We start from the raw sequence: 121896 nt of genomic DNA, 5'->3' as shown, positions 1-121896 counted from the left end.
AAGCTGATACAGCCTCATACATCCCTTTAAAAGGTACTTCTTAGTGGTCAGGTTACATTTATTCCTATGTTGCAGGGGTACAGAACTTCTAACAGGTTCATTACAAAGCCATTTTCAAAGATTTCAACCATTCCCTACAAAGAACAAGGAACTGTATTAATAAAGTACTAAAATACTGACTTTTGTCTTACAGGAAGAGGAGGAGGAGGAGGAAAGGGAAACAATAGCATAAATTCTATTGATATTGAAGCAATTATAATCTAATATGCATTGACCTTTTATCACCATGACAAATTCTGAAAGCAATATAAAATAAGCCAAATAAAATAACAATATAAAATAAGCCAAAACTATACTGGTGAGGCACTGTGTGGTCTTACCTTCCAATTTAAGGACTTTTTGTAATTGCTGTGTTGGTGTTAAACTGGACTTAAATGATTGCACTTAGCAAAGAAGTACCTATGAAATGGAGTATGTATAATATGCACCACAAGATGGATAATAGTATTCGTTTAATTTTCACTTTTCTCTAGTATCAGTAATTTTACCTGGTGTTTGCCTGCTCTGTACCAGGATGTTTGGCATGGCAGATGGGTATTTGCGTGTGCATGTGTGTGTATACAAATAAAAGAGAGATAATCCAGTTTACTGATAGCTTGTAGGTGGTACCAGCTGACACGTGTGCTCACACACTGAATTCATGTGTTAAAATAATAAGAAATACATCTTGGTGTTGAAAATATAAGCAACATACCAACAGGTCTAGTCAAATATGGTATTATAGACAGATAATTCTTAGTCTAGTTTATTATGTCTGACCAAATTTAGTATCCTCTATAGTTTTCTCTACATTTGAATGAAACAAGTAATAAGTATGTTTAAGGATTATTTATATCTGATTTTCCTTTTAAAGCTGCTGATAAGGTAAATTTTAAAGCTACATAGATTGTTGTATTGCGATTAATCTCTTAAAAATTCTTTCAAACTAAATATAAATAAGAGACAACAGATGGATGAAAGATGTTTGCTGAAAAATATCCAGGCATTAGCACATAATTGTACAAGCAGAGTAACGCATTAGGCTAACTAGTAGTTGAAATGATCTACCTATTTTATGCATAGAATACTTCTTTTAGACAAGCTGACATTAAGAAGGCTGCCTTTGTTTATTGTTTGTACACAATGGCTGTATTTCAGTTTAAAAGAAAAAAAAACCTTATATCAACTTAACAGCTGTTTCTTTCATTTTACCTTTGTTGTTCTAGTTATTCAGTCTGCAGCCAAGCATCCAAATCCAGCATCCCCTGTGATCCCTGTGCAATAGCATTACCCTCCATTTATTGCCATGTTGCCTTTTGTGTGAGGCTTTAAACAGCATAAAGAGCAGGAGACATGGCCCCAGATGGCAGCATTGCAGGGGCATCTGCAATTGTGGCCCGTTATTCAAAATGTCACTCAAATAGCAGGAAGATCAGAGGGTCTGAGCTATTGCTTTCTAGAAAAATGTGTTCAGCTCATCATTTCAGTGCTGAAGGAGAAAGCATAAGGCACACTTTTTTGGTGGTGAGAGCCACTGCAAACACCAGACAGCTCCAGCCCAGTGTAACCAACAACTGTACTATATCCGGCTATTACAACAGGAGCTTTTTGGAGGCAGTGCTCTGATCCCAGAGAAGAACTGACTTGTGACTTGTGAAAAGTGACTTTATAAGTGACTTTATAAGTGACTTGTGAAAAAAGAAAACATATTCCACTGTGAGAAGTTCTGAATTATGCTATTACATGCCACTGCACCCCTTTATACTTCGCTAGGTTTGAGTAAGCCCACAGTTCAGTTTGAAATGGCTGGAGAAATAAACAAAATCGACATTGGGACTCCATTCCTCTGCCTGAGGAGTGAAAGGGATTCTAACACAGCATTAGAAACCAGGCCTGTGTTTCCTATGTAACAACGTCTTTCGCTATTCAGTGAGGAACTATTTTTTTCTGACTTGATGGAGCTGAAGGCAACTTCCTCTGTTCTCTTCCTTACTAGTGTCCTAGGGCTAACAAGGAAGCCAGCTGGCAGCATAGGCTGGACAACAGTATTTATACAACAGCAGAAATACAGGCGAGATCACTCTAACAGGGCAGGCAGGCAACGGGGCTCCTTCCAGGAGGTCTCTTTCTTTTCAGCCCTCCTGCTCCTTGCTTTAAAACGGAAACAACTGGAAGCACATCAGTTTTTTTTTCTCCATTTGTGTTTAACGAATTCCTTTCCTTCCCATAAGAGAAGAAGCACTTGGGTTTATTCATTTACTGCAGGGCGAGGGGGACAGGGAGTGAGGGATGTGACACTCATAATACACAAGGTCACTAGGCAGAACTTACAGCTTGACTTTTCTGTATTTTAATGTTTGTATAAATATGAGATTTGGACCAAGAGGTCCTCAGTGAAACAAACAGCACGGAACAAGGTTTTTGAGCAAAGGTAGGCCTGTCTGGTTTGGACTATACACTTTTACCACATCTTAAGTGCCAAAGTTCAATTCTTGGCTTCTTAGCTGTGACTACCAACTAATACCAGTTTTGTTTACTGATTTTCCGCTGTCCACAATGAGCTCAAGAACTTAAGTATGTATTGGTAAAAGATTTCATGTGTTGGAAGGGGTTGACAAAAGGCCCAGAGAGTTACTTGGTAGAATTTTCAAAGTCTTTTAAGAGAGTTAAAGGTGTCCTGTAGGAATCGCAGCCCCAGACAGCAATTCCTACTGTCTGCTCTCCAGCATCACCTGGATGACACCTTCACCTGGATGGCCATCATTCTGAAGGTGTCTAAAGCCAACCAGCATATCTACAAGTGCCAAAATACATGCTCCTACATCCTAAAAAGCACACTGGTCTGGAAAGATAGACAGAAGATGGTGTAAGTGTCTACAGTTGATATTGCATTGCTTACATAACTTAAAGATCAGGTAAAAGAGAATACAGCAACTACACTTCACACTTCCTGAAATGTTTTGAACCTGTAGCAGCAGGGCAATGCCCCAACCAGCAGGGTCTAGGCCATTCTGGCAGAGCTCTTGTCTTCGCTTCAGGAAAACCCCAGATGGAAGAAGTCTAACTGGGCTTCTAGCAGCAGAAGGCAATCCAAGCCACCAGCACTGCTTAATAGTTTTCATTTATAAATCACTAGGTAAAATGCATGCATCGTCACAGAAAAAGAAATGAATGACCTCCTCTCTCTAAAAGATATCCTCACCTTCACTCAGTGGACTCATTCCTCATGTTTCTTTTCAAACTTTTTTTTTGTTGGGTTTCTTTTCTTTCTTATGCATTCCTGCCTAAGTCTACTCTATAGCCGAAATCAGGCGATTCCTTTTGTATGTATACAACACCAAATGTTTCAGTGAGAGCAAATGCCCCGTCACCACTGCATGAATTTGAAAATCCTACCTGCTACAGACATGCTGTACTTTATGTTACGACGTTCATTAGGAAATACATCTCTAACCATACTCACACACAGGTGTGCTGCTTACCTAATGATTACAAGAAAACCCGTCTGCAGATGCTGATGGATTACTCTTTGACTATGCAACGATCATCTGAGGCCCCTGGCTCAGGCCAGAGCTTTCTTGATCCTCTCCTGAAGAGACAGACTGTGATAGTTCTGGTTCTGTCTCAGCCTCTGTCTCACATGAATAAAACAGATCTGGCTGATTAACCGAGCTGATCAACTGTCCAAGAGGTGTATAAACTTCCAGCACTTTCCCCCTTTGGCAGGAGGAACCATTTGGGCCTTGTTTGCTGTAGGCTGCTAAGTCAGCTGCGGCAGGCAGCTCCAGAGCCAAGGCTGTGACTAGCCTTGTCTTGATTAACATAGTGTACATGTCTTGATTAATATGATGTACATGTTTTGAAAGCAACTTCATTAACTACTGTGTTGTTTGTTATGCCTTGCATGTTACTCTTTAAAGACTCATTTCTTCTGTACAAGTATTGTGGAGCTATGCTACTGGAGTGTACCAGTGTGCTATGGGATCAGTTAGAGTTCAAAGTCTTCTTTTCAAGTGGGCAGAAATTCTCAGTATAAACAATAGATAATCCACTGTCAACATAGTCTCCCACTCTGCACTTGAGGACTTCTCTTCCTCCCAAAGGAAGGTCTGTAAATCCCAAGTAGTTATCTGACTTTCTGCCTCCCTCATTCTTGGCTCCTTAACTTCATGAGCAATACCTGCACATTTTTTTTTTCTTTTGGAGTGTTACCTTCTTGTGCAGCTCTGTCTAATTGTGGAGAAACCAACATTTTGCCTCCCGGAAATTAAGCTCTCGGGCTTGTAAAGTCTATGACATTTGTGTTCTCTGCATGTGAGACTATACAGGATATTACAGTATCCGTTGTGCTTCACTAATGCTAAGGAAGTTGCAAATATTAACTTGTAATATTGAAGTTGCCACTCAGTGGAATGTTTCCATTCCAAATCTTAAAAAAAACAAATATAAAGTTGTTAAATTTGTGCAATATGACATAATACATCTCACTTGTGTCATTGCATAAAATAAATTTAGATTCACAGACAGTCAATGGATCTAGCAGGCACAGTGGACGAGCAGGGGGGTTGGACTAGATGATCTCCAGAGGTCCCTTCCAACCTCAGTGATTCTGTGATTCTGTGATTCTGTGAATCTACTGCTGACATCCTTGTCTTTCTACTGGTGCTCTGGTTAGTTTTACACAATCTTCATCAAGTTCCATGTGCCACAGCTTATATGCTAAACAGACATACTGATATCAACAGTCCTTCACTATTATATAAAGGATGTAGCTAGATTACCAAATATAAATGTATTTGGTTACCCTCTCTTGAGGTCAACACTGAAACTTATTGACCTTGCTTAGAGGAATGACAAACTTTGATGCTTATCAAGAACATGATTTTCCAAAATCAGTTTGCTCAGGAACCAACAGAAATGACAACAGTAGCAGAAATCCCTGGGAATTACAGGACCTGCCTGCACACTACATATTCTTATGAGGAAATGCTTGGCTGGTCTAAAAGAGTTCATGTAGCAGTCTGAAGCAGGCTACATACTTCTAATGGTATGTGAACTATAGGCAGGGAGACCCCATTGTGGAAGAATAAATCTGTATTTCATTTTTACCTGAAATATTTTACTTTGAATTAAATAGAAATGTACTGCCTGTGAGGTAGCAAGCACAGGTGGTGAAGTGTTTTGGTGAGTGTCAATTCATCAAAATAAAAGCATTCCTGAGACACAATGTGATTTCAACAAAAGTCTGACAAAAAGTAGGCTTGGTTTTTTTTGGAAAGGCCAGACTTCCTATTACTTGTCCACTTGCTAATCTACCTGTCAAATTTTGGGGAGAAAAACTTAAGGTCTGAATATCCCATTTCCAAGTTCCTGTGCACAGTCTGGAAGCCTTGGGAATGTGATCTCAACAACTCTCTACCCTTAGTGAATTTCCAGGAATGACTTTAGGGCATCCAGCCAGACTTTGAGGACTTTTTTCTTTTTAAATAAAGATTCAATTTATTTTTACTTTCACTCCAAACAACAAAGCGAAATTTTGAAATATTGAAGCTCTCTAAGGAACTGGAATTCACTTTCTTCTGGCCAGCTGTACTGCTAAGTTTCTCAGTAATGCTCGTATAGCCATATGCCAAAAAAATACTAGCAAAGCTTTTTTCTCCTTTCTCACAACTGGGCCTACCAGACTTATCAAACAACTTCCTTAATCCTGAGCTAGAATAAGAAAATAGTTACTTTTCTAACAAAAAAAGAGAAGAAAAATATTTTAAGAGGTCATACAGCTAGCCTCCAACAGAACACAGCTGAAGCTAATACATTCTCACAATATTTTCAACTAGCAGCAAAGCATTACTGTCCTCTCAACTTCAGGGGGAGAACCTCAGAAACAAACATCAAATGACTTGTCCACAGTCACAAAGCACACGTGGCAGATCTGGGAACTGAATCCATACTTCTTAATCTCAGTCCCAGCTGGACAGTTGTGTTGTATCCCTGGCTCTGAGATCAGAGACACCATGCAAGAAAATGTCATTATTTTCTTAATCAGTCACATAAAGCAAAATTAAACTGATGACACTACACAATCTTTGTCGTTAGTACAAGTTATTAGACACATGCTGATAGGAGAAATAATAGTAAACAAGTCATACTAAAGGTAAAAAAAAGTCTATATCAACCTTCTAGGTACTGTTAGGAAAAGCTAATTTACTGAAAGCCAGTGTAATAGGAATTGACTAATTTACAATTTACATATGTCAACTTACTGAAGAAAGGATTCAATGAAGACAATTAAGGCCTCAGAAAATAAGGAAATCTTCCTTTGTCACATCAAAATTAGAAACAGGCAAAACATAGCCATTTTAATGTTGCACCAAGGCAGAAGAAAATAAAACTCCCCATAGAGAGATATAATGGATTAGCTGGTCCTTACCAGTTTTAACAAAATAGATAAATAGAATGTCTTAAAAAATACAGAAGAGGCATGTGAAAGGATGTTCTCCATCAGTCCATTCAAATTAAGTTATCCCTCCTATTGGATATATATGAATTCTGCCAAAAGTAACTGTGAAATTGCTTGGACTGGGCCTGTGCAGAGCAAGCTCAGCTAATCTATTATTTTATTACAGGTTACTGCATGATTTTATGCTCACAAGATCACCTAGCTTTAGTAAAAACATGTAACTGTACGTTATAATTTGCTTTAGGACTTATTAAAGAAACTTTTGCAAGGCTTACTGGCTTTGCTCCCCTGCATTCACCATTGTATCCCAAATCCAGCAAAGTCCTTTTCCCTCATGTTCTTGTTACAGCAGCACACTGCTGTCTTTGACCACCCCATTCTACTCATAAGGTCCCTCCATTCCTAGACTGCTGCAGGGGCTTTACATTGACTATCAAGTCTGTAATGGCAGTTTTCACACTGAAAAATACCTTCTGACGCAAAATTGATTTCAGTAAAAAGATTCAGAATACAGTACAAGGAGAAGGTTTCAAAACTCAGCCAGAAAGGAAAAAGAGCTGCCCTCCCTCCAAACCCCATTTGCCACAGGCATGCCATCTGTGAGACTACCCTGAATTAGAACTTCTGGGAGAATAAACAGCAATCTAATTATGTCTATTTATGAAACTATGAGTTCTAGATCATGGTTTTATAACTAAAATGAGCTTCATATATTATTGCCTATTTATAGCCTATAATTTCCCCACCCCCATTTAAAAGCAAAACAATACTTGCAATAAGATCTGTATTGAAAAAATACTAAACTCAAATCCAAAATTAAGACTTGTGAATAACATGCCAACAGAAAAAACAGCTCCAGAACATGTCACCATACTCAGAGCATTCCTAGTGCAAGGATCTGGAGTAAGTTAGTATCAGCCTTGATTCAGCGAAGTACCTAAGGCTGTATCTACAAGAGTATGTTCACTGCAATAGAAGGTACAACTTCAGCTTGTGCAGACATAACCAAACAGCTTTAAACCAGCTAGCTGGAATACTAGTCACTACTTTTCAGTAATTACTGAATTGCTTACAACAATAAGGAATTAATCCTGGGTTGTTTAATACACTCAAGAAGCTGGAGATATCCTTTGGCAGGTATCCTGTGCTGAGCCCTGTGCTCCCGTTGTCACTCAGCTCCTAAGCTAGCTTGAATATGCCTGCATGTGCAGCAAACACGTTCTGACAACAGGGTAAATACACCCTATGAGTACAGGGTATGGATGTTCCCTTCAGTCATTTTAGTAACCCTATGAAAATTATAGTTAGGCAAGACATCCTTGAATTAGTATGGGGGAAACCTGGCGCCTGGCTACATTTTAAATTAAACTTTCGTAGTTCACATGGAACACAATCATCCAGTCATAGACCTCAGAGAAAATACTTTGGTTCCTTTTTATCTGTGGGTTCAGTCCTGAAAGGTGCAGGAGTCTTTTGCCGGTGATTCTGGTGGCAGCTAGGAAACTCAGCACCCTGTACAGCTTGGCTGCCTGATATAAGATGGTCCACTAAAAAAGCAATGCTGGGCAGCATCCCTTAACAGGGCAACTGAGCTGGTTTTGAAATCATTCTTTTTTCACGACTGTTTTCTCACCCTATTTTTAAGGTGATCTGATGATATCTGAAGTTATAATGTTAATGTAACTTTCTAACTTAGTAAAACAGTGTAGATTAGCATAATATAATTAAAACATTTACTGAGAACTACCTGTTACTGACTTGGGTGTGTGACAATTCTTAATACACTTCAGAGGAATGTTTATGAGAGTGCAATAACTGTTGTTCAGCATAGGTTCAATGTGCGTTTTTTGAAACACATGTAAACTATAGTAAGTAAAGAGATGTCAGTGTAGAGTAAGAGCTGGAACATACAGTTTTCTGTTGAGAACTTAATTTTTGTTTTGCAGTAACATATAGAATAAATGAACTCTAACATTAGTGCACCTTCTTAATTCTAGCACTAAAACATCTTTGCAATAATGGAAGCTCAGTGAAGAGTATTAAAGAAAAAAAAAAAAATCTCTCTAGTGTTCCTGTACAACACTTTCCTTCCACTAGGAGAAAGTATCTTCATGCCCAGATCTACAGATTTAAATACAACCTTTTAAATCTATTCTTTATCTGTTTCACCAATCCAGATCATAAACTTTTTGAGAAAGGTTCTGTAACACAACAGAGTCAGAATCCTCTCTTCAAAGAGAAACTCAGGAAAGGCTGAGAGAGCTGGGACTGTTCAGCCTGGAGAAGACAAGACTGGGGCGGGGGGGGGGAAATCTTATCAATGTGCATAAGTTTCTGAAGGGAGGGTGTCAAGAGGATGGGGCCAGACTCTTTTCAGCGGTGCCCAGTGACAGGACGCGAGGCAACAGGCACAAACTGAAACACAGACACTTCCATCTGAACATGAGGAAAAACTTTTTCACTGTGAGTGTGACAGCGCGCTGGAACAGGTTGCCCAGAGAGGTGGTGGAGTCTCCTTCTCTGGAGATATTCAAAACGCGCCTGGACGCGATCCTGTGCAATGTGCTCTAGGTGACCCTGCTTGAGCAGGGGGGTTGGACTAGATGATCTCCAGAGGTCCCTTCCAACTTCAACCATTCTGTGATTCTGTGAGACTCTACACTAAACATGGAAATTACTTTATCTAGCAAACATAATGACAGTGCATTTAGAACAAGGCTGAATATCGTCAAAGCAAATACTTAACAGTCCATTTATTTTTCCCTTCTTCACATCAGAAACAATTACCTTTTAAAGATTCCTACCTCAAGACCTATAACCTTTAGAAAAGATAAACAGAAATAATCATGTTCTTCAAAATTTTAATAAATCAAATCACACAATTTTTTTTTATCCATATTTTCTCTGGGGAAGGATGTCAATCACATAATATAGAGTAAGAAATTCTCTGATTACAAAAAGAGAAAAGAAATTTTTTTTTTCCTAAAGAGAAGGTAGGGAAAGATAACTCCACAGCAGATTCTATGTAAAATCCAGAAATTAGAGACAAAAAGAAAATAAAAGATGTCGTGATTGATTTTCAAGTTCACTGTAACTATGTTTCTTTTACTGCAGTTTATAGAATTCTTAAACCAGAATAAAACACTTTTGATAATTCCATATCTGCAGGGAAGGTTTCAAATGCAATTATTTTATTTTTCCTCACAAAAAGCCCCTAAACCATATTACATTAACTGGAGCACCAAGAGCTGAAATAAAAACAGCTGAGTAAATTACAGGTACCATACTATTTTTACCATTCAGTCATCATTTACCTGGTAAAAATAAGACAAAATACACAGTAAACCACTGATGGCACGTTTTTTGGGGGTGGGGGGTCTAATCTTCACAACTCCCAAAATTAATTAATTATGAATTAATTGCTGAATTAATTTAACATTTGGCCTTACTTTAGTCACAGGATCTAGTTGGAAGTATTTAACGGTACCTTACCAAGTGCACACAAGCAATGTTATGTGTTTAGCTCAGTACAACCTACCTCATTCTGCATAGCCTTTCCTAGCATGTTCCTAATCATCCCATTTATGTTATCAGAATTTCCAGTAAATATAATACGAAATGTGAAGGCTTGCATTTAAAATTCCCTAAACAATTATTTTTGCCCCAACACAAATATTTAATCTCTCTTGAGAAAAAGGGTAAGTTTGAGCAAGTTATTACAGTGCTTGTAGGCTATTAAAAGAAATACTGAAAAGAACTGAGGTTTTAAAGCAGAACAGCAGGGAAGCATTAATTTGGGAATTTGCTCAGTCTTTGTGTCCTACCGCATATTTAATATTCAGAGAAGACACCTTCTTACCCATGAAGCAATAGAAAGTAAAAGACAAAAATAAAGAGCATAATTATAGAAAAGAAAGTGTAGTCATGAGGCAGGAGGGAAATGAAAAACTGGCACTGAAATGAACATGAGCCACTTAAAAAGAGAGGGAAAATAACCTGTGTATTCTGAAGAGAAAGTTCTATAAAAAACATGCATTTAGATTTAAAGTGTAATTAAACAGAAGGCTGGCTGGCAATCTAATATAGATAAAACTCAAATAAACACTGCACAGTGGTGAAGTGTTTTGGCTTATCCAAGCTGCTGGATGAGACATGGATAGTGAGTCCCAAATTCCATTCTCACGCTTAACATCACAAGAAATGAAGATGCATCTGAACTGGAAATACCACCAAAAATAAAGTTACAACTTAGACTCTTGTCTTTCTAGAGTGTAGCCTAACCATCTACTGCCCTTATTTCCTAGCTATAAGTTTGATATTACATTACAGAACTGCCTGTGTTGACCAGAACTTCTAAATTAATTCTCTTAAATACTCCCATGCCTTGAAGCAATAAAGAAACTCAAGTAAGTGCAAGAAAAAAAGCTAAAACATGAAAAAGAAGAAAAGTTCAAGCATATGTGTATTAATTCCACCTCATTTTAGACACTTTGGTGCCCAGCTAAGTAAGAAGCCCATATCCCTCCCCAACCTCAATCTCCCTCTGTCAACTGCAGGGGAATCTAGGGCATCTCCAGATGATCATTCAGCTCACCTAAGATCCAGATTGTTCTCCAGATGTGACTGTCCTGCTCTGTTGAATATAGATGGAGCATTGGGCAATAGAGTCATAGCTAAGGCACTTCAGAGAAGTAACTGCATTGGAGGTATGAATCCAAATCAGAAATAACTACAGCATAAAATTATTACTTTTGCCAATGTATTTTAAGGCACCCTAATATGTTTTAGTTAGAGAATATGATATAAACACACAAGAACTTCCTCATTGTGAGGGGAATATTAACAGGGTTTAATACCTAATGCAGAATCATCAGTCTCACAGTGGTTAACTACTTAACTGCTGCTATGGTATTTCTATATAGTTTCCTTTGGCTTACAGGTCTTCATGAGAAGCCAACACACTTATTGGTGAACTATTTAGGTTCTGAAAGAATACACACATACACATAGGTCATGAAGTTTCCTCAGGGAAGGAGGAAATTTTTAGCTATCAAGCTTGTATTTGGTCAGCCTGTTGGGTTTTTTTTTTATTATTATTTTTTAAGATGTGTCTGGTTAGTCTAGAATTTGTTTATGCCGGAGTTCAACATGTAAATGCCATCAGTTTAATACAGAATAGTAGTAAGGATAGTCAGAAATCAACTGTCAGTGGGGTGTTGGTTAACCATTAACTGAAAAGCTGAAAAAATAGAACTTATTAAATGGTCAGCAGTCAGACCACTGTTAGGGTAGAAAAATCTTTATTTTCAAAAAAAAAGAATTGTGTATGAGCTCTCACAGACAGTAATAGAAACTTCAATTTTGTTGTCTGGGAGCTGGAACTGTTCTTCCTTACATACTATGTGGAACTAATGGTTTCTCAAAAATAAACAGAAAGGGTCTGTGCGACCTTGAGTGACAAATATGCAGCTTTTGAGGATGCCTTTTTTATGGTAGAAGTTCTTAACTTTTCAGGGACCTTCTAACATTGTAATGACCTGCAAGTACCTTTCAGAGGAGATGATAAAAAAAATTAATATTGAGTTACAGAATTCTTTTAGTACCTTTCCCATTATTGATTAAATTCCTTTTAGAATTTAAATCTATGAAAAATTTATTACTTTTTCAAACATTTTTCCCTGAAAAAATTCTTACCCCAGTTTTGCAATCTCTCCATACATTTATTAATTGCACTTTGCTTCAGACACTCTATTTTCAAAAGGCTATGATGTGAGATACATACCAAGATTTTCCCTACCTAAGTTTGTTTTATGTATTTTACTAAATCTTCTAAAAGACAATTATTTAAAAGATTACCACACTGGATATTTGTGGTTCTCATTCAACAAGTAACCCAGACCTTCTGCCCCTATTGTGAAGGATTAAACAAGCAAATAGTTCAAAATTGGTTTCTTATACTGGAAACACACACCTACTTCTTTCTCACTGATGCTGATAAAAGGTAAAATATGGTAAAACACCTTTTTTGAATGGAGACACTACTCTTGATCAGACCTGTCTTGTGATCATCCCGCACTTTGTTCTGTGTATTAGTTTTATGGACTTGCTTGTGCTGAAAAGGGAAAAAGAAGAAACACATAGTTGATGGGAATTAAGATCTATTCCTCTCCTCATAGAACTAAAAGATGGGAAGATCATAAGAGGAAATTTAGTACACTGTAACAAAAGTAATAACCAGGTAGAGTGCTATGCCCACAGTCTAATAAGACACATTTTAATTTACGGATATTTATTGAACTTAAATCATGTTTAAATTATAAATAAAATAGTGAGAAACTATTAATTCCATTATTCTTTTATGAATGGCATTCTTTAATAAATGACATCCTGCATGTATAGTTTTGTTTAGTTGTAAAATCAAGATGCTATCTATTCACAATTAATAACGACTTATTATGATGTCTGCTCTAATTTTTATACTTCGCCACCTTTTAAATTCTTGTACAAAATTCAGCTGAAGTAGACAGTAAAACACTCAGTGCATGGGGTATATTTTGTAATGTATGTATTAATTTTTGGTATTATATAAGGTAGTATCAAAGAACTGTATCAATTTCAAATGACAATTACTGCATTTACCCACTTTCTAGCATATGTAGCTATACATTCCTCACAATTTCAAATTGATATGTCACCATGGCGTCATTCCACACAAAAGATGTAGCCATATGTCAGTGCTGGATGAAAGGAGCTTATAAACTGTCTGGAAAGCACTGAAGTATCTTTTAGAATTCAAAGGCAGTAACTTCCCTTCCTTATCAAGGGAGAGTCAGACATTACACACTGTTTTTGTGTTAAAATCCTTCCTCATCCCATTAACTAAATGCATCAGGAAGCACTGAAATAAAAGCTGCTCCAAGAGGAGTGGTTTAAAAAAAAGCTAAAAGTTTTCCCGGTGTGAGTTAATATAAGGGCCAAAGCTATTGCCTGATATGAGCAGAATTTGTAACAGCTGTTACTTGTAGAAGGAACTTGTGCTTGGGGAGAAACAGGCTAAATCACGTGTGCACCACTGCTGTGAGAGGCATGGCAGGCATCAAGGGTGACTGGAGCAAGGGACTGACTGCCTGTTCTTCTTCATACCCATCAAACTATCTTCTCCCTTTGCCACCAGCCATCCTCAGCTCCATTCCACCAGCACTAGCAGAGCAAGTGATGAAACAGGACACACACACTAATCACATCCCCACAACACACTCTCCTCATCTTTATCCTATTGAATTTAGGACAACTGGCAAAATTTTTTAGATGCAGCAAGGTGTGCTGCTAGAGTTAGTTAGAGCCCAGCAGCTCTCCAGGTCTTCCAGAACTGGCCACCACGGTGGGTAAGCCTTGGGCCAGCAGTCACTGCACAGGATTTTCTATCAATAGTCTCCCCAGAGCTACTAAAAAATCCAATGAATCTTTTTTTTCCCACCTATATGCTCTTAAATGTTTATTGTTTATTTCTTGGCAGAAAAAAAGATCCCATGGGCACTGGCAAACTGCTTCTTCTACTGAAGGAAACAAGAAGAAAGCCTCATATCATTTTTCTCTTTATCCCAATTCCTATTCTTGGTAGATGTTAGAGTAAAAATCATCTCTTTAGATGTAGTCACAGTCTGGTCAACATTTAGGCATATGGCCCTGTGCCTAAAAATTCTCCACTTATTCCTGCTCACTTTGACACAGATAAGTGTCCAAAGATGTTGGAAACCTCCTATTTGCTAGCAGGACCTGACCCAGATCCCCTAGATATATAGAGACTCGATCAGCTGCTGACTACAAATATTTATACTGGAAGAACTACATAAACATCACTTGGCTTATTTTAAATGACTAATCATGGTTTAGAATAGCAATATTCTCATCAAAAATTGTTTCTTACCAGCAATTAATTACTATGCTCTGAACTCTACTATGCTCTTTGGGATATTTTACATATGCACAGCTTATCATTTCCATCAGGAACAGCAGAAACAGAACAAAGATTATTTTGAAACTCAAATTAACATGCAAGAAAACGAACATTCTGGCTCAAAACTTCATCTGAAGCTGATGGGTCATCACAGCTGATATATTATATATCTCTGATGCAGCATAAATAAAATAAGTCCCACCATGCAGTCTGAAGAGCACAATAATCAGAAGGATTTAACATATTTATCTACCTACTCACATTTTGATTTAGTCTGTGAAACTCTTGCATTCTAAAAACAAACCTCTTTATTCAATCCATGTAAAACTTTACATTAAAAAAACACAGTTAAGAGAATTATTCATCATGTCACAGATTATATCCCCCAAAATCAGAAAATACCATTTAATTAAAGATAGGGAGTGAGGAAAATACACACCGGCTATTTGACACATTACAACTGTATGAAGTACTACAGAGTAAGTTTCTCTTCTAACATTTCAGGTAATGGAAAAGAAATTAACTTCAAGTACAATAATCCTTAAGTATTTACACTAGTCTATTTAAAGAAAAATAAAAGTTACATAAAATCAAGAGACAATAAGCTTTAGCAGACCCAACAGACCTCCTAAGAGCTGTCTTCTAAAGTCCAGTTGGAGAGAAGACACATAAATACGCTTCCAACCCCAACACTCAAATGCTGTATGATTTGAAAAATACAGTTATTTTTGTCTTCTTGTTCTTGAGCCTGAGAGAAGGAAAAGATTGAAAAGGTGAAAACTAGGAGCTTTTTTAAAAAAAAAAAGCATCTAACCATACCTGCACATAATAATTTTAATCCAGATGTACTGGATCTAATCTAAGTACTGTGAAACTCATACTAAAATAATTGGAGCTGGCAACGGTGGCAGTCCCGTTAGGTGGAGGAGTAATCCCTGGGGAGGGGGAAAGCATAAAAGCAAGGAGCTGCTGGCCAGAAAGCAAGCTGTAGTCCCATGGGAAGCACCCTCACCTAGAAGAGGGGGATAAATCCCGCATGTTGTCTCTGTCCCTTGGAGTACATGTCTCCATTTGGTAAATATGCAGTCCTTGGGACAGTGATGAGACTCCACGACTTCCCTCCACAGCTAAATGGTTAAGAGCAATGAGGAGGTTGTTGGTGGTGAATAATCCCCTCTGCCCTCTGCCACGGTGAGTAATTTCCTGAGAAAGAACTTCACCTTCTGCCTCACAGGCTGGAGCCCCTGAATCATTGCTGTGTTATTTAAGCCCCTTCTGGATAGAGCTGTCAATAATTAAATTTCACTTACTGTAACTCATTTATTGACTAAAAGAGTGCCATCAGGGCTCCTCCTAGCTCATGGGTAAAGAGCGGTGGGCTCCCATCCTGTCAGAGGGCTGAGAGGCAACCATGAGGAAAGCATGTGTGTTAGGTGAAAGAGGTTCATCTTTAAGAAGGTAACACCAGATCTTGACATCATGGGAGAATGAAAAGCAGCAGGTTGGCAATCATTCAACAGAGTGTTCTCAGCTTTTGCAAATGTACTTTCAGTAATGATCATTTGGCTCCTTCTGCAGCTAATCCTGTAAACTCCCATCCTCATGTCTCAGGCTGCCCAGAAATCCCTCTTTGTTCGATGCCTTCTCATTCCTGGGGAATAGCTGTCAGAGAAGGCAGGCAGAGCATTTTTCCACCCCCTCATTTCTTATAAACCAACAGGCTTCTGCTCTTTCTTGAGCTGCAAAATCACACAAGAAAGGAGTAGGGAGAAAGGCTACAGACCCTGCAAAAATGTGTTGGTTTCTATTTGTCCTTCCTCCTGACAGCAGAACATCGGCGGGAAGACGTAGGAACGATCTGAAAAAGAAGGGGGAAAAATCCCCTTGGATTTGTCTTTGGATTGGTTCTTGAGACTGGATGAAAAGCTGCCCCAGGCAGGGGGCCACCGCTCCACAGTGCCTGCCCCAGCGGCCCCCATCCACATCCCTGTCCGACCCACATGAGCTTGTGTGTCCGCACAGTAGCCCTTTGGGCCCACAGAAGTCACCACTTGGAGCTATGCTCCAGTGTCACATAAGGTCTTTGACATTTTTCTCCTTTTTTTTTTAGCAGCTGGGAGAAAATAGGACAGCTACCATGCTATGTAACTGGCATTTCAGTCAAATGAAATTCCCAAATCTGCATCTTGAAATGAGTAGGCTTGGGATTTAATTGATAACCTTATTCTCAGTAGCTCAAGCATCCGGATGAATAGTCACTGGTATATTTAGCAGTCTAGGTGATTGCGAGACTGGACTTTCAACTTCTTCTTAAGGAAAAAGATGTCTGATTTTCAAAAAAATGAAGATATTTCATGAATATTTTAGGAATGGGGGAAATACCTTGTTTATATGGTGGACTATTCCATATCAGAGGTATCTGTGTTAAGGTAGGCTCTTTGCCTAGAAATAGATGATGCTAATCTTGCACATTAAACAGAGTGTTAAAGAGGGATTATTAAATGAAATATATTAGAGGGGGAGCCTCTTCCCTTCCTCTGGCATGGTTGTAAAGGACCCAGGTGCAGGACTATTGCTGTGACCCCATAAGCATGAGAGGAGCTGTCACTGGGGTGGGCCGTGGCCAGGACACCCTTATCCCCTGCGTGTCTGCTGTGGCAGTGACATGCCTACAAGCTAAGCGGGTTATAAAACTAATAACTATATGGCAACTCCTCGCTTAGGTGACAGAGTGTGTGCTTCACGGACCAGTATCAGCTGACTGCTTTCACATTATATAAAGGGGTGCAGACAATGTTTAAACTTCCCAAGAGTTATCATGAATATTTAAACTAGAAAAAATTGCCAAAATCTGAGAGCACTTGCAGAAAAGCAAGCCTTTTGAGAGATGTGCTTGGACACTACCACTTCTCCTAATGTTTCAAACTGCTAGTCTGCCCTAACAATCTTTTTATCTTTTTTTTTTTTTTTGCAAATAATAGTTTTGACAGCCTTGATATTGTAGAACCAGGTCAACACACACCCCACCTTTTGCTGCAGCGGTAATCTTTATGGCATATCGAGGAGAGAACAGGGAATCCCCAGAGCTGAATGAGAAAAGGTTTACAATCTCTTTTGCAGAGCCAAGTTTTGTGGATGGAAAAAGGAAGGAATGTTATAAAAGATACAAAAGATACAACTCCATTTGTGGAGCAGTCATGGAGAAGGGAGGGTTCCTGGTTTTAGGGGGGCTTTCCTCTCTCTTGGTTTTGGACAAGTGGCTCATACAGTGGAAGGAGACATACTCTGAAGGAGAACAGTTGCTGAATGTCAGCTAGCAGTGTCCTGCTTGGTAAAATGTAGAAGGAGACCTTCTTAGGAAATCCAGTTGTATTTTGCCAGAAAGCTATAATTTGGAGTCTGTTACATTAGAACAAGGAAAATGAAGCTGTGACTCTGAAAAAGATGGAGAAGGGAAGAAAGAGGATATGTTCCTGGAAAGTGGAAGTGATGAAAGCAGTCCCCCTACTTTTAAGCTGTTAATGATATCCAGCTGCTTCTCACCACTGAGAATATCACTTTCGTACCCCCTGAAAGTTAAGTTAATGCATTTTATTAATTGGGGAAGAGTCTGAAGTGACTAATATCCACTCTTGTGTAGAGTGTTTTCTGCATGTGTTTTTCTTCATCTCATTCCTGCTCCATCAGTAAAGCAGCAGAGAAAGCCACACTAAAAAGCATTACATAATTAATGCAATTTAAGCACCGGCATTTTCCAATAAAATCCTTTCACCAAGGTTTATTTATAAGACTTGGTGGACTCCTTTTCCATACTGAAATAAATTGTAATTAAAACTTTTGTAGTGTTTTAAGTCAACTTACTTTACACAATTACTTGCTAAATTTGATAAATATGTGCAATTACAGTACCCTGTATTTTCAAATGTTTTTTATTTTTGTCAAGAATCTTAACAAGTTTTTAAATGTCATATGGAAAAAGATGACATGATGTGAATGGCTGAGTGAGACTTGTCCTTGACTGTCATGCTGATTAAAGACTTATTCTTTGGCCATCCTACTAATATCCATCTAGATTGTCCTGCTTGAGAATGAAAGCCTTGGACAGAAGCATCACAGGCTTCTTGTGTGACCCTGAGTGAATTACTTAGGCCCATTAGGAGCATGGTACCTCACTGAAAGTCCAGATTCAATCCTTTTTGCACCTCATTCTTCATTCAAGTAAAAGGCTTGCAAAATCTGCCAGCCCACAGGGATACTGTGAAGACAGATATCTGAAAGGTAGTGAAGCTGAGCAGTGTGGGGCATAAAAGTAACGTAAGTAGTTGGATATTCTTATGCTGCATGTTAGGCTTAAGTTTAGGGCCCCAGTCTGGTGAGCTGCCTGTCCTGTGATTTGCGTTGTCATATCCAAATGAGAAAAGGGTCAGGAATGGAAGAGCTGAGAACGAAGAGGTGGCAAGGAACAGTTTAATTACACTGCCTGCCAGCTCTTTCTGACAATATCAGTGTACTTCCACCCTTCTAGGCAAAGTAAAATTTTTGCTGATGCAAAAAGGTAGGGACAGTCATATGCTGTCTGTCATCTCTGCTGGTGCACTAGCGTCACATGGTTTCAGCTAATGTTCTCTATTTTTAGGGGACGAAAGGAAAACTCACGTTGTTAGATGTAACTAACAGGCAAGCTGAGGATCTTCTAACAGGCAAGGTGAGGATCTTTTTACTGCCTCACAGCTGGAGGGAGTTACTGGCGTTGGCGGGTGGCTTGCTGTGCTATTGCATTGGGGGAGCACAACTTTGCTGCCCAGGGCTGGTCCTGTTTTGGCGCTCTGCTCCTAGCGGGCTTCCAGGCACAGTCACAGAGGTGACAGAATGAAGCCCAGGAGGCTTAACGGTTTTGATGGTTAAGAGCTAGGCTTAAATTTACATACCACTGCAGACAAAGCTAACAGGCCGATTATATCCGTAATTGACCATGGTTAAGATACCCTGCCTTTTTCATTTCTAGTAGGATCCCTGACATGATACTTTTAAAAAAGAAATACAACAGAATAATGAATTACTGTCTGACATTTACCACACTATAATAGTCTAGCACAAGCATTAATGCTTAGTTAAGCCTTATTTTGAGACTGATGGAGTGATTTAAGAACATAGGGTGGGTACAAAACAAAACAGCCAATGAACAACAAGAAGATAAGACAAATAAAGGAAAGAAGATTCAATGGGATCCAGAATGTCTGATTATTAGATGACTGATTCAACTACAGATTACTGATGGTGGGCAAGTGACCCTGTTGGTTGTCTACCCATCTACAGACAATGAGGTTAGAAACTCTTTTGGTATTTAGTAGACAAGTAGCTACACTAGGACCTCAATGGACACCCTAGCATCAAAAGAGATGATCCAGATTGTTGCACCAGTCTCTGGATTGGTGCAACAAGAATGCACTTGCTTATGCAAAGCATGAGGGTAAGGGAATAAGACATAGTCTGCTGTCCATGCACAACTTGTTTTGTGAAAACACAAAGGGCTTCACTTTGTCATATTGTCAAATGAGCACCTTTAATTATAAATGAATTTAGCTTTCATGAAAAATTAATGCGGTCAACAAGTGTCTTGTTTTTAATTATAAACAGCTGGTACTTTTCAGCAAAAGCAAAATATGATTAAGAAAGCTAAAACAATTCTTTGCTCCTTTGTTCATAAAATACAATTTATGCTTTAAACTTTTAATCAATCAAAGGCTCCAAATTAAAATCAGAACTTACCATAATCACATAGAAGTATTTTATGTTGCAGTTGTTTATAGACTACACAATCATTTATAATTTTCTCTCAAGTCACTTGTGGCATTCACTTAATGCTAATTTAGGCAGCCCTAGAAAATGATGAAAACGTCAAAGAAGCAAAATGAATGTATGTTTGTTGATAATGAACCTAATAAATATCACATCTGTTCAAATGGCTTTTGAGTAAAAAACTTGCCTTCCTCAAATAAAGGAGTCCCAATGTGTGTTGGATCAGTGGTGTCTAGTTACTCAGCTGATCAAATAGGAGTTTTATTTTTACAATTAGAACTACATTTCCTTAACATCTCTGGTAGCAAAATGACAGTGGTGGTGAATCTGTTTTGGTTCTTTGGAAAATTTCAACCATATATGATGCTAGTAAAGATCACTCTAAGGAACAAAGGGGACTGGAAGAATCAAAAAGGGAGTCGGAAAAAGTCAATCGATCATACCAGCACACATGTCCAAATAATGTGATATTGTCACCTGAGGGTTTTTTAGCTGTTACAGTTAATTCCTTTATCATATACTTTAAAAGTTCGTCTTCACTGAAGAAAGATTACTTTTGCATAGACTATATTTATTCTACTGTTTAAATTAGAAGCATTGTGTGACTTGGCCTGAACAGTGATCCATTAAAATTGCTAGGAAAACTGTTGGGCTTAATTCAAGCCCAAGATGCCAAGGTTATTTCTGCAGAAGAGTTTCTTAATGAATAGAAATAAGAAAGCAGTAAAGCAATTCTGCCATGATAATGCAAAGATCATTTCCCACCTAAAATGCCAGCAATACCAGTAAAAGTGCAGCATTGCCACTATGTTTATGTGAAGACATACATGTGGGCACTAAGGTATCAACCAAAAAAAGTATCCTTATACCTATGGGTAGCATAGCTGTGCTGTGCTGGTGAAGGGCTATTGTGTGAGCCTGGCTTCAGCACTGAGGTTGGGATGGAGATATTTGAATTTATAAAAATACAAGTATACAATGTATCAATTTTTTTTTCCTCTCCTTAATGGTCATATCCTGGCTGAATATCAGAACTAGTACTCTATTCTTGTCATGATGTAAGCCAGATCCATAAAAAAACCTAAAAGATACTATCCTGAATCCCAACAAACACCTAATATTGTGGACTCCAATGAAACTTATTCTGATCATCCCTGTCTTTAGTGTTTCTTTTTGATTATCACTACATGGCTGCCTATCAAGATGCAAGAGGAAGAAATGGCTCTGTAAAGGTATGGTTGTGGTTATCCTTGGTTGTGTTCCTCTCATTTAGAGAACTTGATCCACCCTTCACAGGTGACTGCAAGTATGCAACATGCAGAGACATTTGCCAAAGGCAAATGAAGGGTGACAAAGAAGCAAGTGGAGAGATGAATCCATGCCTTATACATTACAAAACCTCTAACTTCCAAATAAGAAAAAAAAAACAAAAAAAGTGGCAGGGATCCTTATTACATCACTAATATCCACTTACATCTATTTCCTTCAGTACAGAACATCAGTTCATTTCAAAGTCCAGACAATGTCCAAGATTAAAAATCCATGGAGAAAAAGAAAGCATGTAATTATACTTTAATAACTTCTTTGGGCATATGGACATGTAGGTCCATGTATAATCTTAATACTGGGACTTTGTGACTTTTGGGTGAAATTTTATAACTTTAATAGTCTTAAGGTAATTTCTGTGAATGAGAAATACGAATTGCCACACCGTTTGTTTTTTAGACTTATGAAAGACTTCACCTCTTTCTTCATACATGTTTACTACTACCTGTTTACTGCAAACTAGTTTGGCAGTACTGATCTACATCTTGTAAATGACCTGCTCATATACTGATGTTATCTTTGTTTCTATTCTAAAGTAGTACAGCTGTGACTCACATTTCAGCAAAAATAACTTGAATATGATTTCAGCATTTTCATTTTGAGAAAACTGTGCCTAATGCTGCTTTGATGTGTGCAACAGATGCTACTTTGAAAGGTAAGTCAAGGTAACTGATATTTATCTTTATAAAGATATAACAAAATCTTCCAACAATTTCAGATATTTAAGGATATTCTGTATAACAATTTCATCTGACTGTTATGACCTTCACCCATCCGATTGCTTGTTATACTGATCCACTAGGGCATTAGCTAACACTACATTCTGAATTGCTAAAATTCTGGTGTATTTTCTCTACTGTTTCTAAGTGCTTATCTCACACACTGAATTAAAAAAAAAAATGCCTGGGTATTCCAATATACAATACGCCTCATTTGCACATCATTTGGGAATCAGAGTGAATTGCACACACTCATGAATAAGCAAATAATCTATTTCAAAATTAGCAAATAAGATCTTTCAGCACTACTATAATAGCACTATTATAATATGTTTAGCTAATACGAACATTTCCTTTACTTAACATTACAGTAATTTGACAAACCTTGTCTCATATACACTTGTTTGCTGGTATAATATCAGCATCCCTCCCCCCATCAGTTACTTATACCTGAGTCTTCTCCTAGCTGAGCAGCCCCAGCTCTCTCAGCCTCTCCTTGTGTGAGAGGTGCTCCAGTGCCTTCATCATCGTCATGGCCCTTTGCTGGACTCATCCTAGTAGCTCCATGTCTCTCCTGTACTGGGGAGCCCAGACCTGGATCCAGCACTCTAGGTGTGGCCTCACCAGTGCTGAGTAGAGGGAAAGAATCACCTCCCTCGACCTGTTGGCAATGCTCTTCTTAATGCAGCTCAGGATGCCATTGACCTCCTTTGACGCAAGGGCACATTGCTGGCTCATGTTCAACTTGTCCACCAGCACTCCCATGCCCTTCTCTGCAGAGCTGCTTTACAGCCAGTCAGCCCCAACCTGTACTGGTGCCTGGGGTTATTCCTCCCCAGGTGCAGGACCCTGCACTTCCCTTTGTTGAGCTTCATGAGGTTCCTCTCTGCCCACCTCTCCAGCCTGTCCAGGTCTCTCTGAATGGCAGCACAGCCCTCTGGTGTATCAGCCACTCCTCCCAGTTTTGTATCGTCAGCAAACTTGCTGAGGGTGTGCTCTGTCCCTTCATCCAGGTCCTTAATGAAGATGTTGAACAATATCAACCCTGGAGTACACCACTAGTGACCAGAGGCTCAGGGAATCTTTTACTTTGTGTGTGATAGGGATTAACTTGTCACAAATAGGTTTTGTAAACTTGAGCTATCAGTCTGTCCTCCCAGAAGACTGACTTATATATAGCAATATAATTTATTTCCCTGAAACTATAGAGAAAAAAAGAAACATTTCCATATCTTCTGCAACATATACACAGAGCACTGGGGGAAGATATTAACTTACTCAGGTTTGCTATCATCAGCTTTGATCACCATTGATCAGCAGAGAGAGCTTAGGAGAATAATTCTAGCAATGGTCCCATATTATTTCTATGCTTTAAAGAGCTGCTAGTCATTTGCCTGTGCTTATCTCTAGGATTTGTGTGTACTACTTCCATAAATGCCAGACAAGTATAACAACAAGAAAAAAAAAAAATCACACTGAACTTGTGCTTCATCTATTAATGGGGTGGCGTGCCAATAGCAACAGATTCAGGCTTCTTTAGATGGGAGGATTATTGGATGTAGACATGTGTATTAAAAAGTTTGTTTGCATATGGTTCCAATAATAGACTAGACATATTAGCTTTTGTTGAAAAGCATTTGTTTATACATGTAAATAAAACTTCATATCAAAGTAAGTGTAATTATCTGTACTAATTAGATTAATACTCTTCTGTTCTCATAATTCTCCTGAAGTTTCAGTATGCTCTTGTAAACACAGCTGAGGGCAAGGCTCTAATTTTGCCATTTGAAAGGAAAACTTTAACACCTCACAAGCAGAGGTAGAAGTCTGGTATTGAGTAATAATGTGTTAGCCAAATTTCTGTGATGATAATTTATATGATATTTAAGTGATTTGTTTCTGGCTCACAATAATTGGTTTTGATATATGGGACTATCGACTTCTTAAAGACTATGGCTGAAGGCTATATCCTTCGTACAATTATGCAGCAGTAGATATGTAAAATATGATTTTGATCCATATACAGGCAAAACAAAAAGAATCTGGCAGGCACACTGTGTAAATGTATCCTTTGGGGGGGGGGGATTTTGAAGGGAGTTGCTGTATACACATACCCCGTATTCTGTTTAAAAAAAAAATAGAAATTTCAGATGCTTCTAGATACTGCCTCCAGCAATGTTTTCTATTTCATTGACATTTCTCCTTCCCCTGATTCATAATAGCTTTTTAATCTTTAGCAGTATCACCAAACAATGTTGTTTGCGACCTTCAGACCAAAACTATATTAGGACTATGTCTCTCTTCATCTTCTTACTTGTATTTCCCTGCTTTTTCCTGAATAGGTGGGGGTTGAGGAAATCTGAGTTGTTCCTAATCCAATCTATGAAACTGAATATATCCCTAAAAAACACAACCCAGTATGACATATATTTGATCCATGTATCTCAGCAAGTTAGAGCATGTGTGTGTGTGAGACAAAGCGGAGGCTCTATTGTTTAATATGCCTCAGTGCATATTTATGGTCCTTATAAAAATATTAATGAAAATGTATCGGCAAGATAACATGCAAGAATAAACTGACAAAATATACCAGTTTGTTTATGGTATTTTAATACCAAGTGAATGAATTTCTCAAGTAAGAATTTATAAATCTGGTAATTTATAGGAAAAAAAATCACAGTTTTCTATTCACAAAAGCTACTTTTCAGCAGTTCTTCCCACACACAGTTTACAATTAATTTCAGCTATGTTGGTAGAAAGATTACAGTGGTGTGATATTCTTAAAAAATACTTGCAACAGCAATTGAAAATAAAATTATGGTATTTACTCAGCGAAAAAGTAATAGGAATTATGCTTCTCAGTAAAAGAGACATCAGAAAAAGCAGCAAAAAAAACCCCTCCTGAATAATACACGCTACTTTTTTCCCTTGCCACATACAACACCGGCAAAGGCAACACTTCAGCATTAATCATTCCCAGTTTCACTACTTCAGTATTTTTGGCAAGAAGTCATACTCAGAAGTCCAGTTATTGAGGTGTGCGCTGCCCTTGACCTGTGCACTCCAAAGGCTGCTGTTACTCCTGTTCCTTGGTGTAAGAAGGGATCATCAACAGCTCAGAGAAAAGGTAAGGAGTATAAAGATTTTTCTACAGATTCATGTTCATTTTTCACTCTTTGTTCACCTCTCCATACAAACCAGAAAACCTAGAAGTTTCAGTTGCACCTCATATTCAGGTATTTATAGGAGTTGTGGATTAGAATGTTGGTGTTATATTTTCACCTGTGCATAAAAATCCCCTCAGCTGAATTTATACATGCAAACACAGGAGCAAAATATTCCTTCTCTAACTTCTTAATTAAAAGTCACATTTTCAAAGGTCATTGCACTTGACAATAAAAAGGCAATTAATATGCATTTGATATTAAATATATCGTACAGACCTGAATTTCTGTGCAATTCATTACTTCAGACACATATATTTAACACTTTTTAAAACTAAACCTCTATTTACAGTTGAATGAAGAAAAACAAACTTTGTCAAAGAATAACTTTTTTCTTAAGACAAAAATCTTTAAGAACAAACACGCGCAAAAACCCCACTCCCTTTAACTCCTAGTGCATTTAAACACATCTTTGTAATTTGTTTTGAAAGTCATTGTTCCCACATTTAACCTCAATATCATTCTATAACGATCTAGTGACACTGTACAAGAACATGTTTTCTCTGACCTGTCCAATAAAGCTGGCATTTCTCATGCTGTCGATACCAACAGGGAAGCTGAAGTTAAGATTGTTGCCTCACTCTATGTATGGAGGATCTAAAGTTTCAAAGTGGATGCAACTCAGTTTTCAAGTGCATTGCCTCTGAATTCCAGTGGCCAGTTTCGGGTGCCAAGTGCTTATAATTCCAAGCCAGGTTTTTGGGTTGATCCAGCATATTTTGGGACAACTTGCTGTTAAAACTATGGACATGGAAATTGAAAGGGAGATTTTGGTCCCTGAGATATACTAAATGAGATCAAGAACTAAAGCACTGATATTTAATTGGGAGTGGACCCTCTATAAGGAAAACTAATTCAGTTTTGACTTTTGAAAGTTTAACATATAATCACTAAAACATCCTTAAGCAGGATGACAAAAACATATGCAGTATTGGTCAAGAAAAGTACATTGTTCAGAGTAATTTTAAGAGTTATCAGCTACAGAGGACTAAGATGTTCTCCTCTGAATTGCATGCTGTATGAAATTTGTCTTTCAAAACAAACTGGCAAGAACATGAAACACAGTCTTAACTGAAATGTCTATTTACTCCTACCTCTTTAAAGATACAGTTACAGGACTTAGTGTCTTAAATACTTATTAATAGGCAAACTGGCTACATATGCCAGAAGCCAAACCAAACCTCCATTTAACTTTGTGATCAATTATTTTGATAGTACTCTGGTGACCATATCTGCAACCTTTTCATTGCCAAACCAGTGGCAACGTGTGCCACTGAAGACACATTTTGAGCTAGTGTTTAAAAGGTTTTTACAATTAAAGGTGTCTCAGACCAATGGCCACTAAAATAACACATCTTTGGCAACCATAGAAATATGATAGGTAATCCATAGCAGCTGGAAGAAATATTATAAGATGTTTACAAAGTTCTATAGTACATCATTATAGCTTTCTGCACTGCATTTTATAAAGTACCAAAATGCTGGAAAGGATAGAAAAACATCTGAAATTACCCCAGAAGTTTTTTAAGTGACAACTTTCTCAAACAAAGCTAGAGCTTCTGAAATTTTAAAATTTCATGATGTGAGATAGTATCATGTGAGATAGTCAACACAAAGGCTTTCAGTGCAGCTGGAGTTGATGGGGAAGGGAGCAGAGAAGTGACAGGATGATGACCAAGTTTCAGTATACCACTGGGCTGCTCAAGGCCTGGCAACAGATGGGTTCATAAATGGATTTAGTCACACAAACAGTATAATCACATTGGTGGTGGAATCTCTTCATACATAACACAAAAGAAATCAGCTGCATCCAGGTAATCCATTAAGTAGTCTCATTTATCAGTACCTTAAATAGGAAAGAATATGTATTAGTAGCATAGAATTTACCCTAAAACATTTATAACACTCTATAATACAGCTGAGCTATAGAAGGAGTTCAGTACAACCATCCTTTGTTTTCAGTTAATGCTAGAGAGGCAATAAAAAATTATATGTATCTTGTGCCACAACTGCACATATGTAAGCCAACATTCTTAAGTGTGTGGGATGTGCATACAGCAGGAGAGAAGAGACCATGTTAATTAAGATAGGTAAACTTTTAACAAGTAGAAGAATTGAGGTAGGGTATTCTAAGCCTAGTATTTTCTGAATATGAGCTCAGCTTTCAGAATATGAGAAATATTACTGCAACTAACTTGTAGAACTGCATAGTGATCCCTATATATAAATTAGTTTGCAATTTGGCGGTAATTATCACAACCCAAAAGACTAAAAAGGAAAAACGGAATCTTAGAAAAAACAAAGCACTAAGAGTATTTAGGCAGGAGGAATATGACATCACTACCAGTACTGACACCTTATTCTGTGGGGATAAAGTCAAAGGACTTTAGATCCCATATATAACTAATTCTCTGTTTTTATGCCTCACTTGGGCCAATTTAAGCATACAAAGGCACTTCTTTAAATTTAAGTCTAAGAGAATAATATTATTTTCAGTCAACCCCTCTCCTTGCCCCCTCAAAAAGTGTATAGCTACACAGTAGGTTGAAACCTCTCAGGTATCCAGTTCCAAAACTAGTTTGAAAGACCGGCAAAATCTTTGCATAAAGACTCCAATTGCTACATACAACCTGTTTTAATAGTGAAATAAAATAAAATATCGGTCATTTCTTCACTGGAAAGAAAAAGAATGAAGATCATAAAGTAATTGATCTGATTTTGATGAAATCATGAAATGATATGAAATGCAGCATTGTTCTTCCCATTCAGTCATCAGGTAGTGCATGAAAAAGCAGTTAGTTTAGCGGTTCCCTACATTGTTTTTTTGCAACATTAGTGTTGTCTATTCTGCCACAGAAGATTTTTCCCTCACATTTTAGCAGTTGCAAAATCATAGCCCTGCCCTAGAGAGACATGTTTAATAATAGCACTGTTGCCATGCAAGACTTGCTGCTGTTTCAGCACATGAAGGATGAATTCAATCTTCAGTAGATTCAATCCTCAAACTTACTATACTGATGACTGCCTTGGAGTTCCAGTGTTTCATCAAAAGATAAAATGTAACAAATTAATTGAGTTCCAGTATTGAAGTTAGAAGGAAAACCTGGTCAGCTAGTTCTGTCTTTTAAAAGCAAAAGGAGATTTATCAGAGTAAATGTCTAAGGGGGAAGCAGTTGTGTTCCCATCAGCAACAAAAGTTCTATATCATGTTCTATCCTAACACACAGCTGAGCAAAACTACAACCTGCACATATCATCACCGATGCTAGTCCTATTTAGACATTAAAAAAAAAAAAAAAAAAAAAAAAAAAAAAAAAAAGACCTGGAAGTTTCTTGCAACTTCTCCTGTTCTCAACCTTACCATGTAAATTACATATGAAAACCCCTTAATAGTTACTGTTATTTGAAAACAAGAGCAAAAATAGGTTCTGAAGGCCAGAGTGGATTGAGATGAATATGTTTTCCATTTATGAGAAAGAAAAATGCTGATAAGCTAAGGAAAAGGAGAGAAAGTCTGTTTTCATGGGTTCCAACAGTACAAGTTAGATATATGTGTAGGTTACTGATTAGTTGCTTTCAAAAAGTAATAAACTCAGAATTTAAATTGCTTATCTGCCCACTTAATATTGCTTTTGATATTATTGTAGGTATACCCCATTTGGTCAAGAACTTGACCCACAATTAACATTCAAGTTGCTTAGTTCAGCTTGTTAAAAATTTACCCACTTATTCTCAGTTGGTTTTATTATGCTCTTCATAATCAAGATTGTTCTCATTTACAGATACATTCCAGAGTTCGTAAATCAAAGTCAATCCATTTGTTCAGTTTGTTTTTTACTGAGCATTTGATTAGTTTGATTTTAGTTCTCCTATAAGCTCAGACAGTCTCTTCATGCAAGGAAAAATAAATTGAATGGTAAATTCAGGCTGAATGACTAAAAACAAAATACAAACACATAACCATAGGAGCATGCTCGAGTCTTTAACAGTCTCTTTAATTAAAAAAGAAGTCCCCCCCAAGAAAACAAACACACCCGAAAAGCCCACTAAGAAATAATAATAGCTATACTGTAAAATATTTTCTTTGGGATGAAATTCTAAAACACAAAAACTACAAACAAATGACATCGCCATATAAACTTCTTTTTCTTACCATATGAATACGTTAATAAAGTGTCTTATTTCTGGCACAAGTAACTAGCACTGTTAACTTCAGTAAGAACTTTCTTTTAAAATAAAATATATATTAATAAGTTAAAGATGCATCTTCATTGCATATGCACACAGTCCCTTTCCCTTAAAACACTTTTTGTGGATAGGTTTATCAGGGTTTCTTCTCTTTATACAAAATGAAAATCACTTATCCATCAAGAGCAAAGTAGAAAACAAGTATTCTATAGATTTAGTGGAAGAAGTTTTCTCTCCATACAATAGTTCCAAGGGGACCAGAAAAAGGGGTACATGAAGCCTTTCAGGGACAGAAGAGAAGCCTTCCTTTTAGTTTAACTGGATCCTCAAAATGATTTTTAATTTTATGAGAACTACAAGAAAAAGGATGGAACCTCACTCTAACTGTAATGCAGGCAGTGCAAAACTCTGCTAGGCTGCTCCAACCTATTACCTTTTTATAACCTGTACACAATCTGCAGCAGCTAGATGAAGGGAAGGGCTAGTTCAAGGTTTCATGTACTTCTAACATGAATTTCATGGCACGTGACGATGAATTTGAGATAGCTTTCACTTGGTTTCCTTAAGTACTATATGTATAATTCACAACCTTATAAACAGTCGTGTGCATGAGCAACAAAAATCATCAGTCACTTTTGCTGAAAATAAACAGAGAGAAGACAAAAAGCCCCAACACTTAAACTAGTGTAGATAGCTTTTAAAATGATCTAGTTCAAACAACAACTAACCTGAGATGTACTTTGCTCCGATTAACATTATCATGCTACTCATAATAAAAAAACCCAAAGGCAGACTACAGAAGATACTAGTGTCACCTGATGTCATCCAGGGGAAGGTGTTTCCAGTCAAGCAAATCAAAAGAGAAATATATATATAAATTGCAATATATGTGTTAAAAATCATATGAACAGCAAAAAGTAACAAATGTAGTGATGTCTGCAGAAAAGCTAAAAAAGTTTGTGCATAACCCCCCATAATAATTTGAAATAGGCTTGCATCATAAGAGTTTAAATCCAAATTCTGTTGTTAGAACTGTTTAGGTTGAGCACATTTCTAGTATTCTTCAATCTTAAATGCTCCTAACAGGCAGAAAGCAAAGTTTCAAAATAAGAACAAAGAAATAGATGTAATTTTTTCCCCCAGTGGTAAAATAGGTAATCACTGAAGGTAGATTTTGATGAACATCCCTTTTTCACATTAGCTGAAAAGCAAGATCTAGTTTTATTTTCTGTAAGATAGAATTTTTTATGCTTCAAAAGGAAACAAAGATAAATAGGTAAGATACACATCAACATGGGATTTTAGGATACATAATACAGAGTTGAGATGTAAGGTTACTAAATAATAATGGACAATACTGAAATGAATCTTGTTACTTGTGCTAACATACCTATTTGCCTTCTAGACAGGATTGAGAGAATTGTTTGTACAACCACAGTGTTAAATAAGATACTTAAATGAATATATAGTATCACAGAAGGAAAATTTTAGCTTTATCTTTCAGTAATAGTTAGACACTTCATGCAGCTGTAACTGTGGATTCTGGGGGGAGTTTGCATTTTGAAGATACTTTAAAATTTTATACTTCTCATTCTAGCAGCTTATTTAGCTTAAGTGAGACAAAATTAAATGAAGATAAAGCCTACAAATGACATGAAGTTTGATTCAGGCCTGAAAAGTTATCCTGAAATGGTGCAGAAATATAAATTCAAATTACAGATGACAGAAGACTGCAGCTTTAATTCAAACCTGACAGATGCCTCTAATTCAGAAGAAAGATCCTGTTTAGTCCCTCATAAGAGTTTGTACATTCTCTGTATGTGCGCAATAGGTCTGTGCAACTCTTTACTTTATGATAACTTCTTAGTTATCATAACTTAGTTCTTGTGGGTCAAACAGATTTTGAGATGGTTATCTATCCCTCCTTCCTATACAGCATATGATAAAGCAAGATATAGCAAGAAAAATCACAGGATGAAACTTTTCTCTTTTGCAACATGAGGATGTAGTATAGGAAAGTTTAAGAAATCACTGCACTAACAGTCTCAGCATTGTGCTGAATCTATTATTTTAGGAAGGATTTTTTTTAAACCAAAGCAATTCTGCAAAGCCTGCAGTTTAGTCCTGATTTAATGTCCTCTGTGTTTAGAGGCCTACAAGATGCTGCTTGTGTCCTTTTCAAGAGTTAAAGCCTCTCTATCTCCTGCTTTGTTTCCACAGCTCTTATAAGTAATAGTTTTCAAATCAATTGAATAGACCAGTGATGGTATGAACAGAAATGGTCATGAATCTCAAGATTAATTACCTGAGTTAACTGGCCAATTAACAATACTCAACCTGCATTAATCATTGGTTTACCATTTGAAGGAGCTTCAGATGTCTCCCAGCCCATAGATTTCATTACAGCTTTTTTCCATCTGGCATAACGATATTCACTTTCTGAAATTGAGAAATCAGCAAATAGAAAAGCCTATGAATTTATATGAATACCATCACAAATATTTAAGAAGCAGAGACTACAGTCTTGGCTTTCTATACTTCTGCATACAATAGTTTGTCTGCACACCCCCCCCCCCAAAAAAAAAAGAAAAAGAAAATGCAAAGTACTGTTTGAATAGATTAAAAAAAATGCCTAGTAAGGAGAAATAAATCTTAAAAACAACTTTGTGCCTGTTCACCAATAACCAGATTTATAAGTAGGAAGAAATGAAACAATTGTTATTCGTGTAGAAGCCCTCCAGGGATGAAAACAATGAAGTATGGATTATAGCAGTAATTATAATCAAAATGGGAAGTAAACCAAAAACCTGTACAAAAAGTTAAAAAATAATTAAAGAGACAAAAATGCATTTGTCATACACACGCGATAATTATTATGTCAAGCACATGCTTTCTTGTCTCTAGAAGCACTTAAGAACTGATGAAAGAGTTAGCTAAAAAACAATGATTGGTGTAGGCTTTTTAAAGCCTAAAGAGTCTCCTAAAATTTAGCTTGACCTTTCTACATCTGTGAAAACTCATAAATGTACAGGAGCTTTAGGAGACACCATCTCAGTGAAAAGCTTTCAAGACTGAGAAATGAAAAGCCAACACAGGTTTCTCTGTTTTCACTTCATATAAATCAAAACCCACTAATTGCAATACCATGTGCCAAACTTTAAAAACAAAACAAAAAACCCACATACAAACAAAAACCCACCACCCAAAGAAAACAGCACACAAGCTGTTTTCCACTCCACTCCACTCCCTATGGATTATGACATTTAAACCTTTTTCCAGTCTTACTAGTTAACAAATGACCAAAATAATAAGCAGAATGCACTGTTTTCTAAACAAAACACTGCAAAGCTGATCTTCATCATTTGTGAGGATAATTACACATAGCTGTTTTTATATAGCTGTTTTTATATCAGTATATATCAGAATTCAACAAAGAAAAAACCCTGATCTATTGTACATAAAATTTCAAGTTTGCAAGCTCTTGGAGGTTTTTACCCTCTGGGTTGATCTGTGGTTCAAATCGTTCACATGTCACTGCTGTCAAATCTCCAGGATTCAGACTCCAAATTCCAACTCCTTCTGCAGCTCCTGCTGCCATAGCAGCTCCTAGAGCTGTTGTTTCAGGCATTGATGGCTTTACTGGAGTAAACCAGAGAGAAGGCATGACAGTTTTTCATGAAGGTCAATTTGATGGCATCAGAACTATATTCTTGTGTATACATCTAGAGTGATCTATACTTTATATAACTATAATATATTATGTAAGCTTCCCTTAGGTTTATCATCTGCAAATCTCATTTTATTACCAATCTTACAAGATTATGACACTAACTTCACCTCTGAGTCTTCCAAGTCTCTGAAATACCTTGGATCACCACTTCCTCCAAGAGAGGAGCATGCAGTTGCCCCATTTTCATACCACGTGTATGGCTGCTGACTTCAACCACCAATTTCCTTGGTGTATTCCTGCTAATAATGAGATATTTTGTGGTCCTCTCTCTCCCTCCCCAAAGCAGTGATCTCTGGCTTGTTAGTCTTGTTCCCATGCTCTAGATACTTAATTTTATTAAAGCATTTATACTTAGAAAAGAAGTCTTAAAAGAGGTTATACACCTCTACTTACTAGTTTGTTCACTTTCCACAGACACTGTAGAAGATCATCCTACCCTCAAGGTGTTAGTGTTAAATCTGTTCCATTAACTCTTGAACTGCCTCCTTCTCTGCTTCAGGCAGAGGATCCTTTAAAAGCTGATTTTATTGATCACGTTCTTTCATCTGATAACTATTAAACACTGATAATGCGAAACTTGTGTATCGTGTATCATTAAAGGCAAGCTATAATCTCCCTAGAGTTATAACTTTTCACTAGTTTGCTAATACTGAAGTGTCTCATATGTTTATGCTTAAGAGACATCATGATGTTTTTCTGAATAATTTTCTAGAAGTTGCATATTAGGGGAGATTAGGCAAGATTAGTACTTTCATACAACAAATTATCATTCATCAGTGTAGCTGAGGATGTATAATATCCTGATGTCATTCAGTGATATACTGCATCCTTAAGAATGCTAACGTATAACTTGCATTATTCGACAACTCTATATCTGTCAGACATATTAAAATATGTCTTGAGAAAGATGCATGCTTTTCACTGATACTGAAATGCTCCAATTCACTTCAAGTGAAGTGAAGGTATAATATTTCAACAAGAGAAACAAGAGTCAGGGATTCTCTAGAAAAATGATTCTCAACATTTGATGTATAATCCAGTAACTTTTTCTGCAAAAAGAATATTCACAAGTAGCAGTAAAAGACCAGCAAGAAAAAAAGCCAACCAACTGGTCCTCATTAGCCATTACAAGTCAATGCTTTTTTCACATTTAAAAAGAAAACAATAGTTGTACTTTCATCTTACCTACTGGAATACAGAGAATGTCTGATTGGAGTTGCATGAGAACTTTGTTATTGGTCATTCCTCCATCTACTTGCAACTGGCTTAGTGGTATCCCACAGTCCTTGTTCATAGCATCTAAAATCTTAAGTAAGATTAATATATGTTATGACTGAACTATAGAGAAATCTATGAAATCCTCTGTGTATAAAACACTGATAAATCAGTTTTTGCTAATGAGTGTAAAACAAATAATTCTCTCCCTGCAAATATACAGCTTCAAGTTCTATTCATCAAGAGGGCAAAATGGAACTAGTGACAGTACAGATTTGTTTAATATAGAGCAAGTGCATTCAGTTTATATCAGAAATCTTAGTGCAGGGAATATTTTTCCTGTGATGCTATAAACCTAGCCCTGTATGTTTCTTACAGGGTCTGAGAAGAACTTCAAAGAAAACCTGATGGCAACTTACTAGGCAGAAGACGACAACTACAGCCTTCATCAAAGCTGACCTAGGAAGAAGTACTCCTGAATGGAGTCCTTTAGCTGACTACAAGTTGTCTAGTTGTCTACTGTCTCTAATTTGATACTTTAAAGAATGGTGAAATTACATTGTTCGAACTGGCAACCTGGAAGACAGTTCAGTAGGAACTGCTGAACACTGAACAATTTTGAAAGAGCAATCTCTTCAGATATTTTTGATTACTCAGTGAAAATTGAGAATTTTACATTTCATTAGACTGTGAGAATAAACTGTTAGTGTAATTGTTGGTAAAATTCTGATTCCTTCTTTTGAGCATGGTGGATAGCTGAAAATATGTGGAAAGTGTTCAACTGTTTGCAAGGGATAACTAAGAGCACAGTATTTAATTCACTGATACCTATACCTATCAATGTGCTTTTTAACAGATCTGTAACACAAGAAATTGTTTCTGAAAAGACAGAACTAACAATATACCTTTTAAAAATGTACATATGTTTTATCTGTGTCACTAGGAGTTAATCTACTGATTTAGGTGTGCCTAGTAGACCTATTCAGGTGCTCCTATAATTATGATAAAAGCACATTGACTAAAGTATGAGAAAGTATCAGATTGGTTCAAATAGTTAACTTCACCCTCAGTCTGAAAGCTTTTTCCCCTCCCTCCTACTCCCAGCCACATGACCTGTCTCTTTTTCTGACATTTGCTTCACTGAGCTATTACATGAGAGGGAATGGATGGGAGGAGGAACAAGGAAAGAGAGGAACAGACCACACACTGGGCTATCAGGTCAGTCCCTTGTAACTTCAGCCTGATTTCTGGTATCAGAGATATACGCTACTTGCAGGCTCCTTCATGGCTTTCTGAGGACTCAGAGCCATCTAGCACAGTTTCAAAAGCAGATGCCTGCATGAAGATTTTGGCTGTCTTTTCCATGGAAGTACTCTTTACTCTGCTCTTTGACACTACAGAATTACTAAGCTGCTTTCCTCCTCTCACACAGATTTAGTTGGGTATTATTTTAAACCTCATTGTTAATAATAACATCAGTTTAAAAACATGCAATCAAATTAAGGTTTGACTGTTACATTTTGGGGTCTAGGACTGTCATTTTCTCCTCTATTTGTACAGAACACAAGAAGGAGCATAAATTAATAGGGAGTGGTAATATAACCATTTCTTAATGCTCAGAACATAGAGGTCCCCTTGGATTTGGTGGAAAGATTCATTTCTTCACTGAGAATTTTGGTTTGCTTTTGCAGAATGCTGGCAAAGGCAATAAGAAACCCATTTTTGTTCTTGGGTACCAATACAAGCCTTCTCTGTCACAGCAGACAGTATAAACTGTAGTCTCACATGTTGTAGAACAAATGCAAATTTTAGTTATGGCATTGGCCTTGTCATTGGATTGCTTCCATGTTTTGCCTCTCATGATATTCACAAAATATGCTCACCTTATTTTAACAGGTGATAAAATGCAACATTGCCCAAGTAAATAATGTACCAGCCAACCAGATCATTGCAGCCAAGTCCACAGGAACAATTCTTCAACATTAGCACCATATAAAGAGAAAAAATAGTATCCAAGCATAATATAAAGTGTATCATTAATCTTCATTAAGTCTTTTCAATCCTCTATTCCTGAAGAGTTACAGTCCCTGGTATCATACTAATTTACAATGAATTTATTAAGACCTAATTTGTCTTTACCTCTCGTGTTTGAAAGCAGACAGCTTCTAGTGCAGCAAAGGCGATGTGATTTTTATTTGTAAACTGAGTAAGGCCACAGATAATACTGTTGAAGAGAAAGAAAAGAAAAATGCAACAGTTTGAACACGCATCTTTATCAGAAAATATTTCAGACCTAGGCCTGATAGTTAAAAATTCTTTCAGTTCCACTGTATGAGGAATGATTTTTAATATTAAAAGCTTATTTCTTTCTAATCTAAACTCTTTTCTTTCTATAATAAGCTGTCTGCCTGATAAACATATTTTCAGTGCCCATTCAACACAATTCATTGCCATCAATTAAAATTTTATTGTCAATTTGCATGCAAATGGGTGCATAGCCACACACACATACATGCACACACATTCTAGTTGTTCTTCCTTTAAAAAAGGAGAATGTATTAACTAGGCTGATTTTTCTTTAAAAAAAGTATCTCGCCTATCACTAAATCTTATCAAATTCTCTCACACATTCGATTCCTAAGGAAAAGCCCTACTGGGTCAGTGATGTGCTCTAAATGCTTAAAGTTGTTATCAGATCTATTCTGAATATTAGTTGCTTCAGCACCTTCAAAGAAAATTTTGGATATAGAAATTATGCTACATCATGAGTAAGCTGGATTCAGTCAATGTATTCTGAACTGCAGAGCAAATGATCATCCTTTTATTCTATTTCCACATCCGAAAGATACATTAACATAGTACAAAGAAATGCAGCTTTATTTGGTGCTGGATACATCCAATATCAAAGATATTAAAGGACATTTTAAGTTTTTGCCATTCCAAGAATCAGTTTTTGAAAGCTAAAGAGTTAAGCACTGTGGTCTGAAAAATCATAAAAACAGGTAAGTCAAAGATAATTTTTCTGTAATTACAAAAAGTACCTAAATTCTAAAGATGAGACTACTCAAAATCTTGGGAACTGGATATCCTTTAAGATTTTTTTTTCATTTTAGCAAAGTTTTATTTTAAAATGTTATGCTTCTGTAACTCTTATGGCATGGTCTGATTCCAGCAACAGTAGGCAAACTCACAATAGCAGAAAATAGAAGTAGAAGAATATTGTTTGAACTAGTCGTTCTAACTATTACCAGTTAGTTAGTCTTAATCACGAGGAAAGTTGTTGGAAGGGATTGTCCTAAAGAGTTATTAATAGATTGGAAAGTGAAGGAGAGCTGGACTTAGGGGAGGGAGAGGGAGGGAGAGAGAACAAGAGGGGAAGGAATTAAGTAGCCTGTATCTGAGATAGTGAAAGCAGCAACAACGGGGAGCTGAGCTCACAAAAATTAATCAGCATTAAATTCTTCACTTTCTACTTTTGTTGCCTGACAGTTCACAGGTATGCACACTTTCTCTTTCATGAGATTAAAATCTCTTCAGAACCACAAACATGTGAAGAAAAAAAAAAAAAGTAGGACCCTCAGTAGTGAAAATGATAGAACTATCCTGTAATCATCCTCCAAAATCCACAACTCAGTCCAAATGGTATCCCTGCTGACTCCCTCTCTTGTTTTTTGGTTAGGGGAAGTAGCTGAGCTAGCTAATTCTAGTCCTTTCTACCACACCAAATATCTTTCTTGGGAAAAGATACTGTGTATAGTCATTCATCTTTCTCAAGATTGGTGGTTTTCCATATTTTCATACTAAGACTTAATTTTAGTGAGGGTTGGGTGTATACAGCCTGTGTTAGTGAATTATTACACCTCCTTTATTCTAGAATTTTCTTCCTGTGAAGGCTGAATTTCCACTGTTCCTTCTTTTTCTCCCAGCAGCTGTTGCTGTTTTGAATACAAGCATCCTCTGTTTCTCTGTGGAAGATATCACAGAGAATGAAGTATCCTGACACACCAAAGGAGCAAAAAAATCTGAGTTCACAAAACTGAAGGGACCAGTGTTAATGTTTGCAAATAATTGAATATTCCTGCAAATGCAGTGTTTAATCAGATCCTTACCCCCTTGCACTGGGTTCCCAGTATGGTGCGTACAGTCCTGAAAATGCTGGCACAAAGTAGCAGCCATAAGAAGTCCCCGCTTCTGCAGCCAGTTTTTCTAGTGCACACACACACAAACAGTCTTTACATAGCTTTTCACAACTGTACCAGCACTTAAATATGACACTTAAGGTGTTACTTAAATAGGGTATATTTCAGAATATGTAAAGTAGCTACAAAAATAACCAAGACATATACAACTAGAAAATACAAATAATTCTGACATTCTGTTCATTAACTATTTATCCATTTGCAGCATTATAAGTGGAAGATGGGGCATAAGGGACTGTGGGATATGTCAAATGAAAAAATCAAGATCAAAAACTAAAATTGTGTGTTCAATATGCTGACCTAGATTATGTGAGGTTTTCAAAGGTTACCCTTCAAAGCTGTCCAAAAGGTCACACTTTACTTGCATGTAAGTCAATGCAAGCAAAGGAAACTGGATCAAGACCAAAGGGAGTTAAGAACTAAACTCCCATTAATTTCAAATGGTTTAGAACTCTAAATTCGCACCTTAAGTATATAATTACAAGCCCAGCTACAAGGAAATCTGAAGTATCTTAATGCCTGAGCAATAACTTTGGATATCTGAGTTCCCCAATATGAAAATATTTATAATTAAAACAGTTATATTAAAATATCCAGAACTGTAAAAGAAGTAAGGTATGTGGCTCCTTCCTAAATTACATAACAAAAAAAAGAACATATGTTTTTTCTGCTTTTATAAATTTCTTCTGTTTGCATGGATGAAAGCACTGCAATAAAGACAGGTAGGAAAACTTATCCAAAAAGTCTGCAAGCTGACATTTTGCTTCAAATGGCACATTCACACAGACTCCACTTAAAAAAAGGAGTGAAGAGAGAAGGAAGACATATTCAGAGAATTGGTGACAGATTCCCACCTGATTTTAATAACACCAACAAGATTAAAGTTCTTGAATCCCAAACCTTTCAAAGGTTTAGCCAAACTTATGAAGCCAATAGGTACCATAGTGTTTCAACAACTGGATAATTCTAGTGACAATGGTATATATGACTCCATATGGATCTGTGAAGTTTTATACTAGACTCAGTTGGTCTCAGTTTTTGCCTAGTCTTTGAAGTTTTAAGTCAAATTTGAGTTCTAAACATTTCCACTTTTGAATAAGATATTTAGAATATTAAAAAATGTAGTGAATTTCCTATATCCCATTAAACCAGTCACTTTCAAACTGAGACTAGCATGCTTCTGAAAATTTTCTCCTTTTTCAAACTTTTTGGTATTCTTATTTTCTATAACATTACACATCAGCTTGTTTCAAGTTCAGCTCAAGCAGAAAACATCAGCTACTGAAATTCCAAAGGATTATGATATTCTTAGCCAAAACAGATTATATCATCATCCACAATTCCATTAAAGAGACAGCTTTCTGAACTGAGGTCTTCAACTGCCTCAATGTATACAAATCCTTCTACATAGATGATTGCATGTTTACGGTCTCAGGTTCTCCTGTTATGTTTATGTCACCCCAGTCTTCAAAAAGAGCAAGGAGGACGACCCAGGAAACTACAGGCCAGTCAGCCTCACCTCCATCCCTGGAAAGGTGATGGAGCAGCTCATCCTGGAGGCCATCTCCAAGCATGTGGAGGACAAGAAGGTGATCAGGAGGAGTCAGCATGGCTTCACCAAGGGGAAATCATGCTTAACCAATCTGATAGCCTTCTATGATGGAATGACTGCCTGGGTGGATGAGGGGAGAGCAGTGGATGTTGTCTACCTAGACTTCAGCAAGGCTTTTGACACTGTCTCCCATAACATCCTCAGAGACAAGCTCAGGAAGTGTGGGCTAGATGAGTGGACAGTGAGGTGGATTGAGAACTGGCTGAGTGGCAGAGCTCAGAGGGTTGTGATCAGCGGCACAGAATCTAGTTGGAGGCCTGTAGCTAGCGGTGTCCCCCAGGGGTCAGTACTGGGTCCAGTCTTCTTCAACTTCTTCATCAATGACCTGGATGAAGGGACAGAGTGCACCCTCAGCAAGTTTGCTGACAATACAAAACTGGGAGGAGTGGCTGATACGCCAGAGGGCTGTGCTGCCATTCAGAGAGACCTGGACAGGCTGGAGAGGTGGGCAGAGAGGAACCTCATGAAGTTCAACAAAGGGAAGTGCAGGGTCCTGCACCTAGGGAGGAATAACCCCATGCACCAGTACAGGTTGGGGGTTGACCTGCTGGAAAGCAGCTCTGCGGAGAAGGACCTGGGAGTGCTGGTGGACACCAAGTTAAGCATGAAGCAGCAATGTGCCCTTGTGGCCAAGAAGGCCAATGGTATGCTGGGGTGCATGAGGAAGAGTGTTGCCAGCAGGTGGAGGGAGGTGATTCTCCCCCTCTACTCAGCCCTGGTGAGGCCTCATCTGGAGTGCTGTGTCCAGTTCTGGGCTCCTCAGGACAAGAGGGATGTGGCACTACTGGAGCAAGTCCAGCGAAGGGCTCCTAAGACGATTAAGGGACTGGAGCATCTCTCCTATGAGGAAAAGCTAAGAGAGCTGGGCCTGTTTAGCCTGGAGAAAAGACTGAGGAGGGATCTTATCAATATGTATAAGTAACTGAAGGGAGGATGTAAAGAGGATGGAGCCAGACTATTTGCAATGGTGCCCAGCGACAGGATGCGAGGCAACAGGCACAAACTGAAACACAGACAATTCCATCCGAACATGAGGAAAAACTTTTTCACTGTGAGGGTGACAGAGCACTGGAACAGGTTGCCCAGAGAGGTTGTGGAGTCTCCTTCTCTGGAGATATTCAAAACCCGCCTGGACGCGATCCTGTGCAACATGCTCTAGGTGACCCTGCTTGAACGGGGGGGTTGGACTAGATGATCTCCAAAGGTCCCTTCCAACCTCAACCATTCTGTGATTCTGTGATTGGAATGAGTATGTTGGTTTAGGATCCAATTTTCACTGGGTTCCATAGATGAGACTTACATACGCTTGGCTTTGGAAAATTCAATATTTTATGAAACCAGGAAATATGCTATAAGTGTAATACCTTCCTGGATGTCTATTTGCTAGGGAAAGTACTAAAAATTATGACCTGCAATAGAATGAAGCTGACAATGGGTTTCAAAGACCTTAGTGATATGCTGTATGAAATACAAATGTCAATAAACAGTGATTTCATAGATGCAAAATGAATTATTTGAACACAGCAAAATATACGTATCTTGCAGTTTCTCCTTACCTGAGTATTTTGAGCTTTTACTCAACATTAGAGACACCAGGACAGGTGAAAAGAAAACCTAAAAAATTAACAGCTCCAAATTGTGAACACTCACCAACTTCCTGTGAAGTCTTAACAATACCTAGATTGTCTCTCAGCCAACGAACAACAGCACCAGCTATTGCAACAGATCCCTAAAGGAAACAAAATCACTACAAGATTAGGAGACAACAACTCACAGCATCATGTCCATTTTTACATGACTGGAGATGAGAGGCAGCTGCAGCATCCAAGTCCAGGATTATAGTAAGAACTTAGAGCACTCCCAAGAATGCTCACAACCACAAGTTTCTTGGCAGCTGGAGGCTGCCATGTAAGAATAGCAGCCTGTTATTCAGGATCCCTTTAAAAAAAGGTGCCTATAACACTGTTTTTCTCTTGGAGGGGAGTTACCATGACACTTGCTAAGCAGTTTTTTGCTCCCTCTAATTTAGGTCTTCTCCTGAATATACAGTGACGAGGTCCAGTAGCCTCAGTCTTCTTTTTCTGACAAATTAAGATTTTTATGCTTTAATTTAAAACAATGAGACTCATTATGTGGTTGAGTTCTTCAAATGCTACAGTCTAACTACAAATGCCTAGAAAGACAAAGAAAATTTAGGCATTGGCATTTGCCAGCATAATTCCTTGGCTGCCTCAAATGGCTCTGAATGCACCCATCATATCACAGATGAATGGCATTGCTCCCATCTCACACCAAAGTCCAAATGAACTCCTCAACAAGATAGTCTCCAGTCTCCTAGGCTAAGCTTCAATGAAAACAGAAGCAGCAGTGTACTTTCATTCAAAGCTGTTGCCAGAAGGAGGCAAGGGTGTTTGTTAACCAGCTAGTTATTACAGTTACAAGATATGGGTTTGATTAAAAGAAAAAGCTGAATCCATATTTCTTGCCTCTGTCAGAAGTGTCTCAACCACCAGATTGTAGACCATTCTAGCCTGGATGCAGAAGAGAGTATTCAATACCTTCTGCTGAAGCTATTTCTTCAGACAGCATAATTAAGGACTTGGAGATGAGGAAGAAACAGAGTGTGCATGTGCACGCCTGAGCATGTGCAAGTAGGAATCATTCTCAAGACAGTTCTAGTTCTCACTTCAAGAACATGGATTAAACAACAACAAAAAAACAACAAAAACATCCAAAGTTTGCCAGAACGTGGCAAATGCAAGTTCAACTTTCCTTTGGAAAGAAATAGGAAATGAACAGAGTCTTCCACATTCCATGAGAGTACTGTAACCCACCAACTTTTGTCTGGTTGACATGGAAAAATGGGCTCATTACAAAAGCTCAAGGGCAGCAGACAATTCAATAAGTGCGTGTTGAGAATAACCAATAGATCAAGTCCACTAAGCAAGACAGAAAGAAAAATACTTATTCTACAAATCCTCATGAAGTTTTGGTGCAAAATAGCTGCTGAGCTGCTCTGTACTTCAGAATCAGAGCTTTAAACCCATGAAACCTGAAGTTAAAGGAGTAAAAATCCAATTATCTACAGAACTTGGACGTCCTCCGAGTTATGGGGAGAACTAAGGAACTAGATTCTGGAAGTAGGCATCTAAGTTTTAGTAAATCAAAAGAGCTCAATTTTTAGATGCTTCTTGTCTCAGAAATTTGATTCAGTTTTTAAAAAGTTAGAAATAAAATCCATTAGATTGAAGAAAAAACCAAAGACATCTAATCACACCTTTTCTTATGAGAGAGGAAAACTGACTACTTTCTTTTTTCCCTTTTTTTAAACACAATCTTAGTATAGAATTCTTATCTGTTAGTCAGATTTGAAATACTGTGTAACAGAAAAAATATTTTAGCTATAATGGTCCGAATATATAAATGTTGCAATGCAGAAATATTTCTGTTTGATCAAGTGATTTAGATTGGAGGTAGAGATGGGATAATCAAAAACAAACATAAGCCTTGAAGCACTCAAGCTTTAATACAAATCTATTTAAATTTCCATGCACCTGAACAGTTTCTCTAAAGATAACCAAAAGATACTAAAAAACAGTAGTAAAGAAGAATCACTAATAATATGTATGTAATAAGATAATATGTATCACTATAAAAAGGAAGAAATTACCATACTTACTTCTAGCGCGTAACAAACAGGTTTGTCTCTGCCCAGTTTGTAAGCTATTGTAGTTAGAAGACCATGTTCAGAAAACACAGACTAAAAGGGGAAGGGGAAAGGAAAGGTAAAGGTAAACCATGAACAGAAGCAGAATATATATAAATAAATATATTCAAATGATGATAAACAAAAGACAAAACCTTTACTGAAACAAATTTGAAATATAAAGAGTTTCAACAAAATAAATGATCTAGCACTCTAAATAAGCACCTAAGATAGACTCCTCAGCTAATTCGTGCTTCCACAAGTGGCCACAGATCTTTCCAGACTCTCAATAGCAAAGAACTGGGGTTCTTTAGAAGGAGATATGAACAAAGGAAGCCAAAGCTTTCCATTATTTATTCAACTACTACTACCACAGGGAACAAATGGGAAAAAACAAAGGGCAGAAATGAAGTAACCAAGTCAAGGAGAAAAGCATATGGTTAAGTAACACAACACTCAGCACTTCTTGGGTGAAGTTAAGAAACATATATAAGGAACGAGTGAGAAACTTGCTATGGAAAGTTCATTTCGGAAACTATGAAATTGAGTCTTAAAACATCTTGAACAAATTATTATTTTCCACTGTTTTGGATTACAATATGCACTTTTCCTTACCTGTAGCAATACAGTTGTTGCTAATAAGTTTAAGAAAGTCTGATTTACAGTTGTGTTCAAGTACTTAAAAGAAAATTGTTAAAAACAAGTGAATAACTGGAAAAAAAAATGCAACTAACCTTCTGACCTGTATTGCACAGTAAGAAACATCCTGTTCCATACCTACAGTGAAAGAAAAGGAAAGTTAAAAACAGTGTGTTTAAAGGATAACCAATTACTGCAGTTCATGTAACCATGACTCCACTGCAGAGGATCAAGGCACCACTTTTTTTTCCCTTTGGAGGCTATGCAACCACTAACTGATCATAAAACCTTCCTCTAAAGGTCGATCCAAATGTAGGCTATAGCTGAAAGATCTAATCCCAATCTTCTTTCTCTGTCTGACTATTTCTTGTCTAGTCACTGGATCAAGGAACACTAGGGCTGAATACTAAGAGGGAATTCCTCTTTGGTGGCAGTGTTTACTTATTTCAATTTAAGCTGATTATGAAAGCTACTTTATAAAATAAGAACTGCACAAAATTAAATTCAAACTTTTAAAGGGGAAAATTTTAAGAAATTTTGTTCCTGTCAAAGAAATTACTTTTTTTTATAAACATATTCTGTTCAAATATTTCTAAAAATTCAATTTTTCTCATTTGAAGACCGTATCACATATATGTGTGCATATATACACATACAAGGACACAATTTAATATGATGAATATAAAAATACTCATAATTCACTCTAACTTATTCTAAATAATTGTTTCCCACTATTTTTAATGCCCTGAAAAGCAGTAGCTTAAAATATTGCTGAGAAAATCTTCAGGTATATTTGGAGAGAATAAAAGATAACGTATCACAAATAGATTAAAATCTCTCATCCAACATTTAACTTTTACATTTCAGTTTAGCTGGATTTTTTTCCAAAGATCTCTTGTGTTACAAATATACTTTCTCACAATTCATGTTTGTTTTATTAAAATACAAGGCCACTAACTATTAAACTATTAAATCTGTATAAACGTAAAAGGTAAAGTGAAAGTTAATTAGCAACAAGTATAGATTAATGTGTAATTAAATCTGTTAAAGTCCAATACTGTGTATGTACCTACACTCTCAGTTAAGCACACAATTGTAAATGGAACAATAAGTCATTTAAACAGAGAGCTCTTCCTCAAATAAATGTTTGATTATTCCAGTTCCCTGATTTAACTGATAAGATATTTTAAACAAGGGACATTAAGAGGTTGAGAACTAGAAAAAACAGATTTAAAAGTCTCCACGTTAGGCTAGACACAGAACCAAAACTAAGCGCTGGAACCTTAAATGAATCCTTCCAATCTGGCAATGCTGCATGTTTCTTGTCATTCTTATCTATGCAATCTAACTTACATGGCCTCCTGGATATGCTTAGCTTTAGGTCACTGAAGTTAAATATTGGCAACTGCTTTAGTCTGTGTTTTGCAGAATTTTAAAATGAAAAACCTCCTGTCACACAGAGATGATTCCTCACAATTATTTTGTTCCAAAATTTACCTCACAAACAATTTAATATCTTCAGTATTTTATATGAAAGTCAGGACACTGTTTACTTTGTAGGTCAACACAGTCAAAAGGTAGAGTTGTAGCTATGTGGTAACTACAAAAGCATTTTGCAGTTAGGTTGAAAGAGAACACAGTATTTAATTCAAAACAGAACTGCAACTGACCTATTGTTTATCTCAGAATTTTTGTAATAACTTACGTATTTTTTGCCTGCCCATCTTGAAAACACATTTGTCCAACAAGAGCGGCAGACTGATCACCCAAGCACTGAAAAGAAAGGTATTCTTTAGTAAATGTCTGTGCATGAATCACATGTATGAACAAGTAACATGAGCGGATATATTTAACTCTAACTGTAACCTATTAGCAGCACACATGTAATTGAAACTGAGGAAGAAATCTATAGAGACATTGTGTGCTTATTACTACTGTCCCCTGTGTAAGAACTGCAAATGAAAATGCGTCATGCTACTTACAGTGAACAATTTAAAGAAATCAAAATTAAATTTACTATCTGGATGTATATGATATTGGAAACAGCTGAGAATCTCCCCAGCATTTCTGGGTAATGTATATACTCAACTCATTTTATATATAAAATATGGCTTGCTTCCATTTTGTGATGTTACTAATTTAGTTGGAAATCCTAAGTTTCCAACAGAACTATACATACACATTAAAGTTGTCAAGTATATTTACACATCCAGGCCTTAATTTAAGAACTGAACAGGTTCTTCATTATTAGTTTATCTTCAAAAATATATACATTTAACATGAAGTAAAAAAAAGAAGGAAACCATCAACTTAATTTGTAGCAAGATTCACCCATGTTAAAGCTTTTTTCCAATGAAGATACGTTCATGCAGTATCAGGTTCTCATGCCAGAATTTGAGTTGAAGCAGAACTCACCCCAGAAATTGGTACACCTGTCAAGGCTCCTGATTTCTGATTTCACAAAAAGAGAGAGAAAAGCTGAGAATTAGCTTTTCATGGTTACAATCTGTAATGAGAAACAAGCTAAACTTGTATTTAAGTGGGGAGATATGTATCTCAGATGTAGACACAAACAGATGAAACAAGGCCCTAAGTCATGCAAGAATGGACAGTTATGTAAAAGTAGTGTCACTAATGTTTGAAAAGTTGCCTTGTCTTTAAAGTAAATATTCAATAGAAATGTTTGCATATTCAAGTCAAAGATTTCAATACCAGAGCCAAAGAATTCAAAACCTGCATCAAAAAGGTCTTAATAGGCAAAAATAGACATAGTGACAACAGAAAAATTTACAAGCTATGCAACACCATCAGTATCATCCTAGTGTGATGACTGTCATGTATGAAAATGGCATAGACCAATGAATGTAACCTCCTTACCTCTTCTGATATCCATAATCTTTTAAAATATCCAGAACCCCTGGAACATTCCCAAGAGGTCCATTCTTTAATCCTGTTCCTACCAACGTAGGAACTAAACCATGTTCTTTGATCACATTATAAACGTACAAGTGAAAACACTTGTGCATTGGCTATACTACTGAAATGCAAGAGCATAATTTATCTTATAATCACAACGAAAATAGTTAAGTGGCCTCCAAATTAGGGATATTTTCCACTTTTTTTCTAAGCAAAAGGCCACAAAAGATTGTCACTGAAGGTACAGACCCTCTATATAAGCCTAACTAGGTCTAGCTGCCTTTTGGTCTCCACCCCCAGATCCCAAGTCTGCAGACTACCACACTTTTGATTCATCTTCCAATTGAAAAAAAAAAGAAATTAAGACCAAGAACAAGTAGAATAGAAAAATATAAACCCATATTATCCAGTTATAGCCAAACATGGAGGCTAACTCAACCCAAGAATAAAAACAGGGGAAAGTTTAGGTGGGGGGAAAAAAAAAAAGCAAGCTGTGGTATCACTGCAGTTTATACGGTATCAATATACAGTATTTATAACTGCAAAATAAAATGTACGCAGTTAACATTTTTTTCCACCATCACTTTTGAGGTGGCAGAATCATGGTACAGGTACCTGGTACAAAAGGCAGGACCTAGAACATTATTCTTTCAGTCTATAGATTAATCATTAAAAAGGTGATTTTTACTATAATACTTCTTTCACTTCTGATAAAAATCTCTATGGAAAAGTGGAAGATGGCCACAAGGTATCTATAAGGAGACAGTATCATGGGGAGAAACACTTCCGGTAGCAGCATTTGTTTTTCTAGGAATTAAGAGCAAACGAGGCAACACAAAAAAACAGATATCTCACACAGAAACAAGTGACCAGGAGATGTCAGAAGGGGAATCTTTAGGTCAATTCTTTTAAATTAAGCTTATGAAAAGCATTGATTCCTACCTGAACATAGCATAGACTCACTATTTTACATTAACTACATTTTAGTTAAGACTTAGGGTAGGTAACTAAAAGCCAGAGCTTTCTCCCTTTTATATCATTTTAAAGAGAAATGCATTGAAGGCAGGTAGTGTAAAAAGGAAATAACTCCTTTAAATTAAAAAAAAAAAAAAAAAGGCTTTGATGTCTAAAGGGAAATAAAGAAGGGTCACTTCAGCAACATGGTTCAGTTCAGGTGTACATCAGACTTCAGCTTAATGCAGCTCATGCCTAAAACACTAAAAAATAGAGAGCAGGAAACTTACGGGTATACTTGATGTCACCTTACAGTTCTTAAAATAGATTTTGTTGAAATCATACTGTACAGAAAATTAGGCTTAGAATAACATGCAGTCTGTGACAAGTTTAAAATGTAAAAGTGAAAAATAGTAAAGTGACTAGAAAAAAAAGTGATTATGATAACAAACTAAGCAAAGACAGATGCTTCATTTTAAGATACAGCATTTTGTCTCATGTAGAATTTCTTCCAAATACTAACACATGCTTTTTCAGTTACATTTTTGCAGTAGGTATCGTAAGAAATCTATACCGTGTCGACCTTTACGTCTTTCTGTAATTTGTTTCTCTGTGGAACTGTAACAATGCATTTTCAGTGAAGTCATGCATGTGCATTTCCAATAGGAATTTTGGTTGTTTTTTTAATTCTCATTTTAATTAATCGGATTTAAGGCAATTGAGTTTATAAATGCGCTTTAAAAAAACACATGAATCTAAAGTTGCACTATAATAGAATGAATATTTGTAGACAGAATAGCCCACATTCCTCATTCCTCATTCATAAACATTTATTAGCCAGTAGCTGTATTTTTGACTTCACTATGAGAAGAAATATTCAGCAGCCTGCAAATTAAAGCAAACATATAAGTAAAGATTAGAATTAAGAAATGGCTTTGAGATGAACTCCAATTGTAATGTCTCACATTTGAATATACTTGCCAAATTTATTGACCTAGAAAGGGTGGTTTTACTTATCCTCCCATCAGTGGAAATGCACAGTATCTGAACAGAATGAGTGAGATATGGGTGGTCAGCCTAATGAAAGCCTCTACTCACCAGGCTAGGACAGATTTTCTAGTCAGCAAAAAAGAAAACAAAAGATGGGTGGAAAAAGGAAGAGAAATAAAAGTTCAAATTTAGAGTGAGCAGCTATCCTGTTTCAATTGCCAAGTAGCATCTTCTTGCATTTGCCTCATTTGTTCGGTCTAATACAATTCTTACTAATCTGACTCTTCACATTACTAAAAGTCAACTATGATTCCTACTGGCATCTTCATTAGGAGACTAGTAAAAATACTTCAGTTTCACGCAAGTTAGAATTACATTTCACATAAAAGTCTCGTAATTTGTCTTAACTATAAAATGCTTGTATGTACTTTTCAAGTAAGCAAGAGGACAAAATACCAGGAAAAGAGAATTTCTGCTACATAAAATCTCAATATCCAGCATATTCTATTCTGATGCCTTTACCTAATCAAAAAATACATTAGACACCACAGTATCAGAAGAGTCTATGCTGTAACAAAGTAAACTTGAGACCTCAGCCCCATGACAACAATTCAGTCTTAAGTAATATTCATAGCTGCACGGAAAGCAGTGTGATTAAGAGAACATCACAATGCTCCAAAATATTTTTAACTGAATTGATATATAAATATACACTGCAAGGGGAATGTATTTTTCAAAAAGAAGGCAATCTAAGGTGTCACTTGTGATTTCACAGTTCATATAAATTAAATCTTGCCTTCAGTTATGTGGAAATGAGACATTACACATCCAGTCCAGCTTTCTTAGGTCGTGAAGACTCCCATAGCAATTTTCGTTACCTCTATTAAAATTTCAGTTGTACAAGAAGTATAAAGATTGTGCCTTACCCACAGAAATCTCATTACTTTTAATCTACTGATTATTAACTGCATTCTTCTTGGAAATTTCAAAATCAGTAAGTATTTGACAATAAAATTTTTTATCCTTATCAAAATTTCTCCCAACTTGTTTTGCCTATTTGATGCTTAAAATAGAAAACAGCAAATTTTCATGTTCCGTAATATTACACAACAATAGATAATGACACAATAATCACGAATCAAGAAATACTGGTCTAGAAAATGGCATTAGTTTTTCTCTATGGAAATTCTGCTAATCTATATCGATATAGTTGTATCTTTACAAGATTAACTTCACACACACACACACACACAAAAAAAACATACCATCAGGCCATATATCTCAGAAGAGCTTCGTACTTTTGGAAGTATTTCCATAGGAATATCAAAGAACCTGAACACAATGCAAAATAAGTTATGTATACAATTACTGCTAAATCAGAAAGCAGTTTGCATTTATTTTCTTAAATAAGTTAAGTTAAAAGATAAAAACTACCTACAATGGTAACCTTGATTTCTAGGGTTTGATTTACGACTGCGTGCTTCTCCACTTACAGTACGTGATACTGAATTATTGAGTAAAACAGTATATATTTGAGTATTTTGAAGACACAACCAACTTCTCCATGTGGGAAGTCATTCCTCGCTCAACAATACCTTTATAAAATTTTTATTAGTAAATCTAAACTTAAAACACTACAGACACTATCATAGTGACTGTCTTACAAATTTGTCTGTTAAATAAGGAATAAAGAAGCTATTAAGTGTTATCATTTCCATGAACCAGCCTTCCAACTACAGAAAAAAATTAAGTTTCTGTTCTCTTTAATAAGCTAGATAGTGGTAATTTGGCCATTTGGAGACAACAATGAACCTTAATTATTAATGGTAACAGTAAATACAACAATAATTGCTGATCTTAGTCTAGACGAGATTCTTAGTATTATTGTTCCTTAAAAATATCACTTATTAAATCTATTAAATAATCTATTAAACAGCATTTAATAATGAAAAACTGAGCTTACTGGCAGAGTTCAGGATCCCAATCCAAGGAATGAATGTTGAACAGCATTGTTCTACTGGCATTGGTTACATCTGTACAGTGAACACCTCCATTCTTCCCACCTGTCAAACTCTAAATAAGGATATCAACAGTATCAGCCAAGAAAAGTTACAAGTTTACATCAAAAAAGTACAAAAAAAGTTCTAAGTTCCTAAAGCTCTAAATTCAGCTCTAAACTCTGCTGATTTTGCAACAACTAAAGAGAGAGACCTAACATAATGGAACAAAGGCATGAGAGAAGTAATAAGGATACAGGACTAGCTCCTGGATTCTTATATTGCAAAGGTGGCTAATATACCTTTCTAAAGTTCAAGATTTTCCAAAAGCCTGAACAGAATTTTACTGCAACCTATAAATGTAAATTACACACAAACACCTACAAAAAAACCACATTAGTGATACTGGGAAGATAAAAGTTCATTCTGTAAAGAACTTTAATAGAATTTCTTCAATGGCTTGTACTGAAGACACTGTGTGATTAGTGGACATCACATGTTACAGAGCTTTTGCTAGAACTGTATCAGTCTGCCTATAAGTTCTGCTAAAACCAGGTCATATTTAGTAAGTGCTCTTGTAGAAGTATTGTATGTGACAAAAAATACTGTTTTTTAAATGAAGGAAACTATTACATTGTTCAGAAGATTATGGTTAAAAATATTACAAGCAGAAAGTAAATGCTCAAAATTTGGTTTTGCCTATGTCTCGACCAAAAAATGTTTTTGCTAGGAATTTGTATGATATGGTCAATAGCAATCCATTAAAAAAAAAAGTGAGAATAAATTCATAAATACACACCCATATAAGCCACGAATCAATAGTCCCAAACATAGCTCTCCCATCATCAACTGCTTGCCTAATCTCTTCCACGTTATCCAAAAGCCATCGAAGTTTCACTGCACTAAAATAAGTGCTAAGTGGAAGACCAGTCCTAAACTGTAAAATTAAAAATAAATAAATAAAAAAGACCATGTAAGTATCCTTTCCATGACTATTACAGTTATATATGAAAATAATGAAAAAAACTAAGTGAAAAACCCAACACCAAAACTCAGAGAAATTACACAGCTTGTTTTCTAAATCAGTCTAAAGCACACAATATGCAAGCCTGAAAATATCAAAACCTAATGACTAGTGCATTAATGGACAAAGATCAAAGCTGATCTAAACACAGTTCAAAGACCATTTACATGGAAACAGTTGTTTGCAGAAGTCCTATCTTATCTAAGATAACTCCATATGACTAGACAGCAAGCAATGATAACAAAAAAACAGAGCAACACAACACAGGAAAGATGGAATTTGTATTCTACTTCCACGTAAAAGTCAAATAACTTTATATGCTTTTTGACATCCATTTCCTGTCTATGCTCATAAAAAAAAGAATTATGACACCATTTTACAAGCATTTATCTTCCATATATATATATATATATATTTTTATAAATTTACTTTTTATAGAATAGTTCCCTATTTGCAAATTGATTGCAATTAATTTCAATAATACAGATATAAAATAAGAAATGAAATTATTATTTACATCAATAAATAGATTTTTAGATCAGAGTTTTTGTACTTGCTCCTAATTTTTTGGAGTGATGTTATCACTGAACAGGAACCACATAATTAAGTCTCATTGATAATTACCCTTTTAACTTCTCTAATGAGCTACATAGGAAGAGTGATCAACTTATCTCAAGGAAAATAAACATTGATACAGTCTCAAATTTGTGTATAATACTATGCACATTTATTATTATAAGACAAACTAAGAAGCAATTGAAAGCTACAACCAAGTTACTTTGTTACATGGAATTTTAAGCACACATCTCAAAAACTTTATATACTATAGCAATAAGTGTTCAGCTACTAATTAAATATTCTGGAATATGTGTTACCTTAAAAAAGGATTTATTTTTTCCTGGAATTCTTTTAAGAAGGCGTTCAACTGTTGACTGCGTTCTCAGGTCAAGCCACACTAAAAGCCCAATTAAAATTAATTAATCAAATCCTTTAATACATGAATAGTGATATTTATGAGCTTCTCCGACAAAACTGGAGTTCGTGTCAGTAAAATCCTGTCTTTATTTTTTACTTTTAAATAGCTGAAAGAATTGCACAATTGCCACTGTATATTTAATGCAGCATTGTAAAAATTAAAAATGGTCAGAAATTCATTCTATTTAGAAGAACAAATGATTTCAGAAATCAAAACAGGATTTTCCACACAACAGGATATATATTTTTTCCACCAGAGTGTAAACAAATGACTAACTATACTTCTTAGTTTACAGCAGATGAGTGTCAAAATTAGGAGGTTAAAACAAACAGTAGGTTGATTATTTACTATTACTATGAAAACTTTGAACTAAAGTACTATAACAGAGTTATCAAGGCACAGCTTGGCTTAAAATAAAGCAGTAAACAACATATATTTGAACATAGAACAGTCCTGCTCTTTTAATGTTATTACAATAAACTAAATTATCTGGCACTTGCCGTGGGCTAAGAGAGCAAACCCAAACAATTACCATTTCTCTGCTGGCATAGTCTGAAAAAGCCACAGTAAATTAAAAATGTAAATCCAAGTCAATAAGTATTCATTAATCTACTTAAATTTTTTTTTTCCATTTTAAGTTAAATCAAAATAATCCTGCGAATTTGGTAAGCTCCTTCATTTAAAAGTAAGTGATTTGGCATAAGTCAGAGCTTCATTATGTGCTAAGGATATACAAAAACCCTCAAGACCTTGCCTTTTTGTTAAAAGCCCATAAAACGATTTATTTATCCATTAAGTAATAATTGTAACAGAATAGACCTTAATTGCACCTGTTTATACAAACTCACAGCTTATGAGAGAGATCACCAAAATCAGAGTAGTTAGTAGGCCACAATGAAACCTGCAAAGAATTAGGAAAGCATTTTTCTACAACGCACTCATTTTACAATATTACATATTCAGAAAGTATGGTAGTTACCAATGGCATTATAAAGAGGTTCTCCAGTTGTCTTATCCCAAACCACTGTTGTTTCTCTCTGATTGCTGACTCCAATGGCTTCAGGACAAAATAGAAAGAAGTATCCTTTTCAGAAGGTTTGTTTTCCCCTTTTGGGGGATGAGGGAGGGGAAAGGTGGGGTGGAGAGGAGGGAGGAACAGGTAAGGAGAAGAGGAAAGTAAATGGGAAATAAAATGCTTCCAACTTTTTCATGTTATAATCTAGAAATATTACTTCTAAAAACTGATCTTTCATCTTTTGCTGCTTAACCCATGTGCTTTACATCTCTCTCTCATTTTGCCACAAAAAGACATGGAAACAACACTGACAGAGAAATTAGTTTTTGCCAATAGGTCCTATTTTAAATTGCAGCATTTTTTCATTTATCACTTGTCTCTGATTTTGCAAGATTAGGGAAGTCTACTTTGTAGATTTTGCATTGCTAATATGCACGAACAACTTCTCTTCTAGTTATTCCTCCCAAACAATAAGAGCTAACATTTTTTCTGAAGCCACGGTATGCTGCCACCTTTCTATGTACTGACTTAAAAAGTAGACAATCTGACTTGCTCAACCATGAGTATGTTAAAGCACTCAGTTGCCCTTAAGCACTAGGAATACCTTTTATGTTAGTGATGTCTATGTTCAGTTGTTGCAGTTTCTCACAGGTCCTTTCTACACATTCATGGACTGATTTTAAGATTTCCTTTGGGTCTTGCTCCACCCATCTTAAACAAACAGTAAACACTGGTTAATAATAAATAAATAAATAAATAAATAAATAAAACACATAGAAGTTATGTTTATGGCAAATAAGGAAGGTTTCCAAGTCTGAACTAGAACCAGCTGAACATTTGACACAATCATAATTACAAAGAGTGTTTTACACATCTAGAAAAAGTTTAATGAATTCCAAAGTCTTTTTAAAGACTAAGCTGTATTTTCACAGCAAAAATATCTGCAGAAAGCAGAGAATTTTGTTTTGTTTTGTTTCCATACAGAGGGCTTCAGAGGTAAATGCTAGGTCATTTAAAAAAAAAAAAAAAAACAGAGCACAAACTAAGCAACTTTCATAGACAAAGCTAAAGAATATGATTAAACCGTAAGAATGACCACTGTACCACTTTAAACAAGACTGGCAGAGGACAGGTTAATGATTGGTCAGAGACTTAAAACTAAGTAATTTTAGTTTGTCTGAAGTGAGCACATACTGGATATCAATATACTTTTTATGTCATTTTTCCTACCACACAATCTTTTATAGCAATATCATGTTCTTAATAATTATTCAGCAACTTCAGTTTTAATCATTCATACATGAAATTAAGAAAGTTCTACTGAAATGTACAAAACAAACAAAAGAAGCAGAGAATTCATACCCTTCTTTAGGGAATTTCTGCTGAATCTCAACTTGATGGTGACTCAAGAGCTCTGCAGTCTTTGCATTAAAAACCTGTAAATAGATCACACTACTGAAATTACTATGAACACAAAAGTTTAAACAGCAATAAATTAACATTATTTCTATTCAAAAAAATACAGTGATAATTGATAGTTGTTTTTCTTGTCTATCGTCAACAAAAAAGCCAAACATACATTTAATCTTGGTTTAGATATACGCATTTTTGCATTTAAGTGAGCAAAGAATACTTTGGTAAGCTTTGTTGTCAACTATAGCCACTATTTTTTGTTGATGGATTGGAAAAGAACCACATTTTTTCTTGTGGAGCTTATAGAAATTAGCCTGATGAAATATTTTAGAACATATCTCTCTGTTAGCAATGTACAACTGCTAGTTGCAATACCATTTCTCTAGTTCCTGCTCTGACACTGATGCCCCAGGTATGCTGTTTCCTGGGTTATCTCACTTTTAGGACAAGTGATTTTAAGAGACAGACAAGCAGTCACATCTGATTTGGAAACCACAGAAGGAACCAAACTGTGAAGAAAGAAGAGGCACCTTGACAGAACCCAGTTTCTTTTGAATCTACAAATACTGAGCTCATGAAAAATTTGACAAGGAAAAACCTCACTGCAACAACACAATGCATTAAAAAAAAAAAGAGAGAGAGAGAGAGAGAGAGAGGGAAGAACCTGCATAAAATGGATTAGGTTTGGATATACTACAATAGAAAGAGCAAAGAAGAGAATCTTGAAGACTACTACTAATGGCCAGTCTTAAGGAACCACAAGTTAGAGGCTCTGTCTTGCCATAGAGCTCAGCCAGAAGAAACAAAGATTTTCATCAGTGGCCTGCTGTAGAAAGTAATCTATTGTGGACAAGCTACAAGTTCCCTTAAGACAACATCAAATATATCATCCAACTCTAGCACAACAAGGCTTTTTGCCTCCTCCTAAGCAAGCCATTCTAACAGGGATAAATTCTCAACAGAGAAAATAACAAGACAAATGCATAAATTTTTCATGCCCATAGAGAATAACTAGGTAAACATGACATCACAAACCAACCACAAACTTTTAACATCCTCAACAAAAGCAGCAGACACTCCCAGTACCTTGGGGCAAGGGATTAAGAAGTTTCACTAAGAACAATACCATGTTCTATATCAACATTAGAATTCTGATACACAGAAGGAAGCCACAGGTAAATGAGACAATACATTGAAACCTAAAGGAAAACTGTAAAAGAAGTAGGGAATAAACAAAACAAATTAGGACTCCTCCAAGAGGCTGTTACCAAAAATAGATTAAAAAAAAAATCTGTCCTTGTTTCTCTCTAACAGTGGTGAAGGAGTAAGAAAAATAGGTGACAATAAGTATAAGCAATTCAGATAAGGTCAACACATTCTTTCTGAAACAGGTTTGAACTGTATGTCTGTCACTGCTTTTCTTCTTTTCATATTCATTATGAAATGGTTCCAGATTATGATTCTGATCTCTCACTTTTTGTAGGAAAAAAAAAAAAATCAAAGTCAGTTTTGCCCTAATTGTATGAGCAGTTGTCACACAGGGATCGCCTATGCTATTTGAGCATGTAGAGCTATTTTGCAACAGAAATAATTTGAGAAAGACAGTTAAAACAGCCACAATGTACTGCTACTTAGTTATATTGTATGTAAGTAAACAGACAAGCAAAAGGGCCACTCATTTAACCCAAGTTCTTTGCAGGGACTCTGATGTAATACATGACATCATATGAAGGGATGCAAATAGTTGAATGGTAATACACTGTGTTTATCTTAGTGGAAAATAATTCAGACCAATCAGCTGCAACAATTTTCAAAGAAGGTGGCTTACAGAGAAACATAAGAATCATGGAGTGATGCAAGCGAAGAAGCAGTAATGAAAAAACAGGAACAACTTTTGTGACTTTCAGGCTTTGTCATTCAGGATAGTCATGTAACTCTGCCTGCAGAAAAAACTATTTCTGTTAGCCTATGCTATCTCTTCATGAGTTTTTGTTAAGCTAAAACAGTTAAAGTTCTGCAGGAAAAGAAGGTTAGAGATGGAGTTTAGAAATTGCACTGAAACCAATCCAATCAGGGAAAGGATGACAGGTGAATGGTAATTCAACCTTTAGCTTTTAACTAGGATTAGCAGTCAGAATTTATGAATGAGCACAGTTTAAATAAATCCTCTGCTATAAATTATGTTGCTTGGAAGGTTCCTATTGAACCCAAAAGGTTCCCAAAAAGGAGGTGCTTATGATTATGGGAAGAAAAAGCAAAACCGCAATGTCTTTTATGCAATAAATGTTAAAAGCCAACAGGCAGGGAAAAGTTACAGCACCTACAATATTTGTTAACCCTTCTTGTTAGCTATACAATCAAAAAAATTTTTTTTCTAAAAGGTGGGGTTGCTTCAGTAGATGATCTGAATGGATTCCCATCTGAAGGGTAAACACAATGGATACTAAGATTTTTCTTAACTAAAAGCATTTTTCTGTTTATTGAAATGAATGGTTAGAGTGTGGTATAATTTCATTTGAAGTGTTTCTTCTGCAAACAAAGTAAAAGCAGAAAAAAATACTCTACTGCATTGGAAAAAAATCCTCTGTGGCAGACTGACAAATCTAGAATGTGGACTACTATATATGTACTTCACCACTGGCACAAACAGGTCAATTCGTGCTCTTCCAAGTTAAAATGCCAGAAAAACTTTACCCAGCAAATACCTTTCAAGAGACCAGGAAGTGGTTCAGCTGGCCATTAGCTCCTGACCACAATACTTTTAGTGAGAGAAGAGGAAGTTACAATGGATTTTTATGATATGATCCTTGAATAATATAAAGTGGAACATGAGAGACACACTGCAAGTATTTGGCAAAAGTAGTTAAACATCTAGGCCAGAATTCAGTTATCTAGGAGCACTTGTTTAGCCTACTCAATTTTTATTCTAGCTTGATATGTTAAGAAAATGAACCTTTAGCAACTGCACTGGTGCTCAAAGCACAGTGCTCCCTCCAATAACCCTGAACATGGTATCCAGCTTTATCACAACTTAACAGAAGAGTTGAGATCTCAAAAATAATAATGATTTCTTTTTCAAAAGCAAGTAGTGTAGTAAAGAAGAGATCCAAATTAACGCCCTGAGGAAAGACGACAGCATAGGCTAAAAGTCTGTGTGTTGTGTGTGAAAGAAACAGACAAAGGATAAATAAGGAGCAAAAGTAACAAAAATACAGTCTTACAAGTTCTGGTGCTTTCAAAACTACTTGTCATCTGTGCTCATACAGTCTCACTCACATAAGCTGAAGAATCTTGCAAAACTTAGTTTATGTCCAGACACAGAATAATTTATGCCGGAAGGAATCTCTGGAAGTCATCTGATCCACTGCTCAAATAGGGCTAAATTCTAAGTTACCCCAGGTAGCTCAGAGTCTTTTCTCCAGTCAAGTGTTAAGTATGCGCAAGGATGGAAATTTCACAGGCTGTCTGGGCCCCTCTTCCAGCCTTTGACCTACTCATGGTAAAAAACTTTGTTCCTTATATCTATTTGGAATTTCCCTTGCTGCGATCTGTGTTCATAGCCTGTTGTCTTTTTGCTGTGCACTTCTAAGAAGAGCCTGGCTCTGTCCTCCCTACAAACCACCGTTAGATAGCTGAAGACACCAATTTTGTCTCCCCCCATGAGCCTTCCCTTCCCCAGGGTGAAAAACTCCAGGTCTCCCAGCCTCTCCTTGCATGCCATGAGCTGCAGCCTGCTGACCATGTTAGTGACTCTCCTAGACTTAACTCCAGTTTTTCAGTCCCTCTCTTGCTCTGGGGGGACCAAAACAGGACACAGTACTCTAGGTGCTGCTTCATAAGTGCCACATAGATGGGAACAGTTACTTCCTGTGATCTGCAAGCTACAGTCTTGCTAATGTGGTTAATCTTCACCACCGCAAGGACACACTGCTGACATATTCAACTCGCTGTCCACCAGAATTCCAGGTCCTTTTCCACAAAGCCGCTTCCTAGCCAGCTAGTCCCCTCTCTGTACTGTTGCAGGGAGCTCTTCTGTCCCAAGTGCTAGACTTTGTTGAAATTCATGAAGCTTCTGCCAGGCCATTCCTCCAACTGGAATTCCAGTCAACTGCTCCCTGCAAGTTGTTGTCATCTGCAAACTTGATGAGAGTACATCCAGGCTGTTGATGAAGATATTCAGTCCTCACTGAATAAACCCTGAGGAATACCACTTCTAAACTGGCTACCATTTAGACTTTGACACTACCCTTGGGCCCCAATAGACCAGCCAATTTTTCACCCATACATCTTTAATCCTAATCAAAATCATATAGCCCCCTGTCTTAAAATCTAGCTAGGGGTTGCATAGTATTACTGATGATAATACATTAATAATACTGATAATACATACATGATAACAGACATGCAAAGTAAACAATAATTTGATTTGATTTTTGGCACAGAAAATGATTAGAAACAATAAAGAAAAAATTTACAGAGAGAACAATGGGAAAGGCATGCAAAACAACTAAGTGTCTCTTTAAGTCATGCTAGTGTTATCCTTTTAGTATGAGGGAAAAGGTAACTCAGCTGTACATGTAAAGCAGATACAATTTATCCTCAGGTGTCTCAGGGAACTTTTCAAATTTTTTCCCCCCAAAAAGGGCTTGTAACTGGTATTCAAGATAGCTGGCTGGTGTCATTTGTCAGTTTGGTGTTTCTCTCCACCCCCAGATCTCTGCTTTGTCATTTGACAATCCCATGAAGGTCGTGATATTGAGTAATAATGGTAACACAGGTCAAGAAAATATTCTAGTCCCCTGTCTCATGAAAGAAAATTCCACATGGGAGAAGCACTAAAAAAATACCAAGAGCAAGTCAAGACATTCTTCTTTTCAGAAAAATATTATGCACATTTGACAACATTTTCTATTTAGCTATTTTCTCAATTTCATTTCCACTTTGTTTGTGTAACCAAGTAACAGTGGAAATTGTCACCAGGATCCAAGTTGAACTCCCATGACTTACTGCCTGGGAGTTAGGACAATTTGTGTAGAGATTTGCAAGCAGGAAGCTTATATAGTACGTTTCATATCTAATAATAATATTAGCTACTGTCTATTGCATAATATGGAAATAAATAGAGCCTTAAACTAAAGGTCTATTAATCATCCCATTTTCAAACAAACTATTTCCTTCCAGTGTTTAAACAGGCTCCTGTCTCATAAGATGTACAAGTTCTGCCACCTGAATACCTATAGTTCATGATATGCGTAACTCTTGACATTAAGGTTTTGGCCTAAGGAACTGCACGAGTCACTCTCCTAGGCCGAAGCAGGCTTTAGAGGGCAACACAGCGGAGTCACTGCATTGTTTTAACACTAGCTAATCACAATCACTTAAAAGACAATTCATGAGGAAGTATTTCTCCTTGCCCACTTCATTTAATTCAAGGCAAGATACCCCACAGATTTAAGACACAGAGAGCTCGAAGCAGCGGGATTTTGCAGCCCCCTCAAGCAGCAGCCTGCGGCACGATGAAGCAGGAGCGGCAGGCAGAAACCGCTGTCGCCGGCTCGCTGCGGTGCCGGGAGGGCAGCGAGAAGGCGACGGCGGGGCTGAGCGCCGGGGGACACCACGGACCGGCGGCTCCACCACCCGCCGTGTTCCCGGCGCCCCTTCCCTCTCCTCGCGGGGCGGCAGCCGCAGGCCAGCCGGGGGGCAGAGAGAAGCCGGCCCAGGGCGGGAGACGGGAGCGAAGGCGGCAGCGGCACAGCCCCGTGCCACCCGCCGCCCCTGCCCTTCCCCAAGGGCACAGCAGAGGCCAGCGGACCCCGCGCGCTCCGCGAGGATGCGGGAGGGCGAAGGAGCGGAAGCGGCGGCTCCCTCAGGCCGCGGAGCCGCCGCCGCCGCCTCCGCACACCCCGCCCCAGCCCCCGCGATTTGCTCACCAGGAAGCGAGTGGAGCTGGTGCCCTGATCGATGGAGCCCACCAGTGGCCCCAGCACCATCCGATCCGACGCGGCCATGAGCCTCGCTAGGTGGGCGGGTAGGCGGGCGGGTGGCAGGTGGGCTCGCTCGCGCTCGCGCGCGCGCCGCCCCCTCAGCGAGCCGCGCGGGTAACGGCCACGGTGCGGGGAGGGCAACGAAACCACCGGCCGCGCTCGCGCTCGCGCCGCCGTGACGGCTCGGCTGCCGGCGGCGCGTGGCTCGCGGAGGGAAGCCGGGCAGGGGGGCGGGGGGGGGGGGCGCTGCCCAGCGCTTGGCGAGGCCGCAGCCAACCAGCGCTCGGGGCGCGGCGGGGGCGGAGAGGCGCGGGGGCGGGGCCGGCAGGAGCAGGAAGCGGGCCAACAGCGTTGCGGAGGGAGAGCGGTCGCGGCGGGGGGCGGGGGAGGAGGGGCGGGGTCACGTGACGGCCCGCGCCTCGCCCCTCCCGCCCCCGCCCCCGCCGGCGGAGAGAGCAGTTGGCGTGGGGGGAGGTGCGAGCAACCCGAAGTGCTCCCCGAGGGGAAGCGGCGGCCCCGTGGCGAGGGTCTTCAGCCGGCCGTGCGAGACTCCCCGAGCAGTCCACTGGCCGGGCCGCAAGGCACCGCCGTGTGCCACAGAGCTGGCGTCATTTTGGTCCTGGGGCGGCATTCGCCGGAGCGACCCTGTTTCCCTAAGGATCGGGGAGAGCCCCAAGAAATACCTCGTGGGCTTGGCTGGCCTCCCCTGAGGCGACCAGCCAGGCCGCCCCGCTGCACGGGACAAGGTGCAGCTCTGGAGGATGAACGCCCTGGAGGCGCCAAGCCAGGACAAGGCACTTCTCTGGGCAGGGCAAAAATGTCTGCTCGCAGTCAATATTGCCAAAGAGACACTCAAAGCTTCTGAGTCACTCTGCTCACAGCTGTGACGTTGGCTGAAAAATGTTAGTGGCACGAAAGGGTTTGTTTCATCTTTCAAAGCTTTACTCTGCATCAAGCAGAAATATTTATTAACTTTTTAAAAAAAAGAAGATCTGGATTCTCTTTAAGTTACTGCATGTTGGTAACTAGTGCTTCAAGAAAAACTGCTAGTGTTGCAAGACCCATGATAGAATTGCAAAAGCTAATAATGCTGACTAAAACAAATGATAAGTTAACTAGTGAAATGTTGCAGTAAAGCAGCCTCCTCAGTCTCCAATGAATAGATTTTTCTTTGTTCTAACTCCCTATTAGTGGTAGCTGTTGAAACTCATGGTATTTTGTCAACACTACTGTCTGATAAGCAAAATCTGACTGCTGCTGCTTAATAATATTTTATGTGACTTCTGATTCAACTCTTCTGATGGACCTTTTTTTCTTTGTTAATACTTCAGCAAGTACCTAGGAGCCTTGATATGGATGCTAAAAAAACCATCTACTAATGTATAATAGATGGCAAGTGATTTAGTTGCAGCCTGTAATTAACTACATGGGAGCTCAAATTTGATAGTAGAACACCCCTGAGCCTAGCAGACAAAGAAATAACAAGATACAAAATCTGAAACTAGACAAATACAATTTACAAATAAGATTCATAGTTTTAAGAGTGAGGGTAATTGAGCTCTGAGATTGCTTATGAAATGTTACGAAAAATTCTTTATTACTCTAAAATTTTAGACTGCTATTTTTCCCTAAAACTTAAGCTTTAGTTCAAAGATTAATTTGCTCAGGGACCTTCTGTAACCCATAGAGAATGATCCAAAGCAGATCATACTAGAAGATCATAGAGACCCTTTCCGGCTTTGTAAGAGAACCCTCCAACTCTACTTGCTAAAATTGTCACAAAGTATGCTGTAGGTAACTTGTACTTATCGACAATTTTTCTAAAGACACAGGAAATAACCACAGTTGACTTTAAAAGTTTATGTAGGACCAGGGCATCTCCATATAGACGAGGAATTAAGAATTAGGAATTAATCTCATAGGACCTTAGTTAAGTCTAAGGTCATTAATACAAGTCCTAGAAAAGGTGTGTTTTCTATTACTTTGTTTTTGTTAAAACCTGACATACAGTTTTTTGAACTTATTTTAGCTCCAGATAGACATGGATCTATCTTGAGCAGAGGCTGAGGTCTCTAGGGATCCAGAAAGGGAGGTAGCAATGTCGTGACTGATACTTATGCATGAAATACTACCACACCTATGTAAAATTTATAAAGATCACAGAGTTACAGAAGCTTTCTATTAGGTACAAATCTGTCATTTGCTTGGGTTTCTTTTTAGCGGTGTCTGTGTGTTTTCACAGATCTGGAAAAGGAAAGATGGCAATGATACCTACCTATGCCATTTCCTTAATGTGAAGCAGTCACTCAAACAGGTAAAATAGAAAGGAAGAATTTTAGCAGAAATTGTATAACAAAATGTAGAGAGCCAGAGAGCAGCTTATCAAACAACGTGTTCTTTATTCTTTGACATTTCTTATTCAGCGTTTGAAAAGAACACTCTTTTCCTGTGGTATTTGATTTTTGATATGTGAAAATTACTATTTGCAGAGTTATTAGTGCAGATAGTGGGCACTGTTCCAAAGAAGTTGTTTGCAGGGGAAGGAAGGGTGGAGCTAAGGCCATACCTTTATCTTAAGATGGTGTGAGGCAGTATGCTGCTGAGATAGTTTTAAATGAGTTAGCTTGGTAGTGGAAACAGGGTACCTGAAGGAGCACAAATATCTTTGTGGACTAATTTACTCTGCTTCTTGTTCAGATCTAGCTGAGATGGGTCTACACAACACAAGTCTACACAAAGAATGTACACATCTTAAATAATTAGCTATTTTGTTCCCTTGCAGAAGAACATACAAATTGAAGAAAATAGTCAGACTAAATAATTTCTAGCAAGTGCTGGTTAGACTCTTGTATAAATTAGCATTTATAACACAGAGAGAGATTTTGGAGGTTAAATATATTTACAGTAAAAATGTTGAGCCTGGCAGAAATAGTGGAGACTCTCATTGACTTTAGAGAATCTATTTACAACAAAGTTGAATTTGGTTCCCCAAAATATCACATTAATGAAGATTACACTTGTTTTGAGCTCCCAATGGAATGGGAATTACTGCAGATTATATTCTTGTTCCACAGGCAGCTTTTTGACCTCTTGTTCTACAGAATGAATTTGAATGGAAGTTTTCCCCATCTCTGAATGCAGTCCCTTTTTTTTTTTTTGGGGAGGGGGGGAATATTTTTAGGTAGCCAGCATGTTTGATATATGCTTTTTTTTTTCATCTCAGCAAAATGGACAGATGCTGGCAATTAAATTCTGCTCTTTCTGGCTGATTCTTTTTTACTGACCTCAAGTAAAGGACAAAATGTGACTGTGTCAGGCTACTATAAGCATGTGATACAGTGTGAATTAAAGAGTAGATGCCAGATGTCCACATGTCTTTCCATTCTGCCTCTTAGTGGCAGAGAGAGCTCAGCAGTCTGAATCCTGCTATTCCTTACTGGTGTCTGTCCTGTAGGAAGATCTGAAGGGAAATATTTCAAATTAGCCTAGAACAGGTGTACATATAAAGTGTTAAAGTGTGCCAGGATAGTGAGTCATGCTGTCACATATCCCCTTTTACCTACTGGGAACATGAATGGTATGTGTGAGAGTGCATACACTTGCACATGTGCATAAATGCAGTCTCTCTTACCAGCTTAGAGACTAAACACAAATAGATCATGACCTTGATAGCCAATGCCCTTACCTTTACATACATTATCTGTAGCCCCCATACGCAGGGAACCTTTTTGTAGGTCTAGCAGAAGTAGATTAGAATGAACAATTCCACGTTCTCTGTCCTAGGTTTATTTTGGAAGGTGTCCACAGGCAGTGCTCTGTCAGCATTTGGCAAGAACAATTTTATTGTGAAGCTATAGTTGCAGTGATGCAATATATGCCTTGCAGGATGTGTTTTACTTTTGACATGATGTTAAACAATAATTTTCCCTGAATGTCATTTTATATTTAGGATCACTCTTGCACTGTTCAAACCCTGAGCAATCATTGCTGCATTGTTACTGGCTTTCTGGCAGGCAAAAATAAAACTTAGATTAAATAAATTTACATTAAAAAAACTAATACTGAAACACTCTGAAAAGTAGTTTTTAAGTCAATAAATCTTTATATTCAAATGAAAAGGGGAAAATAAGAGAAAACCAAGAATTTTTATAGATAAACATCAGTATTCTTGGGACCTAAAATGAGTAATTCAGAGAAATATAAATATTTATTAGTGGTATAGTAGATATTCTGTGTGTCAAAATTCTTAACTCTGAGATGTTTAGTCTTCTAGCTTCCATACAAAAATTATGGCAATTTACTGCAAAATTTACTCCTGAAAGAAAAAGTACACTGCATAAAAGAGAACATTAAAATTTAGATAGTTTTCTATTGGTTTCCTAGAAACTGTATTTTGCTGGGCTTTCTCTTTTATCATTTTTTTCAAAAGAATAATCTAGTTCATGTTCCATAAACAGATGATAAGAAGACGAGTTCTCATAGGCTCATTCTGTTCTTTATCTTCTTTTTAAATTCAGCTTAGTAGAGGCAAGGCAACTAGATTTCATACAGTCCATCTTTTCACATGTATGATTTTTTGCACCGGACCAGTGGATGTTTCCAAAAATAAGTTTAAGTGAAATTGCTGTATATAATGGTAAGATTAGAAAAAAGGTAAATTGTTTTAAATGCTGATATTTGACACTTTTCTCTCTGAACCCTGGCTCAAAATTGAAAATTCAGTGATATTCACCCTAGACTCTGGTTTTCATGCCTGGTTATCAAAAATGCCAGGACAGTTGTAGTGAAAAGATTAAGAACAAGAAGCAACAGTGGAATTTTATGAGAATCCTGAAGCTATTACTACACTGGGTTTAAACAGATTCTATTAATTCTGCACTAACCTGAGCTCATGCAAAAGAACTGAAACAAAACAGAAAAAGATGTTCCATGTGAAAGCCATCATATGTCTAGAGATGGTCCAGAAGAGAATTAGAATTCAGAATGATGGTTTTGGTTAAAATATAGCACCAAATATATGTTCATTTTGTAGAAATATATTTTATATTTAAGGAAATATATATCCCACAATTTGGTTCTCTCTTTCAGTTCAGTTATTGTGTGCAGAACTTGCAGTGCAACATCCTTGGAAAGGGTATTGAGAACTTAGTACTGATTATTATGTGATTATCTAGCTATTTACTCTAGGTAATTAGATAGCCTGAGGATCCACATATTCTTTATCAATGAACTTCAAAAGCTTTTGATGTATTATCTCTACAAAACCTCTTGAAGTAGGGTAATGCTTCTAGCATTTTTTAGATAGATATGGAGAAAGGCTCAGAGCAGCTAAATTACTGACTAGTGGTCACGTAGCAAGTCTTCAGCAGAGCAGGAGTAAGGGTCAGCTCTTCCTCAAGTCCAAAGGCACTGCATTCCTTAGCCACTGTGCTTCTTAGGAATTAGTAACTGCATTCCTGTTGACCTCAGAGGGAGCAAGACTGAATTATCTAATAATAACCACCAGAGGCAGAGGCATTATTCCACAGAAGTTGGTCTAACAGCATATAGGTCCTAAAGGACCAGGCTTTTATCACCACCATCCCCAATCCTGGCTGTGCACATTTTCTACTTATTGTGCAATGAGTCTCATTTTCATTGGATTCCTTCTTGAGTTGTCTGAACTCATCAGTACGGCAGGAAACAAACCCAGACAAAATAAAAGTGGATAGTTTTCTGCCAAGAAGCTGAATTGACTCACTTACCAGTGGTAAATGCCAGAGCTGGTGCAAGAGAAGAGTTTTCCACAGCTAGGAGCATGGGAAAAGTTAAGAATAAGTAGGGGGTGTTGTGAAGGAGACTAAGGACAGGATGAAATATTCATCAGCAGCAGGCTCTTAGATTGCCTCAGCTGCTCGTGGACCTTCAGCCTCCATATCATTAAATCAAATGTTAGCTATCTGACAGGAAATTCTGGAGATATTAATGAATATACTATTGTCAATAAGACCAAACTTCATAATCTGTACATTGCTATTCTCAATTTTACATATCTTGGGTATCACAAAAATGGTGTATCTCTGTGTCATAGAGCTGATGGGAGACCTCAGCTATGCAGAGATTTTCTGGAGGTTCTTTACACTCTGGTTACATCCTAAGACAAAATTAAGTTAGTTACCAATAGCTGGAGTTCTTTGGGATTGGTAGATAATGTATGAGGAGAGGCTGAGAGCTGTGTTTGTTCAGCCTTAGGAAAAGAAGGCTTAGGGGACATCTTTCTGGGGTCTACAACTACCTAATGGGAGAGTATGGAGGAGAGGGATCCAGTCTCTTCACAGAGATGCACAGTAGTAGGGTAAGAGGGAACGGACACAAGTCAGAACACACGAAACCTTCTTGGTCCTTCTTGCTGTCCCTGACATCCTTCACCGGATTAAACTCCAGATGGTCTTTGACTTTCCCTGATGTCTCCCTGTATGCTCAGCAAAAGTCCCTATATTCCTCTCAGGTTACCTGTCCCTGCTTCCACCTCTTGTGCACTTCTGCCTCTTGTACACTTCCGCCTCTTGTACGCTTCCTTTTTATGTTTGAGTTTTGCCAGGAGCTCCTTGTTCATCTGTGCAGGTCTCCTGCCGCCTTTGCTTATTTTCCTGCTCATTGGGATGGACCGTTCTTGAGCTTGGAGGAGGTGACCCTTGAATATCAACTAGCTTTCTTGGACTCTTCTTCCTTCTAGGACCCTATCCCATGGGATTCTTCCAAGAAGGTCCTTGAAGAGGCCATAGTCTGCTTTCCTGAAGTCCAGGGTTGTGATCCTGCTTTTTGCCCTGTTTCCTCCTCTCAGGATCCTGAACTCCACTATCTCGTGGTCACTGCAGCCAAGGCTGCCCCTATCTTCACATCTCCCACCACCCTTTCCTTGTTTGTAAGTACGAGATCCAGCAGATCGCCTCTCCTTATTGGCTTCTCTATCATCTGTATCAGGAAGTTGTCATCGATGGAACCTCCTGGAACGAGGAACCTCCTGGACTGCTTGTGCCCTGCTGTTCATCCAGCAGATACTGGGGTGGTTAAAGTCCCCTACGAGAACCAGGACCTGTGAACGTGAAGCTGCTTCTGGCTGTCTGTAGAAGGCCTCATAGACTTCTTCCTGATCAGATGGCCTACAGCAAAAACCCACAACAATGTGACCCCTATTAATCTGCCCCTTAATCCTTATCATGAACTCTCAGTCATCTCATCATTCATCCCTAGGCAGAGCTCCATGCATTCCTGCTGCTCTCTCACATAAAGGGCAAATCCCTCTCCTCACATTCCTGGCCTGTCCTTCCTAAAAAGCCAGTATCCCTCCGCTGCAGCACTCCAATCATGTGAGCTATCCCACTATGTCGCCAGGATCCCAACAAGATCATAGCCCTGCAATTGCACACAGATCTAGAGATATAGAGATTCCTCCTGTTTATTCCCCATACTGCACGCGATAGTGTACAGGCATGTTAGAGAGGCACTCAAGTGTGCTGATTTCCCAGAAGGGGTGTGAGAGTTTTCCCCATAATGCTACCTTGTAGGCATTTCCTTGCCTACATGCAAATGCTTGAGATGCCCCCCCTTAAGCCCTCTTGTACTCTTTTATTCACTTTATCCCAGGGATTTTTCTTGTCAACCCTGTCCATTGCTCCCTCTTATAGCTGCTGGTAACTCTCTCCCTCCCCTGTCATTCCTAGTTTAAAGCCCTCCTTACCAGGTTGGTCAGCATGTTGGCAAAGATACTTTTGCCCCACTTAGTGGATCACATCTCTCCCAAGTAGACATCCATCTTCGAACAGGGTCCCATGGTCATAGAAACCAAAACTCTGTTGCTGACACCAGCTGCGCAGCCAATTGTTGACAGAGCATCTAAAAGGTTTGGAACACAAAAAGGCAGAACCTCCTGGATATCCAGGCAGTGCCGCAGTTCTTTCATTATAGAAGTGAGAGGGCTATAAAAAAAAAAAAGTTTAAACTAACCTGCTGGTAAATTTGACTACGGTCTTAGGCAGAAACATGGTATGTGTGTGAAGGGATACCCCATCTGGAAAACAGACCTATTAGAATGATCTTACATAAGTGCCTAAATATTTCCTGCTTTCCGAGTGGAACTGATGATAACTAAGATGGTTACTTCCATAGATAGCTCATTAAGAGCTCAGAAGTAATGCAAATACCAACCTCAGATTTTACAGAGGTAAGGAATTTCTCACCAGAAGGGGAGAGTGGTGCATACCTTTGCTTCCGTCTTTAACAGCTGAGGAATGGGTAGAAATTGCTACTAGATTAACTGTAATTAAACTGATAACTTCGATTCTTCAGCCTAAGCAGATAGTTCAAAATAAAGGAAGAAAGACCTAGGTGCAAAGCTTGGTTTGGTAATTAAACCTAGACTTAAGAGGAGCTGCCAGATTAAAATTTTTCCCTAATAATCCTGGTTTTAAGGTTCTAATCTCTCTATGTATTTTTGAGTTTTCTAGGTGTTTCCCTAAATGAAAGAAGAGGATGGGTTTTTACACAAAAACTGTGTAGTCCCAGCAAGGACTTGATATTTCCAGTCCACTCCTTTTGCAGAAGAAGATTGCCAACTAGGTAACAAAAGTCTACCAGAGCCTGATTTATGGATAAAGACACTCTGGAGAGATTGGATGATGCATATTGTCCTATTAACCTTGTTCAGTGTTACTGACTCCTCCAGCAGTACCATAACACTTGAGACTACCCTCTATGAGAGATCCTGAAAAGCCCTGAATTTATGTTGTGAACTCTCTGGAAGACGAGGGGCTCCCTCTGTAGGGTGAGAGATCATTTCCGATTAATACTGGAGATAAATGAGTCATTTTCCTGGAAAAGCAATGTTTAGAAATGCAGGGAGAAGCTGGGCTTCACAGAATTCAGGACCGATCAGCACCACTATCAGGACTGGAGAGTGTCTGAGCACCCTTTGTGAGATGCATCCCTGCTCTCATGGAGTTTGGGTCTAAAACCTAGAGCTCTAGGAAAAGGGGAACCCCTGACAGTCTTAGCCTTGATGTCACAAACAGCCCTGGCACTGACCCTTTTCTTTCTGAGGCAAGCAGTGGCAATGTTTTTTCTGAAAGGGTGGACTGAGAGATATAAAGTTTCAAGTGTGATTGTAAAGGAGATTGCTGGAGAGCAGATCCTGCAGAATAGTCTAAGAACACACCATGCAAGTCCAGGAAAAGTTTTGCAACCCTTGTGCAGCAATACCTGATGTGACAGAAATTTGGTACCAATGATGCTGGCAGAGCTGTCAATGGTTCTTGGGGCCGGACCAAGCCAAGCACTCAGTCCTTCTTTTCTTCTCTTACTTTTCCTTCAAGCCTTTGCTGTTACTGGTGGAGGGCTCTGAAACATAGCCTAGAATCTCCTGAACTGGCAGCTGGGTATTATAGAAACCAAAGTCCCTTAGACATCTTCAGTCAACAGTCAGAGTGAGAAGTTGTGGTGGGTGAGTGCCAAGGTCTGACACTGATCTGATGGCATGCACCACTAGGTATTCCTGAAGCTTGTACTCTCTGTTTTGGAGTGTTCTAGGTTTGAAGGAATAGAGACAGGCATATTTAAACACAAGTATCTTCTAGAGGCAGAAAACTCACTTGTTATGTGAACTGGCAAATATACCCCACTAGGGATACCAAAATGAACATCAACATTTTAGACCTTTGAAAAACACTGAGTTTGGAAGATATTGCATAGGTTTCTGTCTGGAATTCCCAAAGCAGAACCTCAAAGGTATGCTTATGGGGAAAAAAAAACAAGAGAAGGATATCTCAAAAATGGAATTAATTAAAAAAAAAAAAGCTACAAGAAAAAGACAGGGAAGAAGAGTTCCTACTAAAATAGCTGACCAAGAGAAAGGTGCTCTTTGGCAGATGAGAGGAACTGAGGTTTTGAGATAACAAACCATAGAATATCCTGAGGAAAAGAGAAGTGGGAGAGAGCTGAAACCTATCTAGGAGCTATTATTAGGGGAAAAAACCCAGTCACACAAAGAGAAAGTGGATATGTGGACTGTTCGTCAAGGACTGAATTTGACATTTTGATGATTCATTTTATATTTTCTGAGCATCTGCAGAGACTACATATCTTAAAAGTTAACTCAAGATAGCTAATCTAAAGAATGCACTTTCCTGGTGTAATGGTGGAGATGCATGACACACAAAGAGGAAAATCATTTGTCTAAAACAGCAATCAGTTTAGTTATGCTTGGTCCTCTCCTGATGGCTGCCACCACTGTGGAAGGCAAGAATGAACTGCCCACTATACAGTCCTAATCAAGCCACAGGAACCAGCCTGCCGCAGCCGAGGAAACTCAAATTAATTGGTTTAAAAACATTAATATCCCATGCTACAAGATCCAGCTGGATTACAACCCAGCCTCCAAGTGCAGGATACTACCAAAATGAAACATTACTTTTCTTTTTTTTTCCCTTTAGTGACAGTAAGATAATACTTACATATGAAGCATTACAGAATATCAGAGAGATCAGTTCTGCATACTTGGTTCTGAAGCAGATGTGCTTGTGCAGCTAGAGGTGTTTGCTGCAGTCTTATATATGCAATATAAAGATAGGTCCACCTATGCTATCGGTTATGGGCCTCATCAACAGGTTATTGCACAGTTCTATACATGGTCAAATTGTGTGGCTTTTATACACTGGCTAAATGGTTTTCCATCAGCAGGTTACCGTTTTTCTTTAACATACTTAAAGACAGTTTCCTGATAATGTTTCCCAGGGTGGCTTCCTGAAAAATTCAGTATACTGTAGTCATGCATGGTATACACTCTTGTTTCAGGGTTTTTGACTGCATCCTACTCATCAGTGGTTCATTAAAAGAATGTATTTGTATACTTGTGTTGCAGCTATTTGCTATTAACTTCTGTCTAATTCCAGCAATGCCATTAGTACATTGTTAGGACTGTCTGTTTATATTTGCCTGGTTCTTTTCACATTTCACTCTTCTTAGAGGCTGAGCTGAGAGTTGGGGTGGGAGCTGCTTAAGCTCTCTGGTTTGATCTGCCAGTGTCTGTGAGTTGTCATTGTAGGTACATTAACTTCTAGAGGCTGAGTTGATTCTTCTGTGTAATTTAATAACATTCCAACGACTATAAAAGAGTAATCTGTTTATATATGCCCTTTATTGAGACAATTAGCACCAGACGATATTAAGGGCATAGATAAAATCATAAGGCTAGACATTCAGATGATGAAAATCAGTGTAGCAGTGGTAAAATTCATCTAAATGTTATTGCAGCAGCAGAAAAATTACTTTTCTAATGACATTATCTGGTTCCTATTATTGTGAGATAAATTCATAGCTGACTGTTCATTCTGAATTAGATTATATTTATGATATAATAACAATATAAAGAATTTAATTGTTACCTTTAGCCTCTTCTACATGTTCATTTCTATCATATCATTTGAGACCGGAAGTCAACCTTAGGCAACACACTGTGCTCAGTTTGATTTCATGTGCTCTATAGGTAGCTCTTTCTGTTCGACGTAAAAACAGTTATCTTGTTAATGACCAAAACTGTACTGCCCTGTGACTGAGTCCCCCACTGCCGAGTGTTTCAAAAATACTGCTAGGAAAATTCTTTCTCCCCCTACAGTCAAAGGAAGCTTTTGCAACGAATTTAGGGAGAAAAGGAGATGTGCATTTTTCCTGTAGGTGCCCTGAAAGGCGCTTGCTGTTTGTTTCAGCGGAGGACTGCGTGTGTGTGTGTTTGTTTTCCTTGTTTTGCTTTGTCATTGCTTACCTAAGAAGGAAACTAAATTAAAGTTTTAACATCAAAATATATTATGCTTGAATATCTTTGCTTGCTATATTTGCTTATCTGCTGTATTTTTGTAAATAAAATAAATAGTGAATAAATAGAAGAGCTTGCTTCCATGACTAATCATTATGGAGTGTTTTGTACGAATTTCTCAGATGATGAATGATGAAGCATGTGAGTCTGCTAAAATAAAAAAGGACAGAGAACACCAGAAATCTCAGAGGCATCTCAAATATAGGAAAGTACAGTTCTAATTAATGAGCATTCAGAACAATATTTTAAAGCATGATCTAAACTTTGAAAATAAATGATACTAATACTAAATAATTATAATTATTTAGTATATATAATATACATGATTTAGTATATAATTTTTTCTTATGTACATACAATTTATAGAAACACATTCATAATTTAGAATAATAATATAATAATATTTCCAGATATTATGTTAAAAGAATACCACAATATACATAAAATATCATAAAGTAGTAAGTAGATTTTTAAGAGTTTAATATAATTAATTTTCATAGCATAATTAAGTTTGGGAGGGACCTCTGGAGGTCATCTCAGTACCCTCTTCATACTAGAGTTTTACATTTATGGACCAAACACTAAATCTGTAGATAGGTTGCTGCTCTGAAAAATGCTAAGCCTTCCCAGTTCCTAAGAAATTCAATATGAGATTAGAAAATGCTTCTTCTTGAATCAACTCCTTAGTCCATATACAGATACAATTATATGCATGGGAAGTTTGGCTAAGGAAGGGAATGACTGAACTGTCTGAAGAGGTCAGGATTTTACATTTCTATTTAAAAATATTATTGACTCTAATATCTACAAGAAAAATAAAACCCATGTAGTCAGGTAAATAAAACCTTTCAGTTTTGACTAACGGGAGGAAGACTATAAATTAAATAAATGAAAACATGACTAATTATTATGAGAAAATAATTTTGGGTATATCAAAAGAATATTAAGATTATTTGAGCAAATGACGCTTGTCTGCAACTCTCATTCATGCTAATAGGAATGCCTAAAGCAATGGAAGAATGGAAGTGTTCAGCTGTTTGAAGACACTGGGAGCAATTGCTCAAATAGCACATGGGATCATTTATGTAGGAGAGAGCTACAAGTTACTGCCGACCATTTTTGACAAATAGCAGAATTAAAACATGCTTATATTTATTCAAAGCAAAGTAGCTGTATTATTCAAGCCTTTGTAACTATTCATTTCTGATTTGAATTCTTTGGATACAATTTTTCTGTTATACTGTGCAATTTCTTTGTTATTATCAATCTCTTGTTACCACATCCATTTGATGAAAAAAAAACAATGTTTCAGATCGCTAAGAGTATTTATTCTAAGATTCAAGAAAAAAAAAATGTTGCAGAGATTTAGGTACGTTATTCCTTAAGTTCACATAGCTCACATGGGACACAAACAAGAGGATTTTCTTCCATATTTACTTTTGGAAGGACTCATCCTTTTTTTTTTTTTGCCTTTTTCTTTTTTTTAAATTTTATAGTAATTAGGCGCCTGACATAAAACAAGCAGCTCTGCTATGGCTCATGTGCAAAGCTGTCCTTATACACTTCAGCAGGAGAATATACTTTTCATCATTTTGACAACAGAGACAGCCTATATGAAACAGGTGACCCCGGCTAACACAACATGTTTCACATGACAGCCTGCAGGGCCAGAGAGGAAGGATTTAAGCATTACATAACAGAATTAAACATTGGACATTTCACATGCTTTAAAGTCAGTTCAAAGCTGTATATTTTGGCAAGTAAAGGAGATATTTTTTCTTCAAAATGGATTAACTCAGAGAAGATATTCTTAGCCTGGAATATTAGCTTTTCTCCATGGCAGGCCCATCAAATTTAAAGATCAGGTTTATACCATGATACAGAAAATTTCTCCTGAAAGAAACCACCTCTGCACTATCTTTTGCCTGTGCAAATAACCCTTATCAGGAAGCTTTAACCGGCCAACCTCACAAAGAAAACTGATATACAATTGCTCATTAAAGAAGAGGCTGTTGTGGAAGAAAGGTGAGAAGCTCTTTTCCCTGAATGTGTTGCATCCTGCTTCTGCTAGAGGAGCTGGTGTGTGGATACCAGCATTTGCTACACAGTCACTCTACCTGTTTTGTTGACTCAGGCTCAGAGGCCATCTTATTTATAACAAATTTCACAGGTCATGGGAAAGTTCATTCTTCAATTTTACGTGCAATTCCCAGTTCATTTACCTCACGAGGAAAACTGTCAGTACCTGGAACATGCACTGCAAAAGGGAGTTCAAGGGTGGAGTGTCTATGTCTTATCAAATCTTATCAAATATGACTTATCTTACTCATGTCAATCTCAAGAGGCCCAGACTCTTTGCCTCCTCTGTTCTTTGTGCCATTAAACATGAGCCGTGCCGTCGGCAGCGTGCGATTACAATCACCTTCTGTGGGTGCTGGCCTGAGGACTCGTGAAATGAAAAGATGTAAAAGGATGATATCTTCCAGCCTGCAGGTAAAAGAGCTTCTGGATTCCCAAGCAGCTTCATAACAGGCATTTTTTAGAGGACTGGGCAAAGTTCCCTTCCTCCTGCACTGCAAACACACCCACTGTTCCCATTTCAGGCAGATTGCAGTTAACAAACATTTCACCACTTAAGAGGTACGTCCAACCTGTTAATCCTAAGGTATTTAACCTACCACTTTAAACAGCAAAGGGGATAAATTAGGCGCTTTGAGGCAAACTGTCTACCCCCCTCCTGTCTCTTGTGTTAGCTCACGGGGACCATAGGCCACCAGTATAGACTAGGTCAGTCCATAGCTGCCAGGGCTGTGACGTGCTGATAGTTTTTCCTCTTTCCTAGGCTGCTTGAAGAGCTGTATCTCGGACAGGAGGTGTCCCTCAGTCACTCTGCAGAGCTGGTCAAACCTGCTCAGCTCATCCCGGAGGTCACATTGCCTGGCAGGGAAGCAAGGAAGAGAACAGCCAAAGTTGTTTCTCCTCCCTCCTCTCCTTAGCTGGAGCAGAAAGGCAGCTGGGCAGTCACCGAGCAGCTTCTGCGCTTCAGGGGAAGGGGCTGGTTACCCAGAGGGCTCCTGCTCTGCACTGGACACGCACCTGGGATGGTGGAGGAGCTGTGGGAAGTAACTCAGAGATGTATTGCCCCCTCTGAGGCTTTTCTGTAGGGTGATGTACCTTGATTCAAACATGTCAGTTAAAAACAAACAAACAAACAGAAAAAACCCAGCCCAACTCTTTAGGGCTCAGCAGAGACCAGGTCTTCAGCTGACCTTTAAAGTCTGCCTACAGAGCCCTCAGGGCCGCTGGAGAACAGTACCCATAAAATCACTACTTTTCTCTGCAGTCTGGAGGCTGTGAATGGTAAGCAAACAACCTCCTTTAAGGGGAGCAAGCAGTCTTGAATAACTCAAAGGAGTGAATTCTGCCCAGACATAATAACATGGGGTTAACAGTGCTGTGTCCTGGTCCAAGGCTAGATGTGAACTGCTGAGATCATTGCATCAGGCATGCGTGGGTGAGTCTGATGTGTTGTGAAATGTTTCCTAGTAACAGTAAATCCATAACAGAATGTGAATTGCTGCTCTGATACTAGATGCTCCTTATCTTTTCACAGTATCTGGGTGTAGATAATTATATTACAAACTTTTTCTGTATGCCTTGGCTGACTCAGCGTGACAGGCTGCTAAGCTGGATGATGATGCTGGTGTCTGCTGGACCACTGTAATTTTTAAGTATAATTTCTGTGTTGTAAGTAACGATGTTTGTGAAGTTAGGTGTGATATAATAAGACAAAAAAAAAATAGAGGTGACACAAATACTAAACAACTTTCATTTCTGATAATGTATCCAGTTCCTTCTTAAAGGAAATCTTTACTAAGCCATTAAAAATGCGAACTACCTAGCCCAAAACAAAAGATAAACAGCAGTTTAAAGAAAACAACACTGAAAAGGACCAGTCTCACCTGACACACAGCCCTACATTGTACTACATTTCAAGAAAAATACAGACATTCCTTAATATTGACTATGGAGTTAAACCTTTCACTTTAGTGGGTACTATTCGCACTCTTCTAGCTTCATATTTTATTTTTTCCAACCCTTCATTAAAAATAAGAACCAGGTCTACATTGTCCTAAACTGGCTATGTTTGCTGACTTCTGTTCATTTACAGAAATCTCTCTGCTCTTTTTGGATTGTTGAAGTCAGCAGTGAAACTTGTTCCAAGAATATCTTTTACTATGGAAATGAAATCATTTGGCCTATGGCTTCCTTTGGTTAGCTTTGTCTTAGTTTCCAGTTTTGCTTAGTGATAACTGAAATCACTGGAATTCCTTTCCCTTTTGTGTAACCAAATCCACAGAGATTGTCTTTTCTTTCCCGAAAGTGTTATGTGCACTAGTACTTGCTATTTATTGGTTTTATGGGTTGAGAGAATGAATGATATAATATTTAAAGGTCTCACCCAGAGATATAAAGGAATTATGGAACAATGTTGGCAGTACAGCCTGAATTAACAAGCATCAAAAGTTGCTTTGAGCATAAAATCTTCCTCTACCTTTAGTCTCCATGTTTATCCTTTGTGATTATTCTGTTATCTCTTTGTATAGTTTCATATCTAGCTTTCATTTATTTTATTGTTGTGCTTATAGTGAACTTTTCTCACATCACTATTATTTTATGTTGCAGCAGCAATAAGTATTCACAGAAAAGTATTTGCTGTCTTTTGTACAAAATATTATCTCTATTTTCTACCTCTTTTATACTTAGAAACACAGAAGCACTGAGTCAGGAAGGAACCTCTGGAGATTGCCAAGTTGAACCCCCAGCCCAGAGCAAAGTCAAATACTGTAGGTTGCTCAGGGCTGTGTCCAGCTGGGTCTTGAATATCTCCATGGATGGAGACTCCACAACCTCTCTGGGCAGCCTGTTCTTGTGTTTTACCCTCAGTGAAGATGGTTTTTCTTACGTTTAAATGTGATTTCTGTATTTCAGTCTGTGCCCATTGCCTGTTGTCCATCACTGGGCACCACTGAGAAGAGTCTAGCTCTGTCTTCTTTACTCCCACCATCAGGTATTTGTACAGACTGATCAAATCCCCCTGAGTCTTCTCTTCTCCAGGCTGAGCAGTCCCAGCTCTCTCAGCCTCTCCTCATATGAGAGAGACTTCAATTTCTTAATCATCTTTGTGGCCCTTTGCTGGACTTGCCCCAGGAGCTCCATATCTCTCCTGTACTGGAGAGCCCAGACCTGGACCCAGCACTCCTGAGGTGACCTCACTAGTGCTGAGTAGAGGGGAAGGATTACCTCTCTCAACCTGCTGGCAATGCTCTGCCTAATGCAGCCCAGGATGCTTTTGACCTTTGCCAAAAGGGAACATTTGTGGTTAATTTTATTTTATTTTTTCTTATCTTTTCAATTTTTACCTTATTTCTAAATCTTTATATTTCTTCTATCCCAATCTTCCTAAATGAGTATGATCTTCATTGACTCCTCCAAGCACTACACCAGACATGCACTTTTCCTTAACTCACTGAGTTCTACTTTAAAGCAAATGTATTTGTTGTTTTCAGAAACCACAGTATATCCATTTTCTTATATTGCTTTCCTTTTATTTATAGAACCAAACAACCTTTTGCTATGAGTTTTCCTTGCAAAATCTCAGTTTCAATCCCCATCTGAAAAGCTCCTTTGCTTCTCTATGCCTGTATAACTGCCTGATTTCTTCTCCCCCTGCCCCTTTTTTTTCTGCTCCTCAGCAATAACAAAAATCAACTCAATGACCTTTGGCTTTCAATCAACTTTTCAGAAACTTGTCCAAGATACCATTCCTTCCTCTCACCCCTTCTGCCAGGTCCACATCCTTGGATATCACTTCAACAGCAAAGTGCAATAAATGTAGCTTCTATGTTAGCAGATGGAACTGACAATTTTCTCTGTGCCGTTCCAGCCCCTAATATTTGCTGCTTTTCCTTTTAGACTGAAAGTAGGAAGGGAGTTTGTTCATGGTACTGTTGCCCAAGAATACCCAGCTCTGACAAAACTACAGGCAGTGGTTTTCTGGGATCTAGTTTATATGGACCAAGGTGCAGGAGGCTTTCTATAATTGTCTTGTTAAAAGTACTCAGTGGAATCAACTACTTTTCCTTTTGCTGCTTGCAAATTTCCCTTATCATCCATGCTGTCAATCTCCTGACAGTGGCTGAATTCAGCCACTATTTTCAGTTTAATTTACTAATGGAGAATTTGGGCTAGCTGAAAAACTGTCTTTCTTGGAAAGAGAAAAGAATAGGAAGGGAAGGATGTGGAAGTCATAGTCAAAATAAGAGCCAGTGCTTGGGAAAAAATGCACGAAATTCAGCTAGCAACCACTGGATGGCTCCACCTAGGTAGCACAGATATTTGCCCACTAGAGCTAGCATATCTAGACCTCTGTAATACCTCTTGCATTTCTGCGAATTTTTTGCGGTATTTTGATACACTGTCAGCAAATCCCTTGTGAGTAGCCTGTGTTGCTTTGACTTTATTATGTTGCACTGAGGTATTGTAAAAAAATAAAAAGGAGGAAAAAAATCCATCTATTGTACAATCCTATTTTCCAGTAAAAAGCTCTTTGCTTGACATCTTAAAGCCTCACTACTAGTGGCTAGTTGTCACTGAACCAAGAAGTACATTAGCAGCATGAGGCATGATTTATTTTTAACAAAGACTCAATAAAAGCATCAGGATTAGATTATGCATCATATGTGAGGATTTTTGTACAGGTGGGAGGTGTTACACCCATTCTATTGCCTTTGGAAATATCAGCTGAAAGTTTTACATTATGATTAATTAGTTCCCACTTGAGAATGGCACAGAAAGTCAGGGCTTATTCCTGACAGTCTATCTAGCCACAGTGGAAGGCTAACCAGTGGAAAACTAAGAAGAAAAATACCTGTATCCTACTGAGACAGTCTTGCAGAAAGGAATAGCCTTTTTTTTTCCTCAAGATACAGGCAAGTAAACAATAAGCTCCTCCTCTTATTAGCTGGGATTTGCTGAGGCTTAGAGCTTACTAAATCTGGAGACCTGCTGAGAAGGGAATGCAGAGATCACCCAAAGGCAAAAAGTCAGAAAAAGGGTCCTGGGGGAAGGAAACCAAGGGGAGGAGAGAAGGCTGCACCTTGCTCTGGCAACTTTGGTAAAACAGCTCTGTGCTCTGCTCCCCTCTTCCTAGGACTGTGTTGGCTCCTGCAGCCTCGGTGCTAGGCACTGCTCTGCATGAAAGACTGCTTAAATGAAAGGTGGGACTGCACTGCATACAACGCTATTTCCTCCCGGACCTACTGGTTAGTCTCATCACTAGTCTAATGATGATGCCTTTCTCTCTGGTGCAAAAGATGTAATTAGCTGCTAATTGAGTAGGCAGATGTGAATAATCATGTCAGACTTGTGAAGCAAAGACTGAATTATAACATCTTGTGTTCAAAGCAGCTGTGATTCCAGCAGCAGGAATTGATCCCGCACTATGGAATTGAGATTTAGGCTCAAGGACTTTCTTACTCTGCTGGAGCCACTTTGAAATGCAGTGATCCAGGATGGCTGCTTTTTTTGTTTACCATCTGAAATACTCATTTTGATCACTCACATTTGCTACACATACTGGGATTTACAAATAAAAGAAAGCCAATTAAGAATAATTTTTCACATTGTTTGCTGTGATGATTGAAATGAGTTCCAAGCATTCGAATAAATTGGCTGTATATGGAAAATCTTAAACAAAACTAAAAATAGAGAGAAACCACCAAACCGTCACATTATATATGCATATTTTAAAAGTTTAGTTACTACAAAGAAAAGATGCACTTTGGGGGGAAAAAAAAACAGAAAAAAGTGATTGTTAAATTTCCTCTTTGAAAATGGACTTTTTAAAAATGGACTAGGCCTACCATAACATACAAATCCTATGAAAGGAGAAGAACTGATACCTTTGCATTCTAGAAAGCTTAGAAATTGACCCCAGAAGATCTAAAAAGATCTAGAAGGTGCAAAGATAAGCAGTTATGGTTGCTGACAAACTATTTAGCAAAGCTGGCTGGTGAGATGGCGAGGAATATGCTTCATTGCTTAAAGAATAGTCACAGTTTGCACTCTACCCAGCACACTGCAGAGCTTCAAGCTGCTCTCTGCAGTCCTATGTATCAGTATTTCAGTAGTTAAACATATTTCTATGTATTTATAGCCAATGTATCCATACATTGTGGATCACCTTTTATCCTCATTGTTATTAAGGTTAGAGGGCTGTAAAAAGATAGGTGGTATTTAGGTACTTCTTTTTCTTTACAAAATCATCCTTTTCTAAGTTATGCTATTGATTAAAAATAAAAGAAAAAAACAAAAAGAAAGAAAAGGCTTTGGATTTTTGCCAGACATTGACAATGGAAACAGGCAAACAAACCAAGCAGTTCAACTTTTGATGTTTTACAGGCCACTCGTGATTCATGCACTGCAGGCTAAATAACAATGCTTATATACCTATGTGCCCATATATGGTTATGTGGGAAACCACAAGATACTCTCTGATATCACTTGTAGAGTAAGATACTTTATTCAGAATACATTGGAGTAGCATTATTTATGACCTTTATAAATACAGGCAAAACAATTTAACCACTAAAGGTTAAAAAAAAAGAATTATGAATGAAGGTAGGTTGAGACTGAAGGGAAAGACTTCTGAATTGTGGCAAGACCACTCTCTTTATTCATGTAAATCAGTGAGAGGAGAACAGAATATGAACTAAAAAGGCTTCATTAACTGATTATTCATTACTAATAAAGGCTTACATTGAGAACATAATGCAGAACATCTTCAATATGCAAGGTTCAATACTGCCATCTTTTCTCAAGAAAAACTCTCATTGGCCTTGGAGAATTTATTAGAGGGTATAATGGTCTTGCTTATAATTTTCTCAGATCAAAGGCCTTGCTTTTCTTCTTGACTTGCACATAGTTCGAAGCTATAGAAATAATTGGATATAACTAAAAGATTTAGGTGAGTCACAAAGGAGAGAAATAAAATATAATATGAGAATTAATTGTATACTTAAGTTTATTGACCAGAAACAGCATGTAAGGCAGTGAATAGTTCGCTATTACATTGTCACATGAAGTACAAGAACCATACTATAATACAACAAGAAGTCAGGAAAGGTGTGACATTTGCTTCTGTAGATAACCAAAAGATTCAGTGATCGTTTGTATGATGAAAGGGCTATTTCATTTTGAAATACCAAATGCTGGGTGCCTAACTGGATCTAATAAGCTGCTCTGAAGGTGCTGTGCTCCCTTACATTGAGGTTCCCAGAGGTAAGGCTCTGGGCCCCAAAGGCAACTCTTCTCCTGGTGCAAGATCCCTCCAGCTGCAAAGGGAGCCTCTGACCATGAGCAGCTGGAAACAGCAAATACAGGTGTCACCAGCACTCCCCGCCTTTTCCAGAGCTGCAGGCCAGCCTCTGTGCCCTTTCAAGCCCTTTTTTTCCTCCTCAGGAATGCATGTCCACAACCGCTCTTGGGTGAGTAGAGCACAGCAAAGAGGAGAATGATGCCACAACCTCCTTTCTTTTCGGTAGCAGAGTGAGGACTTTTTGTGAGGCTCCCTTCAACCTGAGATGATTCAGAACCACACATGCCAGGAGGATGCTTTATAACATGTGAGCAAGCAAAAAGGGAGAGGGGGGAAGATACTGACCTTCTACTCTTCCCGTGAAGCAAAGAAAACAAAATTCATGAAACAGAGAAGAGGAACAGAGGTGTGAACAGGAGACTAGTAGTTAGAGTACTCATTTGGAAGATGGGAATCCTCACATGCTATCTAGAGAAGTATATTTATTTTTTATTATCAGCAGTGAAGAGGAAAGAAAACTGTACAACAGAGAAGCTCCTTCCATGTTTAAAGAGTGATGTTTTACTCAAATAATTGATTATACTGTTGTAATTATCACACTGGGAACTGAATTTCAGACTCTAATCAACAGTGTGTCATACTGGGCAACCTGAAATATAACTGATTTTGCTATTGTAAGGAACATAAATTATTCATGATCATTCTTTATGATAAAGTACTGAATAATGTGCATATCTCCTTCCCGTATACACTTCCCTTCCAAAGACTGAAAGGAATAAAAATACCTCCTTTGTCATATTGGATGAAATAAATATAAATTAAGCAATAATTTTAAGGTGTTATATTTAACTTTTTAATTCCAAAAATTTTAGTTGATGATATAGACTTACCAAATGGGGATAGAACTAAAATTTTTGGTAGCCTTATAGAGCTTTCTGTGTACATGCCTGCTTGAGTATATGCACAAGAAGACATTTATTTTCTGCACTTATTATTATTAATAACTTTAACAGAGAGGTATATAATATTAGTCATCTCAAAGTTTCCCAACTTAAGATTTTTCAAATACAAACAAATTTTCCTCCGCAACTGGCAAACAGCTGCCTTTGCACTGTTTGACAAAACAGGCCCATGTTAAGCATAGATTTATCCTGAACTTCTGTAGTAGAGTCTGTAGCTATAGAGAAAGAACTTCAGCCTTCTCTCCATGGTTATAGCAGTGCGGCATTATCATTCACAACACACTGAGCCACACTAGCTGAATAGCATTGTCACCAGTGCCAAGGTTTACTTGGTGAATAAGCAATTAACTCTCTAGTACTATCCTATAGAAGAGTGCATCAACAGGGCTCTGCAGTTTTGTTTACATCAGCAAACAGTGTATCACATTTGGAGAAGATCTAGACAACAAAATAGTTGGTGGTGAAACCCTACATCCATGGTACACATGTTCTGGAGAGGTTATTTTAGACTAGCTCTAGTGTGATCTCATGAACGCCCATGAGCAGCTAGCTAATTTTAAGTATGGTCTTGGCCTGTGTCCTCCTGTTTAGCTTGATCCAAAAGGAAGCCTTTTCACTTGCTCCAAGACTGGGCTGTAAGGCAAAACAAAGCACAGTAAGTGGGTACGACTGGGAGATTTGCTTTGAAAGTACGCTCCTAAACTGAAATAAAAAGCTAATATAGATGTGCTTCGGGCCAAAATCAAAGCAGTCTCCCAGAAGAAGCTCTGTCTCTGAGACTAGAAGGAATGTGGGAAAGAAGGGTTTTTTTTTTTGGGGGGGGGAGGGGGGAGGGGAAACGACAACAACGTATTCTTGATATGTTGGACTCTCCATGGCAAAATACATTGAGAAAATTAAGTAAGCACGGACTTGGACATTGAGCTGCATTTGCAGATGAATTGGATGATGCCCTAGTCTGCTAAACTTGCCCGCCCTTCTCAGAGCTATTGCCCCTGGGAGTCACAGCAGTTCCTAGGATTTTTGCGAAAGGGGGCAGGTGCCGTTGCGTTGGATCATCTCCCAGCTCATTCAGTTCTGAATCTGGCCCTCTGACTGCTGTACTCAGATGATAAATCACAATGTAACAATTCATATAGGACAATACTTCTTAGCTGGGGATGATCCTTCCAAGGTCAGGAATGAAGGTGAACAAGGTCACTGGAATAAACATGTATCCCCAAAGCGATGCAATTTGCCTAGATTATCAAGGTGTTAATGTGCAATTTGTATGACAAGAACTGACAGTTCTACATCTCTCCTCCACAGGAACATATAGCTACTGTGCAGGAATATGGACAGTGTTTTGCTTCCTCTAGAGCACTGAAAACATTACATGTGCATAATTGGAAGAAAAAGAAAAAGGCCATCTATATTTTCCAAATCTAGGTGCCTAAAGCTAAGTCTTAAATCCATAGTCAGGTATCTGTATAAAGTACACTGATTTTTCAGTGGTTCTGAATAGCTGCAATTTTTTGGCTGTGGAATCACCTTTTACTTTTGAAAATCTGCCTGTTTATATCTTGTTTTTACATGGATTTAGAAGATTTAAAATATATTCTGACCACTCTCTGAGGGCTTTTACAGAAATGACTTTAGATGCTACCAAAATTATTTCCCAATAGTTTAACTAGAAATATTGAGCTCATTTATATATAGAGCACTGTGGATCTACAGAAGAGGAAAAACTTCCTAGTGTTTTCTTGCTTGATTCAATGCTAGTTCAACCAGATGATGGAAACATCAAGAAAAGTGTCAGCACACTAAGTGAATAACTGTCTCATTAAGAGAAGAAATTCTGCATGGCCTGTGGACTGAAATTCATTTATATTTCAACTCCTTACAGAGAGTAGTTGTTAGAAAAAAAGGTAATTTGAGGAGTATGTCCATAATCTTTGGGGGAGAAAAAAACCCCAACAAACTCTCAGTATTGCTCACTATTTGAACATGTGTACAAAAATATTTTGAGGATGCCTTATTTATATAGAGAACCAGAATAAGACTGGTGACACTTGGACCATCTTCAGCAGGATAAATTTGACAAGGCCCATAGCATTGATGAAAGATCAGAGAAAAAAAATGCAACATTAATGCACCCACAGCGTTGTCTATTACCACAATAACATTACTCCTGCAGGGAGTACCTTTTGCAGCAAAGAGCTCTTCAGATTTGCATTAGATTGCCAATTTTGTCCAGCTTTTGTGCTTTCTAGACACTGCCATTCATGTGGCATAGCATATGAATGGGTACAGAATTATCTGATTATTGTATAAATTACAATGAATAGGTAGGGCCCAGATCCAGAATGACACGTGTAACTTTGAATTTTTTCCCAATCATATTTAAATCTGGACTATGTGGAAAAAGAGGTCAAATTAGTTTGGAGACAGAATAAGATGAGGTGTAAGATATTAGAACTTCAAAGTTTTCATGTGCAAGATACTGAAGACTGCACTATCTTTCCCCCTGCATTTTTTTTTGTAGTAACCATTGCTTCACCGTCTTAGCACTGGGCTCTGTGAAAAATTCAACAACATGAAAACAACATCAAAATCACCTGATAGCACTGTCCACTTACTGTTGAATAGGTAAGGTATCAGGAAGGTTTTCCTTCTCTCAACAGCATTCCAGACTAACATACATACATGTCTTGATTGATCTCAATTTTTTGCAAATGATTTTGCTAGGAACATCATGCTACAACATTTTTTTTGACTGCCAGCATTCTACGCTTCTGAGAAAGACAAGACAGCCAATAGCTCCTTAACAATAAAGTTAAAAAAAACACTGAGAATGAAAATCAATTGCTCTTATTTCTGTGATGTTTGGATGCTTGATGATGCGTTTTTAAGCAACTTCTGGGCATCCTGTTAAGAGTAATTCAAACAGTCCAGCTGCATCCATCAAACAGGACATGTCCTCTGTCCTTTGAGGAATACTCCAGCACCAGTCTCAAAGCCGTATTCACTGTCTATTTACCTCAAGACTGGTGGGTGAACTCCCAGTTGTCTAAGCCACTGTAACGTACTGCCATACTAAGGCAAGCTGCCCTCCTGGATGTAGCAGGCAGTGAGGTTACCAAGTGCACAGCGAGCCTGACTCTCCTTGTGAATGCCTATTAAAGGTTTTGTAGATATCTCAAAAGCCAAATCAGATGAACCAACTGAGTTGTGATGTTTTGTGGAAACTGAAATGTAAGAGAGTGTAGCACAGCCTCTTAGGAGATAGAAGACCAACTTTGTTGTCTGTCTTGAAATGCATTTCTGTTTTGGCACATCAGTCTTCATATCTATTTGCTATTACAATCTTGACATGTCTATTTAAAAGATGTCTTGCTGTTTCAATTGAAAAGAAAATGATAGAAAATGGATGAAATGGGGTACACTATAAGTTGCTAAAAGATTAGCAATTTATTAGCAATCTCTAAGAGTGTTCTAGTTGTTTAATTCACTGGCTTTTCTTCTTGTATAAGAGTTAATAAAGAGAAGTCTGGCTGCATGGGCTGAATATGTTGCAATCAGCTATTTTAACAATACACAGTTTCACAACGAAGTTTCATTTAGACCTAAAAGAGGAAGTCAGTCAAGCATGTTGTGGTATAGTCAGTTATAAAACCCCTCATCTCTTAAGAGACTTTCTTTCTATACTTCTACACTAAGGAGGATTAGAAATCAAGCACATATCTTAGAAGTATATATAAAAATAGCAATAAAAACAGAACATTGCATTTTGGGACAGACTTACAGAAAGCTTTAAATTGGTTGGAAGAGAGACTTTCTGTACATGGTCAGCTGCTGTATCTTTGGAGGTAAGAACTTAAATATACCTTGTATTATATAAATGTATGAAAATGTTGCTCTTGCTTATCAGTGTGGCTTGGTCTGTTGCTGTGGGACCACAGCCTGTAGCTGGTAAAAGGAAGATATACTTTTTTCTGACCATCTTGAACGCAGTGTATGTTTGTAGAGATCCAGACTCCGTCCACATGCAGTTTCTACTGCCTTAAGAAATGAAAAAAAACATTACAAAAGCACTGTCTTCAGAACCACGATTTGCTATGCTTGGTCTGTAATAGGTCTCAAAAAAAAAAAAAAAAAGTTTAACTGTTCCTCTGATCTTTTAAACACTGTCACAAAATTATGCCAAATAATATATATTTTGCAATACTTTAAGGGGAGTCTTACCAGTTGTATTGCTTTTATCATGACTATGGCATTTTTATTGACCTTGTGTGCACGTTAGTGTACTGTCCAAACCATATCTTAAGTGGAATACTCTTTGTAGATTAAAAACAAAAATAGGCACCATACATAGAAATGCAGGCATCATATATTAAAAAACAGTTCATAAAAAAAGTTGAGACTTTTCTGAATAAAGATGGTGGTAAGAAATAGAAACAAAGAAATGTTATCATTGTGTTTTCATGATTCACAGCAAATTATTGGTGTACACACACACCCATGAATAGCCCCCTCCCCCCCCCCCCAGCTTCCCCCTCCCTTTTCTTTTCAGCTCTACAGCAGATGTGACTTCAACATTTCAATGCTTGTCAGTGCACCATTTCCCTCACCCCTTCCGGGAAACCCCTTCAGCCTTTCTGTCTGTCTTGCTTCACTGTTTATTCTTTTCACTTCTAGAAAGTGTACCCTCTACTGTAACAGTGCACATGAATTTTTTCCCCCCTTTACTTCAGCTGCTTAGATACAACATATTTCAATCCAAATAGTTCAGTCATAACAACTGACAACTCAAAATATACACAGAAATCCAGAAACACGAGATGATTCCTACCCCAGAAAGACACAGAGGCTCAGTGCAGAAGTATCATGTAGTCAAGTCATCCCTACCAACATGGGGCCCGATACTTTTCTGCCTCATGTTTCATTTTGTTGCTTACAACTGTGCATATTAGATGTGAAATGCTATCATATCAGAACGATGATGCCTTAAAACAACTTTGCATGGGTACAGATGATTAAGTAAAGCGTGGAAAATGACAAATCTGATTTGCACAGATACTCTGTACAAATCTTCAAGGGACTCAAACTGATAAAACAGAATAGGATGGGAAATGATTTAAGAGTTTAGGGAGCTATATTTGTACAGATACACTTTTCACTGTATTTTTATGGAAGCAATTATTTAAAGATACAGCCACATTCAAACACATATTAGGATTTTTTTTTAAATGAAAATAATAAGCTGCTCTCAGAGATCACTGCTATCAGTTTAGCATGATTAAAAATGGATAGACACTTGTCTAACAAGAGCATTCAATATTACAATACACAGATAAACTGTATTGTGATGTTGGTGGGGAAGGAGATCTCTCCCCTTTCTCGCTTCCTTCAGCCTACCTTTCAAGGTGATTCTTCCCTTCTCTGGAAGTACAGGATTATCATACTCCCAAACCTTTTCTATTTGTTTCCCCCCAAAACAACCCCAACTTCCTTTGTAGTAAAGCCACTCCGAACTACCCTGCATCTCTTGAGCTGTTGACACGTGAACCAAGAGGAGGAGCAGGGCTCACGTTTTCTTCTGTGGGAAGACAGCAGGGCCCAAGTTAAAGACGAGCAGTGGAGCAGGTGGGTAAAGCTCACGACTGCTGCTGCTGTAAGAGACCACAACACATCCCACAGATGCCAGATTTTCCAGAGTGGCAGCAGGGGAGCGAGTTAAACATGCAGCGGGTAGAGCTGCGATGCTTGTGCAGAAGCCCTGCTTAACTAGTCCCCTTGTCTTCTGCCATGGGCAGAAGTGGGCTAACTCCTGCCTTAAAGAGCAACCTATATTACACTTGCTCCTTGTCTAATGGGATTCAGACTCCAAAATGAGTAGATTTCGGGCATTAAGGAAAAACTAGACTCATCCTTTTGCATATATCATTATACTCTCTTCTTTACTCTCCTGATTTCCCTGTACAGGGGCTGCCTGGCAGCTGTTTTGCTCCAGCCCTGGTGGAAAGTGGAGTAACAGTTCTGCAGTGTGAGTGGGCTCAATGCTCCAGCTTCTCTGCTTGCCAGGGAAACTCTTGTACCCATGACCTGAACCCTGAAATGGATCCCCAAACTAACTGAAGGACTTTGTGTGTAAAAGTGGGAAGAAAATACCAGAGATGTATCCATCCTCAAGACAGGGAGACCTTACCATCTGAGGCCCATCTAGTAAGTCAGTTAGACTTACTTCAGCTATAACCTGTACTATCACTTGAACTCTATCAACAGCACAATTTTACTGCCATTGAGAGTCTTATTCAGGAAGCTGAAAGCCATAGATACTCTGTCCAAAGGGACCTCTTTCGTGAGCTGTTCATCCCCTCCTTTCACAATGCAAAAGAAGGTCCCTTTTCCCAAACTGTGATCCCTGATAGCACCACGTTCTTTTCATTCTCCCCAGCAGCTTTTCATCTTGTTCAGGTTTTTGTGCAAGACACACACTTATCATGTCTCTGTGTACATTTCTCAGGCTTTCCTTAAGCTTTTTGCTTATCCTGACCCAAGTACTTTCATTCTATTTGCTTGCTCCCATACTCTGATCTTAGGTCTTCATGCAGAGATTTGCACCATCTCCAAGCCTTATATCCCAGCAAATTTGCTACCACTTGGCAAATACTTGGCAACATTGCTGGCTTTATACATTCATTCTGCCTTGGAGATTTCCTTCCGCTGAAGAACTCAAATACCCCAGAAAAGTGAAGGTCATTTTTAAGGTCACAAAGTGCTAAAGACTGTAAGATGGTGAAGACTGTAACAAAAACCATCTTCTCCCTTCACTATATTCATACAGGATGTAGTCCATTTCCATTACCAAGGCAGTAGCCATCTAAAGAAGAATCCCCTTTTTCACTTCACATGCAAAAAGTATCACATGAAAATTGTAAATCAGACTGTCCCTGTGCAATGGAGTCATGCAATTTTTTTTCAGGAAAAGGGAAGTGAATATAGTTGAATTTAAGGAGTATGAGACCCAAAATATTGAAAGGCATTATACATAATCTATGTGCACTTGGAATCTTGTGGATATATACATATATGTACATACACACACAGCATGGAAGAGGATTAAGAAGAGATGGGGCATCAGAAAGTAGAATTAAGGAAAACAGTCACCCTTATCACATGTAAAATGCAAGAATTAAGGCTGACCCAACTGTGTGATCAGCCCTTGGTACTGAGGCAATAACAACTTCACTCTATATGGATATATATTATAATAAGTATGAGGACCAGAGAAGAAATACGTATGCACTTCACTTCTGCATTCAGGCTCTCAACAGTGCCTATCAGAACTCCAATTATATTTCCTTGCAGAGCTGGGAATATTGTCAGATTAGAGCAAAAGTCCTTTCCCAGCTGGTAACTTATTTAGCCAAAGAGATCATTTTTGAGCATGATGTGAGCCTGAACTTTTTGAATTTCCCAGTTCTTTTGTTTCCACTCCCGCCTCGGACTGCATGCTCTAAAACTCTGAAAATAAGTACTGCAGAATGCAGTGCAAAGAAATGAAACCAACAGTTTCATTTCCCTAAGGTATCACCTTATGACAGAAACAAGATACATCTGGGTAGCAGAAAAGACAAAAATGTCACATGCTACCTGAACACCAATGTCTTTATGTAATGTTGGTTAAAAAGCGAACAGACAATATGTTATGTTTTCACTCATTTCTCAGAATCAACATTAAAAATAAGCATAGGAATAAGTGTACAACTATTCCAGATTCATGCTTGTGTAAGTTAGTGATAACGTCACAATAAAGCCATCTGGGCTACGGATGGAGATGGGAGGGGAACAGTCTTTTGCACTGCAAGAGGAGGAAAAGGGAGGAGAAAAGAGAGGAGATTAGTTTCTAATCAGAGCAAGATTTCTGTGATTGTACCTTAATCACGGCTAAAACCTAAAACAAGACAAAAGCAACATACTTCAAGGAATGCCAAGCCCCAGATTTTTTTTTTTTTTTTGCCTCTCATATAAGTAGATTATACATTACTATTTTTCACCTCATGGAAAGCCAATTTCTACTCTTTTCTACCTCCATGGGTTTCAGTCCATCCCTCTCCCCATATCCTTTTACCAGGGTTATTGCAGTCCATGGGGATCCCACACTACTTGCAACAGCAGAGAGGAACCAGGTTCTCCAAAGCAAGTGTTTGGACACATTTAATTTTCATGAATGCTTCCTTCTGAAGTTGATTTTCTCATGTCTCCTCCTTCATAGTTTAGAAGAGATTTTTCACCTGAGGAAAGTCTTCTCTCTTCTTGTTCCCAACTTCCAAATAAAGTCTATATGCATAGTAAGACAGGATTTAGTCAACATTTATTATTAGTGCGGTATTTTGCACTAGTAACCATAACACATGAAATGCCTTACAGAGAACTGAAAGTCTTTTTGCTCTTGTAAAAGAGCAAAAAAGTAGCATGGGTGGTATGGCATGTGCCAGAGATGCCACCCCCTCTCACAGCTTGTGCAAATATGTTCTAGTTCCGGTGCTCCTTTGCAGCTGGTGTTTTGAAATAGTCAAGCAAACTGACAAATAACTGGGGCATGTTCGTATCTGCACAGACAGTATCCATAAGGATTAAGAGTATATAATTAGATTAACAGGTAAATGAAGAAGATTACAATTAAAACAAAGACTATTTCCTCATCTATCACAAAATATTTTGTATTACAGAAAGAAAAGTTCAAGTCATTTTTAAGATGTACTTTCTCTTTGTTGGACCACACAAAATTTCCTTATGACATCTTTCCCAGGGATTGTCTCCTTGCCATTTGTTAAAAAAAAAAAAAAAAAAAAAAAAAACACACCCAAGAACCCAGGTGGAGTTAAGAACAATTATACAGCAGTGGAACTCCTAGAGCCTGGGTAGAACATTTGCTAATATGTAGATGCATGCGTGTCCTGGCTTTTAAGTCCTGTCTTTCAGTGCTAACATGTCTGAACAGCTTTTGACACTGAGCTGCTTGCTCAGAGACTGGAGAGAGTTAGTGACTGCTGGAGCCTGATTGTGCCTTTGTAGGATTGCAATGGAAACCGATTTCAGAGCTGGTGGTACTCATGACTAAACCAAGAGTTACAGAGCTGGAGTACTTCTTAAGTGCACTTGTTTTTCTATGGGAACTCATTGCACTGGAACGTGCCTCATCAGAAGTACACTGCAGATTTCTATATCTGGGGTAGTCAGTTTAAGATCTCCTTATAGTAATTGGAGAGAGATAAGCATATCTAGGGCACAATTCATTTCATTCTGATAAAGATGTCTAAAACAGGCCAGGTAAATCATGCCTCTAAAATGCCTTCCTTTGGGCTTTAAGGGGAGATAAGGCAATAACCTTAAATGTGGACATCTACATTCATTATGTTTCAAAGTTAGAGACAATTTCATCCTGCTTCGCATGTAGAAATGTGTAATAATTTAATGATCTGAGACTTTTAATTGAAAAAAGGATCCACAGCTGCAATCACTGATTAGGCTGGAAAAGAAGGGGTTATACTCTTAATGTGTGTTTCAGATCAACATAGTTCAGAGGCAGGTGACAATCCACACACAGTGAAAGTTGCTTCAAAGCATATGGGAAAAAGAGGAAAAAACATACTTGGCTTCTCAAGAAAGCTAAGGGAAAAGCCACAAGTATTTAAATGTAAGCCATTATGACAAGCATTACTACAACAAACCACTTCTTGTTTCTTTCATCCCAACTCACTAGCCATTGGCTGTGTTGTACCTAGCATAAATATGCAATGTTTAAAATACTTTGATGTGATTAACAGCACAAGGAGACTAGCTGATCACTTCGCTCATTCACTCGAGTCATCTAGGACAGAGACACTCATGTTAATGTCTGAATCAGAAACAACTCTCTGCAGCCAGTAATGAATTTGCAAGTATAATCACTACTCAGTGATTTTGAAATGAACTAATGGTTTCTTATAATTTTTCTGTCTGTTGATTGATTCCCAACAGTAACAACCTGATTTGGTTCTTTACAGTTCCTTTCCTCTTTTCAAGGATGTTGTCGGAAGGTTACCTTTATGGGATCGCTTACCTTTGCGAAGATCACTTCAACTCTGAGCTCTACAGAGAGAGAGCAGCAGAGGAAGCAGCATGCGAAATGAGGTCCATGCGTGGCTTCAAGTATTCTTCCATGGACGAAGCACAAGGAAAAAGTCTCTTTCAGAGATGCAGATCTGCTGGCAAATATATTTCCTCAGTCCATTCTAAAGACAGCAAACACATCGGTAAGCAGAAAGATAATCTCCCACAGCCTACCCAGCACCCAGCATCTGAGGGGCAGACCCCTCCAGCTGTGGACATCTGTGAAGGCCTGACAAGAAAAGATGCCTACCTGGTTCCATCTTCCTGTAAAAGCATTTGCAAGAACTACAATGATTTGCACATAGCTGGGGACTACGTGATGCCCATCAGCTCAGTAGCAACAGATTTCACCTGTGACAGTGGGATAGGTCCCTTCTTGGAGTCCTCAGAGATCCCGCCGCCCATGGAGTCAGTGAGGGTTCCTTCCAGCGACACCAGACGCAAACCAGCCCAAGGCTACTCATCATGCTGGCGAGTGGCAAGTTTAGTGCCGTACCACCAGCCCCTCTCTGACTCGGCCCTGAATGACTACCTGGAACAAAAGCTGGTGGAACTGTATAAGCAGTACATCATGGACAGCACAGTAAACAGGGCGTCCCCTACTCAGATCCTGGCCTCTGAGCTTATCATGACTAATGTAGATCAAATCAGCATGCAGATATCACGAGAGAGGAATATGGAGACCACCAAGGCCAAAGACATTGTCATTAGCCGCTTCTTACAAATAGCCAGTGAAAAGATATCCTCAGAAATTAGCACACCTAGTCTGCATATTTCCCAATATAGCAACACTAACACATAGTATTAGCATGTCTGCAGACAGAAAGCTTTTATGTTCTGCAAAGTCAGTTTTTAGATTTTTTTCTTAAGACATCTTGCTGCTTTGTAAAAACGTGTTTTCAGGCTACCACTTAAATTAAGCCTTCCAGTAAATATCATCACTTATTAAATATCTGTACTGTGCAGCCCATACACCATGGACCAGATGATTTACAGTTAAAAAAAAGTCTTTCCCAAATGCTTTTTCAGTGAACCTCAAATATTAAAAAGTTTTGGTAGAAAAAAAGACTGAAAGGATATGATACTCTTTTAGGTGTTCAGGTATTCTCTTTCTTCCCAAGTGCTAGACATCTCATTTTAACTTTCCTCCTCTCTTTGGCATCTGCCATGCTACCCATGGGTCAGTGTGAACCAAAGACTTATGCCTATGCAACACAGTCACAGTGAATACAGAGCCACAGAAATGGAAAAAGTCCATTTTCCTGCCCCCAAAGCCAGCTCTACTTATGACATCCCTGACAGATGTTTTTATAATCTGTTCTTGAAGACAACAGCTGAAAAACACTTTACAGCTTATTCTGTAGTAACTAGTTATTCCACTGGTGTCTTCCTATTCAAAAACTACTATCTCTTTTTGTGATCCAAGCAAAATTTCTTTCTTTCCCAATAGAGTCCATCAGTAGCCGTGTGCATGTGCATCTGCGCATTTTGCACTGAGCAAAACTTTAACCCAGGATGCTGGTGGCCTGTAATCGCATATAGGCACCACATTTGTCATCTATTTACAGACCTGCAGCTTTGGAACACAAGTCAAAAGCAAGCCAAACTTAAAGAAGAATGCAGGATCCTAATCTTTGGGTTAAAAAGGGAATATTCAATAACTGACAAATACAATAGCCTTTTTTAAGGCTTCTAATAGATATAGTCATGTAGGGAAAGTGATAATAAAGGGGGAAGAAAAAGAATTCACTTTTGTTAAGAGAATTCCAAATTGAAAACCCAAAGCCCTCTTAACCTCTTAATGTGAACCACTCCTCTGAACGCTGAGGGAAAGCTGAAATGGACCACCCAGGAGTGGTCTGCAGAGGTACGTGCTCATGATTAGCAATGCACTCCTGTTTGAGCCTGTTATCGCTTTCTAATTTTACTGTCCATAGCTAACACCTTCTCTTGTTATGAGCACTGGCATATCACAGATCAAAATCATTTAAATCTGATGTATTTTAGTAATAAGGTCCTTTTCTTGTAAAATTTTGCTAAATCTAAAAAAAACCCAATGAACCAAACAACAAAAAAAACCCCTGCCTTGTGATCAAGGATGACCACCTACTTTGAATCTGTACAAAATATAACAATGTGCTGTCAATGCTAATCCAATATCAGTTGAGTTTCTAAGTATCAGTATAATGCAAGTAGTAATTTAAAATAAATACTTACCAGATGTTTTCACTTTGGTGATTCAGAGTTATTTTGGCCTTTGTGGTCTTTATACTTTTTTTTTTCTTTTTTTTTAAATGTATATATAAGGCATATTATATATTAAAAAAAAACAAACAAAAAAATCCCCAAGTGTAATAATATAGTAAACATGTGAGTTCATTTTATTGCTGCTCTCTTTCCAGAAATTAAAGAAGTAGCTCAGTATAATTTTCTGCTTGTGTAATGAAAAGGTATCCAATAGTTAACACAAAAAAACCTTGATGTGTGAATCCAGACACTGTACATCTGTTGCCACAGCAACCTACTCTAATACTATTATTCAACATTTCAGGAAAGAATTTCTGTCTTCTAACATTTCTAGACTTTGATGAAATGCAATTTACAAATAAAAAATGGCTATTTAAGAGAAACAAGTGTTAATGGTAATGTAGAGACAGTTAGGCAAACCACTTCCCTTTCCAATAGATATCACTAAAAGTCTTTTATAATCTTTTGAAATTATCCCAGAAGAAAAGGATACACTAGAATCTTTAGAAGTGGCTTGCAAAGCAGAAGTAGACATTGTATTTTTTTCCTCCTACAAGTGCATGTTCAGTTTTAAAAAGGGATTTTTTTTGTTCATTCCCTGCTGACACTCATATGACTAACTTTTAAGTAACGCAAAGTTAGAAGAAAGTGATTTCCAAAAATAAATACCCTCGCTGAAAGACCTTGCATCTTTATCAGATAATGTGATTGTTTCCTGCAAAAAACTCAGCTCTACCCATTGCACCAGGTACCTTGTGAAAAAAACAGTGGTTTTATCATCTGATGCTCAGAAATTCAGATCTCGATTTTCCTCTTAGCTAGCAGGACTGCAGTTAATAATTACAGGAAACACATCAGTTTGCCATGGCCTTAATTTTGAGAACAGTTTTAGGAAGTAGCAATGGCACCCAAAGAATAAGGATTAAGAGGTTTACCCAGACTAACGTGAAAATACTGTCTCGTCTACTGAGCTCACCCATAGTTGAGATGTTGGAGTGCTGCGTCAAGAACTTGGGGCTTGGCATTCAGAGGAAAGTGCTATTATAATAGTGCAGTACAGAACAGTAGAGAGGAAAGGCAGATCTTAAATTTAAGAAAGAACAGCTAGCGCCTCCAGGGGGTATGTTTGATACTTACAGTAGCTTAATCAATCAACTACAAATCATTCCCTTTTTATACCACTTTCTCTCAAGCAAATCATCTAACATAAACATACATACTTTCAAGTGAATGTCTTATTTTATATTGCCAGACTAACATTTATGAATCTGATTCATGGAAGGGCCATAATCACTGCAGAAGCTGGTTTATCCTGGAGGGAGAGTATCCAACCCCTTCAACCTAAACATGGCTGGTTTCTTTCCCCTGCCTGAATATAAACCCCCATTTCATTTTGAGCCCTACACTAAATAACATACCACCCCCAAAGCAGCGCCAGCTAATTTTCAGCTTTAAGGAGGTTTCTACATAAGTAGGCAAACATTTCTTACTTTCTACCTTGCTCAGTTGAAAACTCATTTATATTTTTGTCCTTCTGCCGTTTAAAGCTAATCTTCCTCTGCTCAGGTGCCTCTCCAGGTGTGGCTGCTTCCTGGCTAGGAGCACTTGGATGGCAATTAGGCTGCTATTAACTTGAGTCAGGCTGTTATCTAAAGCGATTACCATCTCCTCTCTCCCACCCTCTCCTCCTCTTCTGCCTCAGGGTCAAGCATTTAAAGAGAGAGACCTCCCAATTTTAGTAGCTCCATTTAATAATCAATTTGTTGCCTAGGCCATATAATTTTTTGACACAAACTTATCAAAATGCTAATGGAGCCCCAGGGGCTGGGGTAGTGTTTTTTAAAAAGAAGAGTCTGAATTCTAGTCTCACAATACTTCCTAATAATAAGACTATTTTAATACGACTAAGGTAATTTATGAAGGCAAATAAAGTCGTAATCAATCAATCAAGAGATAGCAATACCTGGTTGTTCAGTTGGTATTTTGGCCAGCTGTCAAGAAATTCAGAAGTACAGTTTATAACCACCTTCAGCACATTCTACTAACTTCCTTAGACATTTTTTATGGAACTTATTATTCATTGCTAGTAACATGATTATAGCATCTAGGAGTTTTATTATTTCTATACAGTGTATTTATGCTCTTAAGGGTCCAAGGACATGAGCATGGCAGTGAAACTGTGAACTTCCAGAAATGGAGGGTGGGTAGTGTGAAGAGCATAATCCTTGGGGAGCAGAAAAGCGAGGGAAAAGGGGTTTGTCACAGATTTGTTGCAACTAGAGCAACCTATAGCTCCTGCAATTGGGTTTAATGTCTTTGCTGGCTCTGATTTCTTGTCCTTACCAAGAACTGGTGAGAGGGGAAGGAGAAGGGATATAAAGTACATGCTGAGTTACATGCTGAATGTGAAAGCGTCTGTTTTGTGCTTTGATTGCCGTGTTCAGATGAACATAAAAAGCTAAGCACCTAAGGGTGAAATGAAAGAGTGTATGCAGCACTGACTAGAGCCAGGGGCACTGCTGGGGTTTCACCCTGAGGGACCTGCTGCAGGGCTGGAGCAGGCTGGAACCTCCCTGTGCAGGTGGTTGGGTGGGAGCACAGAGAGATTTAGCTCGGTCTTGAGGCCACGGTCCTTTAAAGGGTTGAAGCAATGGAGAATTACTGAGGACTGTCCCTTCTCTGAGCCTCCTCCTCCTCCTCCAGCTTTCTCTCAGGACCTTCAGAGGATGTAACCTGCTGCTAGTATAAATGGCTTGGGGAGAAGGGGGGTGAAGAGACTACATGTTTTTTACCATGTTTCTTGCAATTGTATAAAATGGCTCCATTACTAGTGTGGACAGGTGATGTGTGCATTGCTCTTACAGATTCGGGAGGGCTGATTACTGATTCAGGGAGGCCGCTCAATTCTAGTTATGAACTGATTAAAGATTTTCATCCGGTGTCTAGATATGAAAGGCCTGTTGCACTTTTGCTGATTGATTAAGTTAGTAACTTGCCACAAACCTAATTAAATGCAGCCTATTATATTTGGAAAGGAAACTGTGTACCTGTGACAGCCGGTACGTACCCACTTGGCATCCCTATAATCACAGAAGTAAACCGTCTCTGACAGACTGCTATAACAGCTATGGACAGCGTTCAGAAGCAGCAGGAGTTTCTTCAGCTGCATTAATTGCACGCAGAGCTGGCACAAGGGAGTAGGCAGCTCCTCAGCTAATGTAAATTGCTATGGTTGGCCTCTGGTCAGCGGAGCCATGGCAACTATGGCTAGCCGGGACCTGGCCCCGGGGCTGTGTTATGCTGGATAAAAACACTGTCTGCCAAGACCATTTACGGCTTAGAATGGATACCTAAAAACAAATGACATGTAAAGAAAGAGAATTTCGAGTCAAAGCAGACTTACTCTGCACATGGTAACGCTACTTCTGTTTTCGTGCTGCTGTATCAGCAAGAGCTGCTTGCCATCTCCGTGGCATTAACACCAACGAGTTTAGGGTGACTTCTCAGAATATTAAGCAGCTTTCTAAGGGCCGAAGGGGACAATGTTCGTGAGGCTCAGCCTCAGGGCTGCTCTCACCCTTCAGGAGCTCTCTGTCAAGCTCAGCATTGGATGAACTACCTTGTCCAAAATGGAAATCCCCCAAGGAAAATAGCAGTGCCCTATTTTGAATTAATGCCTGATTATTACTGAACTGTAGGCTCTCTTTCCCCCAACATTACTTTTTATCTTTCCAAAAGGCTTGTCGTTTTGTGCTCTTGCCTTTTTGCCATGTCAAAGCTCCCCAGCGTCCCTCGAGGTTTCCTGCTCTCCTCTCGCCTCATGTTTGGGGGCTTCACACGTCGCACTTGGCCTACCTGCATGATCTCTCCCTACCTCTCTGCTTCCACTTAATCCCACCCACAGAGCCAGACCTTAGCGCCACTGAAAGCCGGGAGGAGGGTGGACAAGACAGGGCAGGAGAACACTAAGCATCCAGGGGATCCCTTGGTGATTAATGGGTGACTGCAGTGCTGTGGCCACGTCCCCGTCAGCGCTGGGGAGACATCTCCGCAGAGGCGGAGGGGAGCCTTGCAGAATTGGGTTTGTGAAACGTCCCCAGATCCCGTGGGCAGCTGAGGAAATAGGTTTCACAATTTTCTGGTGAAGAAAATGCTCAGGGGAGACAGATGTTTCCAGCCACTCCCTGCTGAAGGCGGCATGGTCAGTGGTTAACAGACAACACAATTTCGCTAGCTCCCCCAAAAACGTTTGTAAAGTTTAAAGAGTTTTTAATGTTCAGCGCAACTTTTCCTTCACTCCCTCTGCAGCCACAGCCGAACGGGAGAGCTCAGGGACCTGCAGCCAAAGCTGTGTGCTACCGACTGAGCTCAAAAGCTGTGTAGCAGAGCGGGCTCGTGCTCTCTAGCGGTGACAGCACAGACCTTGGGCTCTGGAGGGGCTGTGGGAGTGGCGGGAGCCCCCGTGTCACCGTGTCACCCTCTGGGGACAGCCTGGCTCAGAAGCAGCCACCAAGCAATCTGGCCCTTTGCTGAAACTGCCTCCCTGAACATGAAGTGAAACAGGAGAGATTTCTTAGAAAACGAAGAACGGGAACAGAGAAGGCATTAGTCACATAGCGTGGCTGGGCAGCAGCTTTCTCTGAACCATTTTTGTATGACAGTCAGGAGCTAGAACTATGGCTGAGAGTAAAACTAGACAAAGAAGAGCTGACTTAGGTGCTTTCATTGATGCAAATATCCAGTTTTCATCTTTACATGAAATCTCCCTTGCCTAAAAGTGGATCCTGTTAGGAGTATAGGATAGGAGTATAACAGTAAAAAACAGTAATCATTCGAACAATACCTGCAGTCATTCTAACAGAGGTGGCAAATTCCAATGCATTTCTACATGAATGCTATTTATCAAAGGAAAGAAACATGTTAAACATGTCGGAGAGAAGCAGTTGGATCACAAGTTTTAAGAAACAGAGGCTGTATGTTGTCAGTTCCAGCACTTTAAACCAATTGATCTTAAGGTGTTGTTGACCTATTTAGCAAAAGCTAGCTGAAGTGACACTTCACAAGTATAATGCTTGACTAAAGAGGTACAATTGCTGAACAGGCATTTTTTCCATTAATAAGGTCACATTAAAAATGCACAGCTTTGCTCCTCAAAGTCTAGATAATTCAAGCAGAAATTTTATTATTTGATTATATGTGGCCAGCATCTATTAAAAAAAAAAAAAAGCAGAAGCTAGCAAGTAGGAAGAGGATAGTCTATCAAAAAACATTTACCAAAAATCCGCTTGAAAAAGGCTGATGACTGACCCTGAGAGGAACTAGGCAATCACAAATCAGAGTTAAGTGTTTACCATCAGACTGTTATGTTGCATAGCTTCTAAAGTGGCCCCCGCTTTCGCATCCATCTTTGGGAGAGAAAAGTGAATCAGGAGCTTGTGGAGGGCATGTTAGGTCTCACTTTGCCTCAGGAAGATAGATTTTTGCTGATTCACGGCCAAGAAACATATAAACTATGCATCTAGAAACATGCATTCCTAACATCTAACTACTTTAAAAAATTAACCAAAGGTTCCTTATTCAGACAGTGTGTAGCAGCTAACATCCCCTTGGTGTTCACAGGTCACCACCAGTTTTTGGTACTGTGCTACTGACTCACCCAAGTGCATATAGCAAAGAGACCTCCTGAGGTCTTGTGTCATCCCTTGTCTGTGTGTGTCGCTGGAAGTCCTCACCAACGCCCCTCATGGGCTCTGTGCAGCTCCTCTCATACCGCTGTCCTTCGTCCCAACTACCCTTGCCATAGCTCAGAGCCCCCTCCCTCCAAATGCAACATTGGCAGTCTTAGGCATTGCAAAATACTGATAGCTGCGGTTCTTAGGCCTGGCTATCCAGAGCTCTTTTAAAAAAAGCCTGGAAATTACTGCAAGATATATGATATATTCCTAAGAACTGGCACCACTCTTGTGCTGTCTATTGGTCCTAGAATAAGAGATGGGTTTTAATGATAAAAAGGGAAGGAACAGGCAGCAGTCGAGGGACAGGATGCATTGGCAGATGTAAGCAGCTGGTGAGACAAAAAGTCACACGGACTTAATCAACATTACTTTTATGTTCTCTCAAACATATCCTGACTCTCTTATCCTGACTTATCCTGACTGTTTTTCAGATAGATATCCAGTTTTCCCAAATACTCTTCTTTATAACTAGATATGTGATCCTAGGGAAGTTCCAGCTTCCTGATTCCCTCATCTCTTCCCAGATAGCACTTACCTATCTTTTAGACATCTCAACATTCTCCCAACTCAAGAAGAGACTTTCATACTTGAAAGCTGAAATACTACCATAGCTCAGGACAACTGTCAGACACCACCTATACTAATACTGCATCCCCTTATCCTTGTTACATCATGCACGTATCAGACATGTCTCACCTTCCTTCTGCAGGGAATTTGGACCTCCCCAGCCTCAGTCTCAGAGCAGCCAGGTATTATGCAGATCTATTCAGCCTGTGCCACTACACAGGACTGGTCACAGTAACTGTACACTCAAGGCCATATGCAAATTATTTGGAAATATGCAAATCAAAACATTATAATAACATTCAATTTCCTATGAAACCACACAGCTCATAGCAGATAGCTATGTAACTGAGGTGGGTAGAATGGTAGAAAGGTATTTATTAATAGAAAACAAAATAGGGGAGGTTGTTTTAAATTCACACAACTATTTTTGGTTTGCTTCAGACTGTGTTGTAAAACCCATAATGACAGATGTGTAGTTTTAAGTCCAATGAAGCTATCAGCTCTGAGCAGACATTTGCTTTATCAACTTCTCCTAGCAGCCTTCATCTGCCAGGACTTATTTACTTTATTTTACTTTACTTTTATTTTTATTTTATTTTACTTTATTTTATTTTATTTTATTTCCTCTGGTCTTCCCTTTTTCTTCTTCTTTTACTTTGCCCTTTGGATATTTCCCTTCAACCTTCGCAACTTGTAGCGTGCTCTTCTTTGAACTAAGAATGTCATAAGCACATTAGACACCTGAATCAATGATGATACACTGAGCATCTCCTATTTGTCTTTTTTTTTTTTTTCCTGTTTTTAATTCAGGACTTGGCGAGCTGAACTTGGAAAAGAAGGTACAAATTTAGTCATTGGAATACCAATTTAAAGGAATCAATTAAAACAACACGCACTTCTTAGAATGCACCTGGTAAATTAAAGTCTCTTTATTTCTATCAGCCTGTGGTCTGTGGCCAAGAAATTTCCAGAGGGGAAACACACAGATTCCTTATAGAGTTGTACAGAAGATTTAGTTATAAATGTATTTCTGAAGACTGGAGCAAAAGAGAATGGTAGCTGCTGGAATCATATTCATTAAATCAACTTGAAAATATTAAAATAATACCTTCATCCTTCTGTAAAACAACATATTACCTTTTAGGAAGGAACATCATTATTTCCTAATGATTTCATCATATTTCTAAGGTATTTGTGTATAAGTCAATTAATTTGATGTCAGCTGTCATTTTATACACACACTAAAAGGCTTATTGAGCCACTTATGTGTTCAATCTATTGTGTTAAAAGATCAAAGGCAGCTGCAAGAAAATAAAACAGTTTTAGATGACATTATTTGCATCCCAATTATCATGTGCTGTGAAATGAAGTTCATTAGTGGCCTGTTTCTTTATTCTGCTCACAAACTGATTAGCAGCATACTGGAAAAGTCTACAATACATATTCTTTTATCTAATGAAGTCATGCAGCCTCTGATCCTTGTCTATTAGTTGTGACTGGCATATTTTAAACTGAAGTAGAGCAAGAGAAGAGGAAGAAGAATGAGTGATCTATCAAATATAAATTAAAAAATACTTAAAAGACAAGTTTTGTCATAGGAAGTTATACCATCTCTACTCCAATTAAATGACATTTTTCTTTTCAGATCATTAACCCAATAGACTGAGTCATGAAATGAAGTATTATTCAGTTTAAGTAAGGGCATCAGCAAGCTCTTACTTAAACTGCAAGCCCTTGCAGGCCTTAAGAAAGCAAAGAAAGCAAATTTGCCCAAAATGTATGAACACTAACTTCAGTGACATGCTTGTAACTTGGAAAGAAGCTATGTGCTCTGGATCTCCTGTTTAGATTAAAGTTCCCAACAAGAGACATCCAGGTCTGACAATTTTGGAGGTAGCCTATTTCTATGTATCCATTTTTTAATTTGCTAATGACACATGGGATAGGGATAGGCTGCAAGGAGATGCACCCTATTTATTTTTATTCACATTTGATGAGACAGAGACTGGATAGCAATGGAGGAATGAAGACAGAAGAATGATGTGGTCAAAACAATGAATTAGTAAAAGAATCTTTGTAGAAGGATGAGGAAGGTAGGACTGAATTTGTTGAGGAAGTTGTAGTGCTTTAGAATGCAGAAGCTGAGAGCTTGGATAAGAGCCATCTGTATCTGCTGATGGACAGCAATTGAAAATGCTGTGAGTGGAATGGGTGGAACCAAGAGCTTTTTTTTAAGATGGAAGAGAATAAGACATTTTTGTATTTTGAAGGTAAAGACTCAGAGGCATTAAGAAGAAATGTAAAGGAAACGATACTGGGGACATGAAGACATGGAGACAAGTAGAAGATATCAAATTAAAAAAAGGAGGAGAAATTGTAGGAGAATGATGAGAGCAAGAAAAGGTAAAGTGTCCTGAAACTGAAAAGTTGAAAAGTAATTTTAATTTGGGGGTGCTCAACAGTTCTTCTGGGGAGAAAAAAAATGAAGGCATAATAGGAAAAAGTGTGACAGCAAGTTTAAGATATAGAAAAGTGTCTGGAGCTGTGTTCAATGAGTTGCAAAAGTAGAGTCTTTACCTAGGAAGACTGAAGGGTTATGACTGAAGCACAGGGAAAATCAACCACCATATTCATGGGAGAAAGAAAAGAGAAGGTAGTAAGGAGATACCTGAAGATGAAAAAATGTCATTGAACCTGATGAATTGGAGGGCTATGGAAAAGGCAATGGTCATGGTAATATCAACTAGGGACAAGTGGGAAAGGAGCCCAGGCAATGACTGGACTGGACAGACACAGACTGTGAGAGGTCAGAGAAGGATCAGTATTTGGTGGAAGCAGCACTGAAGAGCTGACTAGGGCTGCAGAACAGCAAGGTGAAATGCACAGCGAGTTGTTTGCACGAATCATTAGCATGGGAGCCGTAGACATGGAAGAGATTATGGAGAGAAGAATGTGAAACCAGAATGAAATTAGAGAGAAAGGATAATGAGATCAGATCACAGGGATTGGGAGGCATGAGGCAAGAAGAGCTTATAAATTTGCAGTCAAATGAGGAGAAAGAGTGCAAAGAGAGATGTACTGGCAGTGTCGAGTAAAAGAGAGAAGCTCAAAAATCTCTTTGATCCAGGATGTGCAGTGTAAATCTGCAACAAAAGGCAGCTATATGAGCAGTATCAGTTGAAAGATCTAATTTCTTGAGACAGTTAAGAGCTGAAAGAAATTTGTAGAGGCTCCAGATGTCTGCTAACTTTTAGAAACAGAGTGATTGCTCCAGAGATGGTAAGAGAAAGGGAAGAAATAGAAATGAAGAAGTGTAATTGTTTTGATGTAACTTTTCATTGCTCACATACAGCTTCTTCTTTTTAGTTAAACTGCAGATGATCAGATTTCATTATTTTCTCTAGAGATTTCTACTCTAGAGATCTTTAGAGATTTTCTACTGTGGAGTCTGAACAGCGGAGAGGGTTGTAGCAAGTAGAAGTCATGATATCTTTCCAAGAGTCTCCCTAACTACCCAAGACATGAAGTCATACCTTCTGTTTTATATTAGTATTCCAATTTTGTTTTACAGAGTGATAAAGTAAAAACAAGAAAGGAATGCAATTGGAAAGTATATTAATATTACATGGAAAAAACATGATATTCTGGGATGGGGGATTTTGCCTACTCCTGCAGATGAAGTTTAAATCAATTTTTGGATCAGAACAATGGCCTGACAATGGAAGCATGCCTAGCCCAGTAGCTGACTCTTCCGACTCCCAACTTCAGGCAGGTAGAGCTGGCAACTTTCCTGCCAGCCTCCTTTTCCAGCACCTCTCCTCTCCTTCTTAAGAATGAAGATGGAGAAGAGAACAGAAATAGCTAGTCGCTTCTCATTCCTCACTCGAAAAAGAAAAGTCATACTGATGAGAAAGCTTTTCTCAGACAGAAAGCTCTGAAGACTATTTTTAACAACTTGGAATTAGTTAAATTTCTTTTACGTGTACCACAGACTCATTTCTGACTTCTCTGCTTCTCAGTCATCTCACCCTGGCTTGGGTGACCTGACTTGTCCTATAGGAACACAGCTGTAGTATTGCTTCTGTTTGCTGTAGTGGGAGCCAGAAATATGAATGCCTTTGAAAATCAGTACTCTAGATTTGAGCTTGCCATGGGAGTGGGATACTGAAAAACAAGAAAAAATGCTTTAGAGCAGCTTGTCCTGATTAACGGCATCCCACCACAGAGGCCTTGGTATCCAGTTTCATGGATCCTAACCCAGCACACACACGGTCCTTCAAGCCTACTGTGATAGTACGCTGTTTTGCAGCCTTTGAAGGAACAGATTTAATCAAAACATTTACTTTGGATTTGTCTTCAGTTCCACATTATAGCCACCTGCAGTAATGCAGTCTGGAGGCAACAAAATTAAAGGCACTATGTCCAGACCCATTTTACAAAAGGAGGAATTGAATTTGCTTGTAAGGTAGAGACGAATGAAGACTCTTTGACAATATATTCTCTGATTGCTCAGACTGAGTGATGAACTAACCTAATTCTGAGATTTCATAGCACTCTGATAAATAAGAGTTAATATCTTTGGACAGAAAGAAAGGTGAAAATTTTGATGTTCTTTGTTCTTTGGCATTTGTCTTCAGATATTATGGTAAACCTTGTAATAGGGGAACAGATATTCAGCTGAGTACTTCTGAATTTGAATAACACCAGAAACCATGGTCACTCCTTACCGTGACAAATATCTCATAAAGATATTGAAGAAGGAAAACAAGATAGGTCATTGCCTTTGAGCTATAAGTTCTGAGGCAAAAGGATACATGTGCAGCACCATAGGGAGAGAGCAAGCAGAAGGCATTGAATCTTGCCCTTTTTTCTCCTGGATTGGTATTTGTTGCTGGATGAGGGGGTTTTTTAGAAGCCCAGAGAAGCTGCATAGTATGAATGATATTTTGAAGCTATTTCGCCTACTATTTATTCTCCACACCTTGACCTCAAGGTTAATTTTGAAGTTTCCCTGATGCACAACATTAGAACTCACCTGAGTCTTTTTTTCATATCCTTGTTCAGTTTGTCTCTAAATTAGCAGAAGAACAGCTGACTATGTCTACCATGACATATTTTGATGCATGTAAAGTGTCAGCTGGAAAACTTCTCATTTCTTCAAAGTGGCGTAAACTCTTAAAAAATACTCTCCAGAAATAGAAGATGTCTTACAGCTTCTATAGAGGCAGGGAGGAACTGGTACCTACCCATAGCACCTTGGGGTATAAAAATATTTTTGATCACTAAACTGAGTCTTCCTGACTAGTTCTGCTCCTGATCATGCCCATGAAAAAAGAATAGATAAATTCTCATTAAAGGTTAATTATTTTGGATCTGTCAGTTAATTTCTTCTAGCAAAATGAAGTGCAAATAGTATGAGAATGGAAAGGTGCTTTGACACTCTTGCATTCTGTTAAGCAATTCTTCTTCAAATATATATTGGAGTATTAAAAAGTAGATCATTTAAATTGAGTGACCTCCAACATTTTTTTTGCTTCTCATTAAATTCAATTGTGAGTACAGTTTCATTTTACAAGAAATAAGGAGGGACAACAATCTAAAAAAAAGGCTACTATGGTGGAGATTGAGTGTTGGCAAGAACCACTAAACATCTTTTATGCCTTGTCACAGAAAGCCAAAGAAGACTGAAATCCTCAGATGCAACTAGAAGTGTGTGATATTTAAGTCACATGAAGGAAACACAGCTGACATAAAACTAGCAAGTTGCCATCAGAACCCCCTCCACATCCAGATTAAGCCAAAAATTTCTTTCTTCTTGAACTTTTCAATCTTAAATGCTGAATTTATCTCCCATTCTAAAGAGGGAAAATATGGAGTCCACTGTTATTTCCAAACAGTTAGGCTAATTGTTAAGCTTATGTGCAAAGGATGCTTAAAAGCATGATAAATCCTTTTTTTAATGGTGATTATTTATTTATAGAGGAGTCGGTACAATCCATTGCTCATACACCTTGCATATCTTTTGTTCAGATCCAGGTGAACTTTGAAACAAATATTGCACACAAAATGAGAGACACCCAAATTGAATTTAAATATACTGCAAGTGTACAGGCAAGGAGTAAAATAACCTGTCTTTGAAGATCAGGCCTTTAAATTATACTTATATGAGTAATTACTTTTTAGAGAAATACAGATACATTTTATTTGTCAGTATTCAGGAACTGAACAAATAACAATAAATCCCATAATCACCATAAATAGCTAGTTTGATGATTTCTGTTTCTGTTTGTGGTTGCAAAAATCCAGCGAGGATAATGTGATTTCCTTGCATTTATTCATTTAAAAATATGTTTTAATGAATTTCTATTGACCTTTTATTCCTCTGTGAATTGACTCTGAACAGCTCACTGAGTACTCAGCTCAAATTCAAGCTGTGCATGCTGATTGCCCATAGAAGTGGAGTCAGATAGCATTGATTTCCTGCCCTGATTGGAGGGATTTCCATAGACTACTGACTGGGACATCAGATCACTCAGAAAGAGGTAGCAGATAGATTGGATTAGGCAAGTTTAGAAATTTTTAAATCATTTGTTCTCGGGGCCACACAAACCTTGCACGAGGCATCTTTCTTAAAAAGAAACAAATTAGACTCAAGATTTATTGGCTGACTGCAGAGTTTATATTTAATTTTCTCCTGTCACTTCCACACAAAGTAATGGGATTCCTGGATCAGTGGCTGGGCTGCTGTGGGTGCAGCTACTTCCCAGCCTGGGCTTTTGTCTAACAGGCTTCTGCAACACCTTAAATTCAGTGAGACTACTCAAGTTTTAACGATACAGGCATGTGAGGTTGGGCTAAATGGAGTGTGATTTAATTATCTCTATGCCAGAGCTTTGGGTGTTTTGAAACTGTCTTAAGCAGTGTCCCATGTCATACTAATTATGTTGTTTCTTATGGAAATAGTTGGACATGGGAGTATACAATTTGCTTTCCACAAATATTCATGTGGCAAAACTTTGATGTCTGCAAAAGATGAAAATAAAAAGGGACAAGCACAGCCAGTGTAAGATATTTTTAAAGCTGAGCAAATAGGAGCTTTCTAAATCACTTTTTTTCTTCTAGTAGCTTGATATTAGCTCTGAAAAAAACAAATTCTATATAAAAGTTTTAATTTCATGAAGGTTTTCATGTGCTAAGAAATCTATGCATGGAAAATATGGTGCTAACTATGAAATCGTGGCACGGGAGCTAAAATGTATATGAATGAACTTCAAAAGATTAGTGGGTCTCATGGACACATCTCATTTATTCAGCCTCTTCTGCTTCCTTTTCATTGTGTCTGGTATCTTGAAGATCTAGAACAAGCCTTGACATGCTCTAGAAACAGGTAAGGAAAAAAGCCCATGTTTTGAATCAAAATATCCAAACATTTTGGATTAAGTTTCAATTCAGTATATGCACTTTGTTCCTGTTGCAATGGTAGAGATAGGAATATATTATTGCAGTTGAGACATTGTGTTCATCTGTGTGCATGCCTGTATTTATGTCAATATATAGTAAAAAGATATAGGAAATACTATATTTTGCTGCCACTTTACCCTTTGAATGTTTGAGTATACATATTTGTCTGGATTAATTCCAAACCACATACTATCTGCTAGAGATTCTAAGCCAAATCAGTATAGTCAGAAAACCAAACTGTGATCCTATCTAAGTATTAAACACAGGTAAACTGTGTAAACAAGAGATAAGATGACTAAATGACTGAGTTTTGTGTGAAAATCTGCATAATAATTGCTAAAAGAAGTACAGAAAACAGCTAAGCTTTTGTATCTTTTGTAACTATTTTATAATACTTTATTAATCTTTATAATATCTTAAATAATATCTATATTTATCTTTTGTATCTATCTTATAAGATATAAGGAACACGGGGCACTATCATTTCTTTCTTCTAATCTTATTTTTTTCCACTATAAGTTTCCATTATAAGCCTTTCCTTCCTTGAAAGACTCAACAGTGACTGGAGAACTAGTGAACATTTAGTCTGTGAGAGACTGAAGAGTGAGCAAAGAAAGGGGGATTGCCTTTTCATCAGAGCATTTAAAACAGTCCAATTTTATGCAGGTTTGGGGTATTTCTTATTTGGTCTATTAAATTTTTGTGCCTAGTGAATGTATTGAACAAAGGGCATTAAAATTAAACATGCAACACCTGTAGTGGAATTTGAGAGCCAGACGACTCATTGTGTGGAAATATGTAAAGTAGTCTTGCATTAGTGGTCTGACTGAATGTTGTGGTTATACTTAGGGTAGTAAAATTGTGTACAAATGTGTATCTAAAATGTATTGGTTTTCATGTTTCAAGTGACTTGTTTTTACGGACTTTTATATAAGGCTTATGCCAGAATGCATTTAAGAAAATGCTAGCTAAACTGACCTGTGCAGTGCTAACGTTAGTCCACAGCTGCTATAATTGAAACACATTAAATAACACATTTTTAAAGATGGCACATTTCTTGGTTTAGACATGACCTGACTGTATGACCAGACTTAAAGAAATTTCCTTTGGGAGCTTTGGTCTCAGATGGATCACAGTTTTAAAACAAACCTCTTGTCCTACAAAAGAGCCATGTGAATTTGATGTGTCTTTTCATTATCTGTAAGTTTGTAAAGTAAAGAAATGGGCTTGCTGCTATGATTTATTTATTGATTAATGTGCAAGTTTGACTGAAGCTAAAATAAGTAGTTGGAGAGGACACTGATTTTAAGTATTTTATACCCCTATCAGTAGCCAAGAAAAGAAAAAGAGGTGACAACAGAAGTGATGTATGTGCACATGAAGGAAGAGGAAGAGGAAGATCTCTGGAAGGCTGCTCAGTGCCAGGGAGCAGTCACAGGAGCCCGTCGCTCACTGCGGTGGGAGGGCTGCCAAACGCTGCCGCAAATCCAGCAGTGTGCATTGCCAAAACGGCTTTTAATGTTCCTCTTTTTCACCCTCTCCCTCCTTTGTGTGCGCGGCTCCTCTACTCCTGGCTTTCCTCAGGTGGGTACATGGTTGGAAAGCTGACTTCCTTTTTTCACACTGCAAGTTTACCATGCCCGGCTGCAAAGGCTTAGAGATCATTATGTGTACAAACATAAATGGAGAATTACAGGCAGTTACAGATACTTGCTCCTTTCGTATGTTTGGAGGTGAGCAGTGAACTGTTAAAGTGAACGCAGAGCAAAAGACATAGGCACATCCCTTAGCTCTGGATGTGATCACGCAAGAATCATGGCTTACTAATTCAGAAAAGCAATTGTTGTACAAAACGGTTTTGAAGGAAAGTTTGAAAGTGGATGTGACTCTACCCAGTATTTGCTTATCTACCTGAGTCTGCAGAGCGTCTGCAGCAGCAGCTCTGAGCGGAGAAGCCTGCCTTTACAGGCCAAGCATTAGCCAGTCTCAAAACTGTTTTTGACGTGTGCAGTAGGAGAGAGGAAGAACCAGGCCTGGCCTACAGGGTGCAGAAGATGCAATCCTGGTTGTTGCCGTTCCTTCGTCTTCAGGACGTGGTGATGCTCGTCCTGCTCCTGTGGGCTGGCTGCCAGCCTGGGGAAGAGCAGCCTCCCCCGAGGAAAGGAAAAAGGATGGCGGCACCAGGGCCAGCCACGCAGCGTTTCGGGCAACGGCACCCGTCCAAGCTCAGCAGCACCACTGTGCTGTGCCCGGGGCACCCTGGGCTGTCAGTCCTAAGGTAATAACTCATAATTACCTTTAAGAGGTTCTCAAGCTGTCACAGATATGTTTCATTGTTTCAAAGCCAGCAAAGCTTCAGCGCCGCAGACTCTACGTGGAGGCTGGGACAGAAACTCTGCCAGCTGTCCTCATCCAGAGAGCTGATTTCTTCAGCGGTGCCCCCGCTGGCATTCCTCACTGGTTTGAAATCCCTTATTTCACCAGTGGCAGAAGGGGATTTTCCCTTCCTCCTTGCTCCGGGCTCGCCTATCTATGGCAGGCAAGGCAAGTGTGCAAATAGGAACGACACCAAAATGAAGCACTGTATGGGGCAGGGAAATGGAGGAGAAAAAAGAGCTAATGACATTTGGAACACTTTCTCTGTCCCACTTCAAGCTGGAAAATTTGAGGCTGTGCCCTCTAGTTACCGGCCAGATTCTAATTTCACCCAGGATAATTTTCCCGAGCTTTCCTGTGGCTGTATTTTGATGTGAAGATTTCTGAGCTCTAGCAGCTCTTAATTCTAGTGCAAATATTAGTGCCAGACAGCCCATGGAGAGGAAAGATCTCATTATTTTTCTTTGAGATTCCACATTTGGCAGTAGCTGTAGCAAATGAATTGTAAAAGGCTGGCAAAAGGGCGCATCATCATTCTGACATGAAGTTCACACAATTCTTATGTGAAAATACCATTACTTCTCAAAGAGGTTTTACTAGGCAGACAGATTTTGGAAGCTTTCTGAATGAATGACACACAGTCTCACTGATGCCTGAAGCTTGCAGCTTCTAGATATTTCCAAAGCATGCCTCCCTGAACCCCCATTTTATGCGGTGAAACCCTTAGTACTGAAGTGTCTGTAAATCAAAAGGAACCCAAGCAAATGGCAAGGAAATAGAAGGTCAGAAGAAACAGCGGGATGTCAGTACTTCTCAGAAATTGGAAAGGATATAATTAAGGGGTTTTAGTAGATTCAGAATTTCTTTATCTGTTCTCGTTTACAAGGTGGTAAAACATTAAAAATGCCAGAGAAGTATTTCATAGCACTGCAGTGCAAAAGGGAGGCTAAATTAATCTCCAAACTCACAACAGGGGTTGTTAATTCTGATTTGTGAGCTCCAGGAGCATCAGCTTTTATTCTTTCCTAAGACCTTACAAACAGAAGAGAAGAAAGGAAGAAAGGAAGACTCATTTATTTTTCCTGATTTTGAAATTAATGTTCATCAACTCCCTTTCTCTAATGACTCACTGAGGCAGCAAGAAAGCAAAAGCATCCCCTTTGCTCTGCAGGTCAGGACATAAATAATCTCATCTCCATGCCAGTACAAGCAGCATGCATTGCACATCTCTTTTTTGGCATTGCCTGGCTATTTTACTATGCATAATCCTACTGACTGTTATTTGCTGTCATTTTCCAGTGTTGTTGTGTTCTCTTAAACACAGGTACACAGGCAATTCAGTTCCGGTGTTTCTATGCCAAGTGCAGATCCGGAAATCTCCACTGAAGTCAGTGAACTGCTATAAGCCAAGATGAATTTGAACAAAGAGGTATTGGGATCTCAAACCCCTGTTTCAGCGAATAGTCTGAGTGCTACTTCTCTTAATGGACATAATATGGTCCCTGATTTCACAGAGTGTATATAATGTAAACACCCAAGACACAGACTGCTGCAAAATGGCCATAACACAGGTGTATCATGAGCGTGGAAAAATCCATGATCGCTCCTGCCTGTGAGCTCTGCAGCACTGCTGGATGCAAGAAATATTCTCACAGCTGGGTGAGCCAGGGCTCAGGTGGGACAAGAGTAGACAGAAATAAGTGGGAGGTGAGAAGAGGCTTAGCCACAATGACCTTGCCCCTTAGCTCTTCTGCACCTATAAAAGGGCTGGTAAAGCAGGGGCATAACTGAGGACTTGTTTAATCTCTGTCTGGGGATCAAAGTTTACAGACACAGAAAAAAGGAGAGGTAAATTTTCACGTCCTTACCTCACTTACCAGCAAAATTGCTCCTATTGGACAAGAAATTTCCCAACCTCGCTCCACCTAGTTGATCCATGTTGATGAATGCGATATAGGGTGCCCTGTGACATGCCCTGAAGTGTGAAAGGTGGGAGATGTGGTTGAGCACATGGCAGGTCCAGTACAGGAGTCCCGAGCGCTGAGCAAGGGTGGTATATTTTCTTTAACGTCTGTCAGACAAGCTCTGTGATTTTTTGGATGTGCGCTGCCCACAGCAGCAACCACATAATGCACCATTAGGTTTTGCAATAATTGGCTTGTATGGGCTCTTTTACAAGAGGAGAAGTGATTTTCCTGGCATCACATTTTATATAAGAGCACTATAAGTCATATGCCATTGCTGGTATATTTGACTTGTTTGTTGTCTAATGTTTCAGGTGAATACTATTTAAGATTTATTTTGTAATTTTCAGCATGCCAATGTAAAACATATAGTTTGTGCATACTTTTTGCCATCAGGTCAGAAAAAATTGCCTCTTGATGCAAAAATGGTGTCAAGTGTTGAAACTTTGCCATGATAGATGACAGAGGCACCAAATATACCTTGTTCCTGTATATCACTTCTTTGACTATGATGTGCTTTTTATATAACATTGTGGGTTTCATTTCCCAGCTCGTCCCCAGAATACCCTTGGAACGAGGAGTGCTGTCCCAGCAATGTTATTATGCTGACAAAAAGATTTTAATTTTTAGACAAGTTATAAAATATATGAATATAGGCATAACATTTTAGTTGCATAATGTAATACCAGGAATAGCTCACCAGTCATGTTAATCAGATCATCATTCACTCAAAATCCCAATAATTTGCAGTATAGCTTGTCTAAATGGAGGTCAGAAAAGACACTGGTAAGGTCAGTAACTAGTGCTAATACTGAAAGCTGGCACTCAGTAGATGGGATAGTAAACTGTATACTTGAAATATTTGTGTATGAGAGGGTCCTACAGTCTTGCTTTTTTTTAAGTTCCTGTGAATTCTCACCCACTTGCACTTGTTAAAACTTTATGGTTTGGACAGATCCATCAATTCAAAGAAGAGATGACTTCAAACCATGAGCTCTTCTGTCTTTTTGAGCTAAAACAGTTGATATAAAGTCAGCGCTTTCAAATCCTGTAAAGTCTGGTCAGAGCTCTAAGACCGATATCGCAACATACCTGTTCCATTTAGTAATGCCCTTTTAAAATAATTACAATAGAAATTCCTCCTTGCTGAGGAAACTCCAGACAGCTGGAGTCTTCCCTTTAACCTGCATAAAACTAACAGGCATCACCCCCCTCCTGTTAGCAGCTCTGCATAATATTTCTTCTGCCAGTGCATTTTAAAACAGTTGGTTTGCTAGAGCTAAGGTCAGGAAGATTGAAAAGGTGAACAGGAAAGTTGGGTTTTTTTGCCTTATATGTTAAATAAGTGAAAATATTTACTCCTTCATTGTGAGAATAATGACAGTACTAAATTGTAGGTCTTGTTTGTGTTTGATGTGTTTGATGTGTTCTGGAATAATGATTGTTTAAAAAATTATCCCATCATTGGTAAGATTCTTACAAATGTCTATACCGAGAACAATTTTAGGTCAATGATGTAAGAAAAGACTGGTAGCTGAAACCTTAGCTCATCAGTCACTCAAAATAGTTCTGGGGAATATAATCTATTTATTGGAAATGCTTTATCTAAAAATGTTTGGCTGGGCAGATTTGATTGCTCTTCTATGCCACAAGGTGTCATTGTTTTACCAATATCAGCTTTTAAAATCCACATTACAGAAAAATGTGCAAAAATTCCTTTGCCTGATGTTTTAAGAACTTGGAAACATACACAGATAATTATCTAGTTTTTAGCTGCCAGAGGAATGTAGAAAATGGCAACCTGTCAAAGACTAATTCAGAAAGATCTCCTTGACACTTATTAATGTACCAGTGAGCTTTCAAGGACTTCAGGCTGGTTTGTGTTCTCCTTCCTTGGGTCAGGGCATGGAGTGGCGGCCATCTGATTCCCTTACCTTGGTATATGGTAAGGCTTTTTTTATTTTTTCTATTTTGATTTCTTTGAAGATTATATGTGGCATTTTGAAAAATCCAGGTCCTGTTCCTCCCTGGTGAATGTCAGATTCATAGCAGCTCTGTCAGCCACCTCACTTCTTTGCCCGGGAGGGCTGCTTTGTCATTTGCTTGACATCAGAACCTGTGTAGTTGCGCTGGTATTAGTAATGCAGCACTTCATATGTTACTGAGCTTGCTACACAGGCAATAACACCATTAGGATACTGTAAAGTAGAAATTCTGGTATTAAGCATTTATAGGAAACAATGCAGCCTCAAGCATTAGTACTACAACCTCTTCCACAAATTTATCAGCCAAATAAGACCCCAAGAATATTTATCCATTCAGGAGATTTTCAATAGATATCTAGTTGGCAAAACATGGCAAAATTTCTTAGAGAAAACCTGTGGAAGTATTCGTCATTTCCACAGGGTTTGTCGAGGACAGTGGTGGGAGCTGGCTGCTTGGTCAGGATTTCCCCTCTGCTCTGAACATGAACTACACAGGGAACTGCTTCGCCGTTACATTAGTTGCTCTACGCTCAAGGCAGCCAGAAACTCTATTTCTAAATGAGTTTACTATGCAAAACCCAGAAAATCTAGGAAATGAAAGAGGGAGAGAAAAGGAGGGAGTAAGATGAGTTGGCTCATGGAGCCAGCAGGAGACACCCGGCATTTGCTTGTAGGGCTGGAAGAAGCACTGGGAAAGGGGAGGTAGCAGGGGAGTTATGCGTGCAGCACGGGTGATGCAGCATAGCTGGTGAGCAGATTTTTCTTGGGATTTCGCACCCTTATGACCTGGGAGAGGACATCTGCCTGTCTTAACATGAGATATATATCTGAACCTTTGGTGTGTTAATAGGAAACTGTGGATGTGTTACCCGGGCTTTAGCTGTTGAGACCAAGGATGATGAGTTTTGAATTAAGAAGGCCAGATACTGCCAACCAAGGTATAGCCATAGATTATAAAATTATCAACCATTGCCATAATAAACCAATTATTGCCATAATAAAATAAAATAAAATAACAAAAGTCTCCTATGCACTAAATCATACCACTCTCAGCTGAAAAGGGATTTTAAAATGGTGATTAACTCCTTGATTTTCTAATCTGTCTATCCTGAAAATCTCAGTAGACTTCCCAAAACCTGAAAAACATTGGAAATGTTTCCTCAGCTTGGAATGAAGATTACCGGCAGAATGGCATGTGAAAAGCTTGGTGGAAGTAGCTGTCTTAATCTTTACCTTTTCTGTGGATAAACAGTGACATCCACTGAAGAACATTCAGCTACAGAAAAGAGGAAATTTCTCCACAGGAGTTTGCTAGATTATAGAAAGCCATTAGTCTATGTACTCTGTATCAGCTGGACTGCTCTAGGGAGAAGAAAATATGGCTCAGTTGCCTCACCTTTTCTAGTAAATTTTAGCACTGCTTACTTAGAGAGATGGTTTTTGAGCATACAGAGAACTAAGCTCTTAATGAGGATCCTTTCTGTAATTCAATGTTTGTATTTAAAAAGTCAGGAGTTAAAAAGCAAACAGATCCTTTTCTCTGGGTTTCCTGTTTCTCTTTTCTTACCAGTGAATGTACCAAACGTATTTTTTTTCTCTTTGAGTTAATACACAAAAGATATCACAGTTCTTTATGCAACATTTCCTGTTGGGAGCTTCTGTGGGTGTCATCACACCGAGTTTGTTGACAACAGCAGCGAACAGTAATGGCATCCATTGTACTACCTACTGGTACCGCATCTGTTCCTGCTTTTTGCTTACATTTATAAGCATGAAGATCTTCTCAGGCAGCTTTCAGTATGTTTAGCTGTTTCACCCTGTTTTTATTTCTATTACCATTAGGTTTCATTAGCCAACATGTGTACACTATTTACTATTTAACTGAAAATCAGTCTTCACAGAAACGTTTCCACTAATAACAGTAAAATATAATACTGACAGAGCATGACTCATGTCACTGGGACTGGAAGTGATGTAAGATCTTTCTGAGCTGTATAGAATCCTTCCTCAAGGCTATCAAGGGTGCCTATCACCTTTGTTAATGATTCCCCAAATTATCACTATGTTAATGACTGCTTTTCAACATCAATCATAAACCAGGGCCATCTATTCCCAGGAGTTAGTTAGCTTTTCTTTGTGTATACATTACACTTCAAATCAAATGGAAGATAATAAACAGTAACAATGGTAATAATACTTCTGTCTGGAATCTGCCTTCCAAAAAAAGAACTCAAAATGTTGCACAAGAGTTACAAAGATAATGTCTCATCAGGATGTTTTACCATGCACTTTATTTGTTCAGCCTAGGAAGAGATGAAACCTCAGCCTTTTCTTTCACCTCCTCGTGTGTCAGTGAGGACGTTTTAGCCATGGCCCTGGCCACTGTTGACGGTGATGGGGTGGGGGGATTTGTGGGATGTCAGCTCAGAGAACTGCACAACCACACCCCATTGGGTTGCACAGCATGCTGACAGCCGGAGGTTGCAGAACGGCCTTGCTTTGTGTTGTCCCAACCCAACAACTGGGCCATTACTTCAGTCTTACAAGTTACAGTGTTCAAGCCAAAGCTCCAGCTTTTTGCATTCACCAGGTTTACAGGCACTGACCAGGAGCTGCTTAGGCAGGTGCAGTTTGGTCCCTGAATACCTCCCAGGCAGTGTGTTATCATGTACTCGGTTTGTGCAGCCTGCTTTTTACGCAGGAGGTGTTCAGCTGGTTCACTGAATAGTCAAGCTGTCACACATCGAAGAAAGGGAAGAATTTCAAAATATGATTTGTGTTTTCAGAGTGCTTCCAGGCTAAATAGGCTGCCTCAAATAGCAACAATGGCCACAATCAATTCTCAAGCAGATATTTCTCTTAAAATATGTTTCACTATATAATTACCATGGACCACAGCAAGGGTGGAATGAGTCAAGATGACACAATGATAGAAATACCAGTGTCAGTGAATGCGCCCAGTTTGGCTACTATCTTTTTTAAGTAGAGCAAAATATTAGAAAAAGAGATCTGTGGACACTGAGTACAGAAATAGGTATGATACAAATTAACTTCAACATGTGGAAGAGAAATTCAGTAAGACTAGAGAGGACTACCTTAACAGTCAAGTTTTTTACTCTCTAGATGCAAACTGCTTTCTCAGCTCCACCCAGACTGTACTGCTTAGATGGACAGATGAATCAAGTGGATGGTTTTCAGCTGTGGAAAGAAGAACCAAAAGATAAAGAGAAAATAATGTGACCCCTTAGAATAACTCATCTCAGTATAAAGAGGCTGTTTCTGGAGACTGCTTAAAAAAAGAAGTGTCCAGTGACTAAATTATTTTTTGTTCTTTCCCACTGTGTCATTATGTTAATCAAAAGAGACACAGATGCTCATCTACCAGCCTCTCACTAATGTTCAATGGCACTTAACTCCTATTTTTGCCTTTGAAAATCTCCCCCCCATGATAGCTAGTATGTTTCCAGCAGTCCTATGTGCTCAGCATTTATCCCATTCCACAGTAACCCCTCTCTTCTCCACATTCTGGGCTGACAAGCGTAAGCCCTATATTTCAAAAAATTAATAACCACAGGGACACATTTCAGCTTAACAGAAGCTCGGAATTGTCTTGGTTTCCCACAGCAACCATCAAGAATCCTGGAGGAAAATGGGACAAATGAAAACTTTATGTAGCAAAATAGTAGGCAGAAGAATCACAGTCTTACTTCAGAAGGATGATTGTACAGATGTTAAGGTTTACTGTGTTCTAGACATCAATTATCCTTAAATAATTCTAATTTATATTAAAAAAAAATCATTCAGGAGGAATGCTTGACCAATTTTGGATAGAGAGCAGAATTAATGGGTCAAAGGAAAGCAGCACTTGCTTTCACTTCTGGAAGGCATTTTAATGATGAATTTTCTAGAATCTTATTCTCAAAACTAATTCAGATTTTCCTGGACTGGGGTGCTGTAATAAAGATTATAAACGTGACAGATACTTAAAATACATTTGTGGTGCAGATAACAGCAAAATATTGATCTAGGAACAACAGGAGTTTCATTTTAGGCCAGCTTTCTTTAACACTGTCCTTGGTTAGTAACATGTGCATACCTTAAGTTTTCTATTGCCTTTCTCACTGCTGTTTGTTATTTGCATTGCCGAAGCATTTGGGACAATCTGTGATGCTCTAGAGAACTATAGGATAGAACACAGACAGCAGAGAAGTTTTTTTTAAGATCTTTATGATCTTTACCTAAAGACAATCTGTTCTTTGCACATGGTAATATAAATGTGTTAGCGAAGGATGCTAACTTTTGAGGAAGTGTGAAATGAGGCAACCAGGGTTTAAATAGAACAGGTATTTGGAGAGAAAATAAAGTAGGATTAAATTTATAAATACTTTGGCTAATAAATCAAGAGGGAATCCCAAATTTTTAATGAACTAAATTAAATTTGAGAAAATATATAGATTTAATGCATCTTATTCTGAGTAGGGATTGATTACAATCTATTGAATTCAAAGAGAAGGGCAGATGATCCTCCCAATAACCTGACAGGTTGAATTTCAGAACATAGCAGCTATAAGACCAGGATTGCAAGACTGTTTCCTCTGTACAGGATATTGTATCAGTTTTCCTCCAAACATCCATTTCCCTTGGGAGAAAACAACCCAATACCCTCTGCAGAGCTTCTCATTTCTGATGCATGTTAACTGGTTCTGCATTCACTGAGAATAAGTGGTGTGAACCATTAAGGAAGAATTTTTGTTTTGTTTGTTTCTTTTTTGGGGGCTGGAAGGCATCATAATACACAAGTCTTGTTTCCAGTCACATGCACTGTGAATCAAAACCAAAGACAACCCTTTCCCCTGCTGATGCTGTTAAAAATAATTGCAGCAGTAATATGACATTGAAATTTTATTTTGCTTTTTGCTAAAGGCTTCCTCCTTCCTTTCTACCCTTTTTCTGATTCCACACACTGGTTACTGTCTACAGACTTTTTCTTCTTCCCCTTTGGCCCAGGCCTGGCTTAAAACCAGTTTCCCAGTCTGGACGGAGCAGCCCTCTCTTAGGACAGTGAGTAACCTGTGCCACAAGGCACAGCCCCGCCATCACTGGGCCCTGCTCGGCCGCTATCCTGACTCCACCGAAATGCTCCCATAGGTTTGAGC

At 38.4% G+C, this 121896-nt stretch overlaps 2 protein-coding genes across 3 annotated transcripts; one reads left to right on the top strand and one right to left on the bottom strand.

Moving 5' to 3' along the window:
* Positions 1–24893: 24893 nt before the first annotated feature.
* GK (glycerol kinase) lies at positions 24894–62106 on the bottom strand. 2 transcript variants are annotated; one of them, XM_067297507.1, is made up of 20 exons: positions 62029–62106; positions 56048–56121; positions 55290–55396; positions 54650–54727; positions 53570–53649; positions 52470–52607; positions 51637–51746; positions 50939–51005; positions 47229–47264; positions 46519–46586; positions 44909–44951; positions 44148–44228; positions 42119–42197; positions 38767–38863; positions 36797–36881; positions 34628–34748; positions 33208–33351; positions 32071–32151; positions 30441–30527; positions 24894–27370 (listed from the first exon to the last, which is right to left on the bottom strand). In XM_067297507.1, the coding sequence occupies exons 1-20, from the start codon at positions 62104–62106 to the stop codon at positions 27357–27359; spliced, it is 1668 nt and encodes a 555-aa protein (XP_067153608.1). In that variant the 3' UTR covers positions 24894–27356. The 2 variants fall into 2 exon arrangements, with proteins under 2 accessions (XP_067153608.1, XP_067153615.1); XM_067297514.1 differs by lacking the exon at positions 30441–30527.
* Positions 62107–88055: 25949 nt separating this feature from the next.
* Positions 88056–95207, top strand: TASL (TLR adaptor interacting with endolysosomal SLC15A4). The gene is made up of 2 exons (XM_013961859.2): positions 88056–88116; positions 94300–95207. Exons 1-2 carry the CDS (start codon positions 88092–88094, stop codon positions 95205–95207), a joined length of 933 nt encoding a protein of 310 aa, XP_013817313.2. The 5' UTR covers positions 88056–88091.
* Positions 95208–121896: the final 26689 nt, after the last annotated feature.

This window comes from Apteryx mantelli, chromosome 1 (genome assembly GCF_036417845.1).
Source record: "Apteryx mantelli isolate bAptMan1 chromosome 1, bAptMan1.hap1, whole genome shotgun sequence".
Taxonomy (NCBI): Eukaryota; Metazoa; Chordata; class Aves; order Apterygiformes; family Apterygidae; genus Apteryx; species Apteryx mantelli.
This window is presented reverse-complemented; position numbering and strand designations above follow the sequence as displayed.

Excerpts from the sequence above, each read along its gene's own strand:
- TASL (XM_013961859.2), top strand. The coding sequence starts at position 88,092 with ATGGTCAGCTGCTGTATCTTTGGAG. Across the intron at positions 88,117-94,299 it reads CAGCTGCTGTATCTTTGGAG|TTCCTTTCCTCTTTTCAAGG; the intron begins GTAAGAACTTAA and ends GGTTCTTTACAG.
- GK (XM_067297507.1), bottom strand. The coding sequence starts at position 62,106 with ATGGCCGCGTCGGATCGGATGGTGCTGGGGCCACTGGTGGGCTCCATC. Across the intron at positions 54,728-55,289 it reads AGACATCACTAACATAAAAG|CCATTGGAGTCAGCAATCAG; the intron begins GTATTCCTAGTG and ends TTTGTCCTGAAG. Across the intron at positions 34,749-36,796 it reads TCTGCTTTCAAACACGAGAG|ATTTTAGATGCTATGAACAA; the intron begins GTAAAGACAAAT and ends ATCTTACTTAAG.